Genomic DNA, 144,179 nt, shown 5'->3' on the forward strand with positions numbered 1-144,179 from the left:
AAAAATTAAATTAGGAAATGAAGTCTTAAAGGAGGCAGATGAGTATTGTAGTAAAATAATTAACGATGGCAGAAGTAAGGAGGACATAAAATTCAGACCAGCACAAGCTAAGAAGGCCTTTCTTAAGAAGAAATGTTTGTCGCTTCGAATACTTATATAGAAATTAGAAACATGTTTTTGAAGACTGAGATACTCGGCACGGTAAAGGATAGATTGAATCGCGAATGAAGAGATGCTGAATCGAATTGGTGAGAGGAGATCGATTTGGCTAAATTTGACGAGAAGAAGAGATAGAATGATAGGACACATCTTAAGACACCCAGGACTTGTTCAGTTGGTTTTTGAAGGAAGTGTTGGCGGTAAGAACAGTAGGTGCAGACTAAGGTATGAACATGACAAACAGATGTAGGTTGCAGGAGGATAGGGTGGCATGGATTAATGACCCAGACAACAAGAGCATCTATGTCATCGGCCCAATTTATACGAATTATTTATAATTTTAAAGGTAGTGGTACGAAGAACTTTGAGACCAGGAAAGACAGTACAGAATTCCATCCATTGACGTATATGAATGCGTAACAAGCGCGTGATGTTGCATACGACGTCGTTTCTGCAGGAGGAATCAGGAAGTGCAATGTCATTGGTCAGATTGAGGCCAATAAGCCGAGTAAAGGCTACCTGAATTCCAAGAATAATCTACCAACCGAAGCATGAGGCGTTTTAACTGACGTTCGTTCTCCAAATGTGAAATGGAACTTACTCGCATATTGAATATTGAAAACACCTCTTAATAGACGAAGTAGGGGTCCGCATAGAATGGGAAAGGTGTAATTACTATTGTACCGAAAATTGAACGGCTAAAGGAAATTGGAAAAATAACTTCCTTCAGTTCCTTTACTCGTTTCGTTTTTTATTCAGATTCCAGTCGAATTAACTTATGTACATTATTCTTTCCGTTCAATAGCGTCAGGCAGTGTGCGGGTCGTGACATTTTAATCTGGCAGGGCTGTGGCGCCATCTCTTCCCCTCCCCAATCGGTCGAGTTTTCACTGACTAGCACCACGATACTTTTATATGAATAATAATAATAATAATAATAATAATAATAATAATAATAATAATAATAATAATAATAATAATAATAATAAAATAACCAAAGATAAAATGAGGTTTCAGGACAGGGTGAAGCCCAAGCGACTATACAGAATTTCTGAAAAAGAGAGGAAGGCAAGATCTGAAAGAATGAAAAAGTACTGCGAGGACAGGAAAACACGACTCACTAACCATTGATTGATCTATCGTACCCCAAAGAGGGTGAAACGGACAATAATAATAATAATAATAATAATAATAATAATAATAATAATAATAATAATAATAATAATAATAATAATCCGATGGCACTTATGCACACACATTAATAGGCTAACAGCTAATGCAATCCCGACTATCATGGAACTACACTATTTCACAATCACAAGTGAAAATAACAACATATTCATGAAAACAAACAAACAGTGCACTCCCGAATTTCTCTCTCCTTGTTCAAATGTCAAAGCATGACAACGTATTTAACAATTTGATCACACTACAAATAGGGCTGTCATGTTATGGTTACATTTGAATCTTTATTTTTTTAGATTCTTTATAGAACTGAATTGTTTAAATGGTCAGTATAATGGAATTCATTGTTTTGTAAAATGTTTTGGAATGAATCTCCAACAACAGTTAATATAAGACGTGAGGGGAAAAGCCTAGGTACATTGTAAAGTGGTTGGCGATGTGCTGAGGGCTCCGCCGTTCAGCACTTAACACCCGCCTGCTCTCTTCCTTCCCCTGACAAGCCCACATCGTTCTTCCAGGCTCCTCCCGCACCCCGCACACTTGCAAAGTGTGGAACCTACTCAGGGCTCTGCCGCCACAGTCCGAACGCCTCACGACTAAAGAGAAAATACCGAGCGTGCTGGACAGTCTGAAATCCGTTGCCATTTTCTTGAAAATAGAAAAGGAAGGTGTTTTCAGCTCAAATAATAAAGATAACAATGTATAATTGAACAGCACACCACTATAAGTTCGACTTCGCTACATTTGCCCATCTCTTAATGTAATCAATTGGAGAGTGAAATAACGATAAATGTTCTTGAAAAGGCGGTGGGGTGGCGCCCTGCACTGCCTTGAAGAATGTCCACACCGGATGTAGTTATAAGGGCTTAAGTGAAACTCTGTACTGTAAATTCCGCCACCTCGGCGTCTTCGAAAACCGTCAAAGTAGTTACTTTGACGTAAAGCCAATAAGAGTGAATGGGACCCTCACCAGGATTACTTGATTCACGAACTGGAAAAAATCCAAAGAAAAGCAGGTTGAATTGTTCTGGGTGATTTCCGACAAAAGAGTAGCGTTACAAAAATGTTGCAAAGTTTGGGTTAGGAAGACTTGGGAGAAAAGAGACGAGCTGCTCGACTAAGCGGTATGTTCCGAGCTGTCAGTGGAGAGATGGCGTGGAATGACATTAGTAGACGAATGAGTTTGAATGGTGTCTTTAAAAGTAGGAAAGAACACAATATGAAGATACAGTTGGAATTCAAGAGGACAAATTGGGGCAAATATTCGTTTATATGAAGGGGAGTTAGGGATTGGAATAACTTACCAAGGGAGATGTTCAATAAATTTCCAATTTATTTGCAATCATTTACTAAGAAACGGCCAGGAAAACAACAGATAGGGAATCTGCCATCTGGACGCCTGCCCTAAATGTACATCATTATTGATTGATTGATTGATTGATTGATTGATTGATTGATTGATCGATCGATCGATTGATTGATTGATTGATTGATTGATTGATTGATTGATTGATTGATTGATTGATTGATTGATTGATTGATTGATTGATTGATTGATTGATTGATTGATTGATTGATTGATTGATTGATTGATTGATTGATTGATTGATTGATTGATTGATTGATTGATTGATTGATTGATTGATTGATTGATTGATTGATTGATTGATTGATTGATTGATTGATTGATTGATTGATTGATTGATTGATTGATTGATTGATTGATTGATTGATTGATTGATTGATTGATTGATTGATTGATTGATTGATTGATTGATTGATTGATTGATTGATTGATTGATTGATTGATTGATTGATTGATTGATTGATTGATTGATTGATTGATTGATTGATTGATTGATTGATTGATTGATTGATTGATTGATTGATTGATTGATTGATTGATTGATTGATTGATTGATTGATTGATTGATTGAACATTGTCATTATCATTCTGGCGCTAGTGGTGAAAAGTTAAGGATGTCGATTAGGAACAAAGCCTACGAAATTGGTAGATAGCACCTCGATACCGAGACAGCAGTGCATCTGTCCATTGTGGATTCAATACCTCTCCCTTACCTGCGCGGGTTGGTAACGCTAAGTATTTCTGATCGTTCATGGAAATGACGACATATCCGATTATATTTTAGCCAATACCAAGGCTAATGTCCGCCTCTGTGGTGTAGTGGTTAGCGTGATTAGCTGCCACCCCCGGAGGTCCGGGTTCGATTCCCGGCTCTGCCACGAAATTTGAAAAGTGGTACGAGGGCTGGAACGGGGTCCACTCCGCCTCGGGAGGTCAACTGAGTACAGGTGGGTTCGATTCCCACCTCAGCCATCGTGGAAGTGGTTTTCCGTGGTTTCCCACTTCTCCTCCAGGCAAATGCCGGGATGGTACCTAACATAAGCCCACGGCCGCTTCCTTCCCTCTTCCTTGCCTGTCCCATCCAATCTTCCCATCCCTACACAAGGCCCCTGTTCAGCATAGCAGGTGAGGCCGCCTGGGCGAGGTACTTGTCATTCTCCCCAGTTGTATCCCCGACCCAAAGTCTGAATCTCCAGGACACTGCCCTTGAGGCGGTAGAGGTGGGATCCTTCGCTGTGTCCGAGGGAAAAACCGACCCTGGAGGGTAAACAGATTACGAACGAACGAACCAAGGCTAATATATAGTCCAGCAATGGAGAACAACGTCACTATTCTTCACTAAGTTATAGTAGTAAATGTACAGGGTGACTCAAAAGTCCGTTAACATTTGACGAGACAATACTTCACCCTATTTTGGAGGTAGAGAGGTAATAATTGACACACATGATTGGCATGACATGGGGATTTATTGACACTTTGCTTCATTCTGGTGCTAATGAAACTCCATGTCATGCCAATCATGTGCGTCAATTATTACTTCTACCAACAATATTCCGTGAAGTATTGCCTCGTCAAATTTTAACGAAATTTTGGGTCACCCTGTACTTCTGCGTGTCGGCTGGAGGGTCTCTGGACGTGGCAATGAACACAATATCTCTACTCTAAACGAAATTCCACGTAAGTTTTTTTATATTTACTATTTACTCATCTCCTTATAAAGCTTGCGTGAACAGGTCTGGAATTTTACTGGGGCGATAAAGAGTTCCAATAAATCGAAATAGAGAAATAATTGTCTCTTCCCTCCGCGGTGTTCAGAATTTTAATTAATGTTTTCCCGTTAAAACTATTCGTTATTGTTTTTATTACAGCATCTCTTTATAGATATAATACGTCCAACATAAACATCTAACAAAAACACTCTTTTCCGTCCACCAAAATGGCGTCGTTCTTCCAATAATATGACGCACACTGGTTGCCTGGTTACGGTACTGGTTTTCTGTCTACCTTAATTCCAGATAGAACCCTCAGCCCAAAAACTTAAATGGTTTATTTTTAAATGGTCATACACAGCGCAAGCTCTGCTTGTCCACTGAATCTGTCAGTAAGAGTCCCTACCTGTACGCCAGCGATGTCGTCCTCGTGAAGACTAAAGTTGGGATCGTAGCCGTACGCCCAAGGGTACATGACAGCTCCGTAGACGTCAGAATGAGACAGGCCTAGGGTGTGTCCTATCTCGTGTACAGCTATCTGGTAGAGGTTCACACCTAAACAAAGAGACACACAGATATTTTGAAAGCTATACTCGACCTAGCTAAAAGTAACTGAGTGCTTTGCAGTCTGAGACACACACACTTCCATTATAAATATTTATAATAAAAATGTTATTTGCTTTACATCCCACTAATTACTTTTTAAGGTCTTCGGAGACGCCGAGGTGCCGGAATTTAGTCCCTCAGGAGTTCTTTAACGTGCCAGTAAATCTATCGACACGGGGCTGTCGTATTTGAGCACCTTCAAATACCACCGGACTGAGCCAGGATCGAACCTGCCAAGTTGGGGTTGGAAGGCCAGCGCCTTAACCGTCTGAGCCACTCAGCCCGGCGATATAAATATTACACTATAACATACCTTTAAAAACAGAGCGGTAGAACGAGTCCGGATCCTTTGATTATTTCCCTCGTAGGTTATTCTTATCTATAGTAAATTCTCTGAATTCACGCACCGTCTTCGCCACTCGAGACGGGCTTTTAGATTATCATTTATCACTAAAAACAACTTCTTACAAGAAATCTCTAAGTTTAAAAATAATAATTACCATGAAATGCTCATTAAGAACCGTTACATAGTTTTTTTTTAATAATTGTATTACGGGAAAAATCTACTAATATTCATTAGTCTGTATAAACTTTAAAATAATTCCTGAACAAGCCGAATTCGGGCCTTACGTGACCCGAAAGACTTTCACACGGGACGAGGGAAATTTTGCAGAAATTCGTGAAAATCCGGGGAAACTTTGCTGCCGAAATTTTCTCCGCCTAGGGTGTCAGTAATCGTGATCCTCCTTGATAAATTGTTGAAATAATTGAGTAAGACTTTCGGTCAATTTACCGAGTTAGGATATATTTCTGTCGTTCTTAATCCGTTTACCCTCTAGGGTCGGTTTCTCCCTCGGACTCAGCGAGGGATCCCACCTCTACCGCCTCAAGGGCAGTGTCCTGGAGCGTAAGACTTCTGCTTGGGGATACAACTGCGGAGGAGGACCAGTACCACCTGCTATGTTGAGCCTTGTAGGCGATGGAATGTATAGCCAAGGAGGACGGAATGAAACGGCCGTGGCCTTATGGTAGATACCACCCCAGCATTTGCCTGGAGAAGAAGTGGGAAACCACGGAAAACCATTTTAAGGATGGCTGAGGTGGGAATCGAGCCCTCCTCTACTTAGTTGAGCTCTCGAGGCTGAGGGCATTCCGTTCCACAGTCCTCCTACCACTTTTCAAATTTCGCGTTAGAGCCGGGCCTCGGGGGGGGGGGGGCAGCTAATCGCAGAAATCACAACACAGAGGCGGACTTAACATTCATTCCTCGCTATAAAGTGAAAATAACTCCTGAACAAGAAACCTAATTCCGGTGTTCCGTGACCTGAGAGAATTTCGCCCAGGGTGTGAGTAACCTAGATCCAGGTCTTGGCTTTCTTTGATAAATTATGTAAATAATTAAGTAGGGCACTTGTTCAGTTTACCAAATTAGGATAGTTGTTAGTGTGATTAGCTGCCACCCCCTGAGGCCCAGGTTCGATTCTCACTTCACCATCGTCGAAGTGTTCTTTTTTTTTTTTCTCGTGGTTTCCCACTTCTCCTAGTAAATGCCGGGATAGTGCCTAACTTAAGGCTACGGGCGTTTCCTTCCCTCTTCCTTGTCTATCCCTTCCAATATTTCCATCCCACCACAAGGCATAACAGGTGAGGCCGCCTGGATGACGTACGGGTCCTCCCTCCTAGTTGTATCCCCCGATCCAAATTCTCACGCTCGAGGACACTGCCCTTGAAGGGGTAGAGGCGGGATCCCTCGCTGAGTCCGAGAGAAAAACCAACGCTGGAGGGTAAACAGATTAAGAAAGAAAGAAAGAACATTTATTTCGTCTAGGATATCAAAGACCCAGCCAGATCTTTGATGAATCGTTTAAATAATTAAGTGAGGCATTTAGCCAACTTTCAGAATAGGATATCGTAATTTAAAACTTTGGGTGGAAACAATCACATCAACCGAGCTCAATAGCTGGAGTCGAAGTGCGGCCGGTATCCAGTATTCGGGAGATAGCAGGTTCGAACCCCACTGTCGGCAGCCCTGAAGATGGTTTTCCATGCTTTCCCATTTTCACACCAGGCAAATGCTGGGACTGTACCTTAATTAAGGCCACGACCGCTTCCCTCCCACTCCTAGCAAAAAAAAATCACATCAAGATTTTAAAACTATTTCTCGGGAGACGTCTATGCCTACCATTGCCTTCCCTACTCCAGTGTTCCGCGCTGTCGAAGTGGACGAAGCCTTCCGGCGCCCCGAGAGCCAGCGCCAAGACTCCCCCAGGTCCATCGAAGGCATACTCGCCGCTACCGTAGCCATCAGTCCAGCGAATATCGATGTCAGCGCTACCTGTCGTCACTTGTGAGAACGACAGCTCAACCACCTCATGCCAGGTTCTGAAAGAGCGCGCCAGCTCCTCGTCCACTAGCGCCGCGGGTAGCGCGCTAGGGTACTGCGTGATGCGGTACGTGATGTGCTGCTTCCGCCATCTGCTGCCTGCCACAGAAAGTACCTTGTTACTGGATACTGCAATACCCGACCTACAGAGCGAACAAATCAGCTGATTGAGGAGAGCGTAACAAAGGGAAATTTGTTGTACTCAGGGCCAGGAAAGGATTCAGAGAAACACGATTGTGTTCTAGGAGAACAAGCCAGGGTAGATTGCGCACTTGAAGGGAACACCCGTCCAACTGCTAGTGACCAAACGGGGTCGATGAAGGCAGAGTGGGTCTCGGCCCACGGTAGGGGAGAGGAAGAGGAGCTGATCCCCATCGTCGAATGGTTTTCCGGGTTTTCCATTCTGCTGCACTAAAGCGAATGCTAGCACAGGTCCTAGTAGGCCACGGCCGCCAACCCTCTCAACTTTTCCTCACATCTTCACCCTGAAAATATCTCTTGACGTGAGAGACGGCGTCACCGTCTAGGACAACCGCCTCTGTTTAGTTTCCCCCGCGGACTCCCGGGTTCGATTCCCGGTCTGACACGAAATTTTAAAAGTGGTATGGGGGCTGGAACGGGCTCCACTCACACTCGGGAGGTCAACAAAACGCTAAAGTGGACATGGAGATTAGCAGGAGGGTACAGTGGGGTAATGTATTCTACCAAAGTGTAAAAAAACTTGTTTGGAGCAAAGAAGTATCAAGGTAAAGTAAGGAGATAATGTACACTATGTCCCCATACTGATTTATGCAGCTGAGACTTGAACTACCAGGCAAGACAGTAGAGTTCAAGCCAGTGAGATAAAATTCATAAGAAGTATGATAGGAAAGACAGACTGAGAAATGAAGATGTTAGGAAGGAAGTTGGGATAAGAAAGCTAAATGAGAGAGTTGAAAAGAATAAACTGAGGTGGTCTGGACATGTAATAAGGATGGAGGAGCATAGAATTTCAATACAGATGCTGGAGACGAAGTGCGAGTGCAAGAGAGCAAGAGGAAGACCTAGAACAAGGTTAATTGAATCAGTGAAAAACGGCACAAGAAGACGAAATTTAGACTGGGACAAGGTCGTGGAAGGAAAGAGGGAGAGCAGGAGCTGGATAAGGGGAAATGATGATGATGATTACATACTCACCATTTAGCGTGAACCTGGAGTTTTTATTGGATGATCCGCGGTCCATTACTCCACACCGGGGACGACCTGTAACATAGTGTAGACACCTGCATCAGATATTCTCAAATTTAATACAAATTTCATTTAAAAAATACTAGCAAATACAATTCAGTTGGTGTATCTCATTTAGATAATAGGGTTAGGCAGCTAGTTCAATGTCGGGTAGTATTTGGAGGTGTGTAACTTTTAAACTCCATCGCGTTCGCTTGCGACATCATAGGGAACTCCTGTGGGAAAATATTGTTACAGATTTGCCTCTTTCAGGATCGCTGGGAACTGAAGGAACGTTAAATTATTATTATTATTATTATCTATATCTAAATATAAAACACCAACGTGCATGTTTCAGAAAACTCAAGCTCTTAAACCAGAGGGAGTTACAAGGTGCGGTTTGTACCAAAATCTTCCAAATTCTCTCAATAGTTCAGGAAAAAATCTTGTATTTCTTGAAAAGTGAACGGAAATATATTTATTTTTAAGATAAAGTCATTAAATTATCACTTAAATAATTTCAGGCAAAGGCTAACCCTAACCCGCAATATATTCTGTACTTAGCAGCTTGCTAAGCGACTAACACTTTCAATACTGATTACTATACCTCGGATTTTTAGGTGGTAATAGGTTAGAATGCAAAGTAATTTGGTTTGTAGAAAATGTGATGCAACCCGTTGTACTACAATGTAGGAAGAGTAGCATAAATTCAAGGAGTTTTATAGGCATTACCCCTAATATCTATGCAAATCTCATAGCATAACCGTTGTACAGTGCAGGGTATACTTGTTACTGGCTTAAGTAAGTTTGAATTCTAACCTATCAGTACCTAATAATCCGGACTCTACTGATTAGTACCTGTCAAACCCGAGAATATACACTTCCTCTGATGATGGAAGAATACTATTCTCTGATGGATACTCTTTGAATTACTGACCTTCCCCAGCGTCTGAATATACTCAACAGATGGCAGAACGTTCCTAATGACTGATAAGAGAAAACAGTCTACGTACATAGAGAGGGGAATGTATCAAGTCGACCAGCCTTCTGTATGAAAGTAATAAAGCGCAGGGACAAACTCTTGAAATAGTCGGTAGTTCACTTACCCCCACCCAGTGCTCAGCCACGACACTATCTCGGGCAAGATCGTTTGAAAATGTTGAGATCCAGATAGGCCGAGTGGTCGAAACACAAGATAATATTGTATGGAAAGAAACTGCATTACGAAGGAATCGGTTAATATGAACCGGTATTCAATGTATATAAAACTAGTGAAAAGAGCGGGCAAAATGATACGATTACGACAGATATATCAAGACGAGTTATCTGACCTATTTACAAGGAATGCGGCAGAGCAACACGGCTCCACTGATTATTATTATTATTATTATTATTATTATTATTATTATTATTATTATTATTATTATTATTATTATTATGCCCCGGGTTTGTTTTCCGGCTCTGCCATGAAATTTTAAAGGTGGTAAGTTTCAAAGGCTGCAACGGGGTCCACCCAGCCTCGGGAGTCAACTGAGTAGAGGTGTGTTCAATTTCCACCTCAACCATCCTCGAAGTGGTTTTCCGTGCGTTTCCCACTTCTCATCCAAGCAAATGCCGGGATGGTACCTAACTTAAGGCCACGGCCACTTCCTTCCCTCTTCCTTGTCCATCCATTTCAATCATCCTATCCTCCAAAAGACCCCTGTTCAACATAGCAGGTGAGACTCTGGTCCTCCTCCCCAGTTTTATCCCCCGACCCAAAGTCTCACGCTCCAGATGAAAGTCCTCAAAATCATATATCAAAATTTGGAGTGAGCAAATTTATTTTCTTAAGAAAAGTCTTGATTGCCATTTCTAGTCTGCATTTTATGTCCTTGCTTCTGCCAACCTTAGTTATTCTGCTACCCAAGTAATTACTTGTCAGATTTTCAAAATAAACGCATTATAATAACTAAGGCCGGGATGTTTATGCAGTAATAGGTTAGAATGCAAACTTACTGAAGCGAGTAATAAGTAGAGTCTACCCCCACGACGGTAATGCTATGAGGTTTGCATAAACATTAGGGGTTCGGCCCATTTGAACCCCCTAGTATTTATGTTACTTCCACTACATTACGTTAGAACGGGCTAGTCGACATTTCCTACCAACGAAGTTATTTAGTAACAAAATGATTTTGTAGGAAATGTCGACTAGCCCGCTCTAACGTAATGTAGTGGCAGTAACATAAATTCTAGGGGGGTTCCAATGAACTGAACCCCTAATGTTTATGCAAACCTTATAGCACTACCGTCGTGCGCGTAGATTGTACTTATTACTCTCTTTAGTAAGTTTTCATTCGAACCTATTACTGCATAAACTTCGGGCGCTAGTAATGACAGTATACTTAAAGATAGGTGCAAAATATAGGCAGTTTTATTTAATTACTACCGTTATGTCAACAAACAGATAACGACACCCTGCCGTCACTGAAAATCAAAAGAGAATGTTGATAATCTCATTTTGGCTTTATGTCCCCGTAACTACTTTTACGGTTTACAGTGATGCCGAGGTATCGGAATTTAGTCCCGCACGAGTTCGATATCTTTAACGACTCACGAGTTATTTGAGGTGGGCTTCTTAACTGAATAACTCAGTACCAGTTGTGCTTACCGGAAGAGAGAGAAGTCATTTTTAAGCAGATGACACATACGTTTTGTTAAAATAGCATTGCACTTAAAACACTGTTAAACTTTAGAAACATGTTGCTTGAAGAAATTTAAGTGCTATACACAGATGGTTCTAAACTTAATGTGCACGGATTCACTGAAACAGATTTTATTTTTACTTGACGTACCTGTCATGTTGAAGGATACTGATCGGGGCGGAAAGGCTGTGGGCCCGGTCTCTCTCGTCGATGCTGTGCCTGCTGGTTGATCCTCCACGACAGGATGCGTAGCACCCAGGACTATCGCCGCCATGAATAGGAACACACTGAACTCCATCTTGATGTACAATATCTGTGACACTACAATCACACTTATATAGCCAGCTTCAACAGAATTTCACCGACTCATCGAGGAGCGTTCATCCGGTGTGGTAGTGCGAAGCGAACACATCTCTAGAAATTTGGTAGGAAGTAATTTCCCCACACTACTGGGAAATGTTTACATGTACAACGTATGTTTAAACAAAAACTTTGAGTACTTCCTTTCACTTGTGGGGACTTATCTTGTGTTCAGGCATCGTAAAATAAGTTTCTAGCTAACAAAATACACTAACATCAGACATGACATAAATGATACAGAAAAAGCTCTATAAAACGCTACCCAAGGGACTCCATGAATGCTACGTATTTATCGTGGAGAAACTAATCAATAGACCTCGAAGTTTTAAGCAGTAATAGTTTAGAGTCGAACCTAGATATCTCGAACCTCCATTACTCGAACTTCCCCTATCTCAAAATAATTTCAATTTCCCTGCCGTAGGTTCTATTTTCCACGTGTATTCATTTCTCTCACTCGAATTTCTCCACTTCTTGAAACAAACGTTTCCTCCATAGCCACTGAAAATATTTTGTAACTCGAATTTTGTACAACTGTGCAATACGGCATTTAAGGTTTGTGTGTTATTGTTCCTTAACGTACTACAGAAACTTTTGAAATAGAAAGCTTGGAAATGAGGAGTCAAAAGAATGACATGAAGTTTCTGTGCAAAACTGTAAATTCTATTATTGACAACCCTGACTTTTTTGCCTCTTGAGCTTCCACGTGCCCCACTTTAATGCGAGGACAAAATAGTCAGAACAACCCCTCACAAAAGTTCCCCAATCTACAGACTATGCAATGTCTACAACAGTGCAGTTCATAAAAATGTAAATATAATATTAGAATAGTTCAGATGTTATGTTATTAGTATACCTCGTATTTGTAGTTAGTAATAGGTTAGAACGCAAAGTAATTTCGTTTGTAGGAAGTGTCATGCAATCCATAATGTAGGAAGAGTAGCATAAATTCAAGGAGTTCTATAGGCTGTACCCCTAATATCTATGCAAATCTCATAGCGTACTCGTTGTACACTGTAGGGTATACTTGTTACCGGCTTAAGTAAGTTTGCATTCTAACCTATCAGCACCTAATAATCCGGACTCTAGTTATTAGACAAGTTTAGATATGAAATTATGTTTTATCTACATTTTTAAGGATTAGATATGAAATTGTATTTCTTTCCCATTGTAAATATAATATTAGGATATTTTACATGTTAGATTATTTTTTTCTTTTCTCTTTGATGTTAGATTATTATCAAAATTCGAAACATTGAAAAAATATTCATCTCTAAACAATTGCCACTGTAATTGGGATTAGAAATCCTGCAGTGCGTAATATTTAAATATATAAATAAATAAATAAATAAATAGATAAATAAATAAATAAATGTCCTCCATGGGTGCGTTGACCATAGGCAGTTGAAGCTGTATGAACCTTCTTCTGGATTGTCACTAGACCTGGCTTTAAGTGCACTGACTAGTCTTCGATCCTACAGAGGAATGTAAGTGAAAATATTTTTGCAGCAATAACTCTTGTGGAAGAAAAGAAGCTTGAGTGTGAAAGACACATTCCTCTACTGTATGTATTCTGTCTTCAACGATTTGCTATAATAAGTGTTGTAATTAAAAGTATAAAATACTTGGAGTTCATTTTTATATGTTTAAATAACATTTATGACAGTATCGAGCCGTAGTTACACGAGATTCGATTACACGTAATCCTCAAAGGAGGGAATTCTCTATATCTCGGAATCTCGATAACTCGAAGTAAAATTCAGCTCCCGAGGTGATTTGACATATCGAAATTCGACTGCAACTTGGTTACTAGGAAGGATCGTGCAATACTTTCTTCCATGAAGTAGCAAGAGTGCCTGTCTAGGAGTAATCTAGGCAGCACCCCTAACGTCTATGCAAATCTCATAACATAACCGTTGTACAGGCTACTCGCTTAAGGGGACACGTGACTGAAATGTTGCGATTTTTAACCAAAAAATGTATTTTCAATGTTAACTTTTTTTTTAAATCTTCCTTTTTCAAATCCCGTTATCAGTTTTACTCTAAAGCCCTGTCTAAATCTGTAAATGACGGATTTTAAGGGTAGCGTCACGGCGTATATAGAGGAAGCATGTTTCCCTTTCTCTCATGCTGTCAGACAATATTGGCTACAAGGTTCTATCGGACTACCGTTTCAATAATCCTGCTAGAATACATTTACCATGTAGTGGCCCTAGGCTGAGCAAACGGGGAGGACAGAAGTCTGAGGGAGCAGCTCCAGGTGATGTTTCAATACGTACAGGAATTAAAAGTAGTTCTGCAATGTATTATCTGTTCAATATTACCGTCATATTTTTGCTCCTAAAATAGCACCAAACTACATTTTTGCCTATTGAATGAATAATAGAACGTTGGAATACTTACATCTCCAATACTTTATACCAGTCTCTAAAACCCACAGTTGTTATTTTGTATATGAGTGTTTTTGACAAGTCTGTCAAATTATAGCCCCAAAAAGTGAAATCTCTGCCCCAATGAGCATTTTTCTTGCAATATAAAAATTATTTGTTAATAACTTCGCAACCAGTTAACTAATTAACTGCAAATTTTGTTTGGTGCTTTATCTTATTCATGTGTGCTTGTACTTTAAATTTGGTGGTGATAAATTGTAGAAGTTCAAAATTTCAGTCACAACTCTCCTTAAGGAAATTGGCGTTCTAACCTATCAGCACCTAAAAGTCCCAACTCTGCTTGTCAATTCAGTCTGGATGTTTAGACAGTAATAGGTTAGAATGCAAACTAATTTGGTTACTATGCTGACCCGCTCTTCAATAATATAACGAAAATAACATAACTTCCAGGGGTTCCATTAATACTTACCCCTTAAGATATGCAAATCTCATAGCACACCTGCTGTGCAGTGTAGTGTGAACACGTTACTCCTGGCTGGTAGGCTAATCCGCTCTTCATTACTATAGCAAAAGTAACATAACTTTCAGGGGCTCTAATAGTCCGTACTCGTAAAGTTTTTGCAAATCTCATATCAGAACTGTGATACAGTACAGAATGAAAATGTCACTCGCTTTATTAAGTTTGCATTCTAAACTATTAATGACTAAACATCTAGACTTAATTTGTATGTTTCTCGTTGTAAAGAACACTACACCGAGTGTCCCACCTAAGCGTCGTCAAGCACGTTTACTCTGGTGTTTCAGTAGATATTTTCAAAGTGTAGGTAGGGTCAGCCCAAACAAAGATTGCACACCTTTCCGTTATGCGACGTCCAGTGACAACGGAAAACGTCGTTTACGTTCTCTGTAGAAAGTAAATGATGTTTAAAGTGTAATTTTGGGTTCGTCAGATTAGTCTATTGCGATATTCCCTTCAAGGATATTTCATGACATTCTGCTTGGTAAAGCAGCTCGCCTCCTTACTCCCACGTCTTCCCACCCCAAACTTTGCAACATTTATGTAATGCTACTCTTTTATCGGAAATCGCACACAACAAATCGTGCTGCTGTTCTTTGGATTGTTTTGTAGTTATTGAATCTAGTAGTCCTGCTTAGGGTCCCATACAGTAGAACTATATTCTAATTGGGGTCTTGCGAGTAACTTATATACTCTTTCCTTCACATCGTTACTGCAGCCCCTAAGTACTCTCATAAGCATGCGAAGAGATCTGTACTCGTTACTTACAATCCCCGACAAAGTAGTTCCGTGGTCTGGGTCACATATTTGTCAGCTTGCACAATATGATCCGCAAAATATCTTATCTCTGTATCCGGTTCTAATAGTAAATGTCAAAAACGGCGTATTGCCTGGGAAAACGTAATAAAGCGGAGAACGTCTTCTCGAGGTTTAACTAAAATTGAACAGTATTTTTGAAAATAACATGCGTGCTGTACATTTGTATAAGAATGAATGGGCACAAACATGCAAATAATTGTTAATTTTTTGTATATTCCGAGTTTAGTCAGTTCTTGTTAGAGCAACATCCTCCTTACCTCTGCTCGAGTTGGACGACCTCCTATCGGCACTATCACTGCCTCACTCTCCGTCGCGTGGTCCTCTCAAAGTGGTCGCCTACCAGAGCTGATGTCACGCGGAGTCACATGACGGAGACAGGACCCACTTGTTGTCAGGACACCAAGCCGACTCGTCGAACAACAAACTCTCAAGTGTTAGTTAGCTTATTTTTAAACACGTGCTCCGAGAACACAGAACACTGAAAACTTTCCAGTAAAACATTTAATTTGTATTAAAGAATAAAACTACTAGAGATTGCTTTTCGTTGAGAAACAACAGACTTGGTATTAATGAATAAAACTAGTATATATTTGTATATATTAAAGAAGAAAACACTACAGATCTGTTCTTTGTTTTTTTAGAAATCACTCATTTGTTCACAAACTCGCGATATTGATTACACGTTATCTTTCTACACATTGCTAAATCACGATCACGGCCCCTGACTACAGAAACGCGTGCTTTTAAAGCAATTTTTACGTTATATCTTGTCGTTTCTTAGTCTTAGGTCTTCTTTCACATTTGGCTCATTATTTTTTCATTTTCTGCAGTTCATTAATTTTTAAAGTATTTTTCTTTGTCTGCGTTACTCTATAGTGATCTTTATGCTGCATTACAATGGATGTCGGTCACATCGAGCACATGTTGTGAAGAGTACTTCAAAGCCCTCTAGAGAGCACGTAGAACCATTCTTCTTATTCTTCTTATCCCTATTATCTTCCGTATTCCCTCATCCTTTCACTCTGAGCTTGACCTGCAGCCATGTGTTTTTGCGTTTCGAATTCCTTCCTGTTGGGTTCTTGGGTGTGAAGTTATGCGTATAGATTTTCTGCCTGTACGCAGTCTATGTAGTTGCCAATGGGTCAATATCGATTTCTGTAAGGACACTTCGGTTTTCTATCAGTCGGCGTACTTTTGATCGTCAGGTTCCATTGATGATGTCGAAGATTTTCTTGGTCAAGCGAGAGTCGTTACATTCTTCTCTTCCGTGCAAGTGAGCTAAACCGTTTACTCAGCGAATTCAATTATTCTGAGCTTTTGCCCATCCAGATACCATCTTGAAACTTGGGTCCTAATATTTTCATCAGTAACTGTCGTTCTATTTTCTCCATGTCTTTGAAATTGGCAGTTAAAGATGACGTCTCTGTTGCTTAGAGTGGTTCTGTGCTAGTGACGACGTTTGGCTTTGGTAGAAAGTGATTTCTTGTATTATTATTATTATTATTATTATTATTATTATTATTATTATTATTATTATTATTATTTAACAATTAATAATTTTCATCTCCATTGCGAATTAAACGTAATGTGGACATATTTATTATTTTTCAAGAGAGCGAGTTTGCCGTGCGGTTAATGTAGCACAGCTCTGGTGATACAGTGCATAATTTTTCCTCATTTATAACATCATTCGCTGTGTGTATACTTTTTCAGTGTATGATCTACAACTATATTAGATCCCTGTGTACTTTTCCCTATTGTAACCACGTTAAGTACTGCCGATCATAGACGCTGAGTCAGTTTTCCCCTTTTGCGGCGCTAAAACCCACACTTATCGAATTCAAATTCCATACAGATGTGTCCCGAAAACGATTCGTTAGATGCAAGTAAAGTAATCGTCACTAATTTGAGTTCCATTTATTGAAAGGCACTGATGATCCCAATGTTGTTATGGGGTGATCAATCCTCCTCCCTGTTAATTCCCACATGTATGGAAACAGTATTTGTAAACGAAGATCTTTCTCAGGTGTGTAAGGTATGTATCGAGGGAAAAAATAACATCCATTAGGTCATTGTTCTTCTCATTATTATTGGTTCGTTTTCTAAATGGATATTTTCGGATTTGTTTCGCAGTAATTTAAAATTCTTCCAATAACTGCCTTTTGCTTTACATTGTTGATTTTTAAATTGATATTTGTTCATGGCGTCGACCTCTATAGATCTTTTGCCACTACTTTCACCATATAATATGAACCTGCGTGTAAGTGGAATTGCGGAAGTGTTGAATGTGAGGAAACACAAACACCCAGTCCCCAGGTCAGGGATGTTATCATTTACATTTACAATGAAAAACCCCTGACCCGGCCGGGAACCGAACCCGGGGCCGCCGGGTGACAGGCCTTTCCCGATTATCACGTTATATTTACCTGGCAACACGCGAGCGCCGTACTTTCTACTTACAATTGTCCCGCATGCAGTAGTGATGCATGGGATGCCTAATCACTTGCTTTCGAAGGAGCGCTACAACGTGCTGTATTGTGGATGTTGTGAAACAAATAACAGTCATTTTACTACACACGTTCCACAACAGGGTGCATTTGTAAATATGCCAAAGATGCAGAAAAGAAAATTCAATAACTTGTTCATTTATACACGTTCAGACATTCCACTCTATGGAAGAGTTGTTTGTATGAAACAAAAACTAATACTGTTCGGCGAAATACTTGTGTAGAGGACAGACGTTTGTTCGGAACTTCGACTGCATTCCCACCAGATTCTCCACAGATTAAAATGATGTCTGTGTTGCCGAACACAATAACCATTGTCGATATGCAGACAGCAAATATACTTCTGCTATGCGCTATTACATACACCAGCCTAGTACTACGAGACCTTAAACGAGGTTTACTAATCAAAGGGGTTGCATTAGACGGGTAGCGCCCAGGAATATGCTGCGAGCGACCATCCGGATGTTATCTCTGCATATTCAGACGTAACCAGCCTGCTGATAGTAGTTCCCCTTTGAAAATCAGTTAGTAGACATCCCCTTCATCATTTGTGCATGCGGGACATTTTTACGTAGAAAGTACGGTGCTCCCGAACCGCCTAGTAAAATAGGTCACTTCATCCTTTCGACGTCCATTAGTTATGTGCACTCTTTGCTCAAATAAAACATTAATTATTTATGTGTATACATACCCCCACTTAAACCGTCAATTTTCTATGTCCGTGTTTTGCCCATTTACAACGTTCATTAGCTTTGCGTACATTTCCACCATTTATATAATTAAGCCATTTATAACGTTGAAGGTATGAGCATACTCCTTTGCCAAGTAGAGCGTTCCATAGCTATGTGTATATATTCCTTTTATAACGCTTCTTTGCAATGGGCATACTTTGCCATATAGAATACATCCATTAGCTATGTGTATCATTTCCCCATTCATAAGTTCATTATATATGTGTATACGATCCTCGTCTGATGTAGTTTATTAGTTATGTGTACAATTTTCTCATTGATAATGTTCATAGGTTTATGCCAATTTTACCGTTTATAATGTTCAAAAACCCGTATTTCGATATTTATGTTCTTTCCCTTCTATAACGGTCATATGAATACTCTTTCTCGCTTATCACGTCATTTGTTAGGTGTACACTTTTCCTCCGTAAGAAGTATTAGCTTTCTGTGTATTTCCACTGTTATATTATAACGTTCGTAGGCTACGTCACTTACAACGCCCATCGTACAGTGAATTATTTTCCATTTATAACGTTCAAATATTATTCCCTATTTTCCCGTCTTTACGTTCAAGAAAATATTTTCCCGCTTATAACATTCTCGATCTATAAATACGTTATCCTTCAACAATGTTTAATAGATATTTATGTATTTCCCTTTTAATACATCATTATATATGTGTGTATTTTTCTCACTTGTCACATCATACTCTATGCGTGTGTGTATGTTTTTACTTCTCATGTATATGAAGTTTGTTAGCACTCTGTATCTTTTCGCTGCTGTAACGTTCATTTGCTTTGTGTATACGTTTCGCGTTTATAACTTTCATGAGCTGTGTGAACATTTTTCCGCCTGGAACGTTCCTCAGGTACTGTATGTGCGTATATCTCCATTTATCATATACATTTGTAATGCGTATGCCTTCCCTCTTTTAACGTTCAATATCTATGTGCGCATTCCCCCTATTTATAACGTTAATTATTTATCTGTTAATTTTTTTCATTTTATAACCCGCATTAGGTTTACGATATTTCAAAGACAAAGTACCTTTGCTATATGTACACGTTTCCAGGATATAAAGTCCGTTAACTCTGTACATACTTTTCACATTTAGAACGATCATGAACTATGTGTAATATGTACGATTTACAACGTCCATTGTTTACGGTATACTTTACCGGGTGACTTGGCCGTGCGGTTAGGGGCGCGCAGTTGTGAGCTTGCATCCTGCGGATAGTGGGTTCGAATCCCTCTGTCGGCAGCACTGAAGATCGTTTTCCGTAGTTTCCCATTTTCACACCAGGCTGAAATTAAGACCATCACCGCTGCCTTCCCATTTCCAGGCCTTTGCTATCCCATCGTCGCCATAAGACCTATCTGTGTCGGTGCGACGTAAAACGAATAGTAAAAAAGTGTACTTTTTCCCATCCTTACTGTTCATTTGCTTTCTACATACTTTTCCTATCTATCACGTTCATTATTTTGTGCATACTTTCCCAGTTCACATCATCCATTAGATGTTGGTATTTTATCTCATATATAACGTTCATCAGCTATGTGCGCATTTAGTCCATTTTAGCGTTCATAACTGTGTGTAAAGGTTTCCATCTTTTACGTTCGTAAGCTACGTGAAAAGGTTTCGCATTATAATGTCCATTACCTGTGTGAAAACTTTCCCATTAATCACGATTATTAGCTATGTGTATTTTTCCCTTTTATGACGATCGTGAGCTGTGTGTAGATGTTCTCATTCAAACATTCATTAGCGATGTATTTAATAATCCCATGCTTATTAGCCGTCTGGTTAGGGGCGCGCGGCTGTGAGCTTGCACCCGGGAGATAGTGGGTTCGAATCCCACTGTCGGCAGCCCTGAAGATAGTTTTCCGTGGTTTCCCATTTTCACACCAGGAAAATGCTGGGGCTGTACCTTAATTAAGGCCACGGCCGTTTCCTTCCAACTCCTAGGTCTTTCCTATCCCATAGTCGCCGTAAGAACTATCTGTGTCGGTGCAACGTAAAGCAACTAGCAAGAATATGTGCTTATTTCCCATTTAAACGTCCGTTAGAAAAGTGTGTACTTTCCCGCTTTCTACGTCAATTAGCAATATGTATACGTTGCCCACTTATAACGTTCTTTACCAATGTGCATTTTTAAAATTTATGACGTTGGTGAGAAATGTTTATGCTTTTCCCATTTAGAACACCCAATGGTTAAGTGTTTTCTTTCCCCCATAACTGTGATCATTATATATCTGTAAATGTTCCCATTTCATTACCTCTCGATATACTTTCCCAGTGCCTTGTTCATTGACTAAGTAAGTAGTTTCACATTTATAACGTTAATTAGATTTGTTTTATTTTCCCCCTTACAACGTCCATTAGTGTATTTATAATGTTCCCATTTAAAACCTCCATTAGCTGTGTATTTTGCTGTGCTTATGATCATAACATTTTTATTTTCCCATTTATAAAGTTCCTTTCTGCATATACACTTTTTTCCATTGTAACGTTCATTAGAATGTGTGTATTTCCCCATTTATGGAGTTTATTAGCTATGTGTATTATTTTCCTATTTATAACATCCATTAATTATCTGCAAATGTTCCCATAATAACGTTCGTTACGCATGAAAACTCTCCCATTCTAGGTTTCATTAGTTGTGTGTTTGAATTTCCTATTTAAAACGTTCATTAGCTAAGCGTACTTTTCCCATTTATAACCTTCGTTAGATATCTATACACGAGTATTTCTTCCATTTAAACGTTCCGTAGGTATGTGTATTTTTCCCGTTTATCACGTCCCTTAAGTGTGTGCATACTTTTCCATTTTGACGTTATTTAGCTATTCGTTTATTTTTCCCATTTAAACACTGATTAACCATACGTATTTTTCCCATTTTACCGTTCATTATCTATATGTTCATTTTTCCATGTATTACATTCATTAGCTATGGGTATCCTTTCCCACTTCTAACGTTCCGTTGCTATGTGTATACCTTTCCTCATTTTACCTTTATTCTTATTAGTCATTGACTTTTTATGATGTACTCTCCTTTTATTGCCAGTTTCTTTTACGTAATAGTTTCCCTTTTGTGACAGATTAATTACATGTGCTATTTCCCCATTCATAACAAGATTAGTAGCATTTACACTCTTCCTATGTAACGTTCTTTAGGAATATCTGGTCTTTCTCGTTTATAAAATTTATTACATGTATTCTTTTCGCAGTTATAACGTTCATTCGTTATACATGGGATTTTCCGGTTTAGAACGCATATGTTACAGGTTCTCTTTTCCCATTTATACCGTTCGTTATGTTTATGTACCTTCTTTCTTACAGCGTTAACAGAGGCTTGTAGACTGAACAAACAATTTGCTTTAACGTCGCACCGTGGCCTTAATTAATGTACAGTCACAGCATTTGCCTGGTATGAAAACGGGAAACCACTGAAAACCGTCTTCGGGGCTGCGGATAGTGGGATTTGAACCCATTATCTCCCGAATGCAAGCTCACAGCTGCGCGCTCGTAACCTCACTGGCAACTCTCTCAAACAGTCTAAAATGAAGATATAAGTTATCTGTTGTTACCATTTTAATTCTGACTTCAGCATGGGTGCAGCAGCAATAACGAATCCTTCATCCATACTTTGTTTATGTTTATCTTGCCACCCCCACTTGAGCACGCCGTCGTGTGTATCGCGTGGCTTGGAGACATCGTGTCTGCCCCAACACTTTGACGTCACATCGATGTGAATCCCACGATATTCTGAATCAGAAGGGAACCAATGTGTTATGGCACAATTATCGATAAACAGAAAGCCGGTAGCTGTTATCTCCTGACCACACGTGACGCAAATCTTGTCTTCCAGGATGTGGCGGACCGCGCTGAGAACGCTCACGTCCGTCTTTAAGAAATTTGGAGATCTACTATTATCCTGTTTGTGATCATATAAACAAAGTTATAAATGAAAACCGTAAGAAATGTATTTACTCTGGAGGCGACGTAATCTTTTCCGATTTGCCAAAATTGCATACGATACCAAAATATCAAAAATTTACTGAGTTGTAATTTTTTTCTGGACGTTAGTATAAACTTCAAATTGTGTTCAAAGATCTCATTGGCTCTGGGAGAATGTACATTGATACCGTGTACTATATGTCATTCAACGCCCTCCCTCAGCTAACAACTCGGAACATACTGCTTAGTCGAGCAACTCGTTTCCTTAGTCCCAAGCCTTCGCAAGCTAAAGTTTGCAACATTTCAGTAACACTTTTCTTTTGTCGGAAATCAATCAGAGCAAATAGTGCTGCTTGTTTTCCGGTTCTCGAATCAAGTAATCCTTGTTATGTTCCCATACGCTGGAAACATATTCTAATTGGGGTCTTAGCACTGACTTACCATCTTGTGCATATAAATGTGAACAAAGATACAATGTTAAGCTTTTGAAATTACTTTACAAATATGTCCACCCTTGGCTTTAATCAACATTTCCACTCGTTCCGGCATGGAGTCAATTAGTTTCTTACACATTTCCCGTATTTATCGGTCATGAAACCCCACTTTCACTACAGCACAAAATATAGTTTTCATATTCATCATCCGTCTCTTGATAATTCTCCTAATATTTTCTATAGTGTTGATATCCGGTGAATTTCCAGGGCAGTCCAAACAGTGGAAAACATTTTTCATCATAAAGTATTTCCAGTGCTTATCAGTAAGGCTTACCTTGACATAGGTTGAGTTAACTTAACATTACCACATCGTCATATACAAATTCACACATAGGCCTACCTTGAATATGACATCAGACAGAAAGTAGCACTGACTGACAATTAGCAGAATGCTGGAGTTTACATGTGAGATGTTATGACCTTGCACTTCAAAAATGACTTTCATCACTGAATAGGGCCCTTCTCCACTCTTATTGTGTCCTGCCCTTTTTAATGGTTTTTATGAACATTTAATCAGAAGCGCGTTATGCTATGCCGCAGTTCGCAGTCAGAATTCATCCATTCTGACGTCATCACGCTATCTGTTTGCAAAAATCTACCCATATATTCGCTTTTTCTATCCTGCAGTTCTTGATGTACAGCTTGGTATTGCGTCGTAGGAGGCAGTTCTTCTATATAGAAAGGTCCCCTTGTGAGCTCATGTGTTAGAGTCGAAGCAGCGTTTTTTTGCAAGGCAGAGAACTTCACTCTTTTTAATGTAGCTGTGCTATCCTTCAATAAGTGTCCCCAGATAATATCTAAGGCGTATGTCATAACGGGATCTGTACGTGAACCTTTTTCTCTTAACAACATGTAACTTATCAGGAACGCTCTGCGATCTGTTGAATATATTTGGAAGCTGGTAAATGTTAGAGAATCTAGAGTAGGGAATGGTATTCTTCCGTGATCAGAGGAAGTATATACTCTCTGACTTGACAGGTAGTGACAATGCAGTGACATATTAATGAAAGTGTTAGTCGCTTAGCAACCTGCTAAGTACAGAATGTATTGCGGGTTAGGGTAAGAGTTCGCCTGCAATTATTGGAATGATGATTTAATGAGTTTATTTTATGATTATTCACTGTTACCAGCAGGTAATTCTGGAGATAATAAAACAAGAAATGAAGCAAAGTGGTGCAGTAGAACGGACGGATGGATTTGCAAAAATTGTTTTTAGTAAACTGTTTTAATCGATTACCTATCTAAACAATGGGCATTCATAGAGTTGTTAAGAAACGGCGGGAAACAGTTGTTATCGCGTTATTACTTACAAAACTAAATTTACCTGCTTATTCTAATTAATATGCACAAGACTGTATATACACCCTCCTTTACATCTTTACTATAACACCGTAACATCCCATTGGCTATTATTAACTACTTTGTAGGCTCTAGGTTATGCAGTGCACATTCAGGACAACCTGCTTTGTTGAAAAGACGTAACGGGACATACGTTTCTTGAATGGGACAGAATTAGAAGATAATTCGGCGTCCATGTTGTCCCAACTAGGCCAACAATCCTGTCGAAGGTCTGAATCGATGGATTGAGTCAAGATATTGTTGATGATCTTCGAGGAGTCACCAACGAAATCATTGCGCCGATTTAGCCAGGAAAATAGAGAGCTGCAAAGGAATCGTGCTTACGAACAGACACAGCACATATAGTGCAAGAATTGAGGAGAAAGAACCAGGCTTTCAAACAATAGATCTGAGGCATACACCATACTTACTCTGTAATTCAAGGCAGATTTCACCCACTTGCTAAGAATGCCATACAATTATGTTTATATTTCGTATTTCTAGAGAATGCATACGATAGAGTACCGAGGGAAGAGATGTTCGCCGTACTGCGGGGACCATGGCATTGAGGGTAGATTATTGAAATCAGTCTACGACATTCATTTTGACAATTGGGCTGCAGTCAGAATTGATGGTACAATGAGTTCTTTGTTCAAGGTATTTATCCCCCTGTGGGGGTGCGGCAGAATAATACCCACGGTATCCCCTGCCTGCCGTAAGAGGCGACTAAAAGGGGCCCCAGGCTCTCTGAACTTTGTAGCGTGGGTTGGCGACCACGGGCCCCTTAATTGAGTCCTGACATTGCTCCCACTAACTTGTACCAGGCTCCTCACTTTCCTCTATACTATCCGACCTCCCTTGGTCAACTCTTGTTCTTTTCCGACCCGGACGGTATTACGTTTCCGAAGCCTAGGGAGTCTTTCATTTTCACACCCTTCGTAGCCGTTGCCTTTCTTTGATCGATACCTTCATTTTTCGAAGTGTCGTATCCCTTCCTTTTTTCCCTCCGATTAGTGTTATATAGAGGATCGTTGCCAAATTGCATTTTGCCCACTCTACAGTTATGTGTGTGAGTTACATAAATTGTAAGGGTTCTGATAGTCCATATCCCTAAAATTTATGAATTTCTCACTGTAGAAACATTGTGCGGGATATATGATAGGTACTTGCGACTTACTTGTATGTTTGCATTCTAACGCATTAGAGCCTTAAAATTTATTTCCCCAGTTAATAGTATTATTACCAGAGCTCAATAATAGGTTAGAATGCAAACTCACTGAAGCGAGGAATAAGAATATACTAGCCCGCACAACAGTTATGCCATGAGGCTTGTATAAGCAATAGGAATTCACCTAATGGAGCCCCTAGAATTTATGTTACTCTCCGTACATTATGGAAGAGCGGGCTACATCACTCTTCCCAGTGGTCAGTTTAGTTTGCATTCTAACAGTGGCGTATATTGAGGACCACCAATGGTATCGGTGAAGCCTGAACCTTAAATGACGACGAGGGAAATCTCTTGAAAACTAAAACACATTATAATGCAAGCATCTGACACATTGTTCCATTTACAAAACATGAAAGAAATGAGAGAAAACGTCTCACCTATTTCTGAGAGCAAGGCATCGGAGAATGATCTTACAACCCATACTCTGGGTCCCTCTCCCTTCGACTCCCCTTGCGCGGCTTGCTTTTGTATGTCCGATAGGTGCGGGGACCAGAGGGATAGGTGTGCTAGGCTTCGCTCCGTCAGATCGCCACTGCTTTAACAACCATGATACTCACAGATAACAGAGTGCTAGAATGTCACTCCCGTTTACTTGTACATCCTTGTAGAAAGACACTGCTGTTATAGGAGTAATATATGCCTAGTTTTCTTCTGAAAGGTAGATCTGCTGAAATGAAACGCGATCATGCAGGTTTATTGTTATCGCTGGTTGGTTGGAGTCGAACCCGAGATCATGGATCGGGCACCACCACTAGTAATGCTGTGAAATTCAACATTTTAATGTACGAATAATAATAATAATAATAATAATAATAATAATAATAATAATAATAATAATAATAATAATAATAGTGCATAGCATGTGTATAGACTTGGCGGTAACCTAATGACGATGAAATGGTTGGCGAAGACGTTATAAACACCCAGTCCCCAAGTCAGCGGAATTCAGAGTACAAGGGGGTTAATTCCAAAAAGTGACCAGGGGCATCGGGCCATAGGCAAACATTCTATCCATTTAGCCACAAAGCCGGATTTTAATTTAGTAACTCTTAGGCTACCATTTCCGCTGATCAGGTGTTGAGTATTGACAGTAGCAGAGGGCAGGGCAGTAGCTTATGAAGCAGCCTTGACAACACAGCAGGCTACTCACTTGGCTACTGGCTCCAGATCAAAATGCTGAAGGCTTGACATTCACTAAACTAACCATGGAAAAGGAGTAACCTAAGTCTAGTGGTAGCCCACGGCTTGATCCCAGCACAAAGTTTGGTGACAAATGGAGGGTTTGTATTGGTACCTCAAGACGGAAACGGTTCCAAGAAGGGCATTGCAGGAATCATTTATGAACAAGGGGAGTGTGTATGTGAGGATCTTCAAACGGCATAAGTATTCAGTCAGCAGTATGTAAGGATTGTTGGTTGATTATGTCTAGCTACTAGCAGCAGACTTCTTGGAAGAAATAAGTTAGAAGCCTGAACTCTAATTATTAGTGTTGAACTCCTCCACTTTTTGGTGAACGTTATTTATGTTAGCTATCAGTATGGTGAAGCCGGCCCCGTGGTGTAGGGGTAGCGTGCATGCCTCTTACCCGCAGGCCCCGGATTCGATTCCGGGGCAGGTCAGGGTTTTTTTCCTGGACCTGAGGGCTGGTTCGAGGTCCACTCAGCCTACGTGATTAGAATTGAGAAGCTGTCTGACGGTGAGATAGCGGCCCCGGTCTCGAAAGCCAAGGATAACGGTCGAGAGAATTCGTCGTGCTGACCACACGACACCTCGTAATCTTCAGGTCTTCGGGCTAAGCAGCCGTCGCTTGGTAGGCCAAGGCCCTTCAAGGACTGTAGAGCCATGGGGTTTGGGTTTGGGGATCAGTATGGTGACGTATAGTATTGAAGAACGAAATTACTCCTGGATACTGGCCCCTTCGTTCACCCGATTCAAGTGCACAGAAACAATCCCCGTTCTTTCAAAACTTCAAGAATGAAATAGGACGACTGGTATGTCAAATATCAGAGGCGGGGACACGAGTGTTCCAGTATTCTTTCACGCCAGTGCAACGTTGTTATTGTGAATGATGGGCATCAATTTCAACAGCTGCTTAGATGAAATATAGGATCTGCATTACTGTAGTTTTCAACTTTATTCATTATTAACTTTTAACTAATAATTTAGGCCTACCGTAATCAAACTGAAGGCACCTCCTCACTGCTTCAGATTACCGGTGAGTCTAGGAATGCATTGCCGGTAATCAGTCCCTCCGACTTATCCTGTATAGTGCGGTAACTTTCCACTATTTCTCATGTGTGCAGAGGAATTTCATCATCATCATCATCATCATCATCTGTTTACCCTCCAGGTTCGGCTTTTCCCTCGGACTCAGTGAGGGATCCCACCTCTACCGCCTCAAGGGCAGTGTCCTGGAGCTTCAGACTCTTGGTCGGGGGATACAACTGGGGAGAATGACCAGTACCTCGCCCAGGCGGACTCACCTGCTATGCTGAACAGGGGCCTTGTGGAGGGATGGGAAGATTGGAAGGGATAGACAAGGAAGAGGGAAGGAAGCGGCCGTGGCCTTAAGTTAGGTACCATCCCGCCATTCGCCTGGAGGAGAAGTGGGAAACCACGGAAAACCACTTCGAGGATGGCTGAGGTGGAAATCGAACCCACCTCTACTCAGTTGACCTCCCGAGGCTCAGTGGACCCCGTTCCAGCCCTCGTACCACTTTTCAAATTTTCGGGGCAGAGCCGTAAATCGAACCCGGACCTCCGGGGGTGGCAGCTAATCACGCTAACCACTACACCACAGAGGTGGACGCAGAGGAATTTGTCATTCATAAATCGTTATTCTAATGTTAGTATTGTATGTGTGGAAATATATTCTTGTTCTCAGTGATTTAAATATTGCACTATGTGTACTTAAATATGTTCGCGACGTTAAATAGTGTTTAGAGACAAAGAACTAAGCTTTGGCAATCCGAATAAGTACAACATTTTTTCGTTACGTTAATAAGGTGATAGTTGATCTTTTTTATAAAAATCAACATTATTTGATTATTACTTGTTCATATTATCACATAATTCTCTGTCACTGACAAGTTTACGCAACTTAGAAACAATACTGTGCACATACACGCATGATGACTTAAGTGATTTCTGCCTTTTGAAGGTCCCCCACATACACACTCTCCTTGTTCATAAATGATTCCTGCAATGTCCTTCTTGGAACATGTTTCCTCCTTAAGGTACCAATACATACCCTTCCATTTTTCACTAAAATTTGTATGACTGTCAATTATGCTTGCCACCATGTTATCCTTAACTGACTTCTTTGCTTGATTCAATTTCCTAGTAAGTTCCTTCAATTTCTCCTTACTTCCACGGCCATTTTTAACTCTATTTCTTTCCAATTTTCACCTCCTCCTTAGACTCTTTACTTCTCTGTTATAGTATAGCGGGTCTTTACCATTCCTTACCACCTTTAAGGGTAAAAACCTGTTTCCACATTCCGCAACAATTGCTTTAAACCAATCCCAGAGTCTCTCCACATTTTAATTAACCCTTTCCACCGATCATAGCTACATTTTAAAAATTTCCTCATTGCTACTTTACCAACCATATGGTACGAACTAATAGTCCTACTTTTAAGACCTTCCTTTCTATCACATATATTGTTAACTACGACAAAAACAACTTCGTGAACACTTGTAACATCTATTACTTCGGTTTCTGTATAGAGCTCATCTGGTTTTACCAGCACCACGCCGAGAATAAACTAAACGAAATAACTTAAAACTTAAACTCAATGAAATGAAGTTTTTATGTCTCTATGTTCACAAGTAATGACTATCGCACACCCAGAAAGAAACTGAACACACTGTCTTTTACCACACGATACATACCAGAACGTGTGTAAATATTCTTCTGGGGAAATAACGTGACACAGAAGAAGGCATCGACTTCCGGAACACCTCAATTTTTAGATTAATAAATTTATTTCAGCCATGACATGTTCGGATAATGTTTTTAAAACATTAACCTTTCATAGAAGGATGTTTTCATATTACTTTTTTTTCTGTCAGCATCTCCTCACAAATCTCCTCTTACAGCATTATTGAAAGTGAGTTCTGGGAAAGTATATCTCATGATCTTTTTAGAAATCCGAAGGTTTAATTTCTGAGATATCTTGAGTAACTCCGATGTCCATGATAATGAGTAACTTAACTAAAGTTATTAATGAGGAGATTTGTGTGATTATCCCATCAAGAGGCATTCTTCATTGGGAGTTTTAGGATGATGAACCGGATGGATAAAGGAAGTTCAGTAAAGGAGAGGGCAAGCAATAAATAACACATGAATAAATTACTTAAATATTTTAATAATTACTATAATACTTGTCATTATTTACAGTCAAATTCTTGAGGTAAATTGTCGATAACATGTCAAACACATTCGTATTTCTTTTTTCTTATTCTGGAGGACATTATATTTCAACAGTTTATTTCAGTAATAAAATAATCTCTTTGAACTTTATCCTGTGTGTCACGTACACAACATTTACCACAATCACTTACAAAAATAGTTGTTCTTTAAAACAGTTACTAGATGCTTCTGTTATTGGTGCCTTCGAGACGTGAAGGCACTTCACACGAAATAACTGTGTACCGTAGTTAAGTCTCTGTCTTAACTGTCAATATAGCGTCGCGTCGCAGAGACACTGACTTTACCTGCTCTACGTATTGTCACGATGGAGTTTAAGAAATAAAAGAGAGAAACTATTGGTCCCTTTCTTTATGGACAACTTGTGTGTCAGATAATTATTATTAGTGTAAATCTTGGGCATCACACTCCATTTCTTAATTCCAGAACAAGGAATGTTTCGAACACAAATTGTGCTGCATCCTCAGGTCAAACCTTGGGTGCCTTTGTTTATGACAAAATATTCTCAGAATAAAATTTCAAATGAAAATTTAACAACAACAGAATTTCTTCTACTCAAAGATTGCAGAGTTTATTAAAACAACATATGAAGTGGTTGGCTGTGTGGTATGAGCTTCTTTAGGTTACACTCGCGAGTTTTTCCAAATCCTAACTCGTCCCAGGTAAATCTTCCTCATAGTTACGTTATACCTCTGATGAAAATTATTTTAAAGGTAAAACAAAAGTAAAAATACACCACCACGAGTGAAAATCTGAAAAGTAATTAATCAAATATGTGTGCATACGGAAGTTTAATCTTTCAAAACTTAAGTAAGTTACTCGTGAAGCAAAACTAATGCCCCTCTTACATATTATGCAAGCACTAAGCCTTGTTTTGAACGGACGAGAGATTTTGACAGATATTTGATCAAGTGATGGAACTAATACAAAATAAAATACAGAAGAGTGTACTTTGAACTCGAAACAAGATTGTAGCTGTAAAGATAAATAAGCAGGCAAATTTAATAGCGATCTGTACCTTTTCTTCAGTTCTAAAGGAAATTTCAAATACTTTATTTATATAATTTTCAGTTCCCGTTATTTCTTCAAAGAAAGCATAGTTTTTCCTACACAACTAAATATTGCTCGAGTTGTCATTCCGAATCTTACAACAAATTAGTTGTTCACATAAACTATTTCCTTCGATAAACAGCCAATAAAAGCTACCCACTCTGTTTTTTTACTGTGCTGAATTTAATTTCCAAATAAAATATACCGAAATAATTTATTCACCCAGGTTTTGTAAGAAATTCAGTTACATGCAGTCACATTTAGCGTCTTTCACGCTAAATTGTCCGAAGAATAAAGCTGAATAGAATAATAACTAAATGCCGATTCACTTTGTAATGGACCGAGTTAAATAATCTCCAAAAATGCATTAATTTTGTTTCTATTTAAATTCATGAATATTTCTCCTAATAATTATTGACACACAAGCATTCCTTACGTCATTTGTCGAAATTACTGTATAATACAACAATTAGTCTACTAAAACACAAATATTTTATACATGTAAGTACAAAACAAATTAATAATCTTCTACATCATCTTTCCTTTCGTCGATACGACGAATATAACCTCTATTTCTTTACCCCCCTCATTGACCTTATACATATAAAACGAGTTTCAAAAATGCATGATAAAATAACAGGATTGGATTCCTCGCATGTAGCGCAGACAAAATATTTATATGAACATGGGTCCGAAAATTCGCAGGTAGTGAGATATCAGACTTTCAATGTACTGTTATTTCCAAGAATTTGTGTTAAGTTTGCTGTAATGCTGTAGTATTTTATTACCTTAGGATAAACGTTCAAAATGCAGAGTCGCTGCCATATTGGAGGCTTCTGCACGTCTCATCCCGGCAAACATGCTCGAAAATTCCAGATGTTTTACGTATGATTTGAAAAGCCTAAAAAAAATTTCCATAAAATGTTGTTTCGTCTTCACAACAATTGTGTAGGCTACTCCAATGATTTTAAGTATTTCACACTCAAATAATTCCAGCTGGTTCAGATCCGGAAAACGTGGAGGCCAAGCAATGACCCCACCTCTATTTGTCCAGTGATCAGGATGAAATTCATTAAGGTGCTAACGGTCAGAATGTGCTAGTGAAATGTCGTCCAAGAGCGTATGGGATATTATTAATTACGAACTCCCGGACACCATTTTTGTATAAGCTTTTTATACGCACTACATATTGCGAATCCAACCCCCAATTTTGTCGGGAATTTTTGAAACACTCTTTATATAATGACGCCATTTCCATCGAGGCGTCACAAATATCCATGATGTCATTTACAAAATAATTATTACCTGAGTCTATTTAAATTTCGAAACCGTTCGATTATTTCCATATTCGTTCGAGAATATTTCAGTTCCCAAAAATGTATATGTTAAAATCTATACTTTTACATTAATTTGTTGTTTTTGTTTTCCTCAATATTCGTCAACAGAGATCTTCTTCATTTGTGAATATTATAAAGGTTTAAGCACATGCCTTACTCTACAGCTCTCAGCATTGTGTAGTTCAGCACGTATTCTTGCCTCTAAGGAAGACATTTCTCAGTCATCGTCTATCAGATACTTTTACCCGGTATCCACAACATATTGCCTAGAGCAAAGTTCATAAAACGTATGCATCTGCTCAATTATCCAAAAGTCTCACTATCGCTCCAATTGCTTGACGTACTATATCTGAAAAGTTAATAATTGCACAAAAATACATTCAAGTATGCAGAACACACAAATAACTTGATAATTATAATTTCCAAATAAAACTTCTTGCCCTTTCACGGCGCACAAAATATCACAGAAGGTTTGTCAAATCTATTTGAAACTCTTCACATTAAATTGACTTCATGTCATGTGAACATTAATAGTCCGTGATGTAAGAAATTAGAGATAATTTCAAACTAAGAACAGAAACAAGAAAAACTGACGAGTATCTTGTCAAAGTTGCCATGTTTGTTTCAGAATAAATACATACCATCCTAGAGAAGTGTGTTTTATTTTCTGTATGATGGAAGATAAAACACACTCTTACACACATACACTTAAATTAGGCTCGAACACAATCCCACTCTAAAACATTTTGTCTTGCAAACAGTACAAGACAAAACAAATTCAAACATTCAGTCTAGGGTGCGTTGTGCTTCATGAAACAAAAGATAGAAGGGTGCGCTCCATTCTACACTTGCTGTTGCTCACGACTTAAGGAGTGCCACTAGTACGGAGAGAGCCACTAACAGAAGACCTTGGTGATTGCTGAACATCCCTCGTACACCACTGTCTGCATCCTTGGCTGCATCTTTATTAGCGTTGTCTGCGAGAACAATCATTATAACACAATAAGACATAGAAAAAAATCAGTTTTTGGCGTTTGATCTTGTGTTTCTCTCTCTTTCTCGTAGCTCTTTTCATCTTTCATCACACATTTGGTTGATTCCCGAACTGAATTTAAAGTTTTAAGTTGGTATTTGTCTCGTACATAACCATGGTCCATTTTACACAAATTATGTTTGTTTTAGGAACTTGCTTAGTAAAGTTTTTAAAATGAAATTTAAAATTCGCGGATCATATTCTTCAGAGCTGTATTGTCATTCTGCAAATTAAGAGTGCATTTTGTTTTCATTTGATTTTTTAAAATTCAGATATTACTTATGTAATTGTAGTTTATAATGGTATCTCCCTTTTGTGTTGTTCATTTAGTTTTATTAATTTAGTGCGTGTTAAATTGTTAGGTTTCAAAATCTAGGCACCAGTATTTTAGATAATTTATTGCTGTAATATTTTAATGGTCAATATTATGTTTTATCAAAAGAGATGAAGATCGTTCAAATTTAGTTTTGTCTATTTTAGTATGCCTAGATTTTGTGCAACAGAGAAGGAAGACTCGTGAGTTAGTTGCCATCATTTTGGACAAATACGGTTTGCGTTGTAATATAACGATTCTTAAACGATTTACTAGAATTTGTGATTTCATTAACAATGTGCCACATACGTAAGAAAAAAGATACCACTTATGAAACCGTAAGGTTTCAGAAACAATAGTACTGCTATTATCTAAAGAAAATGTATTTCAATTTTGTATGAATTCTATTAAAAGGTTTTGCTCCATAAACTTTCATTGAACATAAAATAGAGTATTTAAATATAACTTTTTTATTATACAACCTCACAAACTGTTATCAAAGTACTATGACTTTGAATTATCCAGTATCATTCCTGAATACTCTTTAAAACTCAATTTGATAAGTTGTCTCATTGATATAACTAGGAGGAAATATCCCTTATTTTCCATCACTAGGAATAATGTTTTCTCCGCAATAAGGAGACATCACTGGCATCATTGTTTTCTTTGTCACAAAAACGAATCAGCAAATTGTAGCAAACCATGTAGGAGCTGCGAAACTTTAATTTCCTCAACTTGCGGTTAAAATCTTTTCTAATCTTCATTATAATTTATTTAAAAAATTTAATTTACTTTAATTGCCATTATTAATAGAAATATTAAATTTTCTATTATCAAAATATGAAGTATATCTATTCTTCGTATGCAGAATGCAAAGCGATATTTGAGTTTATATTCTTTTAATTTAAAGTAGGAATTTTAATCTACAAATACATTATTTTTATTCCAACAAATCGCCAGTTAGATAACAAGTTACTTTACTGAACCGCTGATTTTACTCCGAATCCAGAATGATGGCGATAATATCGATTTTCCCCACATCGTGCTTTAAGACACATAATTTACTTCTTGTTAGAGGTGACTTGAAGCAGACTATTAGAAGTAGCACAAATCAGCTAACAGAAAGAAACTGAGTGTTTGCAACCAAAAGCAGCAAAATCTAATTTCCATATTGTCAACTAATTATTGTGGTTGCTTCTTTTACTTATAATAGTTGTTAGTTGAGATGTCATTTCCACTTTATTTAGAATATTGGTAATTGAGGAGGTGGAAGCATTTCTTTTAAATATCTATTTACTTTTGTGATTTGTTAAAACATGCTGCGTGGGGGAAACATTTACCAACTGTTGTGATTCACACACACACATACAAATTCTAATATTCGTGCTCATTCTGCAAACAATGCACGTGCTTTTCAAACATTCTCTCACAAACCAACAAGACCAATGGTTTATTTCATTAGCATTAAAATTATATTATCTCACTGCCAAATTTAAGATAAAATTAAGTTAATAAATTTGTTTAAAGTCTTAATGAGCTAGTTATGTATTTAATTTAAAGCATATCTTGAATTAATTTAATAGTAAGATTTTTTCAATTCAAAAGATCCTCAATCTTTTGTTAAGCATGATTTGAGTCAAATAATGTGTATTGTCGTTAAGAAATTTGTCAAAGCATATTTCGAATTAATATAATTTTTAGATATTTTAAATTCCAAAGACTTTCAGTATTTTTAAACGTGATCTGAATCAAACAATTTGTATTGTTAAGAAATTTGTCAATATTCAGATTTTTCAGTTTATCTCGATCACTCAAGTTGTGCAACAGTCATATTTTCCTTTTCTTTTTGGTCTTATTGGCAGATTTCATTTGTTGAGAAATAGGTAGAAAGAAGGTGAGAGAGAGAGTAAGGGAGAGAGACACATTCTCAAGAAATTTATAAATTCTACATCACCACAAATACACACATAAAACAAAACTAACTAATCTATCTTCTACTAGCAACACAAATTTTGTTAGTATTGCAACATTCACATTGTGGAGCATGCTAAGGAAATTAGTTGCAAACCAACATTCAGGCCATGCACAAAAAACAAACAATATAATCTTAACATTGACTATAATACTGACCATTACGTATAGACATTAAAACTCATGCAATATTAATTTTGAGATTGCATTTTGCTGTGTGTTACTATTCAAAACATGATGTTTGGTTTCATTATGAATAACTATGAGTTTTGAAATACTATATATTTTCTAATATACTTTTCAAGTACTGTACTTTGCAATCTCAATCTTAATCATGCAAAACCTGTGGATAGAAGACAAAGTAAATTTATGAACACTTGATTATTTTCAAAGCAAAGGGGATGAAGATAGGTTATCAGAATAGTTAGGAGTAAACACCCATTAGTTAATTGAAGAGAATAGTGTAAGCACAACAATTATTAGATTATCCTTTCGTAGATGAATGAATTTGCAAAAGTAGTTACGAGAACTTGAATTTACTCAATGAAAACTTCGCCAAGTAATAATGATTTTATCTTTGCAAACCGAAAAATTGTATTGGCTGCCTTATAATGTTCTTGTAATAAAAGAAGAATGGAATCAAATGATCTTAGTAAAGCGTTTTACAAGTATTAATAATTTTCATGCAATTTAGTGAAGTTCAAAATTGTAAATTAGTTATCGGTTTAGCAAAACACAGTCGTACGATATGTTAGTCACATTAACAGTTTACCCAGTCTACAGTGCTCGAAGAGAGGGTGGCAAAATTATTCCCTTCCTTTTAAAGTAATCTTTGGTTCTTTATAAATATGTGGTAATACATACAGAGTTCTTTTGAAATATCGCATTTCGAGAGTAACGTAAGTTTATTAGTAGTGTAAGTTACATCAAAAAGTGTGGATCTTCACCGTAGAAAGATTCCTTTCCCATTTTTCTTCGCAAATTTGTTTATGTATACACACACACACATTTTTGTTTCAGTTTTGTGTATACATGAATATTTTTGACAGTTTGTATATTTACTTAAAGATAAATTTCGCCGCAATTAAAATTATGTATTTTTCTCATGAAAAGAAATATTTCTAACCTCAGAGAGATTTGTTTGCTACCATAGGGGGGGGTTCAAACGAATCTTCTTTTCCTTCTTCGACAAGAATAATTAAAAAAGCGTGATGTTGAAAGCAATAATAGTTTTCTTCTTCCCATTCATAGCGAATATCAAGATTGTATTTCTTTTGTCTTAACTGAACGCCTAATGAAAACAAAATAACATTACTCACTTAGTTTTCATGATAGCAACGTGAAAATATTTTGTTTTTCCTTCGCTCACAAAATGTATCCTAATTAATAATGAAATATGATTTTCTCAAAAAATTCTGATAACTATCTAAAATGACGGGACATAAAAGCATATAAGGTGTAGAAGTCATGGATTCTTCGTATGATATTTTGAATATTCGAGCACTGTGTATGACATATAGCGACACGTCAAAATGTTATTTACAAAACAGAAATTGTAAACGCATGCAGGAGTGAAATGAGGTTGAATTTACTTATCAGCCACGGTTAGTCGTGTTGTTTAAAATTTGTTTTAATTATTGGAATTAGCCTCGATTTGATATGTATTTTTGTTCAACGTATGATATTCGTATTTAAATAGACTCGGTGTTAACATGTGATATTGGATGTATCGGTCATAATCTCCCTGTACTTGCTTCGCAGTCAATCGATCACTAATACATCGATTGACGGGGCGTACTCTTTGGCTATCGTTTTGCAACGAGACATCGATACTGCAGTATTAGCGATAATATGAATAATGCCTATCTTATTTTCACCGTTGCAAAAACGACCAAACATTTCGAGAGAAACACCCCTTTTTGTTGTGTAAAATAAAAAAAGGGGCGCGATTTTAATTTACTTATATACAAGTGAATTGGTTTTGTTATCCCCACACCAAAGGCCTGTGCGCGCAGAACGGCGAAGACGGCATCCATTTACAATGCCAAGAGGAGCCAAAATAGTTGTTGTTATTATTGTTGTTGCTGTTGTTGTTGCTTTTTGATTTCGGTCTCCTACCTGCATCAAGTATCGAGTCACCAACATCGTCCTTATGAGCGTTTTTATTCTCGTCCGCGTATTCTGATGCGCTATCTCCATCATCTGAACCGTCTTGGAAGTAGGTATTACCGAACAGCCGGCTTTCCTTGCAGCCAAACCACCAGCGACCAGTAGGGCGAGGAAAGGGAGGGTTTCCGGCATCCACCTGCAGCAACAGAAAAGGAAACAAAATTAGGAATCTCTCTTATAACAGTGCTTGATTGAACCTAGTCACTTACAACAATGGATAAATGATTTGCATGGTAGCAGACAAAAAATAGGAATCATTCTTATAACACAGCTTGATTGAACCTGGTCACTTAAAGGAATGAAAACCTGTTTTGTATTGTAGCAGATAAGTAAGCAAAATTAGAAACGTTTTTCTAAGAGTGCTTGATCGAATCCAGTCACTTACAAGGATGGAAACTTCATAGATTCCCAGAAACTTGACATTAACTGGTAGTCACAAAGTACACCCTTCCCCGGTTGGTATCAATTAAATAAAAAATTAGGTTGGCATTCCTAGGGTTAATGTCATAGTTTATTACATCTGATGTGATGTACTTACAGTAAAAGACCTGTCATCGAAGCGGTAGTACTTGGTGCCCTTAAAGAAGTAGGTGTAACCTCTGTAGACGAGGGCTGCATCCAGGTTATCGGGTATTCCCTCCCAGTTGGAGATTGGCTTGGGGTAGGTGCTCTTCACTGGGGGTTTCTGCGTTGGGTCGAACTTCCAGAACTTGCTTCCTGTAAAACAAATTTGTGTACTAAATATAAGTCACTGACAGAAATATCTGCACAACTTTACATCACTGAAATTTACAAGGAAAGTGTATGAAATTCTTGTTAAAATTCTGACAAAACTCCCCCATCGTCTAGTCCTACATTTTACAATCGTATCTGAAGATCAGCAGATAAAGAAGAAAATATTTGTCTGTGTTTACCTACTAAGTAGATGGCTGACACAACAGTATTTGCAGTCTTATGCACATCGTCAAATTTGTTTCTTTGTTTTATCAATTGAAGGCACCAGACCAAAAGGCAGAACAACAAGTAGATGGTTAGACCAAGCAAAGAAGATCACCTGTCTACCTCTTCACAATATCTTAAAAAGAGCTGAAGACCGCTCAGGATGGAAAAATCTCGTTAAGGTTGCAGTTACTAATGAAGTGAAGAAATGAGGCCACGACACTCAGTAATGAGTAAACCGATTGATGATGATGATTTATCATTTGATTCACACGCAGAAGTCTGCAGGTCAAAAGATCAATTGTTCTTGCGATTATAATTGACAACCACGTGTATAGAAACCTGTTCATTTGTGTTATTAGTAAGCACAAAACAGAAACATCAAACTTTCAATATATTTAAGCAAATATTTAGTTTCATCTATGGCCTACGTCATTTCGAAATAATGTTGTGATTTCTGTACATCTATTTTTGTATCACAGATCTGTAAAAGGAACAGTATAAATTTGGTTCTAAATCTAAATTATGGTGTAAAATGAAATAAAATTGTTTTCTGAAACAAAATTTATCTAGTGAGCTATTCAGAAAGAGTTCTGTCTATTATCGAGGATTTTCTGACAACCGTGTTTCCGGTTAGGGACCTAGCAAAGTCTAGCATTTCTGAAACATATACATCTGAATATTTCCCTCATGTGTACTGAACGATAGGAAAGGTTGATGCACATCGCTTGTTAGGGAGACAGAGTGAATTACTGTGATGTCAGCAAGTGACGTCCAAGGATCAAGGCGTGGAGTTCCGACCTTGAGTTAATCGACAAAGGAAAAAACATTTATATCCTGTGATAAGAAAGTCTAGGAGACGAATATCCACCTTCAACAAAGAGACGCGAGCATTGATCGGTAACAGCCAAGACAAATAATAAATGAATGTCGAGATATTTGCTGATGATAGCAGGTCTCAGCCCTGAGCTAAATTAGAGATTACAGGGAGAATCTCTGTAAATACTGTCATTATAGGAAATATTGCTGCGTAAAAGCACGTATCTGCTTTGTTTGCGTGTTGTAGGCTTTTTCTTTGTCATTTAGTATTACGAAACACTGTTTCTAGTATTTTACAGTGTATTTGCTTTTTCTTTCAATACGTTTATGATACGTCTTCGTTTTCAGTTTGATGCCCTCTGTTTCCTTACTTCTGGTTTTATTTTGTTTTCGATTCATTATTCTTATACGTTTATTGCCTTCTCATGAAGACAGTCCCGGTTCAAACTCCGGACGATTCACATGGAATTTTGTCTCCTTTGTTGATTAACCCCCTGTGGTTCAGTCTCACGTGGAGGTCCCACGGCAGTTATCATGGTGTCAAGAGTCACTTAAAATTACAAGGTTGCATTTGTTTTCCTTTTTTCCTTTGTATTCTTTTCATTACTTCTCACTTCTTTTTTATTTGTTTTCGTTTGTTTTGTACCATATCAGTTCCCCCTGTCGTTCGAAAATATTGTGCTATCTCTCGTTGGATGGAAAAGTATTTCAACTCTGCTAATTCCAGTCCATTCTTTGATGTTTGCCTTCTCCCTACACGTCCTCCACCCTGTAGTTTGCCTTGTACAGTCCGCTGTAAGATCAGGTAACTGTCATTTCTGAGAATGTGGCCAAGGTAAGAAACATTACGGCGCTTTATTGTTTGAATCAGTTCCCGACTTGCCCTCCTCAGTATTTCATGGTTCGTTAGTCGAGCAATCCACGAAATTCATAGCATCCACCGTTGGGTACACATTTCAAAGGCTTCCAAACATTTGTTTTGCTGTGCTTTTCTTGTTTTTGTCTTCCCTTGTCTTGTTTTTTTTGCTTTGTCTTGTTTTATTTTGTTTTATTTTTATTGTTTTATTTTGTTTTGTATTTTTTGTCTTGTTTTACTTTTTGTCTTATTTTTTATTTTGTCTTGTTTTGTCTTGCTTTGTTTTGTTTTATTTTGTCTTGTCTTGTCTTGTCTTGTCTTGTCTTGTCTTTTTCTCTTTTGTTTCATTAAAAAGCTCGCTTAAACAAAGTACTTGTTGATGCTGTATTGTATAGAAATTATTCTGATTGAACTCTTTCATGTTTATGGAACACTTAGGAAATACTTAGAAGAGAGAAACTAGGTATGACAGGTTGAAAATATGCTTCAAGATTTCATTGCTATGGAAAAGAACTTACCCTTGTAGAAGTAGATCTTTCCGTTTCCGGTCCAGACGACGGAAGCGTCCAGGTTGTCAGGGATGCCGGTGAAGCCATCAGAGATGAGTTTAGGGTAGTCACCATCCATGGTCTTGCCGACGTACCTCCAGTACTGGGATCCCTTGAAGAAGTAAGTCTTGCCGTTCTTGTAGGTGAATGCTGCGTCTATGTTTCCAGGTAATCCTACCCAAGACTGAGAAATACGTTTTGGGTATCCAGGCTCCACACCTTCATCATTCAGCTTGTAGTACATATCACCTAGAAAGGAAATAGGGAACCATTTAAGAAAAAACTCCATTAATATATGTCTGGAATAAAATCAAAATTTTGAAGAATTCTTGCTTAAGCGGGCTTTAACCAGATATATATCAGAAATTATGATATAAACCAAAAAATGATAGCATATAAAGTTATCAGTCAAGCTAAGTAAAATTGTGGCATAACCGAAGCAATTAATTGTCTTTCAAACGGTGTGCATAAATAGTATGTTTTACATCATATATTGCTAATAATTGTTCATAATTTGACATTCTAAATAATGTGAAGGGGCATGAGATACGTTCAGAAAAATATTCAAGTTCATAGAGCAAAAGGTTGTAGAGAAAAGGTGCATTGCATTTGAGAAAAATAATATGTGAGAAAATGTATAAAACAAATGACCTGCACCATAACCACTCTAACACAGTCGATGAATTTAAGTGTTTAATGTGCAGATTCAAATTCTCAAAAAAACATTAAAAAATTAAGATTATCGTCTGAAATTTCGCAGAGAAAAAGAGAATAATATTTTTCCCGAATTTTTCCTGTTAGTGCCTCTTAATCGTTCTCAGCATACCGTAAGGTTAAAAAATATAATAAAAGCATGTAAAGGTGATAATCACGCTGCTTTGCTCCAGTATCAGTCAAAAGCTGAAAACAGAAACGATGCACAAGAAGGAATGCAGTGCAAGTCTGGTGCATGACGTTTCCATGGAGTCCTACTGTACTGAATCTAGTAAAATGTTACGTTGCCATAGAGATGTACTTTGAAGCTAGTCTATCTGGATTGTGCTGACTTTGTATCTACGTTTAAGACATACCTACTTTCCGACTTCCTTCGAGCAAACGTTGATCCAATTCGGAAACGCGTAGTTTTTGGATATCGCGGGCTAAGGATGTCCTCCGTTTCCTCGCAGCACCTAACTTCAATTTTGCTTAAAACGTTGGTTATTATTTGTGTGGATCCGACTGAACTGAATCTTAGTTCTTGTTGTTAGAATGACGTCTCTGTCACTTGTAATCACTTCAGCCATTTTTAAATCCAAAACCTGACGTCAAATACGACTGTGAATATATTGCTGAGAATAAAATCGAAATTTATTGGAACAGCTTACCTGCTCCACACTTAAGGTCTTGGGTCTCATAAAAAAATATAATAGATGGAACTGAGTTTACTAGCCTGCAACCGATAAGCAGCATCTTAGAAAACCGCGCCAGCCAACTGATGAGTCCAAATGGCATATTGTGGGCAAAATTCTGCGCAAGCTTGCGGCCTAACAATCCAAAAGGTGGCTCTATTGTTGTAATTTTAAGTTTAGAATGTTAAATTGTTAAAATGACTGGTGCACTTTGAAGCTGATGAATCTCTCACGATATGATCACTCAATGTCTCTTAAATATCTCCTTGAATTATCGGAAAATGAAAGGGAATTCCTATCCTGCAGTCGTCGAGGAGCAAGCGATGGTGCTAAGTGTTAACAGCCTAGGAGGCCCTGGTCAGTTACCATGGAAACATCACTTACCCTTGAAGGCGTACGTGACTCCCTCCGCGCTGTTAAACATGGTGTCGACCGAGGAGTCCAGACACAGCTCCTTGTTCTCGGTGGTGGCAGGTTTCTTGGCGGGACGAGAAGTTGACGTGCTGGTGCTGGATGGTGAGGTGCGAGACTTCTTGCCGTACAGCGCCTGGATGCCCTCAATGTCATCTGTGTGAAGGGTAAAGGCGGGTTCGTAACCGCGGTAGAAGGGGGCCATGAGAGCTGCTTTGATGTCCGAATGAGAGAGACCTAGAGAGTGGCCAAACTCGTGCGCAGCGACTTGGAACAGGTTGGTACCTGCAAAGAGCAAAAGCATTCAAGTTAGAACAGGTTTGTGTTGGAAGAATTTAAATTAGAACAGGTTTAAGTCCAAGGAATGTAAACTGGAACAGGTTCGTGTGGGAAGAATTTAAACTGGAACAGGTGTGTGTGGGAACAATTTAGTTTGGAACAGCTTTGTGTCGGAAGAGTAAAAAATGGGCCAAGTTTGTCCCCGGTGAGACCAGAAAGCGTTTAAATCAGAAATAATTGTCAACTATTCCTAATTTTGAGAACAACTAGTGATCTTTGATTCATAATCTTTCTTTCTTTCTTTCTTTCTTTCTTCCTTCCTTTCTTTCTTTCTTTCATTCTTTATTTATTTATTTATTTATTTATTTATTTCACTTGTGTTAATCAGTATATTTTTTTCTATCCATTTCTGTTATTCGATATTTATTTATTTAATTTTGTACTTATTTCGTTGGTAATTATTCTCCCTTTCTCTATTTCTTTCTTTCTTTCTTTCTTTCTTTCCTTCTTTCTTTTGTTCTTTCTTTCCATATTCATTATTTCGGCATGTATTTATTTTTCATGTTTCTGACAGATTTGGATATTTTTTGTGTAGCTTTGTTGGTGTTTTCGTTAATTTCTTTTTTCCTGTCGTTTTCGCTTCCTTCTGACCTTCACTTCTGAATCATTTATTCATTTGTGAATGTTTTTATTTCTTTGTTAATTTCTTTTTTTTTCTTTCCATCCTCCTTTCTTTCTTCTGGTATGTATTTATTTTTTAATTTCTCCACATCTTTGTTTTCATTTTGTGTTCTTCTTTAGTTAATTTCTTTCTTTGTTAAAATACTTGTTTAATATTTGTTGCTAATCAAGTACATAAGATAAAGTTCTTCAGTCCTGATAATGGGGTGCAGATGTAAGTACAAGTAGTGACACCTGTATTCTGGTCAACTGTGACCCGCTCTGCACTTACCGCGGTACTGGCCGATGGTCCACTGCTCGTCATCGTCGAAGTGGGCGTCGCCACCGTAGACGGGGAAGTAGGCGTGAGCGAGGGTGCCTCCCCTGCCGTCGAAAGGATCACCATCTCCGTGCTCCCCCGTCTCGAAGCGGATCTCGATGTGGACAGATCCTGAACTCTTGGCGGTGAAGGTGAGGTCGGTGTACTCGGCCCACACATCGAAGGCTTTCTTCACTTCATCGTCCACCTCCGCCTTGCCCAGCTTGCGAGGATACTTGGAGATGCGGTACGTCAGCGCCTTCGTGCGCCATCTGCTACCTGGAAACAGAAAAGAAAGTTTCGTTTTTGAAATTGGCGATCAGTTACTAGGTCGTGTCCAGTAAACATAGTATGTGCAAATCGATAAAGGTCAACCGGATTTCGCATTCCATGCTCTACCGATTCAGCTACTGGGCTTTCCCATTTTTGCTCTGTTGGCTCAGTAAGCTGCATCCTCCTTTTTGTTTACAGTAATCAATTTTACTTCCTAGTGTGCAAATATTTCTGGTTACTATACCTATCAAATTTGTTTTTGTTTGTTTTGCTCTTTCAGTGTTAATGTAATAAATACACAAAGGAGTATATCCATTCACGGAAGTCACTTCTTTATGACATAATTTGCTCGAATTCATTTTTCAAATATCCTGACCTACAAAGTAATGCATCACTCTGTGCTGTTAGTCAGAATGGATGGTTTAAGTATCCTTATGAGTATTCGCGTATGTGTTTGTTCAGGTGTTTCGTGTCGTTTCCTGATATTCCTTCGTGCTGTTTCTCTTAACTTTAAGACAGCTTAAATTTAGCAAAACAGAAATATTCATAGCTCAGTAAATAGAAATGCGATTTAAATAAAATTTTAGGCGATTAAAATGCATACTGTACAAGTCATCAAATAATGCTCACATACAGTAGGTGATTATCTGTTCGGTTTTCTTCGAATGTATTTATTTAGCTACTAAGTAGGGTATGCACGCTAATAAATATACAAATTTAGGGAACATGTATATGGTTACTTTGTGCAAATTATTTACACCTTTACGTCAGTCACACGCTCTATAACACTCTAGCATAAATGTACCTTATATTCATTAATATTTGTACCCTTCTCATTTTTACGGTAATTATTACTTTTTGATTTAAATAAAACGTACGAAAACATTTTTTGTATAAATTAAGTAAAATTATTATTAAATTACAGGAAATAAACAACAAGCTTACTGTTTGACGGACTCGGGAGTAGTTAGTGATATACATATTCATTTACAAATATGGTGATAATTAACTTTTCCACATGATTATCTAAGAAGGTGTATTCTATAACATAAAACAAAGTGATAAATGTAAATTATTTCACTCCTTCTTCCGTTACGTCTATATTTGAAGTCGAAGGAGTGTTATTTAGAATGCAAAATTGGCCTTCGCTGTTACCTCAGGGGATAGATAAATAAATCCACACCCTAGGGATATGAGCTACAAATTTTAGTTAAATAAAATATGATATAAAGTATGAGAATATCGTCGTTGCCGGGACGAAACCTCCTATGTGATAATATTTTTGAAGATATACTGACCCGCAGCACATACATTATGAAGAGCGAGAATCCCTTGACAACATTCATACAATATTGCACCTTAGATGACAGAACCTTACCGGCCAAAGTTCTGAGCTAAAATATTTCACATAGGAGGTTTCGTCCCGGCAGCGACGACATATTCTTTATTTATTCCTAAAAGTTACAATCCTTTTCTTAATCATCGTTATCCGCTAGGTTAGCAGTTTGACTTTTTCTACCATGACGAGCGCTAATGTGAGTCAATGCACAGTTTGACTTAAGGCCTTATAACTACATTCGGTGTTGACATTTTTCAAACGGTCAAATTGCCTGAGAGTATTGAACCAAGGAACTCATTACAGAAAGAATTATGTAAATAAGTTAATTTGACTAGGATCTGCCAACGGCCGTAGCCGTGTTGAAACGCCGGATCCCGAGAGATTTCCGAAGTTAAGCAACATTGGGCGTGGTCAAAATTTGGATGGAGTGCCACGCGCTGTTGGTGGCGGGGGTAAGGGAATGGAACTGGCCATACTACGGCTCAGGCACACCTCTGTGGAGGTTCGGACCAGCCTTCGGGCAGAATACAGCCTTACCTGAATAAAAAATAAAACAATAATGAGACAAGCGATTTTACGCTGTTTTTCCGGAACTGCATTTAGGCCGAAAGTTATTTTCGAATTTTTTTTTTACTTTGATAGAGCTATCCGAGACTCACAATTTAAAACCTTTCTGTGCCCTTTAAGCCCTTCAACCTTCGGCACAACTGAGAAAAATGCTTAATTTTACGTTTTTACCCCTATGTATTCTGCTAAGAAATGTTCTCAACGTTAAGAAACATACCACTGTATTTTTTTAAAAAAGGTACCCGTGAGAGGAAACAATAATTTATGTCGTGATGAATGTATTGCGATGAAGTTTGAGCAAATTCTTCCTCGGCTCCCATTGACACTTTGATGAAAGGCACTTCACAGTCTATAGCTAATCCGCAACCTTCATTCGGGTTGTCATGGTAACATAGTTCACACGAGTTAGAGCCGATGCAGCTTTAAAAAAAATTCCAAGGCTAGATAATCCTTTGGTGACGTCATCTGAGGTAAAGGAAGCACGCTTCGGTGGTTCCAAAACAGGAGGAGGAGGAATGGCCCGGCGGTCGCAAAGCACAGGAGAGCGTAATCACTTCCGGAAGGAAGTAGATCGATCAGAATGTGCAGCGGACCGTCACTGGTTATTGTGTGACAATACCTAGAGCGCTCTGTCCTGAAGTTGAGGGGCCTTTTTGGGCACTGCGGGTAGTCCTTGAACCCTGTTACTGTGCACTAAAAATGTAGCAACTTTCATTCATAATTTGGAATACACAAAATTTGCAAATATCATTATAAAATTTTAAACATTTTCCAGTTCACAAACTAATGTTGCACTGTGACTTCCTTTAAGGGGAAGACATTCTATATTTATTCAGATAATTGCATTTTTTTATTTCTTGATAGTAACTAGCTTTATATCACTTTGTTTTCTGACCATCTTTGCATTACAGGAGTGGCATGGCGCCCGCACAATTAATTTTAAGCATGGCTAAAATTTAGGATTAATTTTGAACGGACAGGCAATCGTTAAATTTTTTCCCTGGTATTGCAATAATCCTGATTCTCCTCTTTCTATTCTGTACTCATTTCACGGACCACAGCCACTGATACTTTAGAATATTCTCTCGAGTGTTACGTGCTTTACAAGTACAGTGCACCGTGTACTGCGACAGCTCCGTACATTTTAATCCCTGCTTCCTGCTGAGTGCCAGGCGTTGTAGAGAAAGGCTTAGGGATGAGGTGAATATGTTAATGGTTTTTACCAGTTACAACACCTCCCAGTAAACTACCGCATTGTGAATATTTCATCAATTCTTCATTCACAACATTTTTACAAAGCATCTTCTGCGGAGCAGCTACTTTTATACAGTCCTCGGTTGAATTCGGAATGAATCGTGACAAGAAGCAGTGTGACAGTTATCCATAAGTGTTTAAAAATATTCATTCAGCATTAGGTTGCCTGTTTCTATATTATTATTACAGTAAACCCCGCCTTAAACAGAATCGCAAGGTAGCAGGCCATTTTTCCACTAAAGCGAGGTTTTCTCTTAGTGAGGGTGTTGTAGGACACTTGACATTTGAAAATACACCATAGATTACAACAGAATACATTGAACTTATACGCAATCTCATCACATTTCTTACCGGTACAGTACTATATATTCTCCTCATCTATAGTGGTGTTACTCTTAAATGTCTGATTCTCCACCAATTGTTTTACCTCACACATTAAAAGGAACGTATCCGATTAGTTCTGTTGTAGACCGAATTTCTGTAGCTCCTCTAAACTTCCGACATACCGAGCGAGTTGGCAGCGCGGTTGGGTCGAGTATTTGTCAGTTTGCATTCGTAAGGTAGTGAGTTTGAGCACCATTCGCGGCAGCCCTGAAGATGGTTTTCCGTGATTTCCCATTTTCACACCAGGTAAATGCTGGGGCTGTACCTTAATTAAGGCCACGGCCGCTTCCTTCGCACTCCTAGCTCTTCCGATCCCATCGTTGCCATAAGACCTTTCTGTGTCGGTGCGACATAAAGCAAACTGTAAAATAATAATAATAATAATACATAAAACCTGTCTTAAGCGGACCCCTACTAAGCGTTTAATTCAAAATTATCTCAGTCCTCTGATTCGAGCATAAAATGTAACTCATATCAGTCTGGATTAAGCGGAAACTGTGAAATGTGGAAACGAAAATATGTCCTTAAACGGAAAATTCAATCTTTCTAGTCGATTATTTCGTATTTATTTGTCGTGTGTCAAAATGGGAAACCACGGAAAACCATTTTCAGGGCTGTCGACGATGAAGTTCGAACCCACTATCTCCCGAATGCAAGCTGACAGATGTGCCCTAGTACATGGAAAGGTTGGACAGTTCTGCTTTAGAGTAAATAAAATAATTTGTGTTTCTCTTGTTACTGGGTTTGTCCTTCAGTAGCTCGGATATTTGCACAAAGCGTATAATGTTGAGTATGCAGGACAATAAGTGCACAGCCCTGTATGTAATGGAGCTGTAATATTATCATGATGAAAGTTAGTTTCCCTTTCATCCCATGGCCACCTACTCCCTGATCCATAACCGTTCCATTGGCTCTCTCCGCTGTTGACACTGAAGTAGAGGTTGTCATGTTAGAGGCAAGGTTACTAAAATAATACAAACTCATTCTAGTTCGTGGGGCGAACATTCTGGAACCATCGTCTCGAGATTTATAACATTATACCACACGAAGAATTGGCATTGGTATTTACGCCGTCAGACAGCCATATTTTTTTCAAATTATATCCAAATTCAAATTACTGACCCCCACCTCCAATTGTCGGGTTTACTTTTGGAGATTCGGACGATTTTATTATTCGAACATGAGATGTCAAATGTTATGTCTAAAGCCCGGATTTTTATGCAGTAACAGGTTAGATTGCAAACTAATTAGGTTAGTAGGAAGTGTCGGCCACCCGCTCTTCCACAATGTAGCAAGGGTAACATAAACTATAGGGGTTCTGATGGGCCTTATCCCTAATGTTCATGCAAACCCCATAGCATGGTCGTTGTGAAGGTAGACTATACTTGCTACTGGCTTCAGTTAGTTTGCATTCTAACCTATTAATGCATAAAAATCCGGGCTCTAGTTATGTCTTTAGACATTTTAATCACTTCCGTACCTCTTTTGGTTTCGTAATTTTTAATCACAAACGAAATTATACACACCAAAGTCGTTGCTGCTGGGTGAATTAGAGGACCCTTCTAAAATTAGACGAGCCCTAACGACTTCAAGAATGTAAGGTCCTCTCTATATAAATATATGTATATAAACGTTTATAGATTTAGTTTAAACTTGGCCATTATTTTAGAATAGTTTTACCTATTTAAGGTGTATTTGTTGTATATAATGTTTTTATTGAATCATATATAATTGGGTAAATAAACTGTTGATGATAAATCTATCTACCCACAGTATCCCGTGCCTATGGTAAGAGGCGACTAAAAGGGGCCCCAGGGAATCTTTACTTTGGATCGTGTGTTCACCACCACGGGGACCTTAGCTGAGCCCTGGCAATGCTTCCACTTACTTGTGTCAAGCTCCTCACTTTCATCTATCCTGTCTGACCTTCCTTTGTCAACTCTTGTTCTTTTCAGACTCCTGCACTCTTACTGCATTCGATGCCTAGGGAGTCCTAAATTGTCACGCCCTTCATAGCCCTTGTCTTTCTTTGGCCGTTACCTTCATTTTTCGAAGTGCTGAATCCGTTCTATTTTTACCCTCTGATTAGTATTAATAGAGTATGGTTGTATTTTCTCTTAAAATAATAATCACCACCACCACTAAAGATCCCTTCCTCGGGTATTTGTCTATGGCCATCTGAGTGTCAAATTTATTCTAATATACTATATTTCCAATTTAATTGGTTTCGAACTCCCACTGACGACAACCCTGAAGATGGTTTCCCATTCTCGCAGCACACAAATGCTGGGGCTGTACCTTAAGACCACGGCCGCTGCCTTCCCACTCCTAGGCCTTTCCTGCCCCATCGTCCCCGTAAGACGTAATTGTGTCGGTGAGAAGTAAAGTAACTTGTATAAAAATATTTATAAACTATTCCGATGGAAGCTTGAATTTTTGGCCTAACAGCACTTTACTTTGTTACACTAAGGTTCGAATATGTGTAGGCCGGCATTTTTATTTTGTTGCAAGTTGTTTTACGTCGCACCGACACTGATAAGTCTTATGGCGGTGATGGGATAAGAAATGCCTAGGAGTTGGAAGGAAGTAGCCGTGGCCTTAATTATGGACCGTTACCGGGCGAGTTGGCAGTGCGGTTCGGAGCGCGGAGCTGTGAGCTCGCATCCGGGAGATAGTGGGTTCGAACCCCATTGTCGGCAGCCCTGCAGATAGTTTTCCGTGGTTTCCCATTTTCACACCAGGCAAATGATGGGCCTGTACCTTAATTAAGGCCACGGCCGCTTCCTTCCCATTCCTAGCACTTTCCTGTCCCACCGTCGCCATAAGACCTGTCTGTGTCGGTGCGATGTACAGCAAATAGAAAAAAAAATTATGGCCCATCCCTAGCACTTTGCCTGGTCTGTAAATCCCCATTTGACACTCCATACCATTCGATGTAGATAAGTAAAAGAGGTCTGGTGATACGTTTGGTGTTTGACAAAATTAATTAAACTAGATCGCCCAACACAGGTCTGGTTTAGTCTGCCATCTGGTGGAGTAAATAGAAACGTCTAAATTGATGTACAGAGAGCCCGGTGGCAGTGAGGTTCGAACCCACAATTTGCAGAATATAAGCTGACAGCTACCTGACTCAAACCACGCACCCACTCGCACGGTAGACTTATGTTATAGCTATTGTAGCACTTTGCTTTGGGTTCTCTATGACCCCGCTTGGTACACTGAAGGTCAATAAATGGGCGCAGGATGGTTTCATTTGATCACTCGTCGAACTGCAGGTGCCACGTTTGAGTAGGGCAGGCTCTAGCTTGTACAAACACAGATATGGATGACACAGTATTATAAAACCTGGTTAATCGTAAGTAAATCACCTTTGTATTGGTCTCACCATGCCATATCTAAGATCAACAAGTGTCTTTCTCCGTCAAGAATTCTCCTTATCACTAACTTTGCACACTCCGGCCTGCTTTAATCTTATCTGCTACCAGCATGGGCCCGAGGAAGGATATTCCCTTGTCTGTTCCCGCATACAGGAATTACCTCCAGGAACTGACCTTCAGCACATAGTGGTACCGCACTAGACTAACAAATCACATAACTGTCCGTGCTCAAGTCCCGTCTTCGTTGTGCCGCCTTGCAAAACACAGCTGGGTCAAGTGTTCTCAGCACAGTGCTCTCCAGTTGGGCCACTACAGGCTGCACAATTACAAGAATTGAAAATACCCCCTTTTTGTCTTTATTTTTAATGTTCGAACGAGTCCTGGTTGCTGGTTTTGACTTACAATACGTACCTCGGCAGTATAGGTTCGAAATTTTTCTGTTTATTTTTTAAAATTCTAAACGAAAGTATACATCTTGAAGACAATTAGTTCAAAGTAGGGGATTCACGACGCTCAGCCACCTTGAATTTTATACGCTCCCGATAAGATCTTCGACACTTTTTATTTTGAAATGTGTAGAATCCTTACACGCTGCCCCAGCCTTCTTTTACATAATGGTAATTGATTTTAACAGTAACCCCTCAACTTTGCTTCCAAATACAATGCTGGTGCTCTCGTCGTATGCGTGAAGACGTCTTATAATGTTGTTTTTTTTGCTAGTTGTTTTACGTCGCACCGACACAGATAGGTCTTATGGCGACGATGGGACAGGAAAGGGCTAGGGGTGGGAAGGAAGCGGCCGTGGCCTTAATTAAGGTACAGCCCCAGCATTTGCCTGGTATGAAAATGGGAAACCATGGAAAACCATTTTCAGGGCTGCCGACAATGGGGTTCGAACCTAGTATCTCCCGAATACTGGATACTGGCCGCACTTAAGCGACTGCAGCTATCGAGCTCGGTATATAATGTTATTAGCTTCACATCCCACTAATTTTGCTGTTTTCGGAGATACAAAAGTGCCGGAATTTAGTCCCGCAGGAGTTCTTTTACGTGCCAGTAAATCTACCTTCACGAGGCTGACGGTATTTGAACACATTCAAATGACACCGGACTAAGGCGGGATCGAATCTGCCAAGTTGGGGTCAGAAGGCCAGCTCTTCAAGCGTCTGAGCCACTCAGCCCGGCTCAAGAAATCTTCATAAGCACAAACAAAATTCAAACTTTGTTAAACGAACCTAAACTCGTTCATTTCAAATAGTCTAATCGTACCTACCACCCCATAACTTGAAATATTTGAATTTGGAGTAATATGACTGCTCGTGCGAAACTTGAATTGATAGATCTCTAGTCCTTCTCAGCGATAAAGATAGAAATTCATAGTCTTTTGCGGAACAGAAGCTACAAAAACTTCCCAAATCCTACAGAGTGTTTCGCTGAAATGTTTTCCAACGTTCCGAATGACCTACCTCTTTCTCACCTATGGAATAGGTTCCGAGTACCCTATACTGCACAACGGTTATGATGTGAGATATGCATACACATTAGGGGTACAACAACTCCTAGAATTTATGTTACACTTGCTACATTATGGAAGAACGGGTTGCACGACGACAACACTTCCTACTAACCAAATTAGTTTGCATTCTACCCTATTACTGCCTAAAAATCCAAATACCTCAATAAATAAAAGTACGATAACAATTAACTTATTCACAGCTCCAGGACTGTTGCTACTAGCGACCTCTCCCTGGAAAACATTGAAATTCAAGGATTCCATATATATTTATTTCCAGTGTGAAGTAGCTCCATTTTCCTAGAAATTAATAAACGATATTTGGGTTAATTGTGAGTAATGTATTAAAATTTCAATGCGTTTAAATATGATTGTGGAGAAGAATGGGAAAAGAGTTAAGTAAACAGAGAAAATGAGAAATGATAACGTGCTGTGAAGAGTAGGAGAGAAGAAACACCTGATGAAAACGATAAGGAAAAGTAAAATGTCCTCGTTTGATCACATACTACTCAGGAACTGTCTTCAACATAGGGTGATGGAGGGGAAAATAGATGGAAGAAGAGGAACAGGAAGAGGAAGGTTTGGAATGTTAACAGATGACAAGCAAAATAGAAGCTATGAACAAGTGAAACAAGATGCTCAGGATAGGGGATCATGGAGAATGTCCAGTTAATACCTGTCTCAAGACAGATTCAGTGAATGAGAAGAAACCAATGACCATCACTCTCACCAGACCTAAACACTAGCTGACTAACGTGGGCATACACTTGCAACATAAAGTACTAAGGAAAGAGTCAAAATAAGACACTTCACTCACCTTGAAGGGCGTACCGCTTGCTTCGCGCTCCATTGCCAAATCCCACGACATCCTTCACACCGCATCGCGGCGTCTCCATCAGCGTTATCGTATCCTTGTCGAGTTCACCTGCGGGACAGACAACAGGAGAATGAATGACTGTGGTAAAAATATTCTTTAAGTAATGCAAAAATGTCTCACACACAGGAATGTCTATACAGTCCTTATGCCTAGTATAATTTGTAAATTTTGGGACAAAAACTAAAAAATACTCCCAGCATAATCTTACTAATTTGAAATGTGTTCACAAAACTTGGTGTGACCATAGTTTTATTTCGTCTGTTCCAGAGACAAGTACAAAACTTATAGTGAAATCACAGAAGATGTAAAGCACCAGATGTGAGTGTTGTTATATTTTATGTGTGGTTGAAAATTTTTTTTGTAAAAAGGGTGATTTGCACCCTTCGTAGCATCTACATCGACCTAGCAAGCCAGGGCGTCTTGCAACCACCCGCTAGTTTTTTTGTCTGCTCTGCAGGTCTCTTCTCCGTAGATTATCCATTTAGTTCTACATCATATTGACCTCAGAGCGGTGTATTTTATTGCTTTAAAAGTACTGGAGGGGAGAATGTGTGAGCGACGATTAAGTGGCGAATATTTAGCACCAGAAGGTTCGCCAAGGTTCACACAATAGTTCAATGTCGGCAAGTTTTGTTTGATAATAAAATAAAAACAAAATATAAAGTCCCATGCTCGAGTTTAATGCTGTGATGGAGTCACTGCAATGAAAGTTGAACACTCCATTGAATACTGCTGGTTCTTTAAATTTCACAATTCAAAATTTTACGTTTGTTTTTAATATGTTCGAAACATCGGGAATTATTAAGAAATGAATAATTTTACTTTAAAGTTAACGTTCTGTGCTGTTAGAGTGTCCTCTAAAGGTCACTCGGGACTTGGGAGTCACAGAAGAAGCTTACAGGACACTGTGTCCTATATACTGACCGTTGTGTTAAAGTAGGGCAGTCATTGCACAGTAGTGGGCGGCCCATTGTAGGTCAACCTCCACATAGCATCTGTCATTGAGTTTGTAATTCAAGTGAAGAATAAAACGACGAATAATTTTGTTTGTAACTATCGGGAAAAGCTACTGGCTTGCAATCTCCACTGGAAGAATTCTCTTGACAGAAGATGTTTTATGTCGAGTGTTACGATGGAACCACTGTATGGAAATATTACGTCCAAGATTAATGCTACTATGATTAACTTTAGTGCAGTTTAAGCTTTTCTAAAATATGGAAACATTGTGTTCAAGTTTAATGCTAGGATTGATTTACTAATATGAACATTGCGAACATTTCCAATGGAGTTCCTACAAATTGCAACCTCCCACAGTCAAGTGTAATACTATAACACAGTCACTGGAATTACTTGATTTCCTCCTAAAATCTTCCAAAGTACGGAATCATTACTTTCCATTGTAATGCTATGATGGATTCAGTGTAATGTAAATTGAACCCTCCAATTAAATTCTTCCAGAAAATGGAAACGATACGTTTTAATTACATACTATAATGGCATCACTGTAATGAAAGATGAATTTTCCCTCGAAGAACTTCCGAAAATATTTAAATGCGTATTTTTCAGTTTAATGGTAAATAGACCCATTGTTATCTGTTTAGCCTTCCGTCGATCTGTTTCAAAGAATGGAAATAATTTGTTCAATATTAATGTGATGATAGTCACCTTAATGGTCCCAGGAGCTCCTATCTTGGGAGCATTACTCGCAACCATGGAACCCTTAGCTGAGTCCTGGCACTGATTCTGACATTGATCTATCCTTACCGCCTGCCTTGGTCAACTCTTGTTACTTTCCGGCCCTAACAGAATGTTTCATTTTCACGCTTCGTGGTCCTTGTCTTCTTTTGCCGATACCATCACTTTTCGAATTCTCGGACCCCTTCCTTTTATTCCTTCCACTAAATGTTAACAGAGGATGGTTGCCCACTTGTACTTCCTGTTAATACAATAATGTAATTTGAACCTTCCATGGACGATCTTCCAAAATATGAAAATATTCGAATTTAATGTTATTATACAGTCCCAATAATTTAATTTTAGCTGTCCAATGAAGCTCTTCCAAAATTGTCGAAACATTATATTCGAATTTAATACTCTGATGGCGTCACGGTAATGTAATTTGAACCTCAAAGTCAAGATCGTCCAAAAGTATGGAAATATTATATTCGAGTTTAATGCTATGATGGAGTCACTGTTATGAATATTATTAATATTTCTTAAAAAATCTTACAATTGGCTGTATCAAAAGAAGGTCTTCCAAATTATCTCGAGGTGATTTAGGATGAATGGAAGATAAAGGAAGAGGGATGAATCCTCGCAATTTGTGTTGGACTTTACTTGTCTCTAAATTCCTTATCACATTTACAGACAGTTGAGGACGTGTGTGCCTTTTTGAGTGTTTTGTTTCTTTCATTCTCTGTCTTGTTTAGTAAATTGTAGAGTGATATTATTCTCTCCGCTTATTAAGTCTCTGCAAAATAACCATCCCAGTTCCTTACATAAACTTGCTTCGAACTCAGTCTGACAAGCTTCAGATCGACATCGTTCTCAGTGTCATCGCACTCATTGGCAAAGTCCTTGCATCGAATCTACCGTCAATAGCTCGGAAACCTAACACCTGTCAAGGTAAAATCGAGCTCTCCGTGTGTGACTTGGCATTAATCCGATCTTCCTCCATTTTATGTCCCCTCATTGTCTCCGTTATGTAACGACGTCGTTGTCACGGGACAAGGTTACGCGGTCCCCCGCCTGGAACGGTCAGAATTTACTGGGAATCCCATCTGCAGGTGGGTCATCGCTGTTAGTCATTGTATGGGCAAAGGGCAAGGGCATTGCTTTCTTTTTCAATCAGCAAAACATCTTATTGTTCTTCTTAAAAAACCGCCTGGAATTGGAAGTTACAATAAAAAATTCTAAAAATGGAGCTAATGCTCTGATGTCGTCACTGTAATGAATTTTGAACCTTACAATTAAATTCTTCCAAAATACGGAAACTTTACTTTCAAATTAAATACTATAATGGGGTCACTGAAATGTAATTTAAATTTTACCAATTAAGTAATGTACTTCCAGAACTATGGAAATATTATGTCTAAATTTAATGGTAAGATGGAGTCACTTTAATGTGAGGTGAGCCTTCCGATTATCAATATTTCAAATATTGGAAATTGGCAATCATCATGGTAGGTGGGTTCCTGTGGACAAGTGATAGAATTTCGCTCTGCGAATCCTCAGATCGCGGGTTGAAACCCGGCGGAGGTAGTCGGACTTTTAGGAAGTGAATAAAAGTCCAATTGACACTCCATATCGTTCGATGTTGGCAAGTAAAAGATCTCTGGTGACACATTTGGTGTTTGACAAAATGAATTAAACTAGATCGCCCAACACAGATCTGGTTTAGTCTGCCATCTAGTGGAGTAAATCAGAACGTCTAAATTGATGTACGCAGAACCTAAATGGCTGCGCAAAGTAGCTGGGGCCCTACGACTACCAAATCTTTCGGCAATGAAGGACAGGAGGTTTCTGACGAAGAAAAGGAGCCACTATTTTAGCTGTTGATAAGTAGACACCCAAGCCTTTATGTTTTATCCAGCTATAAGAATACAATTTCGAAAAACGATGTGCTCCAGCCCTGCTAGACCTTGGCTTACCAAGCTACCGCTGCTCATCTCGAAGGACTAACGCTATAATGGAGTCACTATAATGTAACATGAACGTGCCAAACGAAATCTTCCAGAAATGGAGTTTAATGCTACGATGGCGTCAGAGAAATATAATTTTAATTTTCCGATTACGATTTCAAAGTGACTCGTAGCCACTGTGATGAATCCTCTCGGTTGTTACCGTTGTCTTTCTAGGCCGGGACCGCTATCTCGTCATCAGATAGTTCCACAATCTGTCTCACGTAGGCTGAACGAACATCGAATCATCTCTCAGGTCCTGGTAAAAATACCTGACTTGGATGCGAATCGAACCCAGTGCTTCCTGAAAAGAAGAAACCTCTCTACCCCTTAACCGCTGAATATCTGAAATAGTTGCATCTAGAACTTCGAAATACTAGAAGCATTTCTTTCAAGTTTATTGAATTAAATTATATTGCCCTTTAACGTAGAATTCCTTCTTTGTTTTTGGAGAATGTAGTTGGTCTAAAGCGACGCCCAGTCAGCGTTATCAACAGGTTTGTAGCACATGATTGTACTGTGCCGTTGTCATATCCACCATAAGCTTTTCTTAATTAAGTATAACGTCACAGTGGGATATATTAGCGTGTTGTTGTATGTATTATAAGGGGCAGTCCACCGAAAGCCACCTAGAATTGAAAGTTGACAGTATAAACTCTCATGCTCGATTTTAATGCTATGATGCAGTCACTGTAATGTAACTCTAACCTTCCAATCGAAATCTTCCAAAAATGGAGTTTGATACTACGATGGTGCCACTTCAATGTAATTCGTATAGCATAACATTTCACACCTCAAACATAATCACACTGAGTGATGAAACGGTCAATTCCATTCTTGAAACAGCTGGTGGTTTGTGCACTGAACATCACGCGTCGTCGCCCGATGCAAACTGAGAGAGTTGAGTCAAATAATAATACTTTATTTTCAGTACTGTTAAGGGTAAGAAATTATGTGCGTGTATCTGTATTTGTATGGATTGTATATTCATTGAGGAAGTCGTCGGGAAAAAGGAACTAATGTAAAAGTTTGGGGATGTGCCGGCCTTGGACGAGACGTTAACAATAAGCATGGCCTCCTCCACAGCTGAGTGGCTGTCCAAGGTGAAGACCAGCGCCGAGACTGATCGGGCACTCCGCTCACGCATCACTTCCTGAATTTGATGAGACTGTTTCCTTGGAAATGGTGATTCTTTATTTCTCCTTTTCCTATTAAAATTGTCGTGCTGGTCCCATCACTATGTAACTGATGCCACGAGCTGACCTTTTAATAACCTCCTTCAAGGGGACTTTTGTCAAATATATTTAAATATTATTAAACGTTTTCCCTGCCGTCTAAAATGTTCTCCTCCATGAAAATGTTGGGTACAGCAAATGTACCAAGGAAGATTAGAGGATTCCACTATCTGTAACCTCGGTAGTGAGTCTGATAGAGTGGTTAGCTCTACGTCCTCATGTAGTAGTGGAAGGTAAAGACTTTTACTAGCTGTAACTTCGGGACTAAGTGTGATAGAGTGGTTAGCTCTACGTACTCATGTAGTAGTGGAAGGCAAAGACTTTTACTAGCTGTAACTTCGGGACTAAGTGTGATAGAGTGGTTAGCTCTACGTACTCATGTAGTAGTGGAAGGTAAAGACTTCCACTATCTGTAACTTCGGGACTAACTGTGATAGAGTGGGTAGCTCTATGTCCTCATGTAGTAGTGGAAGGCAAGGACTTCTACTATCTGTAACTTCGGGACTAACTGTGATAGAGCGGTTAGCTCTATGTCCTAATGTAGTAGTGGAAGGTAAAGACTTCCACTATCTGTAACCTTGGTACTAAGTGTGATAGAGTGCTTAGCTCTACGTCCTCATGTAGTAGTGGAAGGTAAAGACTTCCACTGTCTGTAACCTTGGTACTAAGTGTGATAGAGTGCTTAGCTCTACGTCCTCATGTAGTAGTGGAAGGTAAAGACTTCCACTATCTGTAACTTCGGGACTAACTGTGATAGAGTGGGTAGCTCTATGTCCTCATGTAGTAGTGGAAGGCAAAGATTTTACTAGCTGTAACTTCGGGACTAACTGTGATAGAGTGGGTAGCTCTATGTCCTCATGTACTAGTGGAAGGTAAAGACTTCTACTATCTGTAACCTCGGTACTAAGTGTAACAGAGTGGCTAGCTCTATGTCCTCATGTAGTAGTGGAAGGTAAAGACTTCTACTATCTGTAACCTCGGTACTAAGTGTAACAGAGTGGCTAGCTCTATGTCCTCATGTACTAGTGGAAGGTAAAGACTTCTACTGTCTGTAACCTCGGTACTAAGTGTGATAGAGTGGTTAGCTCTATGTCCTCATGTACTAGTGGAAGGTAAAGACTTCTACTGTCTGTAACGTCACTATTTGGCATGTTGGAATGGTTAATTCTATGTCCGGACACCTTTTGTTCCAGGTAGAATTTATTTATGTTCCTGTCTTGTAATTATTAAGATTTCTAACAGGGAAATGAACGCACTTCATTCCTAAAGAACGACCTCGTCTATTGCTTCAGGGAGAAGTACCTCTTCTGATATCTTCTAAGTTTGTAGATTTTAGATGCTTCTGAAATATTATGAGTGTTAACGCCATTGTTGTTACCTCTTTCGTCTTAAATAGGGACTTCATTAAGGGTGTCTATCCTGTAAAGTGAGTCCTAACTTAGAACTGCATCACCATCAGGTGTGTACTATTCCCTTCATTACCTAAAAACAACACATTTGGCAAGAAATCCTACTTCTGCATGTACGTGTCAAGAATGCGGACGAAGCAAAACAAAAGGAAGGGAGGACTCCTGTTTGGCTCAGTTTCAACATCTTCAGCTGAATCAGACGTGACGTAATGCGTTCAATGGTTATGTATCATCGTCCTGCGCACTCCGGAGTCATCCTGGATTAGGTTGTGATGGAAGGCGTGGTTACCCAGCAACTACCTGTGGCTTTTGTCTCCACATTTGAATAGCGGGCCACTATGGAGGGCGTGGCACGGGTTACCTAGCAACGGCCACTGTGCAATCAGAGTTCTCGCGCATTTGACATTTCTGCGCTCCTGGACTCTCCCTCCAAGTGCAGAGTACAAGTAAAACCAAAGTGTTCAGAAGATAATACATTTAAAACATTAAAATAAATTGAACTATTACATTTAAGCTCTTTATGCTTTCTCAGTCGTGAAGTTACCAGCGTTTCGCCCCAGTATAGCAGTGGGCTCATCAGTTGGATTGCTACACCTTTCTAAGACTCTGGCGGCCAGTGCGCCGTTGAGACACCACTGCAAGCAGTGACAGTGCACCAGGGGAAGCATGTGCCTCCACTTGTATAAATGAATTATATAGATGTTCGTCTGTCTTTGATGACACGGAACAGGTCCATCGCATTTACATAGTTCTCCTTTTTCGTTTGCTAGAAGATTTCAGACAAGCTTCTCTTCTTTATAAATTACGGTTAAGAAGAAAGAGGACACTGGAATACCTTTAGCGAGAAATGAAACCCAAAATTGTCATATTAAAAGGGATTGAAAGTGACGGATATTGAATATGTTTCTTCGCTATTAGAAAGGTCAGATCACGCAGGAGCTGTATTATCCAACATTGGCTCCCCTAGGTACGAACCTAGTGGACCTCTGATTGTGCAGCCGGCAATCATGGTATTTAAAAATGAATTACTAGCAACCAACTCCGCCTTCACAGGGAAGAAATTTTGAGTTTATGGTGAAAGAAATTTCAACACTTCCTTCTTTCTCACAGTAGTTGTTTTCCTCCTGATATAGCTCAAGGCGGGAGTTTTCCAGTTCGTTCACTCGATGTGAAATTTGTGCTGACCAAAGTGGAGGCGGGACAGACAGGTTTTTCTCCAGGTACTCCGGTTTTCCCTGTCATCCTTCACTCCAGCAACATTCTCCAGTATCATTTCATTTCCTCTATCATTCGTTAATCATTGCCCCAGAGGAGTGCGACAGGCTTCGACAGCCGGCACAATTCCTATCCTCGCCGCTAGATAGAGGATTCAATCATTTCATTTCTGACCCGGTCGAATGACTGGAAACAGGCTGTGGATTTTCAGTACAGGATAAGATATGGATATTACCAAGCAGATAAACAATGGCTGGGTGAAGTGGCGGTTACCTAGCAACCAGCTGTGGCTTTTGATAGTAGGCTAGGCCTACTGTGGTGGACGTGGCACGAGTTACCTAGCAACGACTACTGTGCAGTGAAGCTTCAGGCACTCTATGTGGTAAGAAAGAGCCATTGCATCCGAAGGGAAAAATTTATCAGGCGTTTGTCCGTCCAGCCATTCTATATTGGATCAGAATGTTGGGCTGCCAAGTACAGAGGTGAATGCTAAATTCGGAACGACACAATCCGAAAAATCTCTGAGAATAACAGCAATCTGACAGAAACTGAGAGAACGTCGTGCAAGATGGTTTGGTCGCCTTCAGTGGTAGATTAGTGACTCAGAGAGTGGACAGGATTGTAGTGCATGGCCTACATGGAGAACCTGTGTTAGAGAGGACCTGGACAAGATACAAACTACTGGAAAAAGGCCACTCCACCTAAATGGGAAGAGGTGTCGATGAAGACGAAGAGGATTAATCGTCCATAAATCACTGTTCATTGAGGATGTATTCTAATTAAAATCATGTAAATCAAATTAAAACTGAAGTTTAACTTCCAGTGGGAAGCTATCGTAATTAAAAGGCATTAATTTCAGTTTTTAACCCTTTGGTGTCCTCACCTGTGACGTTGAGTCCTGCGAAGGCTTGGAATTCTGTGATGGCTCTGCTTACTGCTTCTTGGGATATAATAGCACCGCCTCTGGTATTTGGTTGGTTCATGTAACCATATTTGGACAGGTACATCTGGAAGAAATATTAAATAATTATTAGCAAAATTGTAGTTCAGTTATTACAAACAACAGGACGGGGTAGAATCGCCACTGCCTTTCACTAAAAGGATCTTGGTTTGAATACCAGCGATTGCATGTGCGAATTTTCACTCTGTTATGATTCAAATTCCTTGTAAAATTGAAAGTCTCTTAAATAGTTTACGATATCACTAGTCAATAATTTCTCTTATACAGTAAAGAACATCAAAGTAGTAGTTAATAATAGAGAGAGAAATAGGAGCATGAAAAGTAAAAAATTATAGCATAAACTCAATGACAGGCTAATAATGGAAGAGGGAAAAACAGAAGGAATGAAAAGGACAATGTCCACATCTTTATTCGCTGCCTTATCTCCATCCGTCTCCGTCTTCTGCACCCAATTCTTCTCAATACGCAAGGAATTCCTTTCTGCTTCTCAGCCTTCTTGCACATCACGACTGAATATCTGTCAGTATTGCCTTACGATCAATGCTGATGCCCACCTCCCTGAGTAAAACTGGATATAGGAGAACTGGGATTGATGAGGAGAAATCCTATCTATCGTATCGCAATTCAGAACTCCTGGAAGGGTATGCATAGCCACTTAACGGAGTGGACGGACAAGTTGCCGCCTTAACTCCTAGCCATAGGACTCAGTGTTTTCACTGCTGTTGAGCGTGTTGTGGCCTTTCCAGGCTGGATATTCCTGCTGTATAGACTACAACAAGAACGGACTTACGTTCCTATCAGGTACTTGAGGGTGTGGAAATTATCCTTGTGCTTTTGTGTCTTCCGTGTCTCCCCTTTCTGTTGCTTCCTCTTCTCCTTTTACCAGTTATTCTGTTTATCCCGTCATGAGTTCCCATGTGCCTGTCTTTCTATATATGGCTTGATTTACTCATTGATTGTTTCTTTCTGGTAGTATTTGAAGCTGCTCAGATACTGCAACCTCGTGTCGATAGATTTACCAGCATGTAAGAGAACTCTTCCACAACAAAATTCCGGCAACTCTGCGTCTATAAAAACCGTCAAAATAGTCAGTGAAACTTAAAACAACTAGTATTATTAAACCCTACAATGCACACTTTACACTTGTCAACAAGATATTTGTTTCAAGGTACCATACGGCACAAATTGTATTGTCGTCAACTCGATGGCATCTAAGCTGTTGGGATCAATAACCCTGAATTTTAAACTATATTGTTGTCAACAATTTAACATCTAAGATGTTGAGATCAATAACCCTGAATTTCAAATTTTATTGTCGTCAACAAGATGTCATCTAAGATTTTTGTTTCAACAAACCCTCAATTTCAAACTATATTGTTGTCAACAAGATAACATCTAAGATGTTCAGATCAACAAAACCTGAATTTAGAAGTGTATTGTAGTCAACAAGATAACGTCTAAGGTGTTGAGATCAACAAAACCTGAATTTCAAAGTGTACTGTTGTCAACAAGATAACATCTAAGATGTTCAGATCAACAAAACCTGAATTTCAAAGTGTATTGTTGTCAACAAGATAACATCTATGATGTTGAGATCAACAAAGCCTGAATTTCAAAGTGTATTGTTGTCAACAAGATGCTGATAGAGGAAGGAGGTTTTGAGAAATGTCGTGCTCGACCACCCAGATGTCGCCGACAAGACAGTCTCGCTAATTGTGCCCTCTCCCACAGAGACCAGCCCACAGAGCTTCCTAACGACAGGATGTGGCATATTGCTCCAGCACGTGCTTCAGCTCTGCAACTGGACCACACTAAAACACTGATTTTTAGCCCCTGTTATCTTCATCGGATAATACCAAGGTTTTTTTTTTTATATTCTTCGATGAATTACTTGATGCTCGTCTATAAAGTTCCATTGAAGGAGGTCTATGTTCTTAAACTCATTTGTCTGTACTCAGATGATGACGGCATTTCTTGCTAACATTCATTCTCCGTCGTGGTGAGATGCTATCTCGAAATAAACCGAGTGTAATAATAATTTGTTTCGTATTTTTTGTGTGTGAGTCCCCTCAATGCACTCCAGATGTGTGCACGCGGAAGTGAAACACGATCTGTTGATCCTAGTGACCCCATTCCAGCGAGTAGAGAACACGGATATGAGCCTCACTTCCAAAACTCTCAATTAGTGTAACACAAGGCCTGCCTTCATTTGCCCCAAAATTAGGTCACTGGTGGACCGAACTAATCTCATCATGTAACAAAACACCGACCATATCACTGCTCCTAGCCTGCTGCCATAGTTACCTACTTTGCCTCCGATACCATCAGCGTCTGAAGAGCGATCAGGGCGAGCTAGGAGGCCATGAGCCTACATGAACGAACAGAGCAATAAAATGAGATCCCAGATTAGTTTCCTTCTGCTGCCATAGTTACCTACTTTGCCCCCGATACCATCAGCGTCTGAGGAGCGATGCAGGGCGAGCTAGGAGGCCATGAGCCTACATGAACGAACAGAGCAGTAGCGAGCAACAAAATGAGATCACAGATAATTTTTCATCTGCTGCCATCTCCTCAAAGAAGGGTATACGTATTATAAAATAAAGCCCGCCTGCCCGGGTTTGAGCAGGTTAATATGAGGACCACTTAACGCAGTTTCTAATGTTATATAGAGCATGTATCGAAGAAGGTTCAGATGTATGAAATTTAACCTGTGAATAATAGAGAGAGAAATGGCTATGCAGTTCTTTCCTTTGCTTGCAAATTCCCCGGAAGCAGTAGATGGAAGATTTGCAGTGTAGGTAATAAAAAGGAGAAGACCAAGCACTGATCCCTATGGTTAACAATCATTATTAAAATGTACTCTAACTTACCATCGAAGAAGCGTTAAGCTATCGTCTGCGTAAATGTGCTGAATATTTCGATTTTCTTGATTTTCAGCAGTGTAGTAGCAACCTAAACTCTCGATTACTTTTGAATACCTTCATAATATTCGCAATCGGTGAAATTAAATTATGGTTCACTTTAGTAAAACTTTTATAATCTGCCCTTTATTTCTATATACAATATTTGTAAGTAACAGTTCAGAAACGTAATCACTATATTTCGTCATTCTACCATACTGAATAAAGATATAAAATTGTGTTACCTAACGTATTTGAATCATTCCTTCTTATACCGCTCTTCCTGCATTACGTAGTCCCGGATGTAAGTGAGATAATCCTCAGGTTTTCGACAGTGGGACAAACCCAAGCAGAAGATACCGCAATGTTCCAAATGATGAGCAATCTATGTCGAATCGATGAGATTTTCCTTTAAGTAGTTAAGAATGCTGTATCTTTTACAGCGTACACAATTTATTGTTTAAGATCGGGCATGATTTTCTAGTTACTATAATGCCAATAACATGTTTCTCATGAGGAATGGTCTGTTATTGATAATAATATACGGGAGTATACATAATTCTGTTCTCTATGAAAGAAAAAAGTCAATCTTCTGCATTTTATAAAGGTCTGTGTATATGCTAGTGTCTCGCGCAGCGAATGCTGCAAAAAATTACGTTTGAGAGAAACTGGATTCGGTCTCTGGGGCTCTATATATCTCAGAATCTCTGTACAGTCCGCCAAAGTCTAAGGATTGGTATATTAATTTTATTTAGTGAATTTCATTCCGTAAATTGCGAGCAACAAATATTCAAGTAACAACTTGGTGTTACTTCACGTCACCATCTTAACAGTACGCTAACATGCTAGTGCTTCAAACTAGTGGTCTTACCGCTATACTGCTTGTATCAATGACAAGAGCTGACACACTTGAAATCATTAGATAATTACGTAGAAATCTGAAATCCTCTTAAAGAACTGCTTTTGTTTTAGGAACTACAGATTGCACACTTTGAAAATGAAATGCCGCTGATTGAAATACATTCAAACGTTTTCTCACAATTTCCATTACCGGAAAAAAATGCTCATCAGATTATATAAGTTATCCCAGATAGTCCAACTAACGTGATAACCCCCACCCAAAAAAATCCCTCAGCTACTTAAAAGAACAAAATTAGTTTCTCGTTAAATGGTAGTATGTAAGGGGGCGAGTAATTTTCCGTAGGCCTATAACTGCTATTCACAACAATTATTGTATGTGCGGATAAATTTAACCGAATATATTTTAAATGGATATATTCATTCTTTTTCAATTGCATTTGAAAGTTGTTGAATTCGGGGACATAGCATTGGAATGATATGCGTCGGAAGAACACCTAGGTAATGTGTAAATGTGATTAATTGATCCCCGGGTTTTTAGGCAGGAACACGTTAGAATATAAACTAATTTGGTTAGCAGGAAATGTCTTGCTACCCGCTCTTTGATAATGTAGCAAGAGTAGCATAAATTCTAGGGGTTCTGGTAGACTTTACCCGTAAATTTTATTCAAATCTCATAGCATAACCGTTGTGCACACTAATGTATATTTGTTATTCCCGTCAGTAAATTTACACTTTAACCTTTTCTGCCTAAAAATCAAGATTCTAGTGTTGAAGTTCGACGAGGTTGCCGCGTGAGCCGAGTGACTTACTTCGAGTCGTAGAGAAGACTCGTAGCCACTGCATGTTAAATGAACTATCCCGTACTGAAGCAAAATAGCTTCTAGTCATTATTAGAAATTCACACTTCCTTGGTAGAAACAGACATCGTTATTTTAAGGGGGAATAGGAGAGCTAAAATACATAATCCTGTCTCAGAAGAAGACAATTCCAGATTCACCCAAAAGTCCCGTGGTTGGCAGACCCTGCTCTGTATATTTGGGGGTGGAAGCGAACAAAGGCGGAAGTGAGGTAAAGAAGTCCCCCCCCCTAGGGGGTATCCAGCCAAGGCCACGAGAAGGAAGGTCGTACACCTCCGGCGGCCCAGAACAATGGCTTTTTAACAGGCGGCACGCGTTCAACGCATTCCTGCGTGTCACAGTGCGTGAGTCACCTCCCTTCTTTCAATAACATCGTTTTGCACCTCTCGAAGCTTACATTCGAACCGAATGATTTAGTCCGAGCCAGTGGTTTATTGATTCTGTCCAGCATTCGGGGATCATAGCTGGTTGAGGCTAAAGGATTCCTTTGGGACAGCGAAAGACTTTGACATTCTTCGGTGTTAATTTTAAGTTTTACTGTGTTCTTTTTAAATTTTCTTAGCTTCTGTAATGTCCATCCTTTTGGACTACTTTTTTTTACTTGTTGTGCACTGATATTCAATACATGAATATGTTTTAGGAGAAAGAAAAATTAATTAATTGAAAAGGTGGACAGAAATATTTTCAAAAGAGTAATTTCTAGCTGTTTCGTTCCAAAACTAACCAAATTTCATCATGATGGTTATCTGATGCAGGCAATAAAAAGATGTGGAGATTCATCTTTTCCTTTCGTATTTTCATGTCTGTCTTTCTCTTCTTTCTGTTGTTTCTTATTTGTACAGCCGTTTATTTATCCTTTGTGTGCAGCGTTCCTGCCCTCCTCCTGAACTTTCTGAACAGTTTAAGATGATTGTAAACGCAGTGTTCACTTAGTGGTGAAGGGTATGTTGGGAGAAAAATATCACAAGTCAATGTACGCTACGGATTCACAGTAAGGCTGATTTTAAGTTTTAATAATATAATTTTCCCGGTAAACCTTTTAAGGTACCAATGTTGCTGTTAAAATTTTGCAGACATTTCTTGATGGTCATTTTCCATAACTGTAATTTGCGTAAGGTACATTACCTCATAACATTACTAGGTTTGCGTGTAAGAGAACCGTGCTAAACACACTAAGTGCCCCTCCAGTTCCAAGTGTGAAGATATCAGTTTAGCCATTTGCTGAAAAACACCACAATGCGTTTTATAATCAATAGATCTGGGATTCTTAGGCAGTAATAAGTTAGAATGCAAACTACTTTGGTTAAGAGGAAGTGTCGTGCAACCCGTTCTTCCATAATGTAGCAAGAGTAACATAAATTCTAGGAGTTCCGATAGGTCGTCCCGCTCTTCCATAATGTAGCAAGAGTAACATAAATTCTAGGGGTTCTGATAGACCGCACCGCTCTTCCATAATGTAGCAAGAATAACATAAATTCTAGGGGTTCTGATAGACCGTGCCCCAATGTTTATGTAAATTTCGTACCATAATCGTTGGGTAGCCTAGAGTATACTTGTTACTCGCCCCAGTAAGTTTGCATTCCAACCTATTACTGCATATAAATACGGACTCTCATAATCAGTACCTAAATCAAGAAATTTAAATACAAATAATGATTCCGATAAAGTAATAACGCCTCTGTACAAAAGGAGGTGTAGGAAATAGTAGTGAAGAGAAGCAGGTAAACAGTAGTAATCCCAAGGCACGTGTCATTCATTGACCTAATTCCACGATAGATTACAAGAAAATGTTGTCTCACGGAGAGAGAATTTCGGAATGTCGTCAGGTTGGAAGTATGTATCCGCATAGCACGTAATCCCGCTTCCTTTGTGTGTTGTTGCGTACAGCGGAGAGTATATCGCACTATAGATAACGGCAAGAAATGTCGCCATAGCAATCCATGAACGAATTAAATGTGACACTCACTGTATACCGCACTGCTCCACGAGTTCAGTTCGAGCTGGATTTTGATGGCCCCCTGTACAACGGGTTAAAGCTTAGGGAGAATGTTCATGTACCATGGTAACACCACCTTGGTCCCGTCCGGCTCACTTCGAAAATACATGGAAAGACACTCATAATACGGTGTTATTATCTCTCCTATTATGACACGTTTAAAATATTTTTAATTGTTTCGCTTAAGTACGTAACACGTTAAACAGATCAAAGGAGTCCGCTGCGTGCGAGACGAGACAGTGAGGAACTCCCAACTCATTGTTCATTCCTTCCTGGCGATGACTCACAAAGAAGGCAGCACCTTCAGCTATCTTATGTGGAGAGGATAGTGACTTTAACAGCTTTCATAAAAGCAATACTTTTGTTCTCTTTGTCCGTCTTTGTTCTATAACTGAAAGTAAAGACCTATATTATCTGCAACTTCAAAGTGGTTGGCTCTATTTCCTCATGTAGTAGTTTAAGTTAAAGACTTCTGCTACCTGTAACGTCACTACTAAATGCGATAGAACGTTGAGCTCTATATACTTTGCTTATGTGCCAGATTTAGAAGAAACAAATAAGATGGACTACATATCTGAAACGCTAAGAACTAGAGACATGTGCTCAGTCATTCCTTCCATCCCTTTCTTTATCAAGCACCCAACATGGGCTAACGTTTGTCGTGCATAATATAAAGATATCGAACGAATGATGTCATAAATGGAAATGGCAACTTTGGTGATCAAGGAAGCCTGAACTATCAGAACTTTTCTCATCATTTAAATATGAACTATGAACACATACAGTACGTACATCATATCAGCTACAGTGTTATCTGTCTTACTTCGTCGACAGGCTTGCCACTAGCATTAACACCAATACCCATAATAAACACTCGCATCTATATCGAAAATATATTTTACCCCACTACAACTGGCTCTCCAGAACAAAATGTGTTTGCCCTTATAAATGTGTTTAGATTCACCCAGGAATGATCACAGAGCTGCCGCATTGATAGAGACCAAGTTATCAGGAATATTATATAAGCCTATATTTGTGAACTTGATCAGTCCCTTTAAGCGAGCAATATCTCTTCCTCGATGTGTATCGCGCAGCGGGCAGGACCTTGGCCGCTCGGGACTGACTCACTGAGACACGTCACTCTCACTGTTACTCAGGAGGGCGATACTCACTCTCATCTTTACTCATTCATTCATAAAACTGAAGCTGGGGGGGGGGGGGGGCCGTGCTACTTCCTCGGTTACCATGGAGATTACCTGCTGTGTCTACCGGACAGACGTCAATAACCTTTGAGCGACAATCAATTAACGAGTCTCATAATGATGTTGTATTTAAGAGTTACAATTAATTAGTGAAAATGCGAGGAGCAGTATCAATTCAGCCACCTACGACCTTTCTTGGTTGGGGTGAACATCGAACGTCCGAATACTTCGCAGATATCAATGTTCAAAACATTTCTTAACAGACAAAGTAGGGGTTCCCACACTACGAAAAACGTGAAATTAAGCAATGTTCTCAATTGTGCCGAAATTTAAAGGGCTAAGTGGCTCGAAAGGGTTTCAGATTTTGAGTCTTGGACAGCTCTATCAAACTTTAAAAAACACAAATTTCGAAATTAACTTCCGGCCTAAATGCAGTTCCGGATAAAATAGCTCGTCTCTTTACTCGATTCCTTTACGATTCAAATCCTATCTAATGTTTCTTGGTTCAATACCCTCTGGTGTTTTCTGATATTTTTAAGGTCCACACCGGATGTAGTTTTAGGGGCTTAAGTGAAATTCTGCATCGACTCTCATTAGCGCTCGTAGTGGTAGAAAAACAGGCAAATTGCTAATCTAATCAAACCGGAAGACAATGATTAAGAGAAGGATTGTAATTTTTAGGAATAAATAAAGAATATTTTCTCACATTTTATTATATTTTATTAACCTAAAGTTCGTAGCTCATATCCCTAGGATGTCTTCAACAATGCCTGAAGATCTAGAACTGTTTATTTTTTAACAACAACTTCTATAAACGTGCAAGGCATTAATTAAATATTAGTACGAGCGAGAAAATACCTGGGGACGCCCTATGTAACAACGGCCAACGTGCAGGGATGTTCTGTTGTCTTCAACTCAATTAAATCAATTTTAATTCCTATGTTGATAAGGTGATAGTACTTCATGGGGAACTCTGTAGGTGTTAATATAAGGAAAGATCTTCATTGGGGTAGTTACATTCACAGAATATATCTCTTCATATGGTTGTGAGGGTATTTAGCGGTTGTAGTAAAGATGTACAGGAGAGGGCGTAATGACTCTGGTAAGACCCCAACTAGAGTATGGTACCATTGTGTGGGATCCTTACCAGATTACTTGATTCGAGAACTGGAAAGATTCAAAGGAATGCAGCTCGATTTGTTCTGGCTGATTTCCGATAAAAGAGTACGAAAATGTTGTAAACTTTGGACTGGGAAGACTTGGAAGAAAGGAGACGAGCTGCTCGACTAAGTGGCATGTTACGAATAATTTACCAAGGAAGATGTTTGATAAATTTCCAATTTCCTTGACCTGGAGGAAAAACCTAAATGAAGATCATTGATTGATTGATTGATTGATTGATTGATTGATTGATTGATTGATTGATTGATAGTGGCTGCGTTTTTTGGATCATGTAACCATCAGCTTTCATTCGGGAGATAGTGGGTTCGAGCCCAACTGCCGGCAGTTCTGAAGGTCGTTTTCCGTGGTTTCCTATTTTCACACCAGGTAAATGCTAGAGCTGTACCTCAGTTAAGGGTGACGTAAAACAAATTATAAAAGTCCTGTGCAAACAGTTCCTATTCTGAGCGCTCCTCTAATATGAAAATCGGTTGTCTGAATTTATGTCTTGAATGAGTTGTGGGAGTAGCTGTGAACTGATAAGCAGCTCCTTATCTCGCGAACAAAGTGTCACCCAGTTTAATAACCTCAGCCTCCACCCTCACAGTGGATGACTGGACCGCGTAATGCGCATTCCTGACGCATGCCAACCTTGCGAGGAGAACCGGTTCCTCTGAGTCACTGTGACTCGATCTTGTTCCTGTATCTACCCACTGACTGTTATCTGCCTCATCTGAAGCGAGTGAGTAAGAATTTGAACACTTCATGAATGAAGAACCCGTAGCACAAGATTCTAGGTGTTTCTCTCTTTCATCAGTAGTATACCGAGAATCGAGCGATAGGTGTCAGGGTCAAGTGAGGACAAGGTTTGGCCCAAAGGAAAGACGACGGAGAGGAAGTTCACATACAGTAGTTACCGCTTAAAAGGGGCACCATGACTGAACCCTGGGGTAGACTAGGTTATATTTACAAAATGATGATAAAACACTGTGAAACTGCTTATGCTTGTGTCATTATAAGGACACTGACACAAGTGAATTGTGTTGATATTCAAAGTGCAGTTCACTACAAAATCTTACATTAAAATACAGAACAACAACAATATAATCAAAGTGAACACTTTTACAGCGAATGGTATGTTCAGATTACAATTTAAAATCCAACTTTCGGGGCTTCTTAGAAAATAGATTCAAGAGTTCGTTCGGTTTTACAATTACGTCTCAGTGAACGTTCAAAAGAGTCGACTTTCACTTCTTTGTCAGTTTCTATTTATTTTCATTTGTAGAAATTCCATGGGGGTTCTAACCTCCAGTAACTACCCCTTCTTTTCTCTCACATTCTTACGTGGAGAGTACTTCAATTTATAATTGTGTCAGTTTATTTATATCGAGCGGATATATCTATCACTGTTCCATTTTTACAGCCACCAAAATTAATTTTCAAGAGTTGACCAATTGGAAACCGCAGGTTGTTTTCTTGCCTTCAATACGGTAACATTGAAAATCATTACATCTAAACAAATGAAAGGACCGTAAAAGATTGAAAGAATTAAAGTTACTAGGCCTAACACACTTAATACTGTCATGGAGTCACGAATGGAATTTGATGTGCATGTAGATATGGCTTAAAAGAGGCACTATGTTTGACCCCTGAAGTAAACCAACGTATAAATTTATTTTCAATTATTTCTCTATAATTTGACATAGAGTGAATAGTTTTCAGCTGCAAAGTCTTCTGTAGCGAGGCAACACCCAAAAAGTGGCCCAGTGTATGTGGGGTGCTCATGTACCTGTCCACAGGGCAGATAAACGGGTGCGATTTTTTAATAAAAAAACACATTCCCCTTGGAAAATCTTTCAAAGATTTTAGTATGGCTGGCGTCGATCCATCGTCAAGACAAGAATCCCTTTCAGAGAAGTAAATGACGTATAATATCTGATAATAATAATAATAATAATAATAATAATAATAATAATAATAATAATAATAATAATAATAATAACAATAACAAAACCAAACAAAACAAACCCCATGTGCGGTCAGCACGACGAATCCTCATAATAATAACAGTACGAATAGGAAGAATATTATACCATTGAATTTAATTAATTATTATTGACGGGCACAATATATGCTGGTCTGATTGTCTGCGAGGAGAGAAGAGAGCCTGCTTCTTACGCAGAGCTGCGAGTTCGACTCCACACAAGGTCAGGAATTTTATAATGAATCTGATTGCTCATTCGTGCTCCAGTCAGCCAACATGAGAACAACTGAGTGTGTGTGAGCGACCCCGATCTAAATAGCCAAGAATAACGGCCGATGTGGATCGTCATGTTGGCCACCTCGTGCGACCTGCAAGCTGAGCAGCGGTCGCTTGAAAGGCCAAGACCCGTGAGGGGCTCTGCGACCATGGGGATTGCTTGTCTTAGCAAGTCGAAAGTTCTTATTAGGTCAGAATTTGACAACGATTTATTCTCCTAATGTTTGATTGATGACCGTCAAGGAGTTCGTCTCAATGACAGGCTACGTGAAGAGGCCAGTAAAACTGCGTGGATTATTAAAAAGGTCGTAGCTACGATTTCCCGTTATAAAGTCGCGATACTTAGAAGAAAGTTGAGATTCACTGAGCCTGTTAGAGAAACGAGGACAAGGTTGCTGCCTGGAGCTAATGTAAAGGGTTAACCAGTCTATTATTCTACTTAGACCCGAGGTGAACACCTTTACCTTCCACTGATCTGAGAACCTTCATGGCGTGTTCTCCTTCCTTCATCTCTTCGGCAGTACAGTCCTGTCAGTAATGAACATAATATAAGGATTAAGGGCTGAGATGCCCATTGATCAGTCATCGAAGTTTCAATGTAAGTACAAATGAACTTTGGTGAGTACGGGAGTGGTTAGAGTCGCCACTGACCTTGCAGTCCTGCACCTTGTACGATGACACATCTCAACAGCCGGAAGAAGCAGTAGAAGAACAACAAACTGGTCATTAGTGCGATCTGAATCAGGTAGTAATGTAATCGGTTAGCCCACACGATGTGTGGTGCTGATTCACGACAGAGTTCTACGAACAGCCCGCAACACTTCTTCAGAAACTGATCAGTGACTCATACCAGGCCAGTGAGAACAAGTGGAACAGCGCGAGCAGGTTTGTTTAGGCGCCTGTGCCGACCTTCTGCTCACTCAGCAGGCGATAATGCTCAAATTAAACAGAGTAAAGACGCACGTGTTACATAAAGAGAAACAAAAACTTTCACTGAACAGTTTGTTTCAATGTGAACAGTCCACGATCTGTTAAATAAGGCCCTTTATCAAGACTTGACCCTGTTCTTGATTTATGTGCCTTATGTACAGGTCCCCAAGGTTTCGAATACACTGCAGCGTTCATCTTCAAGCTCACTAAGGTTACAAGTCTCCTTAGGCAACTAAGTTCATCTACAGTGTTCAGCGTGCATGGTCTTGTTTTATATCACATCTCAACCCCATGCTCCCTTTCTTGGAACATCTGGAACGTCTCTGTCACTCGACGGTCAGATGGCAGTCTCCCGTAACTTGGAGGTCCCCTGTTTTCACAACCTGCCCGGTATCTTGTGTCCAAAAGGCATTCAATGTTTGGTAATTTCATAATCTTCATGTTTACCAGGTGTTGATTTATTTCCATAGTCTCCTGGACTTTTCTTTCGAAATTCCACGAGACAGCAGCGAAAATCTTAGTACCGGTAGGTAAAAACACAACTGAAATGAAAGACTTAAAGAATGTGTGACAAATGACATAGAAAACACATAAATAATGAATACCTCACAATGTTTAGTTAAGGGTGTTACATGTTTCGACTATCTAGCAGACATCTTCAGCGCCAGAAGAATAATATATTATGCTATAAAATAAACTCGTCGTTGCAGTCTTCAGAGCGTGGTCTGGAACTACGAAGTATAAATGAACAGTGTGTCAACTAAGAAATAATAATAATAATAAGTCACAGCGAGGAGATGAAGAGGTTTTCGGAGAAGACAAAGGCAATCACATCAGCTAAATAAGTTCAGTCGCGCTCGTCAGTCGGGCATAATGAAGAAGTAAAGAATAAATAAATAAATAAATAAATAAATAAATAAATAAATAAATAAATAAATAAATAAATAAATAAATAAATAAATAAATAAATAAATAATAATCTGTACTTCCGTTTAATTCCGCTGCCTTACTTTGCTGTACCCAGCTAGACTCCATGAGGGTGAGGGCGGTAGAATAACACCCACAGTATCCCTTACCTGTTGTCAGAGGCGACCAAAAGAAGCCCCAGGGGCTCTTCACATCAGAGAGTGGGTTGGCGACCACGGGACCTTTAGCTGAGTCCCAGCATTTTTTTTCACTTGCTTGTGCCAGGCTTCTCACTTTCATCTACTCGATCTGACCTTCCTTGATCAACTCTTGTTCTTTTCCGATCCCGACGGTATTAGGTCACGAGGCCTTAGGGAGTCTTTGATATTCACGCTCTTTGTGGCCGCTGTCTTTCTTTGGCCGGTATCTTCATCTTCAGTTGCCCAGTTGTACTTCCTCTTAAAACAATCATCACCACCACCACCACCACCTGTACGTAGCTGGAATGTGCAGATTGATATGTAAACAGTTTAGTAATCTACTGAAGGCACTTCCCGTATCGATAATGTACTGTGTTCCATAACATTTGCTATGTTCAGTAGACACGCGCAACAATAACAGATTCCCTATTCAACCACGACTGATGCACCATCATATTCACAATGTTCATAAAACAAGTGTTTAAGCAATTGATAAAAACACTTCACATACTAAATGTGAATGGGACACCTCGAAGTCCACTACGTTCTGTAAATACCTGCTTCGGTAATCGAAGGGGAACACTTCACAAATCAACAAAGAATAGCACACCATGATATTCAGAACGTTGTGTAACAATAAGTTCAAATATACGGCTGAGAACACATTATGAATCAACAATGAATGCGTAACCATAATATTCGGAATGTTCTGCAATCATCTGCTTCAACAACTGATTGAGTCATAAATCAACAATGAAGACAATACCATAACATATTGCAATCCTCCTTAACAATTGACTGACTGCACGTCACAAAATAACAATTAAGGCAGTGCCATAACATATTCAAATTCTCTTCAACAATTGATTGAGTACACGTCACAAATCAACAATAAAGGCAGTACGATAACATACACAAATCATCTTCAACGATTCATTGAGTACAGTGAAGAATCAACAATGAATGGAGCACCAAAGCATTCAGAAAGTCCAATAGCCATAAATGATTCAACAATTACAGGAGAAGCATCCCTTTCAAAATGTTCCGCCATCCTTTGTTTCAAGCGTCCACTAAATGAGATCTCATCTTACTAAAGCACACGGAGGGAGATAACTACAGCCCGGATTTTTATGCATTAATAGGTTAGAATGCAAACTTCCTGAAGCGGGTAACAAGTACAGACTACCTTTATAACGACTATGGCACGGGGTTTGCATAAATATTAGGGGTACGGCTCATCAGAACCCCCACAATTTATGTTACCCTTGCTACATCGTGGAAGAGCGGGTGGCTGACACTTCTTACTAACCAAATTAGTTTGCAATCTAACCTGTTACTGCATAAAAATCCGGGCCTTATCTCATTTAACGTTTTTTTCGTTTCAATTGTGAATTGTGCAGCATAGCACTGAGAAAGTTCTGCAGACATCTGCCTCGACCATCACTTGAGAACCTTGCGAATCACAATTTATTTGGGACGCATCTTCTTCAACAATCGACATCAACGATGTATTGTACACCCGAACATGCAGAAACATGTGTCACAATAAGGGCACTTGATTGTTAACATTGACCGCTAAAAGATGACAGAACGTTTTACCATCCACTGTACAGCACAAACACGTACCTCAACAATGCTCCATGTCCTAGGACAACAATGATCGACAGGTCAATGCCTCCAGCGGCCGTTGCCCCCTCCTCGTGCTCACGATGTTTATTTATCGTGTCTAGTCGGCTCCTCTTTGTGTGTTCTTTACTTCACTACACATAACGCCTTCTTCCTCGTGCCTTGTCATGTCTCAGGAAGTTCTTTCTCTACAAGCGTGCGATAAGTCTTGTTTGTACACTCGGTATACGGACAATGAAGCTGACAGTTTGTTCTGGAATATCTCTACTTTCTTTTATGAACACTTCTTCTTACGCATAAAATTTGATGCTGATCCAAGGAATGGATCGTATTAAGTTGAACCACTGCGTGCCCGAGGACCAACTATTATTTTGAGTAATCGTTACTAGTTTATAAATCGGAATACTAGTGCGTTTGTTTACCAGGCGAGAGGGCCGTGTGGTTAGGAGTGCTCAGCTGTAAACTTTCATAGGGAGATAGTGAGTTCGAACCCCGCTGTCGGCAGCACTAAAGATGGTTTCCGTGGATTCCCATTTTTACACCAGATAAATACCTTCGTTAAACCTACAAGGAATAAGGTTTGGTTGTTACACGGAAGATCAAGGTCGGGGTGGAGGTGGGGAGGGGGGAATTGCTTCTGAGGCCCATTCTTTAAAGAATGCGTAATTAACCTGCATTCTACTGACATAAATTAATGAATAATGTCTAAGTAAAACTTCAGTATAAATAATTACATTGAAATTCAATTCACCCGGTTTATTTGACACAAAACAAATTTCTGGGCTCATAGTTTAAACAGATTATAGTTTTATTGCTTCTGTCACAGAGTTATCTGTCAAGGAATGTCTCTCGTAATCAAATTTATCATTAACGCCATTTGATTCCAAAATTAAATTCACCCAAATATTAATCACAAACGCAAATCAGATATGAATTTCGTCGTCTGAAGAATCAAAAATATTTGTCTGCACATCGTCCTCCTCTTCCAACATTCTGTTTATTTTTTCAGCACTAAATTTATTTCGACTGATGTTGACTCACAGCTTGTACATCACCTGGCGTATGGCTTTTAGTGCCGGGAGTGTCCGAGGACAAGTTCGGCTCGCCAGTTGCAGGTCTTTTGATTTGATTCCCGTGCGCGTCGTGATTAGAATGAAATGATTATGAAAACGACAAATACACCCAGCCCCGGTGCCAGCGAAATTAACCAATGATGGTTAAAATTCTCGATCCTGCCGGGAATCATACCCGGGACCCCTGTGACCAAAGGCCAGCACGCTAACCATTTAGCCATGGAGCGGGGCATCACCTAAGGAACAACACGTAAACAGACTATTTTATCTGTAACATGAGTATATCTCATTACAAGAAGCAATTTATTCTGACTGTGAGCCTCAGAGGGATCCCCTTGGTCCTTGTTAAGTTAAGGCCACGGTCGCTTCCTTCACACTCCTAGCCCTTCCCTGTCCCATCATCGCCATAAGACCTATCTGTGGTCGGTGAAACGTAAAACAAAACTGAAGAAAATTACAATGATAAAAGTAATATAGCTCAAATTTAGGGAGCTACCTTCTATTAACACGTAGGCTACTTACTGTCACGCTTGTTTCTTAAGGGGTCACGCAGGAAAAAACGAAAATACGAAGCAAATCCTGAGAAAATTTACATCTGGGACCCTTAAAAATAAATACGCTCTCTAAACAGTTCGTCCTTTAAAACTGGAGTTTACTGGTTATATTTAGAAAGGACTGTAACTCCCAAGAAACTTCAATAGTTTTCCAGGTAAAGCTCTCTCATCTAGCCGGGAATCGAACCTAGAACCTCCTGGTGAGAAACGGTCTCGCTACCTTCAGACCGCGGGGCCAGATCAGATAAAAGTACATCAACTGTCTGCTTTCTTATGAAGTGTCACTGCTGCAAATTTCCTTGTTGGATAAAGGTTTCACCGTCGTTAAGGATATCAAGTTCTTCCGACTTACTGCCTCATACACAACTTCTTATCTGCTATGACTAACGCAGAACATTTCCTTTTCTTGCTGTGCTTTTTTCTTTCTCAGACTGGAGTGCCTCAAGGCACGTTGTTAGGGCCGCTGCTATATTTAACGAGAGGTTTCTCTTCGCCTCATGGGTCAAACATCTGCGCGACAATTTATGATTCATCATCGTGGTTACAGAGGGGGTGGAGTGATGACTGTGTGTGACAGTGAGTCACACATACTGGGAGAGACCTTCCTTTAAGAAGTGCATCCGCCAAGGAGTGACTCAAAACAGGTGATAAAAGATTATAGTGAGAACTAGCTCGGTGTTGTAGCGAGCAAGGTCATCTTCGTGATTTGAATCTGAACGAGAGACATGTGACCTAGTTTTGATAATATTGTATTGTAGGTTTTAACGTCGCACTGACTACTGTTACGGTATTCGGAGACATGGAGGTGGCGGAATTTTGTCCCGTATGAATTCTCTTACGTGCCAGTAAATCTACCGTCATGATACTGACGTGTATAAGTACCTTCAAATACCAGTGGACTGAGGCACGATCGAACCTGCCAAGCTACTCAGCTCGGCGTAAAGGTAGTCATCTCAGTACATTCACAGCTAATGGCTCAGTTTGGGACTGATTAACATCCAGATAATCTGCTCCATACGTCAAGGAAGGAAATTAGGATATTGGGAAGAGAAATCAGGATGAGCGGACGGCTGGCAAGGATCGAATTTCAAATTTTTCACGAACTTGTCTATTATAAATGAATGTATTTGAAAAAGTCAGTTTTTAAGAGTAATATCGTTCTTCGTTATGTTTATGGTAAACAAATGAAAAATCAACCAAATTCTGAGTTTTGTAACCTGCTCAACACCTGTGTACGAAGGATTGCATAGTTGACAAGGAGGTAGGATATTGCATAACGTAGACCTTGCTGGAGAATTGTACGAGCTGCGGGAGCCAGTAAGACAATGTATACAGAATTATGTGAAAGCAGTGCCAAATTTCTTGTTTATTTCAACATGCTCGTGCTGAAGCGAGGGAGTCACTGTAGTCACACGCGGAAGCTAAACAAGAAGGCCAGCCATGACCGAGTTCGGAATGCACAAGTGAACGTCTGAAGGTCTTCAGCTACTACTTCACGAGTCATCTGAACCCCTCCACCCAATACGACGAGGAAGCAGCGTCCATCAGCAGTCTGGTACTTGTTACTTTCCCTCATACCTGGCGCCTCAGAAATTCTTATGGGCGGCCAAGTCAGATGAGTGACACTCTCACTTGCTTGTCATCAAATCGACCACAGTTCAAAATGGGATTTTTGAAATAGAAAATTATGTACAACTGATAAGAATACGTCGTAAAATTGTTCGTCTTGTGACTCTGAAGACAATAAGAACGATCGCTCAAAACAAAAGGACAGCTTGTTTCCTTTTGCCCTTTATATACAGTACAAGTATTTCTGATTTTTATAGAAAATGTTCCATCTCATGGCACTCAGACAAAAATGCAAATGAGAAATTGTATTTATAATCCGACTTTAATTTTAGAGGAGTTTCTTCCACGTATCTCAAGAATCAACTAGCAAGGGATTAAACTTCGATGTTATTGTTTTGTTAATATTTCATAAATCAAATTTTAGGTAGTATATGGTTAGAATGTAAACTTACTGAAGCGAGTAACAAGTATACTCTAACCTGCATAACGGTTATGGTATGAGATTTGCATAAGCATTAGGGGGACAGTCTATGAAAACTCCTAAAATTTCTGTCACTCTCGCTACATTACGGACGAGCGTCTATGGAACAGGATATTCCACCCTGTGCAAAGGTTATGTTATGAGATTTGCATAAACATTAGGAGTACGTTCTATGAAAACTCCTAGAATTTATATCGCTCCCGCTACATTACGGAAGAGCGGGTATGGAAGAGGATACTCTACCCAGCGCAAAGGTCATGCTATGGGATTTGCATAAGCATAACCCCTAGAATTTATATTACTCTTGCTACATTATGGAAGAACGGGTTGCATGGCACTGTCAACTAACAAAATTAGTTTGCATTCTAACCTATTACTGCCTAAAAATGTAAGGTCTATTCATAACTATATGATGTCCGACTCGTTGGCTGAACGGTCAGCGTACTGGCCTTCGGTTCAGAGGGTCCCGGGTTCGATTCCCGGCCGGTTGGGGATTTTAACCTTAATTGGTTAATTCCAATGGCACGGGGGCTGGGTATATGTGTTGTCTTCATCATCATTACGACGCGCAGGTCGCCTACGGGGGTCAAATAGAAAGACCTGCACCTGGCGAGCCGAACCCGTCCTGGGATATCCGACACTAAAAGCCATACGACATTTCATAACTATATGATGTGTTCATTTTATTGCTACTATTACAATTTTACTCTAATGTACAATTATTATTTTTCCTAACAATATTTGAAAGATTTAATATATGATGTAAAATAAAGCTTGTTTTTCATCCTCTGAAGTTTTACGTAACAATGGTTTACGCATGCGCTGTGCGGTTGTTGTTAACGCTTTTGACCAAGTACAGTAGACACTCCGTAAAAAAAAAAATGTACTATGCCTTAAAAGTTAGCAAACGGTGTAACAGAGTCAACAATGAGAGCAAACACGAACTCGTTTGTAAATGAAGGGGGCTTTGGGCACGGAAGAGTTAACGCCATATAAAACCAAAGCCCATGCATATGCAAGGGACATACAGAAGCAAACGCTACTTTGGATGTCCAACGGGCCATGAAGGCGACAGTGTTTTGTTGTGACGTGACGGATACCGGAAGTATGTACAGTCAGTAACAAGAATAGGCCTTGAGACGGGCAGAGACACAGATCACGTACGGACTTAAAATGCTTTGTGAGATAAGAGTCCTGATAAGAGTGATAAGTGTTTATATCAGAGCAACATTCCAATTGCGAAGTCGGGTGGTATTCTAACACACTTTCTTTGTGCATGAGCACAGCTCCACTCAAGTGGAAGAATTGCTTGCTCCAGCCCTCGAGTTAGTTATTACCGGGAAATGAGAAAAAGGAGCAACAATCAATTCGTAACAAGTTGAACTAGTTCACTAGTCGAAGTGACGCCTTGATAGTGTCGAGAACGAAGAATGCACCAAGTGCTACGTTCTGCCACGGTGATGAAAGCAACGGGAAATTCAGTGACATTCAGACCATCTATGACAGCTGATGGCGGAGATATTCAGAATCCGAACCCATTGTGGATGGGGACGGTAGAATAACGCCCAGGGTATCCCCTGCCTGTAGTAAGAGGCAGCCAACAGGGGCTCCAGGGGCTCTTAACTAGGGAGCGTGGTCTTGCGACCACGAAGCCCTGAGCTGTCCTGGCGTTGCTTCAACTTACTCGTGCCAGGCTCCTCACTTTCATCTATCCTATCCTACCTCCCTTAGTCAACTCTTGTTCTTTTCCGACCCCAACGGTATTAAAACACTCGAGGCGTAGGGCGTCTTTCATTTTCACGACCTTCGTGGCCCTTATCTTTCTTTGGCCGATAACTTCATTTTTCGAAGTTTCGGATGCCTACCATGTTCTCCTCTGATTAGTTTTATATAGAGGATGGTTGCCTAGTTGTACTTCCTCTTAAAACAATAATCAACACCACCACCACCACCACTGAGGATCCGACCAGCCTTTCGCTTTCCCGTACAGTTTATCCGAGTCTTGTTCGACCAACACCTGTTGGAAACACGTGCGCCTATACAGAATCTCACCGCCGCATAAATTCAGTACCCACAGGAAATTCATCGGCAAATTTCTGGTTGGCCTACTTATGAGGACATTATTTGTAGACAAAGTGGTGTCAAGAATTCTCTGGAGGTAGGACCGATGTTCTTGACAAACAAATTAGCTGTATAAGTTTGTCATCTTGTGCCCAAAGATATTCATCTTCTCTTTGCCGGCAGAAAACACTTTGTCCGACAACGATTCGACGACGCCGAAGACTTAAAAGAGTAATTCAGGACATGGTTAGAGTTGAAAGACTAAGTAAGTGTTAGGGCAATGCCGTTAACAAATTTGGAAAGTCAACAATGTACAGTGGAAGTTCTGTCAACTAAATATTATGCGCCCTTGTATCTTTATTTCCGGACCCGTCTCGTATCTGATTTCTCTGAGGGCAATATGCCAGAGAACACGCAGCGTCCGGTCCTGTTGCCTAGGAGACACGACAGTATTGGTTGCCAGGTTACCTTGACAAAGTGCCACTCGCACTGGAAGTATAGGCATGAATACTAAATATTCCCTCGTAAGTATCAAGGTTAACTAGACAGTGGAAGACAGTTATGGTTTTAAGAACCTGCAACGCCTGGATGCTAACACCTACGTTGCTTGTAGGTGCGGTGAATTATTCATCCACTTCACCCGCTGCTTTACAAGAAATAGCTTCCTCCGCTTCGTTTGAGGGTATTCCCTTAACAGCGAAAATCTGTGTAGAATATGGTGGTGTGAAAAATGTTATAAGTCAGACCAATAAAATTCTAATGGTTCTCTCGACAATGTCTGAATTATAATGATAACTATTCTTCTTTCTTTCTTTCTTTCTTTCTTTCTTTCTTTCTTTCTTTCTTAGTTATGCCCAACTAACGAGCGCGATTCAACGTATTTAGCTGATGACGTTGCCTTTTTCTTCTCCCTAAATCTCTTCATCATCTCGCCGTGGCTTTTATTGCGATCTTCTGACCAGGGTTTGTTGTTGTTGTTGATGTTTAAAGCGGTGTGTCGACTAATTTTCTGAACTTAGATCTGTCTAATGCAGTGTAATCAGTGATGCCTGTTTCCTGAAGATCTTTTCCAACTTCGAGCAGCCAAATCATTCTTACTTTCTTTGACAGGGCAAGGTTCCGAATTCTTTTCATCAATCTCTGATCATTCATTCGAGAATATGACCGTAAAATTTCAAACATCTTCTCCTAAATGTCTCTGAGTTTTGGTACGGGTCATGAGCTTTCCTTATCATCCAGATTACCCTTGTACAGATTGGTCCAAGAATTTTTCTTTAACATTTTTCTTTCTAGTTTTTACATCTTTAATCAATGATCTGACCTAGAAATCAGTGTTTCAGATGCATGTAGTGCTTCAGGCTTGAATACAGTGTTATAATGCCTTAATTTTGCAATTCGGGATATAAATTTTTATTATATCTGTTCCAAGTGATTCTGTATTGTTATTATTATTATTATTATTATTATTATTATTATTATTATTATTATTATTATTATTATTATTATTATTATTATTATTATTTACAATAAAATCCAAACTTATATAAGGCTTAATTTCTGTATCCAAAAGTATGTACAATTTTATGAAAGAAATGATAGTTTACGAAAGCAAAGAAACCAGTCTGCGAAGCCTTGGTATGTGTAAACACAGGTACAGAGACATTAGTTTCCATACCGAGAAAACAAAAACTCAGTTCCATTCACGGATGCCAGTTTAGCCAATAATGCTTAATATGTAAGATTATAAAGGAAAACAGAAAAGATCTTGAAGTGCAAGAAAAGTTAGTAAGGTGTTTGGTTTCTAAGTCAGGCGTTCATTGCATAGTTACACAAAATGCATCACTCTTATGGTAACAATTATCATTTTGTATTTTTAATATAATAATGTACCTCTATTTCTCAAACTAAAAATCCAGTCATTCGACCACGTCAAGAATGGAATGAATCAAGTCCCCCATCTAACAGCGAGGATAGCAATTGTGCCGGCTGCCGAAGCCTGTCACACTTCCCTGGGGCACTGATTAGTGAGTGACGGATGAAGTTAAATTATATTAAATAGTGTTGCTGGAATGAAATATGACTGGGAAAACTGGAGAAAAACCTGTCCCGCCTCCGCTTTGTCCAGCAGAAATCTCGCGAGATTTGAACCACGGAACTCAGCGATGAGAGGCAGAACGAAAATATACGAATATTCTTCAAGGCTCTAAAACAACTAGAAGAGACTACTGAAGCAGAATCGTCACTGTCTGAGTTAGACAGGCTTATGTAATATGTAATATTTCTTCCTCTGAGAAACTGCTTGAAAATCAAATTATACAATATCTTCAGACTGGAAAGGTCACTACATTCTGGTTCTTCCAATAGATATCTAAAATGCAATTGTTAGATTTGAATCAAATCGCAGGAACACGTTGGCAATTTGAACCTGTCCAGGAGACCATGGATGACTTCGACCCGACGGTCAAGGCCCTATGTGAAGGTACGCCACGGCTGCTTACGTCATAGCCGTTAGGTAACTTGCGTGTGCCTTGCAATGATATCACTAAAAAATTATTTCCCCTACAGGCAGAATTACTGGAAAGAAGTATCGAGAACGTATTTCAGTTAACGCTTGGCTTATTCCGCCAAAACTACATTCTCGTATAACGGTCAAACAGTTGATTGGTTGATGTTTTCCTTAATCTATCCCAATTTCTTCAATCAGTTGAATGGCATATCTTTATCCACTTCGAAACTACCAATTATGTTGACTAGAGCCAGGAGTTTTATATAACATCGAAGTGTGAAATATGTTCTGGGTATATAAAGATGCAATAAATATCAGAGAAATATAAAAATAAAATGTGTAATAGTGTTAACGAATGAAATTTAAAAAATATATTCGTATATTATTTTTAATCATGGCTTATGGTTATGACATGGGATAATAACATTCTTTTAAATACCATACCTCCATATTTTATGACAGCCATTGTTATTGCTGTACTTCTGGCAGCACTAAATAATCAAATTAAGGCATAATCAAAAGTCACGAAACTAGAACTCAAAAAAAAGGAAGATCCTAAGGAGAATACTGGGACCAGTAAGAGAAGAGAGAGGCACAACGATGAGCTGTACAAACATCAGAAAGACATCGTTACTTGCACAAGAAGAAGGCGCCTGGTCTGGTGTGGGCACCTAACCCGCATGAACCCGGCAGGATCTTCACTGTGGCAAGTAGAGGAAAGGCACAAGTGGATCTCTTTGGTCAAGTCGGGATTCCACATGAGTCCATACACGACCGCCCACAGTTTCGGCAAGCTATCCAGCGGAGAATTTTCCCGACATCACTTACGAGTAGGAAGAACACAGGAACCAGCAGAGTTAAGTGGACGGAGGAAAGGAAACTGGCTCACAGCCGCAAAATGAAGGAATACTGGAAGAGGAGAAACCAGAAGGCCCAAGTGACGAGTGGATACGAGCCCCGTGGACCTCAGTAGGCCCAATCGTCAAAGAAGAATGTTTTGCGCTGTAAATTCGCGGAGTATATTACACGATGTATTATTATAGTTAATTTCCTGTCGCCCTCATGCTCTGAAAAGGAAAGAAATGTTAATAAATAAACTTAATATAGAATCTGCCTTTAAACCCCTATGAAGTAACATAAATAGTACAGTAACTCTTTTTATCGTGATGCGCAGTGTGTCTCAAAGTCTCTTATAGTCGGGTTTTGGCGCTGATCCGCCTTGTAGGATGAGAAGGACAGTTCAACATCGCAATAAGTCACCAGTCCATTTAAAAAACATTAACTGGGTGGAATATTTTCCGGGGGTCTTCTTGTTCACCACTAATGATCTTGCAAACAGACAGATTTCATTTCCTCACAGCCTGGAGTTTGTTAGAAACTCTGACCAATGAAATACAGTACACCTAGCCATCCCACATTTTGAGAAATTATTAGCGCTGGTGTATGCACTCGTACCTACTGTACTTCACCTGCAAAGGGTTGGATATCCCAAATTTTAAAGAAATTTTAAAACCAATTTCAACAACTGAAATATATTCTATATGAGATGAAGCTCGCCAATTATTTTACTACAGTCTGAAAATTCAACGATCTGACACATTTTTAATCATTTCTGTATAATTACCTAGATATGTAAAAAAAACGTTGTCCACAAGTTAAACGTATATAATATGTATTTACACAAGAATCTAGGACCTAATGTCGACCCTTGAGGTATGGCTGTGATGGTGATTATTGCCTTAAGGTGAAGTACAACTACAGAATCTTCCTCTCTTAATGCTAATGCATACATCTTCATCTGCAAGCCTCCATGTATGATCTATGCGTAACCCTCAGATGCATCGTGTATTTTGTTAACGAGGGTAGAAAATAGAGGAGTCCTGTCAATAAGAAGTCGCTGACGACTGCAAAGCTCGTGGAATGTGAGGATGTAAGGTGCAGGGACCTCGAGTATTCCTTAGCGGGAGGACAATAGTTCGCCCAATAAAGGACATCCTAGGCACCACCTGGTCTTAGCGAGAGCACGATAATCAGCGAACTTGTTACCATCCATTACTTGTACCACGCAACGACTAACACCTCTTAGCACATTCTACTACCACATAGTTCCGTGAATGAATCAATGTTATTTTCAGGTCTGGCCTTAACCTCGATCTCAATACACCGCCTTCTATGAGAGCATTAGACTTTCATGTTAAGTCAAACTATGAAAACGATATTGGCAAAGCCGTATCCAGATTGTTTCAAAGCCATCTGTAACTCACAAGCCGTGAGATGCTTTGAACTAAGCCAGATGGAGGCATTTATGTATTTAAATATATTGTTATCTGAATTTGATCGTACCTAAAATCAAATTTCGGCGTCCATGAAATCCCTTGTGGTTTAATTGGACCTGCTGAAAGCCTTAATAATAAGTACTTCCCATGTAATATTGTACATATTTCTATGACAGCTACTACATTTTGGTAAACGAATTTTTCTCAAGTAACATTTAGAACACGTATATCGCCCAGAGTATTTAATTTACGATTGTGTTTAATGTCTCAATTGACAGATTAAAGAGGAGGCTAGTAATTATACGATGGTGCTGTGTTGACTCGGGCGCTCAGTTGGAGGTTAGCTGTCGTTGTGAATACAACGTGGTTGGTTGTATAGAATAACACATTGAATGGTGGAAAAGAAACATTTGGTTAGGATTCAGAAAAATCGTGCAAATGAAAGAGTTGAAAGAAAAAAAGCGTAATAGGCTTTACTATGAGAAATTTAAGCAGCGAAAACATATTGCAATAAGTAACTCTTGAATTATTTCTCATAAGACAGACTCATACTACACCGTGTTATTACCCACATTCCAAGTGTACCACATAATACTTGTCTTTTATTTCCAATAACGAAGTCTACAGAACCCGGAAAACCCTGCGGCCGTTAAAATACCGCCATTCTTTTAAACACGTGCCGGGAAGTGTTGGTAGAACTGTTTCCGCTATTTCGTTCCCCAAAGAAGATACATGGAAACAAATCTACATTCGTGTCATCTGACGAAAGAGATTGGAACCCAACACCTACACTAAATGGGGAGAGCATTATAGCTAAAGAGAAAGAAAGAAAGAAATTGATTTCGAATTTCCTAAACATTGAAAACACAGAGTTCTTAAAGATCCCGAATTTTCCGTCATACCTTAGCAATATTACACCATTTGAAAGACGAGATCTTGAAACCTGGAGTGAAGATATTTAGCGATGGGAAGAAAAAGTACTTAATTTCCAAAAATAAGATGTTATAAGTAATTTGATGCATAACTTCTCTCTCAAACTGAATATTCCCCATTGATGTTATAAGATAGGTGGTACGCCATGCAATAGGCAAAGAAAATTTCAGACGTTGGGATTTTAGGGTACACTGACCATGAATTAGGACTCACATTACGATCTGTCTACCATTCGATTCTTCTCAAAGAAAAAACATATTCTTGGAAGAATCTCGTGACAATAAAATGGAAAACAAACAATTTGATATCCTGATGCCTTCTACATCTACAGCCGACAATCGGAGGATCGCGGTTCTTACGTTCAAGTTATACGGTCATTATATCTAGAAGGCTGTGGATAGTTATGTTTCTCCTTGTTTTCTTCAAAGATCGCCCTTGAAATAGCAAATGACCTCATCTGACGTGCGGTTGACCAATACATTTGCAACCTTCTTTTACGAATGATTTAAGGACGAAAACATTTCAACGTGACTGTGAATAACTCTCTCGTTACCAACGACCACGATGTTCGCTGATTTCACTTGCTCTGTGATTCAATGGACTGAGTGGAAGCGTGTGCAATAGTTTACATAATTATGTGCAAAGCTTAAAATTGTTCACCTAAACAAAGAAACAACAGGTATCTGTTTTAGTTCGTGTTTACTTCTCATCATTTTAGATTTTTATAAACGTCATTTGATGTATTTATTTTATGAAATACGTTAATATGTGATATCGTTTATTTTGAGATTCTTCGTCCATAACATCGTTTCTGATTTTTACAGGACATGCAAAATAGCTTTCTGTAATAGGCTTTCATTACCAGTCAGGACATGTCTAGAACTGGCTTCCATACTGTTTGACAGTATGAAACTTTTAATGTTTACTCTTACATTTCGCCAGCAAAAACGACTGACATTTTCAGATTTATAGAACCAGTCTCTCTGAATATGATTATTTATTTTATGAACGTATTCACATGTATGGCATACATTAATATTCCCTTTGCTAGTATTATTTATATAACTTATTGAATATGCATTTTAAGAAATATATCAGTTTATCATTACATACACACCAGTCTGTTGTTAAGGATGTCAGTAACGCTGGTTAACTAGGAAATAATATCGTTACTAAGCAAACTGAAGCATTTTAATATGTAAGCTTTGGAGGTGGAACTTTTCAAATAAGTTATTTACATTATAAATCATTGAATATTAATTTCAGTAGTACGTTTACTATTTGAAATGTAATATTAGAAAAGAGTAGGTGTGTTACTCTAAATAGAAACCACTTTTCTTCTTGCGAAAATCAAATAAACATAAATATGCCTCTCGGTCATGGCCATCCATCAACGGCTGCTAATTTCCGATGACAACCAGCCATAAGACATAGCCTGTACGTTGCTAAGTAACACTGTCTGACGATCCATACCTTACATCACTGCCAGCACGGTTGCTATGGTTACTCTTCCGTGACAGATTCCTATGTGAAAATGCAATTGTTTTTATTTGTGATAGGAGTGAATTAACATCCTTACCCGTGATTGAAAATTGAATTGCCTTCTATAAATAATCCCATTGTTTAGTTAGGGCAGCGAATAAAATAGTATATTTTAACGTAGTTAAGGAAAACAGAGTATTTTAATGTGTTTACATCCAAAACATCTTTTTTGTGCACATAATTAACCACAAAGGTTCTCATTGTGTTTCTTTACCTCCACTTTTTCTGGTGTAAAACATTTCTCCATATTGCAAACCTCACAAACCTCAAAAGATATTAGTAAATCACATCTTACGAACAATTAAACTCTGTAATATCAGATAATGTCTGCCCCTTTCCCTTCAACGTTTTCTATCTTTAGAACGTTTTCGTGCTGAGAGTATTTGAGATGAAAATCTCAACGAAATCGATTCTTTATAAGTTCTCGATATATTTCTAGATCGAGAACAGATAATTCTCGAGATATAATATAGAATGCTCAAGATGGCCATGGAGCGATCTGGAGACGTGTAATAGGTTTTGAAATATGGATTTAGTAATGTGCCAATTGTGATAATCGTTTAATGGGGCAGAGATAGGTCTTATGGCGACGATGGACAGAAAAGGTCTAGGAGTGGGAAGGAAGCGGCCGTGAACTTAATTAAGGTACACAATTAATGTAGCCGGTGTGAAAATGGGAAACCACGTAAAACCATCTTGAGGACTGCCGACAGTGGGGTTTGAACCGTCTATCTCCCGAATGCAAGCTACGTGACCCAAACTGCTCTGTAACATGTTTGTTTATTTCGCTGTCTATAAATACACTCGTGTTTAAATGTCAACTATGATTTTACTTCAACTTACATAACATTTTGAGGAGGAGAATTGTTTTAAACTAGTGTTTAGGCAGAGTTACAAGCGAACATTTTCCTCTGACTTGCTTCTCATTTTCTTTGTGTCTGTATGACCACCTTAAGAGAACTGCAATAGTCTACATGATACCTAAAGCTATGAGCTTACCTAATTTTACCTCAATCGATCACTTAGGTTTTACATGAAAAAAGGCCAAACACACTATCATACAAATTTCTATAGTAGTAAGGATACTAAAACTTACTCTACATCAAAGTGGAATTAAAATCCCTGTAAGTCCCATTTCTTTGTCTGACTGAAGGATTCACGAATACAAGTTTCGATTGTTAAATTTTTTTTCGAATCACTGTATTTGATTGTGTCCATTTCTGCATGCTATCATGATGATGTTGTTGTTCCTGGAGGAAATGGCTGACAGTTTGCCACAAGATGACGTCACAGCCGGCGAGTTGTAGCGCGCTCAAGAATTCATTGTGCGTCATCTGAGCTGTGGTGGACAACGAGTGATTACTGTGTGAAGGAAGATGCCATTGTGTCTGCAGTACCCACTTTCTGATGATACATTTCATAATTAATCTGAACATGGTAACAGGCGTATTGTTTTTCAGAATCGTGGTGGCTCTTATATCAGGATTAGCTTCTGTCTGCGGCTTCACAGTTTCGAACACTTAAAAACTGTTGATGGTTCGATCCAATAACAATAAATCAATTACACAAATCAATCCCTTGTTATAAATAGCTAACAAACATAAAAAACGCTCCAAAATTTTTAACGTATTGTTCGAACAGAGAAAGTAAAGAAATTCAAATACCTGGGAGATATAGTGTAATTCAAGAAAATGGTTTAGAAAAATCTGCAACGGGCTTCGGCAGCCGGCACAATTCCTATCCTCGCCGCTAGATGGGGCTTCATTCCTTCCACTCCTGACCCGGTCAAATGACTGGAAACAGGCTGTGGATTTTCATTTCCAGGGGAATGGGAGACCATCTAAACAGCAAGCCAACAACAGTCGCCATGAAGAGTCTCAAGTATCACGAGTATTGTAGATATCCTGAGATATTGGTACATTTGTTTCAGGGAAGGCATGATGCTTATGTCACGTATGACGCCACCGTGACCTCACAGCGTGTCAGGTGCACGAGAGCCAATCCGCGGTGCCACTACGAGAGAACAAATCTGCGAATTAATAACAATCAATTTACAAAAACCGGTTCTGAATTGTGGAGTGGGTGAGTCACAGTCTCTTGTCTGCGTCACATGTCCTAATCACTTTTGACAAAAATAGCATTACGCTCTCTCCATCATAGGCCTGGTGACGTCAGTCAAAAACGATGAAGAAAGACAGGTTTTTTCTCTCCTTTATCGCGAACGAAATCGTACTCTGATGATACGGCAAAGCACTTGTCGCAATGTGTGCTGAGATATGAGTCATCACCGTTCTTCGGGTCATCTTATGATTTCAAGGAGTAAAAGAACAAAATTATTGGCGTCCCGTATCCTTTCCCCTACCTGAGGTGACAATGCTCCCACTTACTTGTCCTAGCCTCCTCGATTTTATCTCTCGGGGTCAGCTGTTCGTCTCCGACCCCGGCAGTATTAGGTCTGAGAGTCCTTTACTTTCTTGCCCTTCCTAGACTTTCGCTTTCTTTGGCCGATACATTCATTTTCAAAGTGTTCGACCTCTTCCTTCGGATTGGTGTTAATAGAGGATGATTGCCCTGTTGTACTTCCTCTGAAAACAATAATCACCACCACTAATCGAAACCTACTGGCCTACCACTGCACAACCCGAATAGCTGTAGATTACAAGTGAAACGTGGTCAGTGTGATCATTTGTTATCACATAAGCTGATTAGACATCGAACCAGCCATCAAATCCAGGTAGAAATCCCTGACCTGATCGAGAATCGAAGACCCGACCAGCGGGTAAGAACCAGACTCCATAGCTCCTCACCACAGACTTGGCATTACTTTTCCTGTTCTTTATCCGAATTTGCTGGGGTCGGCACTCGATATAGATTTGACACAGTTTTACGACCGAGTGCACTTCCTCACACGAATTCTGTATTGATTGTTAGCAGTGTGACATGTTGTATGTAGACGAAGAGAAGAGTTTGTATTAGGAAGAACACAAACGCCTGATCGCCGAGACAGAAAAATATACCCTTGCCAACCAACGAATCGAACCCGGGGCCCTCTTAACATAAATCCAGAAATGTGACCATTCAGCCAAAGAGTCTTATTATTATTATTATTATTATTATTATTATTATTATTATTATTATTATTATTATTAGAGCACATGGAAGAGTTTCTAGTGAACAAAGATATGAAAGGCCTAGGATTGGGAAGGGAGCGAACGTGGAGTTTATTTTAGATACAGCCTACAGCATTTGCCTCGTGTGAAAATGGGAAACCACGTAAAATCGTCATCAGGACTGCCAACGTTGAGATTCTAACCCACCACCTCCCGAATCCAAACTAACGGGTACATGAAGTGCTTATTGTTTTAAGAGGAAGTACAACTAAGTAACCATTCTCTATATAATAATCAGAGACAAAAAATGGAAGGGATCCGACACTCAGAAAAATGAATATATTGGCCAAAGGAAAACAAGGGCCCACCAACCCTCCCAAGCTTAGAGTCCCTGGGGCCCGAAATAGGCAGTCTATAATTATTATTATTATTATTATTATTATTATTATTATTATTATTATTATTATTATTATTATTATTATTATTATTATTATTCGCTTCGGCCGTCTGTGGACCACGTTATTTCAACCGTTTGCATCCTTGAGCTTTATGTATTATTATTATTATTATTATTATTATTATTATTATTATTATTATTATTATTATTATTATTATTATTGTTGTTGTTGTTGTACTTAAGATATAACTATGTATTAGAATTCCGGGCTGAGTGGCTCAGACTGTTAAGGCGCTGGCCTTCTGACCCCAACTTGGCAGGTTCGATCATGGCTCAGTCCGGTGGTATTTGAAGGCGCTCAAAAACATAAGTCTCCTGTCAGTAGGTTTGCCGGCACGTAAAAGAACTCCTGCGGGACAAAATTTAGGCACCTCGGCGTCTCCGAAAAACCGTAAAAGTAGTTAGTGGGACGCGAAGGTGTGGGGAAAAACGGTAGGAAAAGGGAGACTGTTATTATATTGTTTAATTTACTCGTTTAATTAAATCATGAAACAGCGGTTAAGTGTAAGAAAGGGCGCACGAATAAAGACGATGTCTTCCTAATTATTGAACCGTTTTCCTCAAACACGTAACCGCATTACTTGGAACATCTAACGTTGATTGATGGTTACAATGTAGTAATAGCAAGTTATTGCATGAAAATGAGTGTACTGGTTACTAACGATAACAAGGCGATATCTGTTAGTAGATAAGATTTGTGGCTCCTTATCTGGTGCCTAACTCCGATATGAAAAGTTCTAAATACCATCAGATTGTAGGAGTAATAGGATCTTGTGGACCTGTAGGAATGTTGGGGAATACGCATACTGAATTTTAATTTCGAATCCTGAAGGGTAACCCAGTATCTTTCTCCGAGCTGGAAATCTTTGACCGTACACATCATGACACACACAGTGAAGCATTCTGAAGTTGCCAGAGCAATCAAACTCAGCATACTTCTTTAACTGTCTAAAAACCTATAAGAATGGTTTACAAAAAAGTGTTATTTTTTGGTATGGCACTAACCAGTTCCACAACAATTTCCGGAAACTTTCTTGTTTTCAGAACCCATTTTGACAGGAGGAAAGACGTTTCGGATTCTCTTGTAAATTCCCATTGTTCTATTATTGCCTTGCACAAAAAAGAATGATTATTTGTGAAGCAATATCTTCCGTGAGGATTGTACCTAAATGTGTTGCAGCAATGTGTAGTTCTAAATTGATTTGTTATGTGGGTCCCTGTTAATGAAATAAAGCAGATATATAGTTGATATTATGCCTGTATTTTGATTCAGTTGATGTCAAAAGGTGAGCAAATTTTGGTAGTCTTAGAGCAAATAATTTCTCAGATATAAACATCCAAAAAGGGGCCTTAAAACATACAGGTGTCGTTAACACACAAAGCTTTACATACAAAAAATTTGCACTGAGAGACATATTATCAAAGAAGGGCGTTGGAGTACATTTGGTCGATGTGATCCTGCAGGCTGTGATGTGAAGTACTGATGGATGGCCATGACTGAGAGACATATTATCAAAGAGGGGCGTTAGAGTACGGAAGGTCGATGTAATCTTGCAGGCTGTGATGTGAAGTATTGATGGATGGCCATGACTGAGAGACATATTATGAAAGAGGGGCGTTAGAGTACGGAAGGTCGATGTAATCTTGCAGGCTGTGATGTGAAGTATTGATAGATGGCCATGACTGAGAGACATATTATCAAAGAGGGGCGTTAGAGTACGGAAGGTCGATGTAATCTTGCAGGCTGTGATGTGAAGTATTGATGGATGGGCATGACTGAGAGACATATTATCTAAAAGGGGCGTTAGAGTACATTTAGTCGATGTGATCTTGCAGGCTGTGATGTGAAGTATTGCTGGATGACCATGACTGAGAGAGGGCGTTAGAGTACAAATGGTCGATGTGATCTTGCAGGCTGTGATGTGAAGTACTGATGGATGGCCATGACTGAGAGACCTAGACGGCCTCATTTGCTTCGTGGTGGTTTCACAGGCACTGAGTCAGTTTCCCTCTTTCGATCCACTGATTCCTACACTTGTCCACTCCAAATTCCATTCAGTTGTCTCTTGTAAACGATTCGTTAGATGCTAATAAATTAACCGTTATCAATTTGAGTTTCATTTATTAGAAGACTTATTTATGATAATTTGATTTTCCTACAGGGAACATTTGACTGACGTTCATAAGCAATTATATCGCGTATTTATAAGTCTAATAAGGACATCCGATGAAATCTGAAACGAATTTCAATCTCTCTCCAATTGAATGTAATGATTGCCTGTGAAATCCTGCCCCTATCCCTTCCAATTCCATGATCAGCAAAAAATAATTTCGCTTAGAATTCCCACCCAATGAAGATTACTCTCAATGCTACGTTGCAGCATTCCTTCCTGATGTCTGCATGAAAAGGTTCACTTACTCCTCAAGTGGTTTCATTGTCTAAGTGGATGGGAGGAGTCGAACTAGAGACGCTCAGCATGCAATGCACTTCACTACGCCAGGGTCAACTAACTACGGATCACAACTTGCATGTCTATATTTGACACCCCTCTTTTATTTCCTGGTCTTTTGGTCATGATGATTTTTGTTTTAAAGGAAACTACGACTAGACATCCATCCCAAATTGTAGGTTTCACCCATTGAAGACTAAGTTATCAGTATAACACAAGAAAGGGGTCGAAAAAATGAAAGTAAGGAGCTTGACACAAGTAAGTTGAATCAAAGGCAGACTTAGCTAGGCCACCAGCCCACCCTCTTAGTGACCAGCCACTGTCATTGCCACTCGGCTATCGTGCCCCCATATTCTCTCTCTTTGTGTTATCTCTGAGAACCTTGTTTGATGTTCGTTATGAAAATGTCAGCCAAAGTCAACGGAAATAGAATCCGAGACATTTGGGTTGGAAATACCCTGACAAATCCACTGTCCCTGCTAGAACTGGCTATAAAAACCACGGAATTGGCATGTGATCTGGTATTTGAAACTAGACTCGAAGGAAAAACTGTATTTAAAAATCTCTTCCTTATAATTTGATTGCACATTTTACTATTATGATTTCAAATGAAATTATATTCGGACATTAAAGATGTGAAAATATATAATTTTTGTTTCAATTAACACGAACATGTGAGATCATTTGAATCAAATGGGGCGTGTGTGTTTTTCTTTGTCAATCAGCGAAATTACAATTACCGTGCCTTATCTCAGCCTGAATACATATACACGGAAACAGTTTATGTTTCTTAAAGAACAACAGATCAAAATCCATTTTGTATCTGTGCTACTAATAAAGACTTAGGGAACAAAGACATTCAAGAAGATGTGAAGCACTAGGATCTTTTCCATTGTACTCATTGTTTTCCTGTAGCTGACTGACCGAACAATACTCAACAAAGAACAGCACTTGGACATCGAGAAGGCTGTGAACTGGGCAGGTCTGAGCGTGTGTGTGTTGAAAGCCTGAACTAACCTTTGCTCCCTTGTTAGTGTTGTAAGTTTATTTTTTGGTTTCGCTTCGTAACTTGATAGAGGGGGGCCGTGAATGTGTTGCGCACTGCAAGTTGAATATCATAGCATCCTTCAGACTTACATCACTATAGAAAGAAATTAAAATAGTTATCTAGAAGGCTTTGATTTACAAGTTAGAATATTCTGAAATTTTTAATAAACTAACTACTTGGTTATTTAACTGTAAATCAAAAGTTATATTTTGGTCTACCCTTCTCTTCAATTTAGATTCACAAAAATGTATTTAAAAATTGAATTTTTATTTTTAAAATCCCGTTTAGTGTAGTTATATCGAATTTCAAATTGAAAATTCCTGCTATTTAACTATGCTGGTTCACGAATTCTTTTGTATTTCATTAATAATTGTATATTTTTACTACTTTTGTATTTTATTAAATTACGTTAAGTGTGTCTACAAAAGTGCATCAAATTTTAATAGATCATAATTTATTTTTAAAAGAGTACAATGTTATACAAAACATTTGAATTAAGAACAGTTTTCAAACAAATCTAAAGTAACACGAGTTTCAAGTGATATAAAGATACCTTCTATTTTACGTATGATTTAGCCAATACCATAATCATTTAATTCATTAAATATATCATGTTTACCATTCCTTCTACCTCCGTATTATCTAAGCGTGACGTAGAGGACAAAAGGCAAAGGGAAAAGAAAGAACACACAAGGAGAGGGAAACGAGAGTGCAGAAAAAAGATAAGAATTTCGCCGTCGTGAAATTATATATCATTATGCCTTTCAGCGTTCAGTCTGCAAACCTCTGTCAGATAAATAAGCTCCTCCACAACTAGTCCCATGGCTTCACAGCTCTTACCAATAAATTAGAAACTCAGTCTAACTATTACATTTCCCTTACCCTTCATAACAGAGTCCATTATTCTGCTAGGTAACCTATCCTCCTCTATTCGCCCCAAATGGCATACAGCTCCATTCATCGATTTTTTTAATTTAGCATTTATCTCCTCATTCTGAGTACCTTTCTGCCATTGTTCCCACCTGTTTGTGCATACAAACATTCCCATTACTTTTAGGTCTGATAATTCTAGTTTATTAAGAAAATATTCTGAGCCCACCCAGATTTCACTCCCGTACTGCACTGTTGGTCTGAACAGAGACCTATGTAAAGATATTCCCTTCGTTCTTACACAATGCCACTGATCGAAACCGTGTGCTCAACTTCCCTGCACCTTGATTCAGTCTCACTGGAGAAATACACGTCGTAAATATTTGAAATGATCTACCTGTTCCTGTTCCGTATTCCCCAACTGGTATCTAATTTTCACATTCACTGAACCACTTTCAAGCTCCTAAGAAATTATTCTGTCCCTGTGTACTTATTTTAGAGCTAGATTTCGACAATAGATAATTTTGGACTTACCATTGCTGATAGATCGGACATAGGAGCAGCCTGCGATGATCTGATTGTTGCTAGAAAGGCGATAGCGATTCCAGCCGTCCTCAACAATAGAAAGAGCATTGTTGATGCTGCACTGCTTGCTGTGTTCGTCATTGTTACTTCACTGGGTCCTGCTGTATAGAGTGTGACGAGCTAGCTTAACACACCACACACTGTTAACACTAATCTAGTCCTCAACAGAGCTACCCAGGTCAGTCTGCTTGCTGTCCGCGCGACACTGGCCTGTTACACTGTCAGCGCTAGGTGCTTTTATAACAGCGCGGTAGGCGGAGCTTCACAAGAGGGGAGGGAATTACGTTTGACTCGCGGCCGCAGCGGTACTCGGAATCGTAAGAGCGAAAGAGAAAAGAAAAAATACGTGATATTTCCCTTAAAAGTTCTACTACGTTTTAATTACTATATCATTTTTGTATCCTCTTCCTCTTAACTGTGTAGACTCAGTAAAGTAGACGATATTTAATATGTTACGGGAATCCTGCACACCAGCTGAGGTTCCTTCTCGTGGTACGGTTCCTCTCTACTGTCGTAGCTAAGGACGGTATCGCTATTGACCTATACAAGGCATTTGATAGGGTAAATCAGGAGACATTACTGCCGAAAATAAGGACTCTAGGCAAAAGAGTGGATGAATTCGGGAGGTAAATAAATAAACCAGAACTCAGAGAATTAGAGTAGGTCAAGCATTATCTTATCCTATAAGCATTGAAAGAGGAGTTCCTCAAGGGAACACTATTGGACCGTTATTGTTTCTTATATATATACCTGAGATTTGCCGCTGATATTGTTATTTTATCTGAGACTGCAGCAGATCTGGAGAAATTGCTGAATGGTATCGACGAAGTCTTGCGTAAGAGTACAAGATGAAAACAAAAGTAAAGGAGTGCAGTCGAACGAAGGCAGGTGATGCAGGAAATATTAGATTTGAAAATGAAGTCTTAAAGGGAAGTAGATGAATATTGTTACTTGGGTAGTAAAGTATCTAACGATGGCAGAGAAGTAAGGAGGACATAAAATTCAGACTAGCACAAGCAAGGAAGACCTTTCTGAAGAAAAGAAATTTGCTCACTTCAATTAGGAAGATGTTTTTGAAGAATTTAGTCTGAAGCGTGGCATTGTATGAAAGTGAAACATGGATGATAACTAGGCCAGAAAGAAAGAGAATAGAAGCTTTTGAAGTGTGGTGCTGCAGAAGAATGCTGAAGGTGAGGTGGATAGATCGAATCACGAACGAAGAGGTAGACCTATTGAACTGAATTGGTGAGAGGAGTTCGATTTGGCTAAATGTGATCATAATAGAAGATAGAATGATAGGGGCACGTCTTAAGACATCCAGGTGTTGTTCAGATGGTTTTGAAGGGTGCATAGGTAATAAAAACGGTAGGGGTTGACCAAGGTATGAATATGATAAGCAAATTAGAGCAGTTGTAGGATGTAATGGTTACGTAGAAATGAAAAGGTTAGCACAGGATAGGGTGACATGGAGGGCTGCATCAAACCAGTCTCTGGACTGATGACCCAACAAAAACATGAGTAAACAAATGAAATCGAGTTAAGGCGTTTAATTACTAAGCCTATATCATTTTCGTATCATCTTCTTCTTAACTGTATAGACTCAGTAAACTGGACGATATTTAACATGTTACGGGAATCACTCACACCATCTGAGGTTTCTTCACGTCGCATGATTCCTCTCTACTGTCCTCGTTATTGAGAGCAGGTTTATTTCATTTTGTCAATGGTCTGTATCGCTATTGACCTATCCAAGGCCTTTAATAGGATGGATTTTGGGAAATTACTGACGAAAGTAAGGGATCCTGGACTATACAAAAGAATGGCTGAATGGGAGGCTAGATTTCTAGAAACCAGAACTCACAGAATTAAAGTAGGTCAAGCATTATCTGATCTTAGAAGCATTAAGAGCGGCGTTCCTCAAGGCAATAACATTGGACCTTTATGTTTTCCTATATACATAAATGACATGAGTAAACACCTTGAATCAGAGATAAGGCTGTTTACGGATGATGTTATACTATACAGAGTAGTAAATGAGTTACAGAATTGTGAGCAACTACAAAAATACCCAGACAACGTTATGAGATTGACAGCGGACAGTGGTATGATGACGAACGGGGTGAAAAGTCAGGTTGTAAGATTCACCGAGTGGAAAAGTCCTCTCGGTTTTAATTGCTGTGAAGAAGCATTTTCAGGAATATTGTTTAACTTAGGAACCTGATGGTTGGAATTTCTGCTGAAGAGTACTACACTTGCCTAGATATTAAGAAGGAAAAACAATATGGCTCTGAGGAAGTAATTGGGTAGCAGACGGTACTCATCTATCTGCCCCTACCTGCAACAACTCCAACTCCACATAGCTAGAGATGATCATATATCAGAGCAAAGTAAAGATTTTAATAAAACCAATATTACTTGCCTGTCACTGACGAGTTCGATATTGTGGCTGTACCAGTAATGCTATCTGTCGGACATAAGTGACAACAGAAGAGGGCCCACTTCAACTAACAACAATCAGTGAGAACTAGAACAATTAGCATCTGTTTTTATAAAAATTACCTTTTATTTAAAAACAAAATAAGACTTGTAAAATACTTAATTATTTACAGACAATTCTACAACTAGAAAATTTTCAAAATACTGTCATTGAATGTGTGGCTTGTAATCCTCCACTGAACACTCTCGAGCCACAACCTTAACGATTAATGCAGATTTATTTTCTTCTCCCTGTGCAAAATCAAGTTCAAACAAGAATGAATCTCGCGTTTTTGGTCACGTATTGATCTCGTTTTTAGTTATAATCCATTTAAAAAAAGATAAGTCATTCATGTGAAAACAGAAATCCAGGATTTAAAACAAACAACACACATCGTGCGTCTTGAAGATGGCGATTTTCGGTAATAATAGATTTTCTAAAAATAGTATTTTCGTTGCAAAAATCGAGTATTAATCGATTAATTTAGTTAATACCAATCGATGCTTGAGAATAAAGTTATCTACATTTTCTGTCGAAAAAACACGGTTATCGCGAATAAAATAGCACATCGATAATGAATCACCTACAAAATCGCATGTATTTGCAAAATTCGCATTTTTGAGCCGAAATTCGTGTTTCGTTGCATTTTAAATTTTGATAACGCAATATTTCGCCATACTTTACAACCATTAAAAAACTCATGACACAAAAATTCGCTGTTATCTCAAATGCTACATTTACTATTGGTGAATATCAGGCTTGTTTCGGAAAAACACGATCATATGTTGAACAGTTCCTGAACTTTAGGAACATCGTCAAAAACGCAATCATCCAGAATAAAGATTATGTAGTAGTGTTCGTAGATTCAAGAAAACCCACGATTCAATTCATACAAATGCTGATGATGATCCTGGAAGAATTTGGTGTAGATAAGAAATCACGAAATCGGATTAAACACAGCTCCTTATATGAAACAGGAAAGGAATAAGACAGACTTGGAACAACGAGTAAAGAAAAAAATAAACCATTTTTCTTTTTGGGAAAATCAAATCATGAATATGTCTCACAGCCATAGCCATCTATCAACGGGTGCTAATTTCAGATGACGGCCAGCCATAAGATATAGCCTGCACGTAGCAAGGTAACATTGTCTGGCCATCCATCCATACCTAACATCACAGCCTGCACGTTTGCTAGGTAACATTGTCTGGCCATCCATCCATACCTAACATCACAGCCTGCACATTTGCTAGGTAACATTGTCTGGCCATCCATCCATACCTTACATCACAGCCTGCACGGTTACTAGGTAACATTGTCTGGCCATCCATCCATACCTAACATCACAGCCTGCACGTTGCTAGGTAACATTGTCTGGCCATCCATCCATAGTTTACATCACAGCCTGCACGTTGCAAGGTAACATTGTCTGGCCATCCATCCATAGTTTACATCACAGCCTGCACGTTGCTAGGTAATATTGCCTGGCCATCCATCCATACCTAACATCACAGCCTGCACGTTGCAAGGTAACATTGTCTGGCCATCCATCCATACCTAACATCACAACCTGCACGTTTGCTAGGTAACATTGTCTGGCCATCCATCCATACCTAACATCACAGCCTGCACGTTGCAAGGTAACATTGTCTGGCCATCCATCCATACCTAACATCACAGCCTGCACGGTTACTAGGTAACATTGTCTGGCCATCCATCCATACCTAACATCACAGCCTGCACGTTGCAAGGTAACATTGTCTGGCCATCCATCCATACCTAACATCACAGCCTGCACGGTTGCTAGGTAATATTGCCTGGCCATCCATCCATACCTAACATCACAGCCTGCACGTTGCAAGGTAACATTGTCTGGCCATCCATCCATCCATAGTTTACATCACAGCCTGCACGTTGCTAGGTAATATTGTCTGGCCATCCATCCACACCTAACATCACAGCCTGCACGTTGCTAGGTAATATTGCCTGGCCATCCATCCATACCTAACATCACAGCCTGCACGTTGCTAGGTAATATTGCCTGGCCATCCATCCATACCTAACATCACAGCCTGCACGTTGCTAGGTAATATTGCCTGGCCATCCATCCATACCTCACATCACAGCCTGCACGTTGCTAGTTAACATTGTCTGGCCATCCATCCATAGTGTACATCACAGCCTGCACGGTTACTAGGTAACATTTGTCTGGCCATCCGTCCATAGTTTACATCACAGCCTGCACGTTACTAGGTAATATTGTCTGGTCATCCATCCATACCTAACATCACAGCCTGCACGTTGCTAGGTAACATTGTCTGGCTATCCATCCATACCTTACATCACAGCCTGCACGGTTACTAGGTAACATTGTCTGGCCATCCATCCATAGTGTACATCTCAGCCTGCACGGTTACTAGGTAACATTGCCTGGCCATCCACCCATAGTTTACATCACAGCCTGCACGGTTACTAGGTAACATTGTCTGGCCATCCATCCATAGTTTACATCACAGCCTGCACGTTGCTAGGTAACATTGCCTGGCCATCCACCCATACCTCATATCACAGCCTACACGGTTACTAGGTAAAATTGTCTGGCCATCCATCCATAGTTTATATCACAGCCTGCACGGTTACTAGGTAACATTGTCTGGCCATCCATCCATAGTTTACATCACAGCCTGCACGGTTGCTAGGTAACATTGTCTGGCCATCCATCCATAGTTTACATCACAGCCTGCACGGTTGCTAGGTAACATTGTCTGGCCATCCATCCATAGTTTACATCACAGCCTGCACGGTTACTAGGTAACATTGTCTGGCCATCCACCCATAGTTTACATCACAGCCTGCACGGTTACTAAGTAACATTGTCTGGCCATCCATCCATACCTAACATCACAGCCTGCACGGTTGCTAGGTAACATTGTCTGGCCATCCACCTATACCTAAAATCACAGTCTGCACAGTTGTTATGGTTTCACTTCCATCACACATTTTTCGCGTCATGTTACTCAAATTTTCCGATGACTCCAGCCAGAAGACATATCTATGTCAATATACATTAATTATCTTGCCTTTGCAGATGAGTCTGGCAATCCTCGAGAATGCTGTCAACTCAGAAAACGTACGGCAAACATTAAATCGACTCCAAGAGTCTTGAAGAAACAATAGAGAAAGTTAAGTGCTTCAAATATATTGGGTGAATCAACCAATACAACGGCTTAAAAAAAGAAGCAATCAAAGCGAGAATCCGAATGATGGAACAGACATACCAGTACCAGTACAACAAGAAGTCGATTAATTTGAAAAGAAAATTAAGTCATTATTACGCAGTGATTAAGCCAGAAGGATTGATAGAAAAATTACGTAAGGAGGAAAGGAAGATTCTATGTTCTAGATGTGTTAATGAGCAACGGAGACTGAGACAAAATAATGAAATGTACAGAGAAACGGATGAAATTTTGGAATTCATGAGGAAAGGACAAGTTCAGATTTATGGGCATCTCCTAAGGATGAACCACAAAATACTTAGATAACATCGTGAGACTTTGAAGGGTTCCAAGGTGTCTAGACATGAGGAAAACAAGCCGTTTCAGACATAGACTATGATATCAGATGACCTCCAAAGATGGTTTATCTTGGAAGAACGCAGGAAATTAATAAGCGACCAAATACAGAGGCGAGTGGTCGCCAGGTCTGGGTCACGTAGACCTCAGCTTGCATTCGGGAGACAGGGCGGTTTGAACCCCACTGTCAGCAGCCTTGAAGATGGTTTTCCACGGTGCGCAACGGGCAAATGCTGAGCCCGCGGTCGCTTTCTTCCCACTCCTAGGCATTTCCTATCCGATCGTCGCCATAAGAACTATCTGTGTCGCTGTTACGGGGAGCAACATTTAAAAAATAATAATAATAATAAGTGACTGAATGAAGTATTATTATTATGTTACCACTTTTTCCCACACCTGTGGAGTGACAGGTGACAGCTGTGTCGTACATGTGGATTTGGCCAAGTTTTACGGCCGGATGCCCTTCCTGACGCGAACCCTATATGGAGGTATGTAATCACTATTGCGTGTTTCTGTGGTGGTTGATAGTGCGTTATATATTGTCTGAATTTGAAGAGGAGAGTATTGGGGCAAACACAAACACCCAGTCTCGGACGCAGAAGAATTAATGAGACGCGATTAAAATCCCCGACCCGGCTGAGTATCGAACCCGGGACCGCTCTGAACCGAAAGCGTCAACGATGACTTTTCAGCCGAGGAGACGGACATCTAATAAAGTTATATTGGGAAAAAATCAAAGCCAAGGGCGAAAGAAGATGAACAGGGGTGTAACGCACTGAAGATTTTACTCCATGGTCCATAGTGGCCCAAAATCGAATATAATAATAAAAATTTCAGAGTAATTCAAAATTACAACAGAGGTCAAACAAGGCGATAGATTATCACCGCTACTATTCAATCTAGTTCTGGAGAAAGTGGTTCGAGAATGGAAAAATAAACTAAAGCGATCAATATGGTGGACTTCTCAAAAACAAAATTCACCTTGATTGCCTCGCATTTGCAGCTGACTTGGCAATCGTCTCCAACGACAAACAAGAAGCACTCCAATCCGTAGAAAAACCTCATGAAACAGCGGCAAGAACAGGTCTGCAAATTTCATATGAAAAGACAAAAGTATACCGAAGGTACAAAATCAGGAATTAACAACCATCCTCTAATCACTAGATATGGGAAAATCTCCGAAGTAGATAAATTCAAATACCTAGGCGAAATTATACAAACAAACGGGATAAATCAGCAAGCAAACAAAGAATTACAGAATTACAAAAAACATACACAGTTGTCTGGAGCAGATACAACAAAAAATCTATATCCCAAAACGCAAAATTACGACACTACAACACAGTTGTCAAACCAGAACCCCTTTATGCATCAGAAACTCTGATAATTGGTGGAAGATCACAAATAAAAAGCATCGAAAAACAAGAGAGGAAAATTCTAGGACCTGAATGGAAAAATGGTATTTGGATGAAAAGGAAATCTATCAAGTAACATAAAAAAATGACAGACACCATTAGAAAAAGAAGATTAAAATTCTATGGTCACCTGATCAGAATGGATAACAATAGGCTAACACAGAAAATACTAAATCTCGCAATATCTCTAAAAAAAAATCACAACTGGCTTACAGAAATAAATAAAGATCTTCAGAAAATTGGTATAAGTGAAGAAATCTTGCAGGACAGAAACAAATCTGCATTTAAGTATCTCTGTGTACCTAGGACTTCAGTGCCTAACCTTAGTTGAATTGATGCCAATACGGGACAACAAAATGAGATTTATAAGTTGGCCGAAATTGTATGTAGGCGAGAGAGGATAAGGCATATTTTAGGACAAAGACTTCATGAAAGCAACTGAAAACTCTCCCGCCATCTGTTGAGAATGCTATAAAACATTTTTCCAAAGATATTACAATACCCGAGAACATGTCGGGCGATCTCAAAATGAAAACTGCAGCTGAACGAGAATTTCTCGTGCGGTCACGTTATGTGCCACTGAAAAGATTTATGAGTGATTCCGATTTGAATTTCTGAAATTACATAGCATGAAATGTTGTGCTTTCTACTATTTGTTTGTGGATTGTGTTCAATAAATGTTCTACTGTATTTTCAGGCGTAATTAAATGATTCGTTCCACTTTTTGAAAACTATCGATAGTAGAGCTCATGATATCGGAAAATATCGATGGCGATTACTATCGATAGTTTGCCGCCTGTAGGATGAACGGAAGAACGCAAAAAGAAACACAGCGAGAGTATGAAGAGATTTTGGGAAGATAAGAAGAAACGTTGTGCTAAATAAGTTCACACGCGGTCCTTAGTTGGGCATAACGAATCAAAAATAGAAGAAGAAGAAGAAGAATGATTTTACCTTTATGGATGGATGGTTAGAAAATGTTACCTATCAACCGTGCAGGCTATGTCTTATGGCTGGTTCCCATCTGAAATTCGCAGCCGTTGATGGATGGCCAAGACCGGGAGACATATTTATGATCATTTGGTCTTCGCAAAGGGAAAAGTCCTTTTTAATGACTAACGTCACACAAACACATCACAGATTTTCGATGAGGTAAGGATGGGAAGGGAGCAGCCGAGACCGTAATTAGGGTACAGCCCCAGCATTTGCCTGGTGTGAAAATCAAATTTGAAAGTGTTATTTGATAAAAGCCACGTAGCTTCCGGAAAGGCCTGGTGCAGGTCTTTTGATCTGGCTCTCGTAGGTGATCTGCACGTCGTGATGATGAAGATGGCACATTCCCCGTGCAAGGAGAATTAACCAACCCGGCACTGCCGGCAAACGAACCGGGGACCCCTGTGACCAAAGGCCAGCGCACTAATCACTGAAGCTGGACGATGTTATTTGATGATGAACGCTGTAGGGCTTTGTTCGCATACATTTCAATATATTCCAGTGTGAATAGGTTCGCTTCTTGTGCGTACAAGGATTCCATGTAACTTGCGCATGAATACTGCCTGAAGGGAGGTACGGCGGGTGGTATAAGCTGAGGGAAAAGCGAAGCTACTACCTATCTCACAAACATCTCCCTCCCACAAACAATTCGCTATTTGTTTTAAGTGTTGTGTTTCCCAGAAGGAAACCATACTTTAATTTCATCGATTGCTAATTTTAAAAACATTTAAGCTTTTTACGCCTTTTCAATCGTGAAATCACCAGCGTTTTGCCCCAGTGTAGCAGTGGGCTCATCACTTGGATTGCTGCACATTTCCAAGGCGCTGGAACTAGTGCGCCGTTGAGACACCACTGCAGCCCTCTTATGTAGGACAACGCAGTGACGATATCAAAAACTTTTGGTATAAAGACCAAAGGCAGCCATTTATACAAGCTGAGGAGCATGTTCCCCCTGGTGCACCGTCACTACATTGTCCTACATAGGAGGCTTGCCGTGGTGTCTCAACGGCGCAAGAGCTGCCAGCGTCTTGGAAATATGTAGCAATCCAACTGATGAGCGCAGTGCTACACTGGGGCGAAACGCTGGTCATTTCACGATTGTTTTCAACCTTGTATATTTATTTATTTATTTATTTATTTATTTATTTATTTATTTATTTATTTATTTATTTATTTATTTATTTATTTATTTATTTATTTATTTATTTATTTATTTACAAGAGGTAGCCTCCTCTTTTTACTGTCAACTGAGACATTAAACATAATCGTAAATTAAATACTCTCAGCGATATACGCGTTCGACCTCAACACTAAAAGCGTCTTCATTTTTTTCTTTCCATGCACCCGTTGTTGAGAAACGTAAGTGCACGTTAAAAAACCTTCTTCAGGTCTGCCGACAGTGGGTTCGAACACACTATCTCCCGAATGCAAGCTCACAGCTGCGTGACCCTAAACACACGGCCAACTCGCGCGGTGCCTCAGGTTAACAAATCTCCAGGAAAATGACACATCAAATTTTCTTCAGGTAAGAGAGTCATAATTCCAAGGTCCAAGTTGAGTAAGTTAATGCATCGATCGGTTGGACGAGAAGTTCGTTGTACCACCAGTAGCAATTAATGTCGAAGAAGGAAAAGCCAACTGTAATAGAGGAAAGGATTAGAGCAACTTAAATGTTCGAAGGATTGACTTATAACAATAATATATTTATATAATGAGAATTGTGTCTGTACATTGCTCAGAATTTAAAAAGGATGGTATTTCTGTATCAGACGTGTCCACAGTAACAAGGAAATGGACATGTCTGTCTGTCTGTCTGTCTGTCTGTCCGTACACGCATCACGAGAAAACGGCTCAAGAGAGTTTAATGGAAATCGGTATGTCGCTACAATCTAGGCCATAAATAACATTATTCACGCTGAGCGAAATGGTAGTTTAGCGGACGGCCAAAAATTAAATCCTGAAATATTTATTTTAGTAGTAGTCCTATCGATAAATACTACATAGCTAATTAAAATTTCCGATCATTTATGTACCGTACCGGCTATGATCAAACAGATATTCATGAATTAGAATTTTTGTTACTAAGTCCATATCAGCGCCGAGTCGCGAGACAATAGGTAAACAGAATTTAATGAAAATCGGTATGTAAAGTCGGGGAATAAGGAACTACAGTCTACGCTATAAATAATTTTGTAAGACACTCTAATATCACGGAGTCGAAAGAAAAGTAAATGTAACTACCTACAGGCCGTGAAGGCCCTTGGAGGAGTGGAAGGTAAAGGCTTCCACCATTGTTAACCTCGGCACGTGATGAGGTAGAGTGGTTAGCTCTACGCCCGGCCGCCTTTGCCCCCAGGAATTAACCTGGTACTCATTTTTGGTGTAGGCTGAGTGAACCTCAGGGCCATATGCACCTCCAGAATCTCGTTTCTTAAATTGTACGACTTCCTGACGAGGATTCGAACCCACGTCCTTCTGGGCGAACCGAGCACGTCATTACCGCCTCGGCCAGGCATCCCCTACTAATGCTAATACTAATAAAAATGTTAATAATAATAATAATAATAATAATAATAATAATAATAATAATAATAATAATAATAATAATAATAATATAATGTCAGAAAGTCCAGAGGTCGCAACCATCCAGATTAACCTCATGGAAAGAATCGCCAGCCAAACAGGACTGAGGATCTCAGCAGAAAAGACCAAACTCATGACGAACATCAACGATGGACCATTTTTTTTGGAAACAGAGATAAGATGGATAGAAAGGGGTCAAGAAGTTCCAAGTACCTTGGTGAGACGATACAGGAGAATGGACTACGAAAAGCTACAGTGGAAGATCAGATCACAAAAATGGAGAGAGCATACGGCTTGATAAAAAAAAACATCTACGATAAAAAGTACTTATCCTGGAATTCCAAATTAAAACATTTCAGCACCGTGGTCAAAACAGAATGCCTGTATGCCAGTGAATGCCTGTCCACGAACTACAACCTGGGCGTCCTGGAAAGAGAATCCTCAGAAAAATTATGGGAGCTGTCCAAACTGAAAGCGGATGGAAACTTCGGAGCAACAAAGAAGTTTAGCAGAAGGTGGAAAGAATCTCAGAGACCATGAAAGAAAGAAGGGTGACGTTTATTGGACATCTGTATAGAATGGACGCAAACAGACTCACCAGACAGATATCTGATTACTTCTGGAGAAAAAAGGCCACTACAGCATGGATTAAGGAAACGAAGAAGAATATGGAAAGGTTAAGCATCTTGGAAGACCAGCTGTTTAGGAACACACTGAAGAATTTGGAAGGTGTTCAAGCCGCAGGAAGAACTAGGAAGACCGGAAGAGCCTGAACAGAAGAACAACGGAAGCAGACCAGCGAACACATGAAGGAGATGTTGGACACAGAGAAAACTCCGCACGAAGAGAAAGAAATGTAGTTGTAGCGTGATCCTTAGTGGTCCATTCGCTTTAAAATAATAATAATAATAATAATAATAATAATAATAATGATAATCGTATGGCTTCAGTTACCGTGTGCAAGCATTTTAATTCGACGCCATCTGGCTGCCTGTTCGTCAATTTCAACGTTCTGACAATAATAATAATTGCAAGCTGTCCACTTCATGGCCGTATCGATGAGTTTAATCAACAAATTAATCTAAAAAGCCACCTAATCGATACTTTATTTCTTTTGCCTTTGGCAAACTTAAAAATACATTGTACATGTTCTGGTCAGGGGATTAATTTTCTAATTTTAAATTGTCATTACCTTTCATCTCATTTCGTAATGGAGGATGGTTGGCAGTTGTACTTACTCTTAATACCACATCGTGTTGAAACGAAATGACGTCTAAGATTCCCGCATTTTGCAGTTGCGCGATGAGCCGGTCATGTTAATGTATTTTTAAGTTTGCCAAAGGCAAAAGAAATAAAGTATCGATTAGGTGGCTTTTTAGATTAATTTGTTTAATAATAATAATAATAATAATAATAATAATAATAATAATAATAATAATGCTATTGTTTTCTCCGTCCTACTAACCACTGATGACGCTTTTTCGTAAACGCCATTCAGACGTTCCGTTACACTCTAGGCCTGCTAGATGGCGTCTGTTTGGCCCATAATTCTTTTCGTTGTGTTAATCAGAACAGTTATCTCCAGGCGATTAATGACCGGCTCAGCGTGCAACTGCAAAATGCGGGAATCTTAGACGTCATTTCGTTTCAACACGATGTGGTATTAAGAGTAAGTACAACTGCCAACCACCCTCCATTAACACTAATGGTGCTGGTGATTATTATTTCGAGAGGAATTACAACTGAAAAACCATCTTGTATTAACACTAATCAGAAGGTCCGACACTTCGAAAGATGAAAATATTGGCAAAAGAAAGGGAATGCTCACCAAGGGAGTGAAAATGAAAGACTCCCTAGGCCTCGAATGGCCTAATACCGTCGGGGTCGGAAAAGAACCAGAGTTGACCAAGGAAGGTCGGATAGGATAGACGAAAATGAGTAGCCTGGCACAAGTAAGTGGAAGCAGTGCCATATTCATCTGGAGGACCCTGCCTGCGCTCCCAAGATGAGAGCGTTTGGGTCCCCCTTTAGCCACCTTTTACGACAGGCAGCGGTTACTGTGGGTGTAATATACCGCCCCCCACTCATAGGGGAAAACGCTGAAAGTCTTCTTCCACAGAGTGTTGTGATTCGCGCAACTGCAGAATATTGCCCAAGGTTAGTTTCACTTGATATTCCTACCTTTGCGCCATTCTCATTACAACACCGAGCCGAGCCGTTGAACGATCTGAGAGCTACAGTTCGATAACCGTGTCACACATACTGCTGTGTCACGGTTAACGAAACTCATCTAAAACATGCACAAAAGATTTCGAACATTTTGTTCAAATGTACGAGATAATCATGAATTTAGAGTTTAACTAGCGAGAAATGCTGAGTGTGATTTGATAGATTCTGATGATGCTCTGTTAACAACGAAACATGCCATTGGGTGTGTATTTTTGTTCCTTATTTAAGGGGACTTGTTCGCGAACATCATACGAAATGCTCCAATATTTGCTCCTGCTACTGAAATTTAGAATACACGAGGTTATAATTATGATGATAACTTCAGTATTCCTTTCGAAGTATTTTAAAGCAATAACAGTTGTCCTTTCCACAAATTATTATTGTTATACATGTTTAAATGAGCTTTTGTAACATTCAGTAAATGTTGTCACTTCATGGATTGGTACATGCATCTCAGAAACTACTGAAGACGGAGAGCTGAAACTTAGTACAGAACTCTGAGGCAGATAATAGATTAATTTAGACCATTTTTACTGTTCTAGGTGAAATACTTCCCATACTTATTTATGAGTGGTGGTGGTGGTGGTGATTATTGTTTTAAGAGGAAGTACAACTAGGCAACCATCCTCTATATAACACTAATCAGAGAGAAAAAATGGAAGGGGTCCGACACTTCGAAAAATGAAGGTATCGGCCAAAGGAAGACAAGGGCCACGAAGGGCGTGAAAATGAAAGACAACCTAGCCCTCGCAAACCTAATAGCGTCGGGGTCGGATAAGAACAAGAGTTGACCAAGGAAGGTCGGATAGGATAGATAAAAGTGAGGAGACTGGCACAAGTAAGTGGAAGCAATGCCAGGACTCAGCTGAGGGCCCCGTGGTCGCCAACCCACGCTCCAAAGTTCAGAGCCCCTGGGGCTCCTTTTAGTCGCCTCTTACGACAGGCAGGGGATACCGTGGGTGTTATTCTACCGCCCCCACCCACAGGGGGATACTTATTTATGACCAACCACTGAAAATTGTCTGTTTCTAAATATAAACATTCACACTGTACAATTCTCACACACTAGAAATGCAATAATGGTCTACTTTGAAGGCAAGATTATGGTGAACATCTATGAAAAAAAATTCATTCCAGTATATTTGCTGATTTCTGAGATACATGTACCAACCCATGAAGTGACAACATTACAAAAAAAATCATTAAATATGTATAACAAAAGTATTTTTTGGGAAATCACAATTTATATGTGTTTAAAACTAGGTATAGTGAAATTATCCTAATTGTAACCTTGTGCATTCTGTAGCAGGAATACCATGAGTATAAGGAAATCTTGGAGCACTGTGTATGATATTCATGTACAAGTCCCCTTAAGTGAGTCGACTGGAAAGTATGGCTTCCTTCTTAACAAGTTGCGAACTGCTATGGGGTAGTTTAAGACACAACATCTGGACACACTAGCGACCAACACGAAACAAAGAAACCACTGTTCCCGAACTCCCCGGAGCAGCAATTAGCAGTGCAACACTCAGCTGTTGTGACGTCACGTGTTGACATTGACCCCGCGGGCGGCGCGGTGCAGTGAAAGTGATATCCAAGGCGCTCGCTGGCTTCCTAAATATTTGTCGTAACTGTCCTCACTCGATACCGAACGACAAGATCTGGCGTAAGAAGTGGAGTAGCAAATCCAATGCAGTGAGCTCGCAGTTGCGATCAACAGTATTCTGTAAGAAGGAAGTCAGCTCCCGGACGAAACTATCTTCACATCAGTCTGTTTTCAGACCAACTTGGCTTTACGGGAGCGAAATCTGAGTGGACTCAGGATATCTTATTCACAACTTAGAAGTAACAAACATGAAAGTAGCGAGAATGTTTGTTCGTACAAACGGGTGGGAACAATGGTAGGAGGGTACACGGAATGACGAGATAAAGGCTGAGTTAACAATAGATTCGATGGATGAATCTGTACACAAGAACCGGCTGCTCTGGTGGGGTCATGTGAGGCGAATGGAGGAGAATAGGTTACCTAGGATCCGGTCATGAAGAGTAAGGGAAGTAGAGAGAGACCAAGACGACGATGGTTAGACTCAGTTGCATATGGTTTAAAGAGTTAGTTACCGAGCTCGATAGCTGCAGTCGCTTAATTGCGCCCAGTATCCAGTATTCGGGAGATAGTAGGTTCGAACCCCACTGTCGGCAGCCATGAAAATGGTTTTCCGTGGTTTCCCATTTTCACACCAGGCAAATGCTGGGGCTGTACCTTAATTAAGGCCACGGCCGCTTCCTTCCCACTCCTAGCCCTTTCCTGTCCCATCGTCGCCATAAGACCTATCTGCGTCGGTGCGACGTAAAATAACTAGCAAAAAAAAAGAGTTAGTTAGTTAGTTAGTTAGTTACAAAGTTACAAAATTAGTTACAAATAGACGATTGTGCCGGAGTTTAGTAAAATCACACAGGCTGGGAGACCGAACATTGAAAAGCATAATAGTCTATAATGAATATGTATTATTTCTTCTTCTTCTTCTTCTTCCCAGTAACCCATTTGGTGGGTACGATAAATCAACTTTGGATGTTTTTCCTTGTATTCGATTTCCTTTGCTTCCAGATTCCCTTCCTCCTTCAAGAGTGTCGTTCTTTCTCTTCTTGAGTCCACTTTCTTTTAGTTGTCGGTTTTCTTCCTCTCCTGAAATTCCGCCTTTTGAGTCACTACTACAAAAAGTTTTCTGTTTTCCATTGTGTGTGTTTTAATTCCAGCGTTCTTCATATCTTTTTTGAATTTCAACAAACCATGTGTGTTTGGATTTGTAACTGTTCAATAAATTGAAGATCTGTTTAGTTAGTCTGTTGCTTTCCATTCTATAAATGTGACCAAAAAACTGCAGTTTGCTCTTCCTCATTACATCAATTACTTTTTCAATTTTTAAATAAACCTGTATTCTACGTTATTATTTCTTTTAGCTCCTAGTATTTTTTTCTCAAAATTCTTTTTTCAACTTTCTCTAGTTTTTCGGGATCTCCAGTTCTAGTTTAAGTGTCTCTGGTCCGCTCTGACCACTGTTTGGTAGTGTCTTAATTTCGTGTTCCAGGATAAGGATTTTATATTGTGTCATATGAGACATCCATCCCATTTTGTGTCCTCTGGTTTCTATGGTTGTCTTTTCTTTTGTGTTGCTCGTTATCCATTCTCCTAGGTATTTAAAGCAATTTGTTTTACATATTATCGTGTTGTTATGAATTGTTATATGTCACTGACGTTTCTCATGAACTTCATTTATTCAAAAGAAATTTGTAAATGTACTTTTGATGCTTGTTTTATTTATTTATTTATTTATTTATTTATTTATTTATTTATTTATTTATTTATTTATTTATTTATTTATTTATTTATTTATTTAAAATGTTTTAAATGTTTTAAATGTTTAAAATGTTACATGGATCATCTGCTGAAAGGCATAAAATAGCAGGGAGGGATTCAGGTAGGTGGAATGTAGTAAGCAGTCTGGCCTATGCTGATGACTTTGTCTTAATGGCAGATTGTGCCGAAAGCCTGCAATCTAATATCTTGGAACTTGAAAATAGATCCAATGAGTATGGTATGAAAATTAGCCTCTCAAAGACTAAATTGATGTCAGTAGGTAAGAAATTCAACAGAATTGAATGTCAGATTGGTGATAAAAAGCTAGAACAGGTCGATAATTTTAAGTATTTCGGTTGTGTGTTCTCCCAGGATGGTAATATAGTAAGTGCGATTGAATCAAGGTGTAGTAAAGCTAATGCAGTGAGCTCGCAGTTGCGATCAACAGTATTCTGTAAGAAGGAAGTGAGCTCCCAGACGAAACTATCTTTACATCGGTCTGTTTTCAGACCAACTTTGCTTTACGGGAGCGAAAGCTGGGTGGACTCAGGATATCTTATTCATAAGTTAGAAGTAACAGACATGAAAGTAGCAAGAATGATTGCTGGTACAAACATTTGGGAACAATGGCAGGAGGGTACTCGGAATGAGGAGATAAAGGCTAATTTAGGAATGAACTCGATCGATGAAGCTGCACGCATAAACCGGCTTCGGTGGTGGGGTCATGTGAGGCGAATGGAGGAGGATAGGTTACCTAGGAGAATAATGGACTCTGTTATGGAGGGTAAGAGAAGTAGAGGGAGACCAAGACGACGATGGTTAGACTCGGTTTCTAACGATTTAAAGATAAGACGTATAGAACTAAATGAGGCCACAACACTAGTTGCAAATCGAGCATTGTGGCGACGTTTAGTAAATTCTCATAGGCTTGCAGACTGAACGCTGAAAGGCATAACAGTCCATAATGATAATTTATTTATTTATTTATTTATTTATTTATTTATTTATTTATTTATTTATTTATTTATTTATTTATTTATGTTTCAGACGGTTGAGGCGCTGGCCTTCTGAACCCAACTTGACAGGTTCGATCCTGGCTCAGTCCGGTGGTATTTGAAGGTGCTCAAATACGTCAGCCTCGTGTCTGTAGATTTACTGGTACATAAGAGAACTCCTGCGGGGCAAAATTCCGGCACCCCGGCTTCTCCGAAATCGTAAAGTAGTAGTTAGTGGGACGTAAAGCCAATAACATTATTATTAATGATATTATTAACAACATAATGTTTAATGGTACGGCCCTTACTGAGTGAAGTTTTCCCACCAGGGTATTTCCACGAAGGTCGTGAAATTATAAGATTTCGTAACCCTCGCAAGTTATCAGGAGAGAAGTCGTATACGAATGATGAAAGAGAACAGCCTGGCATAAGTTCGGACTCAATGCCAGTCTCAGCTACGAGCCCCGTGGTTGCCAAGGTGAGAGACCTGGCGGTTCCAAGGTGCGCAGTCTCCCTGAACGGCATTGGTTGTTTTTCCATGACGAAGCCCATTAGGCAGACACCGCTCATTTCCAAGAACCGACAGCATATTTCGCGGCTGTGTTGAGCAGAACAACCGGAGTTGTGTCTTGTCAACACTGTGGTCCTTGTGCGCGATGTATCCAGGAAGCTGCGGTCCTCCAACAAGGCTGCCTTCACACACACTCACTTCCCAGAAAAAATAGTCCGGCAGCGGCTTGGAAAAGTTTACTAGAGCAGCATCTTTGATGGTCACTTCCTCAAACATGTGAATCATATCAGATGCGGAAGAATTTGACAAGGTGACTCTCATATCCTCCTCATCATCATCATCATGACAGGGACACATTATTATTATTATTATTATTATTATTATTATTATTATTATTATTATTATTATTATTATTATTATTATTATTATTATTACCGGTGTTTCGTGGATCACAGAGAGGTGAAGGACGGTGCGGAGTTGAATGGGCCTATCTACGATATCAAAATTCATATAAAACTTTAAAATAAAGGTTATATTTATTTTCAGAAAATCAAACTTAACAACATTCTTCACTTAGTGAAAACAACAGTGTATCAGGTACAATGACAATTTTGATATAAGAATAGAAAACCCCAGAAAAGGGAATTTAACACTTTTGGGCTTCAAGCCCCTAATTTACAAATTTACAGCCTTCCAGAGGCACCCCTCAATATAACAGTAACCTCAGCAATCTCAGAAAAGAACTTACATGCTCTCCAGCTTCAATCAAGGAGGCTGTGCTCCCATTTTCTTACAGCCTACTCAAGGCAACATTACACAAACAATCGTACAATTTCTGGCCTCTCTAGGCCCAACCTATATTTTGCAATTTTTGTGCACAGGGGTATCTATTACCCAAACTACTGGGCCTTCGTGGAAAAGAATAACAGGTTTAATTACTTGCCCAAACACAAAATGTATGGAGGCATACACTTGCACTCCTTAAAAACCAAGTTTTAAAACCCGACTTGCGCTCGCGGCCCGATGATACAGAGGCTAATCCCAAGAGGTGACTAGAATGAAAGGTTAATGTAATGCATTACAGGAACAGAAACAATTACAAAATCGTAGTTACTAGATAAATTGAAGGGGAACTCGAGAGGGTAACACACTCTCTATCCCTGATTCACGGTTTAAGACTTTATGAAATTTTACATGAAAAGGAAGAAGATTAATTTTTAGAAATCAAACGATTACATAGTTAAAGCTTAGAACCTTCCCTCGGACAAGTTGGCGGAGATAGCTACGGAGATAGAAAACTGGTGGCCATTACCTGGGCTGATGTACTAACTGCCGAAGGATGAGGCACCCCGCCTCCTGTCTTAACACACACACACTCAGTACTTCGACGATCAATAAGACAAGGTAGCTTGAAAACGCCGCAGCTTATATACCCGAGGGTATGGTTCGAGAAGGCTCTGGACTAAATCCAGGCACACCCTATCATTTTTATTGGATAGTTTAAAAGTTAGAAGAAGCCTATTGTTGGCTGAAAAATAAATTACAAAAACTTCTCATTGGACAGAGTTAAAGCTGGCGGGACAAGAAGGAAGTGTTGCAAACCTTGAAATTATCAAAATAAATTAAAGTTACTTTAGTTGAGAAAACATAACACAAAATATCTTTAAATCACTAGTTCTTCCACCGTACACCACAGTGCATGACCACATAACACAATACTCCGTTATTTATGAGTAACATCTTCCGATTAATGTCCCAGCTTCATGCACTAGCAGTTTCAAGATTTGTATGAGAGATAGCGTCCCTTAAGGCGCTTCTTTTAAATGTGCGGGGTTGAGGTGTACATCCCGGTACAATTATTATTATTATTATTATTATTATTATTATTATTATTATTATTATTATTATTATTATTATTATTATTATTATCCACTCAATGAGCGCGTTGGATTTTGTTATTTGGCTTGATGGCTATCGTCTTTTTGTTTTCCGAAGATTTCTTGATCAATTCTCTGCATTGTTTCTTACTTCCTTCTGTTAATTCCTTACCAGTTGGCTTCAGAAGAAATGTAGGAACACGTGAAGCAATCTTGATTTTACGCCTGATCTTAGAGGACCGAATTAAGAAGGACAAGCCCACGTACATGGCGTTCGTAGATCTGGAAAAGGCGCTCGATAATGTTGATTGGACCAACTATTTGAGATTTTGTAGGTGATTGGGATCAGCTACCGAGAAAGAAGAATTAACTTATCTACAGTCGGCAGTGATAAGAATCGAGGCCTCTGAAAAAAGAAGCAGCAATCCAGAAAGGAGTGAGATAAGGCTGCAGTTTGTCCACCCTCCTTTTCAATGTTTATATAGAGCAGACTGTAAAGGAAATCGAAGCGGAATTTGATAAGGGAATCACAGTCCAGGGAGAGGAAGTCAAAACCCTGAGATTTGCTAATGATATTGTTATTTATCTGGGTCTGGAGAAATTGCTGAATAGTATGGACAGAATCTTCGAGAAGAAGTTCAAAATGAAAATAAATAAATCCAAAACAAAAGTAGATTAGATTAGGAAATTAAGTCTTAAAGGACGCATATTAATATGGGTAGTAAAATAACTAACGATGGCAGAAGCAAGGAGGGCTAGCCCAAGCAAAGAAAATACATTATTTTGCTGACTCTGAATATTGATAAAGGAATTAGACAAGACGTTTTTGAAGACTTTCGTCTGGAGCGTGGAATTGTATGAAAGTGAAACGTGGACGATAGGAGAATAGAAGCTTTTGAAATGTGGTGTTACAGAAGTGTGCTGAAAGTGAGATGGGGCCGAATCACGAATGAAGAGGCACTGAATCGAATTGGTGAGAGGAGATCGATTTGGCTAAATATGACGAGAATTTATTTGTTTAGCTTATGGTACAAATTAAGCCGCGCAGAGATTGCGTGACTTTATAAAAACAAATAATTTACAAAAAGTTAAGGTAAAACATATGACGAGAAGAAGTGATAGAATGATAGGGCACGCCTTAAGACACCCAGGACTTGTTCAGTTTGTATTTGAGCGAAGTGTAGGTGGTAAGAACGGTAGGGGTAGATCAAGTTATGAATATGACAAGCAGATTGGTGCAGATGTAGGATGTAATAATTGCGTAGAAGATGAGAACAGGATAGGGTGGCATGCAGAGCTGTGTCAAACCAGTCTGTGGCCTGATGACTGAAACAATAACATCATTTTAGGTTTCTCTGTTAATTTTCCGAACGCTGCCCCATTTTTTGTGTTGTCTTCAGTGATGTTCACTTCTTGTTGCTTGTAACCTATCTTGGTATCTTGTGAGTTCATTATATGAAGTATTTTGCTGAGTATATTCTGTAGACATGCTCATAGAATGTCAAACATATTTTCATGGTATTCGAATGTACTCTTAAACATTTCATCGGAGCTGTACTTCGTCTGTTTACCAGGATTTTCATCAGAACATTTCGTTATTTGTGAGATATAGTGTTGTTTATCGTCCTTTGTCTAAATATGTGCTCAAATACTCTGTATATATTAAACAGGAGGGATTTTTAATACCTCATAACTGAACATACAACTCGGAATAAATCAATAAAAGGGGTCATTCAATTTGTATTCTCATTCCTCTACTTAATATGAAAAACGTGTTTAAAGCTGTTCTACATAGGGTCACAGCTTAGTGTCGGTTTAGAAAAGGAGTCATATCCCAGAGATGGCCTGTTTTCAAAGTGTGTGTGGGCGGCCATCCCACATCCTCTGTGTCAGTTTATGTGAGCGTCAGTATTGTAGTCATCATTGTTACTGGACTGTTATCACTGTGTATGTTTAAAAGTCTTAGTGGGATTCCGCAGAGGAAAATATGTTGGATACTGAAAGTATCCAAGTATGCAAGTAAGTTTTCATTCAGAGTTGTTAATAAGAAATAATTTATTATTGTATGTATGTTGTATGTTGGGTATTCAGCCCGAAGGCCGGTTTGATCCTCAGCAGCTCCGCCAACAGCTGTCATAAATAGCCTAGGCGTCACTGAAGAGGCGTAGTAGGGAAATGAGGAGTGAGGTAGTGTCCCGTTGCTTTCCTCACCGAACCAGTCGTTGCTATTACATATCAGTCTGCCAAGCCCACTGAAATGCATGCACCAACCGACCCTATGAGCGACATTTTCACACCATTCATAGCAGGGACTGGCTGCATAAGGAATGGTATTACTAGTATCACTCATACCTCAGTCACTTTCATATTGTCAAAGCCAAGGATTGGACTGAGACAGGTCAATGAAAGTAACAAATTTGATATAGCCCATACCAGAAGACATAGTGCACTGTAAACACTACATCTCGCCAGCAAAGGCATAATTTATTATTATTATTAACAAATACATCGCCATTGGGAAATATCCCGGCGGCAATAGTCTCTTACAGTAGTGTGATAAAAATATAGTAAAAATATAACTACCCAACGATCACATCAACAACAACAAGCAATACCATGGAAAGAAAATATTACTAGTCTAACATTCTAGATCCAGCATCATCATATACAAATTCGCACATACCTTAAATAATTCAGGCGCCAATTTACAGTGGATTGGCCGTTGCATTAAAATATGACACCATCACATACACACAGTTTACAGAATGCTGGAGTTATTATTGAAGCGTCATAGGCTTTTGGGGAAAAGATCATCAATCAGTTCTCATTTTCTGATTAAGGAAAGAAAGGTAATTCAGAAATTATCGTGACCATAAAGAAATTACGACAAGGGAAGTTAAAGTGGATGAGAAAAGAACACCTGAACCACGTGAAGAAACTAGTAAGTCCTCAAATAACTAATGAAATGTGCAAGAAAGTTTTCATTCAGAGTTGCTAATAAGAAATAATTTATTCTCCCCCAAATCAGTGCTAGAAACCACCAAAATCTCAGAAGTAAGTGGAAACAATGCCAGGACTCAGCAAAGGGGTTGACGGCAACCCACGCACCCCAAGTTAAGAGCCTCTGGGAACCCTTTTACTCACCTCTTATGGTTGTCTGTTATCTTCTAGAAGTGGAGAAGACTGGACATTGTAGTACCAACACTGAGTTTTTCCAATAAAGACTCGTGTGGACTGCCAAGACTGGAGCACATCTCTTCATTTGTTCCTGAAATTACCAAACAATCTTCGATACTACAAATTCCGCTAATTGTTTCAATTAATCGGTCCTGTAGCATGAATGATCCAGGGCATCGCATTGAAAATCGTAATGCTTCCATTTCACGGCAGTCACGTTTTGCCCCTGGGTCTTACTAGTAGAGATGATTCCACATTCAAATGACATACTTCAAGAAGTGGTACCAATAACACTACACTCGGAGAGTTTTAAAGAGCGAAAAGATAAAAAGTTTCTCAGCACCTAGTATAGACGGCAAGTCTTAGCTGCAGTTTTTCTCGTGACGTTTACTGCCCTAAAAGTTTTTAAAACACTCTTTTTGAGAAAATTATATGTTTGAAATGAATGGTTTGCATTCCCGAATCTAGTATTTTATGATATAATACTTACAGCAATCCATAGGAATTCTCACTAGTCACCAGACCATATGAAATACCCGCCAGACAGACATCAAAATCAAAATCTCTTTATTTGCAAATGAGGTGTCTACCTCGGTGGCAAATGGTACACTAAAATACATTATTGTCAAGCACTAAATATTAAATTAACAAGACAATAAAATTTTCCTATAATACAATATTAGCCTATATAATTTACGCTAACAATTTTTTCTATTAAACACACAGCTCATCCTTAATAAATTTACATTTACAAAATTCTACTTATAATATCTCCTGTACTACTTACATATATAGTCAACTGATATACAGTACGTGGAATTACTTCAAATGATACTATACAACTGGTATAAGATTAAAATTTACATTGCATTTATTTACTTTTTCTTTTCTTTACCCATTTTGGAATCTAAGTAGCATAACGACCTGCTGCGTCTTAACCAGAGCCCCTTTTACCACCACTTTTCAGAGTTCCTGAAGGGCCTTCACAGCTACCGTAGAGGTCCCAGGGCCCTCGAAGTCCCCACTGTACTTCACCCCTCCAAACTCCTTAGACCAGGGGATGGAATTAATTTATTCACACACATTTTTTATTTACATTAACCTCCACTGGTCGAATGCCCTCTAACATTTCATTTATTTTCTCTGTTGCTGTTTATTCTCTTCTTGAATATCTGTACAGATTTTGGAAAAGGATCAAACACTACCCCTGGTAAACTGTCCCACTCCTTCACGCCCTTCCCAATGAATGAAAATTTACCCCAATCGCTTCTGCTAAAATTCCTTCTAATTTTATACTTGTGGTCAGTCCTGCCGATATAATTATTTTCCAACGGAAGTCTCTCACGGATATCTCCCCATGCTTCTCCTGTATAGGCTCTATATAATCCTATAAGTCTAGTTTTCTCCCTTCTCTTACTTAACGTTTCCCACCCTAGTTCCTTTAACATTTCTGACACACTACTCTTTCTCCTGAAATCCCCTGTTACATATCTTGCTCCTTTCCTCTGCACACCATCTATTTCTTTTATTAGGTATTCTTGGTGAGGATCCCAAACACTGTTTGCATATTTCAATAATGGACGAACCATACTTAAGTAACTTTTCTAATTCTTTGTTGCATCCTTTAAGTAGCCTCATTATGACATGTAACGATCTATATGCTTTCCCAACAATGTCATCAACATTAAAATACAGTAGAATTATTGGGAGAACCATTAAATTAGTAACGCTGTTTACATTGCTGGCTATTTGGAGTTCTGCTGTGTGTTTTAATACTGTTGCTTCGATTATTTTCTTTTGTTGAAAGCATTCATCCCGTTTCTTGCTTATAAACTTTAACTTCAATCTTAATTTTTCTGGTAGCTTCGTGTTCATCTACAGAACCGTCAGAAACACTGAAGGATGTGATACGTCAAATGAATATATTATCAGACGTTCCTAAAAATAAACGCGTGTTCTTAAATATATAACAGAGTGAACACTTTTAATTCGAACTCCAAGGGGAATTAGAAAATATCGAATTTTCCAAAAATTCGATTTAAGCAAGAATGACTATTTTGACGCAAATTGTAATGAATAATTATTGTAGTATTATTATGCATCCTACCGTACCTTAACAGTTGCCATGTTGTCCTGTACTGTAGTTTTCACACGAAAATATACTGTTTAAACGCTGGTAAAACAACAGAATTAACAGAGTTTGCACAAAATTTAGCACTTGTAACAATACATTCATTCCACTGCTCACATTCGAGTAGCATCTAACAGATCAAGTTTAGTTTGCTGTCACTGTCTAGGATATTAATAACAACATGTGGTCGATAAAAATGTTTTTAACTTTGTATTACTCCATGGTTCATCGAGTGCACAACTGACGTCATGTTGGGAGGAAAGTAGACGATCCTAATGCTCTTGACTTTAGGAGCCTTGTTATGAACAGCGCAGTTATCAATAAAGAGCAACATTTTCATTTTTTTTAAATCTAGTGCTGCAAGCAAATTTTCAAAAAGTTCACTAGCCATCCAGGCTTTTTCGTTAGCCTTTTGACGCCCTGTGGGGTGGGGGTCGCAGAGGAAGAATAGACCCAAGGTATCCCCTGCCTGCCGTAAGAGGGAACTAAAAGGGTCGACCAAGGGACGATGATGAAATTAGAACCATGAGAGTACGAGTGATTAGTACCACCTTGCGAGAAAAACCATGAGTCTACTTTACATAGGAACAATACCATTATGCGAGAAACACTACGGGTCTGCGCATTGTTCATGATAAGTGTCATCCTGTGTGTTCCACCGGTCAGTTTCACTGTGTTCAGAATGGGTCTGCCTTACCTATGAATAGTACCAGGATATGAGAAACACTATGGGTCTACGTTGCCTGTGATTAGTGCCACGGAGTCAGAAACACCACGTGTTTGCCTGGCGACCATGATTAATACCACTGTGTGAGGAAAACCATAGGTCTGCGTTGCCATAATGTCAAAATCAAAATCTCTTTATTTGCAAATGAGGTGTCTACCTCGGTGGCAAATGGTACACTAAAATACAGTATTGTCAAGCATTAAATTTTAAATTAACAGGAGACGAAAATTTTCCTAGAATACAATATTATACAATTTACGCTAATATTTTTTTCTATTAAACACACACATCATCCTTAATAAATTTATATTGTTTACAAAATTCTACTTATAATATCTTACAAACATAGTCAACTCATATACAGTACGGTATGTGAAATTACTTCTAATAATACTATACAACTGGTATAAGATTAAAATTAACATTGAATTTATTTACATATTTATATTTTACCCATTTTGGAACCTAAGTAGCATAACGACCTGCTGCGTCTTAACCAGAGCCCCTTTTGCCACAACTTTTCAGAGTTCCTGAAGGGTGGTACACCGTGGGTGTACATTGCCTATGATTAGTACCACTATATGAGCAACACCATGTGTGTACGTGGCCTGTGATTAGTTCCACTAGAACACCACGGAAATATCGGCGGCCTAAATTAGTCCCACTATGTGCGAAACACCATGGGTTTTTCTTACCTGTGAGTGGTGCCATTATGTGAGACATACCATGGGTCTACGTTACCAGTGATTAGCACCATTATGAGGGGCCGGTGACCTGGATTTTGGACCCCTTTAGATAATGAGTATGACCCCAGCAATGAAAGCGTTGTGAATTGGATCCACTGATTGTTTTCGATTCACGATCATGTTTTGATCATTATTTGTTTTAGATTCTGGTCAGTGGATAAATGTTGAAGTTTTAATTTTTGTTTCGTTCACCTCGTACCATTAGGGGCGATGACCTAGTTGTTAGGCCCCTTTAAACAACGATCATCATCATCATCATCATCGTTAGCCTTGTACTGTACTGGAAACCTTTAACAGCTTTAAAACATCTCGAGAATTATCTGAAGGCTTCAATTTGTAGAACCGTTACAAAATTAACTTGCGATAAGATCCTGACTTCGAATTACCCAACTGTAAGCTTCTAAAATTCGAATTAAGAACTATTAACTTGCATTATAATATGAATTTCAAGGGGGAACAAACTGGAATTAACCAGAGTCCACTGTATACAGAATGTATCATTGATGATCTTACAAACTTTCAGGGATTATGATTGAGATAAGGAACCATATTCCGGAAACGTTCCAGACAAAAGTTATTAATAATCCAAGTTGTTTAACGTTCATAACAGACTCCGGGGTGTCGGAATTCCGTCCCGCAGTAGTTCTTTAACGTGCCGGAATCCAACGACATGGGGTTGTCACCTTCAAACACTCAGTCGCGTTTCAATAACTTGGGATTAGTAGACACTACATGTGCTAAGAGTACAATAGGAGAGAAAATCCCGACGAGCAGAAGAGGCCAGGATAATAACTAGTGGCCCACTCGTTCACCTGATTTCACCCTACTCGATTTCTTACTGTGAGGCCATGTGAAAAGCCTTGTGTATGAGACACCTGTGGAGACTGAAGAGGATCTCTTGGGAAGAATTCTCGCTGCCTGCGACGCTGTGCAAACGACATCGGGGGTATTAGAACGGGTACGACAGAACTTTGTGCGACGTTGCTATGCCTGCATTGACGCAGGGGGACACCATTTCGAACAATTTGTTGTAAATGGAACAGCTTATGAAACTTTTGCTACTGTAATAAACGGACAATAGTAGAATTTTTGTTAGCTTCTCACTCGATCGTTTCCGGAATAAGGTTATGGATCCACCCTGCATATTATGAAAACGGGTCATCTGCTCATAAAAAATTATATTTTTCTTGGCAAGCTATTCGACGGAGATTATGAAGACAACTATGAATCCACCTTAACTCCTTTCAATAATAAAACATTATTGTCATCACTTTCACGAACACGCATTCAGTACAATTTTCAGGATTTGACTTGACCTCTTTTTCAAAATGCCCGATTCTCTCCCAGAGTACGCTAGTTATTTACGAACGAGAGTAAGTCCGGGTAAAATAAGATAGAGGACTGGCTAGTTGGTGTCCAACCGGAAGTCCTGACGCTCTGTTTAGCGGTGAAGAATGCTTGAGAGTCGGAAACCGGAAGAATGAGAGAGATAAGGAACCTGTTAGTCACTGACTGAGTCATCAGGAGAGTTTCTGGTGTGCCACATAACTCGGTGAGAAAATTCGAGGGAAGAAATTTCGAGAGAGAAACATTTTATATTGTATGATTAACTGATAGAGTGAGAGAGGGGGAAAGTGAATTCCCAGCCTTAGAAGAATGTGTGATGAAAGGCGAGGAAGAGGTAATTCGGAGTAGGGCCAGGATTGTGATGAATTGTTCCATCACAGATACTACTAACTAATATATCAAATCTGATTTCACAATTTTGTACTTATTAGGTTATTTTTCGTCATTTTCTGACATTTTTTACTTTTTAAGTCGTTCTCCTAGAATTTTGCTGTCATTTTCAGCTATTTAATTAATTTCTTTTTTAAGTCAATTTTATTACTCCAGTATTATTATTTAATTATTTTCATGTTTTATATCGAGTAATTATCAAAGCGTGAATACTTAAATAATATCAGAAGCTTCGCACACTTATCGGAAACTGAGAAATTACGCGACTTTCTACGGCTATTACCCGCAGTTACTTTATTGTAAGGAGAGCTTTATCAAAAAGTGAGTCAAAATATGTCTCAGATGTATTATTATTATTATTATTATTATTATTATTATTATTATTATTATTATTATTATTATTATTATTATTATTATTATTATTATTATTATTATTTCGTTATGCCAAAAGTCTCTTCACAAACTCACTGTGTTTGTTTCCTCTTCCGTTCTTCTGGCCACTTTGTACCAGTTCTGCTGCTAGTTTTCACCACAAATGTGTATTTATTTACTGAGTTCCTAAAGACTTCGCGATTTTTCATGATGTCTTTCCCCGATGTTCAATTCATTCAGGTCACCTCTCGTTTCCTTCAGCCAATTAATTCTCCTGTTATTGGGAATTTATTACACTGAATAATCTTCTTGTGAGTCTATTATTCTCCATCCAAAAAATGTGTCTAAACAATTCCAAACGACTCCTTTGTGCAGTATTAATGAAACAGTGTGTGTGACTATAGAGGTATGCAGTTCGCCTTTTGATCCAAATTCCACTTTCTTGTGTAGGGACGAAATGTTTCGTAAATCATTCTTCTTCTTCTTCTTCTTCTTATTCTTCTTCTTCTTCTTCTTCTTCTTCTTCTTCTTCTTCTTCTTCTTCTTCTTCTTCTTCCGTTCCGGCCTTCTAAGGACCACATTACAATTTCAATTGTTCCTCCTTAGTTGTTCTTTCTTTTTCTTCCAGTATTCTTTCATTATGCCTTTGCTGGCGAGATGTAGTGTTTACAGTGCAATATGTCTTCTGGTATGGGCTATATCAAATTTGTTACTTTCATTGACCTGTCACAGTCTCATCCTTGGCTTTGACAATATGAAAGTGACTGAGGTATGAGTGATGCTAGTAATACCATTCCTTATGCAGCCAGTCCCTGTTATGAATGGTGTGAAAATATCGCTCATAGGGTCAGTTGGTGCATACTTTCAGTGGGCTTGGCAGACTGATATGTAAGAGCAACTGCTGGCTCGGTGAGGAAAGCAACGGGAAACTACCTCACTCCTCGTTTCCCTAGTACACCTCTTCAGTGACGCCTAGGCTATTTATGACAGCTGTTGGCGAAGCTGCAGAGGATCAAACCAGCCTTCGGGCTGATTACCCAACATACACACACATTCTTTCATTGTTTCACTGTGTTTCTTTTTCCTGTCTTCAGTCCACTTTGTGCCTGTTTTCTTTTCCTTCCTCCCTTGGAATCCTTCCATTTGTAAGACTTTCTTCCTAAAATCTTTCTTTCCAATAATTCTTCTTCTCGTATGTTGTTCCTTTCCAGGTCTTTCTTGACTTCTTGAATCCAGGTGGTAGTTGATTTCTTTTCCCAAAGGTACTTGAAGATTCGTTTAGTTAGTCTATTGTCATCCATTCTGTAAATGCGTCCAAGAAATAACAATCTCCTTTTTCTTATTGTTTCTGATATGTTTTCTACGTTCTGGTAAATTTCATTGTTACTTCTTAACTTCCAAAAATCTGCAATTCTTAGAGGACCTAATATTTTCCTTATAATTCTTCTTTCTAATATTTCTAATTTATCAAGCTTGTAGTATTGTTATTATTATTATTATTCAGCTCTGTGCTGTAGAGATAGCCTGCATATCTCTTATTCTAAGGCCCTGGGGTCGTTTCCCGTCCAGTTAAAGTTTTATTAAATTCTAGATTGAGGAGTAGAAGGGGGTTCACCTGATACACGAGATTTTCTCAAGCTCTTAGTTTTCATGAAATGGAAATGGCGTATAGTGCCGGGAGTGTCCGAGTACAAGTTCGGCTCGGCAGATGCAGGTCTTTTGACTTGACACCCATAGGCGACAAGCGCGTCGTGATGAGGATAAAATGATGATGAAGACGACACATACACCCAACCCCCGTGTCAGCGAAATTAACCAATTATTGTTAACATTCCCGATCCCGCCGGGAGTCGAACCCGGGTCTCCTGTGACCAAAGGTTAGCAAGCTAACGATTTAGCCATGGAGCCGGAAGTTACATGAAGAAAGCGCACGGTGAGCAGATGACGCTACTGACCTAGAGCACAGTGGTTACCATGGTTACAATGTCAATCAATCAATACTGATCTGCATTTAGGGCAGTCGCCCAGGTGCCAGATTCCCTATTTGTTGTTTTCCTTGCCTTTTCCTAAATGATTTCAAAGAAATTGGAAATTTATTGAACATCTCTCTTGGTAAGTTATTCCAATCCCTAACTCCCCTTCCTAGAAATGAATATTTGCCCCAGTTTGTCCTCTTGAATTCCAACTTTATCTTCATATTGTGATCTTTCCTACTTTTATAAAAGCCATTCAAACTTATTCGTCTACTAATATCACTCCACGCCATCTCCCCGCTGACAGCCTGGAACACACCACCCAGTCGAGCAGCTCCTCCTCCCCCTCCCAATTCCTCCCAACCCAAACATTGCAACACTCCTGCAACGCCACTCTCCTGCCGGAAATCGCCCAGAACAAATCGAGCCGCTCCTCCCCGGACCCTCCCCAGTTCTTGAATCAGGTAATCCCGGTGAGGGTCCCATACACTGGAACCATACTCTAATTGGGGTCTTATCAGAGACTTATATGCCCTCTCCTTTACATCCTTACTACAACCCCTAAATACCCTCATAACCATGTGCAGAGATCTGTACCCTTTATTTACAATCCCATTTATGTGATTACCCCAATGAAGATCTTTCCTTATATTAACACCTAGGTACTTACAATGATCCCCAAAAGGAACTTTCACCCCATCAACGCAGTAATTAAAACTGAGAGGACTTTTCCTATTTGTGAAACTCACAAGCTGACTTTTAACCCCTGGTGTCAGAAAATTGATTACTCTCTTCCAGATAGACCTCCCAGCTCAAAAATATATCCAGTAATGTTCATAAAGAAATTCTGATGGGCTTAGCTTCAGGAAGAACGTGTTTTATTCCAAGAATAGGCTCGGCAAATCATGATGTACCATTCGTTCTTGGAGAAGATTTCCTCGAAATTCAGCAATCAACAAGTGTCCGGGATAAACTTTACATACAGTTCGGATGATTCTCTCCACTCCTGTGTTCAACCATGCGGCTGTCCTAAAAATCCGTATATCCATCGACGTCAAAGTACAACTTCCATCTACAACTAGATGTAATATCGTTCATAAAGAAATTCCCTAATAACCGGTACGATTCTATGAAATGACATGTATGTAACAATGGAAATATAATTTTTATTCCTAAGATACATTTCAATTTTCCAATTTCATTTTGCATGCTGTGGAAGAGAGTCTCGCATACTAGCATGTAACAAATACATATGTTCATTCATGGCTGGTTTCTTTGCGGTTCGGTAGAGTAACACGGAACGTGGAAGTTGCCACGTCAACTGGTGTTAAATCGAAACACACAGTAGCTCAAATCACAAGAAGCACAAATAATTCCGTCCAACAATCACAGGCCATGATACACGAAATCTTCACTATTAAAGTGAGGCTAAGAATCAATCTTCTGATTCGCAATTTTCATCCAGTCAAGTGGGCGAAGTCGGTGGTCGGTGGATGCACAGTGGGTATCGGTCCTCAAGTGGCCACGGCTGGTCCGTGGTTCAACAGCTCTGGACTCCGACCGACCAACCGAGCAGAGGAGGAGTGGTCGCGGCTCTACGCCGCTGTATTCAGGAGAAGGGCAAGTGCTGGCCCCCACCGTTGGGTTTCCTTTGAGTGGTTTTCCTTGTTTTTCCATTCTTATGCACTGAGGCGAAAGCCGGGACAGTTCCTAGTATAGACCAAGGCCACCCACCTTCTCTCCTTCTCCGATACAGATCTCCTGGCCTGAGAGACCGTCTAGGAGGCCCGCCTCCCCCTTCAGGGAAGGAATGATAACATTTCTATAGTATGCCTCACCATGTTTGAGAGTCGAAGGAAGCAATTGCAAGCACATGTATTCTGAAGTACTACCTGTTAAAAAACATTTCTCTTTCGTTTATTAGACACTTTCGCCTGGGCAATAATCCTCATTTACGACTTTTTATTTATTTTTTATCACAGAGCAGTTAGAACAATTCGATTTTCTGCTGTGAGGTTTGTAGTAGAGGGACTGAAAGTTTCCTCTGCTGTTTGTTTTTACGTCATACTGACACAGATAGGTCTTATGGCGACGATAGGATAGGCCTGGGAATGGGAAGGAAGCGGCCGTGGCCTTAATTAAGGTACAGCCCCACCACTTGCCTGGTGCGAAAATGGGAAATCACTACCTCCCGGATGCAAGCTCACAGCTACGCGCCCCTAACTCGCCCGGTAGAGACTGAATGTAGGGACAACCTAATGTTTAACCATATACAAATATCACGCCAGCTACAATGGTCCTGATTAGATATACAAACTCATTGAAGTATTAGCTGTATGTTTGAACAGGAACACACTCCAACATCAAATCCAAAATTATTATATTAGGCTTTTTATATTTCTTCTTAACTATGTAAGTCGAGCAAAGTTAATTTTTGGGCAGGTGTTTAGGAAGTGCGTTACCAAACCCAAACCTCCCAGACATTGAATACCCCGACTCGGTGAGACAGGCTGTGTTAAGACGGGGTGGCAGCCTACTTGTACTTCGTTTCGGATTATTCTGTTTCTCACTATTGCTATTTAAGAGAAACTTTTAAAATTCCAGCAATGAAAGGGGATTTTTATACCTTTTTCTGTGCCATTCGTTAGTTACTGGTCAAACATCCAGAAGTGCAATATGTAAATTTACGGGGAATTCCCTCCAGAAGACCAGAGATGTTGATATGTGATGCTCGCCGTATCACTTCTTTCTCCTCTACCAGACGTAAATGTTGAGGGAGCTTTAATATACTGAAGTAACCCCTGGTCATTACCTTTAATGTCGGCTAAATGGTTAGCGTACTGGCCTTGGTCCAGTGGGTCCCGGGTTCGGCTCCCAGCCGGGTCGGGGATTTTAACCTTTATTGTTTGATTCCGATGGCTCGGGTACTGGGTGTATGCGCCGTCTTTATAATAATAAATCAGATCCCATCCTCACATCCACACACCATTATTATTAGATTGCCTTGTGTGACAACAATGGTGCGGCACCACATTCTCTACGTGGTCCGTCCTCAGTGTTATAAGAAGTGGCTGCAATAGGGTAGCAGTTTGAAGGGGGTATGCGAAGTAGCTCCTTTGGGAAGAGCTTTCACATTACTGGCCATCCACATGGGCGTTTGCAAGACTACCGTTTCTAGGATCAATTCTCTCTTGACCGCGCGTCAGAATCATTGTTCATTTGCTACCTACCTACTGGTAGCGCTTCCAGTTTCCACCTTGAAAGCCTTGCAGACGGCCATGGACCGGGGGTGACAGTGGCTCTTGAGCGGCAGTGGTCTAGCGCCGGGGATGTCTTGGTACGACCGCGACAGGGTAACCAGTGCCGAAAGGAGATATGGGATTGCCTGGTGGGTTTAGGGAGGTTTCTCATAACTTCTCCTTTACGGAGGGGTGCAAGTAGCTGGCAGAAGACTAGCCTTTGCACCTCAAGTTATTCTGTACTCTTGTACTAGGCTATGTCTCTGCGTTAGTACTCGCTTGTCGGTCATTTGTCCAAACAGGTAGGTCACCACGGGCTGTGAGGCGGGGCGGAGCCTCACGGCACCCCAACACAAAACGAAGACATGTAGAATCACAGCACTATTCACTCTATCTCATCTAGAACGAGGCAAACCTAGACCAGATGGACTGAGCGATGACCATCCTCCCTACAGTCCGGATCAGGCACCAAGTGACTTCCAGATCTTCGGGCCGTTGAAGAAGCACCTTGGTGGTAAGCGATTCAGCGACGATACGACCGTCATGACGTCGCTTCAGGTACTGGACTCAGATTCTTTCCATGCCGGCATCAAAGCCTTGGCGTACCGTTGAACAGGTGCTTGGACAAGATTGGTATGTTCAATAGTACACTAATACTGAGTATCTGGCTGTAAAATAAAATCTCTCCACACGAGCTCTTAGCTATCTTGTACATATGGCAGAAAATGCCCCCCACACTCGGAGGTCAGCCTTAGAAAGACTGCACCAGGCTTAGCGAAAGCCAAACAAAATTATTACCCACAGTCTGTCGCACCATGTTTGACAGTCAAAGAAAGCAATGGCAAGCACGTGTATTCTGAAATACTATCTGTTCCAAAAACATTTCCCTTTCGTTCACTAGGCTGTTTCGCCTGAGCAAACCGTTTTCTTTTCCTATGTGAAGGTAAAAGAGCCGTTTACCCTTGCCGGAGGGAGATTTGAACTCACTCGATAATCCCGTAAGAGATCCATCTTTACTAGATTTTATAGTTTCATCTTTCCAAATTTTCGTACTAGTGTGCTCTGCATTTACCCACGTTTCATCAATAGATCTACCCTCTTCACGAAACTTCTTAATCTGACGTAAATACTTTCTTCTTTTCAACAGTATTGCATTCCTTCCAATAAGCGCCCACTTAAGTGAAGTTCATAATTTTCAAAAGTCTGCGAAGAGTTGCATGAGAAAATGTAGGCAATGTGTCACTATTAACCAACAGGGCCGGCTCTTAAGGACTCCCGGGCGGTGTCCTCCCTAGAGAACGAAAAGGTTATTTTATTTTCTCTCGACATTTGAAGTCAAATATTGGACTCCAATGATGCTTTTAAAAAATTACAGTTCGTTGTAAAACTGATAAATTCTCATCAATAAGGAAGACTGTTCGACAATAAGTTAACAAACTTAGGTGAGTGACTTTCAGCGCGCAGTTCACTGGTAAATGTTTCCAGGTTGAAGGTAAGGCACGGACTCTCGAGCTTCCGTCCGAGCATATAGTGTGGGTGAGGGGGTGGAGATGTAAGGGGGAAGAGCGCAAGCGCGCCGGTGGCCGATTTCTGGGGGAGGGGGGGAAGGGTGCGGGAAGAGGCTTTCACTTGGGCAGAATCCGTAGCACTGTAGCAGTGAAGATGTTCTCACGAGCATGCGCCAGCCAAATCTGATGGTCGCCTGCAATAACATTAAATAATAATTTATGACCTTGTTTGCCCTATTATTTATATTTAAGAAGAGAATAATAAATAATTATATTGAAAAGTAACATTTGAGACCACGAATTTTGATTCAGATTGGGTCTGTGACTTGCATCCCGCGTTTTGTGATGGTTGGCAGCTGTGAATTAGCTTGTTTCGCGCGGAAGACCTGAATAAGTGCGGTGGTACTGGTCAGGAAAAAAAAAATAATAATAATAATAATAAGTTATGGGAAAAAGTGCAGTGGACTAAATCGTGAAGACATTGTTAACAGAACCAAGTACCGACACCGGATCAGTAACTTCAAGGGCTATCGTGAAGAAGAAGAAGAAGAAGAAGAAGAAGAAGAAGAAGAAGAAGAAGAAGAAGAAGAAGAACGGAGACAGGCTGCCAGAGAGAGAGTGGTGGTGATTATTGTTTTAAGAGGAAGTACGACTAGGCAACCGAAGGGGTCCGACATTTTGAAAAATGAAGGTATCGGCCAAAGGAAGGCAAGGGTCGCGAAGGGCATGAAATTGAGACTCCCTACCCCTCGCAAACCTAATAGCGTCGGGGTCGGAAAAGAACAAGAGTTGACCAACGGAGGTCGGATAGGATAGATGAAAGCGAGGAGCCTGGCACAAGTAAGTGGAAGCAATGCCAGGACTCAGCTAAGGTTCCCGTCGTCGCCAACCCACGCTCCAAAGTTCAGAGCCCCTGGGGCCCCTTTTAGTCGCTTCTTACGACAGTTAGGGGATACCGTGGATGTTATTCTACTGCCCCCACCCACAGGGGTAAGAGAGAGCGAGAGAGAGAGAGAGATATAATACAACGACACTGGGCTGCAAAGTAGGCTTCTAAAAATGTATAGGTGTTGCTTATTGTGGTCTCTAATGGCCGTAAAGAACTTTAATAATAATAATAATCATCATCATCATCCGTGAGCACTTACGAAAGGAAATCATCCGAGAACAATGTGATGACCAGCCAATTACTGAAGAAGCAATCCTGGTTAGGAGAGTACCGTGGTTCGGCCAGAACTGTCGCACGGATGAGAACAGGATACCACACAGCGTTCTTCTGCGACACACTGGAAGGTTCAGAGGACAGCACCCAATAAGACCTGGACGAAACAAACCGAGCGTGGCCTGGGGAATTTAAAAGGCTTACTGTAATTCAAGCCCGTGTTACAGCTACAGATAGAAAACCTGGAGACGTCCAAAAACCAACGGCACCCACAGTTGCATATCGGCTTCGGAGCAGATCCCGATCTCCCGTCAGCTAGAGAACGAAGAAGAAATGTTGGAGTTCTTGGTCGTGGCAAGTGATGAAGTGTAGTGAAATGTGCTATTAACGGTTAAGACGTCCGATAAAGTGACAAGAAACAATTATTATAAAACAGCGCTGTAGAGGAGAGGTGGTGGTGGTGGTGATTATTGTTTTAAGAGGAAGTACAACTAGGCAACCATCCTCTATATAACACTAATCAGAGCGAAAAATGGAAGGGATCCGACACTTCGAAAAATGAAGATGTCAGCCAAAGAAAGACAAGGGCCACGAAGGGCGTGAAAATGAAAGACTCCCTAGCCCTCGCAAACCTAATAGCGTCGGGGTCGGAAAAGAACAAGAGTTGAACAAGTGAGGTCGGATAGGATAGATGAAAGTGAGGAGCCTGGCACAAGTAAGTGGAAGCAATGCCAGGACTCAGCTGAGGGCCCCGTGGTCGCTAACCCACACTCCAAAGTTCAGAGCCCCTGGGGCCCCTTTTAGTCGCCTCTTACGACAGGCAGGGGATACCGTGGGTGTTATTCTACCGCCCCCACCCACAGGGGGAGCTATAGAGGAGAATTGCACACTAGATATCCTTAATACAAGGCTCTTGCACATCTCTTTTGAAGCTGAGTGGAATGAGTATCGAAGTAATAATCAGACTGCACATTCTTACTTTTACATGGAGAATGAGCTCTCAAACCCTGGCGAGTTCTCGAAACATGGGACCGGCAAAACAGTGGTAGGTTTCTTAAGTTCACAACAGAGTGCAGGAAATGTCTAGACAGGACGACGTACTCTCATAGCCCACCAATATGTCAGCCACCTGCTTCGTGACATGCCGTGCTCTTTGCTTGTTTATTGGTATGTTCGTTGTGAGCTCTGAGCACAAGCAGTTTTCCTTCACTGACATTTTTATTGTATTATTTGTCTCACTCAGCGGCTGATGTTTTCAGACAGTCTATAAACAGCGACTGATATAAAAGTACATTATAAGGGTGTCCATCGAATTTCATATTTTCTGTTTTAAATGGAAGATAATAATTGTTTGAGAGTAAATCACCGGTAAATTGAAGTCCTTCGCTTTGCTGGATTATTAATGTGTGAAGTTTTCCAATCCTAGTCGATCTGTTGACTTTAGCCCATAAACATTAATAGTATTATATTAGTTCTGTGAAATAAAAAATGATGCTGCCTGATGTTACTCCAAATTCGATACTGTATAATGCCAGAAAGGTCAGAGGGATGGGAATAATTTACGCAGCCAGTATACAACATTTGAATATGTGTAATCGCTTACTCCATATTCAGGACGTTCATCTACCATGCGTAAGGAAGTTACCTGAAGAACAAGATATGGCACTTCACAGACTTGCCATACAAAAAGAAAGTCTTCCCCCAAAGACTGACGGAAGAAAACTACGAGAAATTATGAGAAATCGATCCTTTCATTAATGGTGCCAATTACCACGTAAAGGAAAAGGAGTAGTGTTATATGCATACTGCCCGAGAGCAAACTCCAGAATGACTCATAAATCACCTCTGTCTTGCAACCTCACCGCAGTCAGATTTTTTCCCGGTAGGTCATTCAGCACAACCCCTTGCCGCTGAAATGGCTGCAACGAGACAGAAACCCTTGGACATGTGCTGGGATTCTGCCGGAGCACTGAGCTAATGCGCAACCATCGCCACCAACGTTTAAGAACGTCGATTGCTCAAGCCTTGAGACATCGTGGATGGGAGGTTCACTGCATCTCTACCGATGACTCTAATCGGAGGGCAGACATCATAGCAAAGTAATGGTCTTAGACCCCACCATTCCCTTTGAAAGAGACTCAACTCAGGCTCGGAATGTAGACCTAGAAAAGCAAGCTATTTATGTTCCGTGCTTGCCTTACCTATCAGCAAAATATAAAATACCTGTGGATCGGTGGATTGTCAGGGGCCTGCTATTCGGAGGAAGAGGCATCCTCCCGAGTCAGACATCGACCTTACTTCAAACTTTGGAAGTTCCATTCTGCAAAATAGAAAAAATAATGAGGGACTATCTACAAATCATTTCCACCTATAGCCTACCTGAGAACGTGATTGACACTCCTGCCTCACTCCCCCTGGAATAAAGAAGATAATAACAGCATCAACAATCAAATTTCCACTTTATGTTTTTAAACTCTGTTGGAATTGTAAGCTGGTCTCGTCACCCACATTGGAGGACGGACGATTTATTTAAATCTCTCTCTGTGATGAAATACGTAATTTACTCTTCCGTCTTGCAATTTTCGTACAATACGCTCGTTGTCCTCGACACTTTTCACCTCGACTTTTTTGCTTTCATGATGGGCAAAGATATTGAGAATTCACAGACATACCGCTCAACATTCGTTGGTACCAACCCTGGACCTCAAGCGCAATGCCACAGAAGATAGTCATGTCTGCAGCGAAATAGTTGTCGTATATACTTATGTATATTCTTCTTAAAATAATCATAATAAGGATCTCGCCTACAGACTGGTGGTGGTGGTGGTGGTGGTGGTAATTATTGTTTTAAGAGGAAGTACATACATAATATTTATACATAGACACTTTTATGGCCATACTTATATTTCCGTTTTCTTTATGCATTGCTTATTTTTCCAGTTTGAATCTTACTTTTTCATTATGACTTTGTCTCTTTCTCATTATCTTTAAGCTCCGACTTTTATTCTATTTTATTTGTTGAACTTTGCTTTCTTTCTTCATTATATGTTGTCCAAATCTGTAATTTTTATCTTATCTTTGATTTTATGATAGAATAGTATATTTCTTTTATATATGTATTATCTGTAAATTAATTATGTGGTTAAGTGTAAGAGAGGGCCACGAGCCGTAACTTCGCCACTGCTGTGAAGTCAATAAATAAATAAATAAATAAATAAATAACTAAATAAATAAATAAATAGGCAACCACCCTCTATATAACACTAATCAGAGGGAAAAATAGAAGGGATCCGACACTTCGAAAAATTAAGATATCGGCCAAGGGAAGACAAGGGCCACGAAGGGTGTGAAAATGAAAGACTCCCTAGGCCTCCATACGTAATATCGTCGGGGTCGGAAAAGAACAAGAGTTGACCTAGGGAGATCGGATAGGATAGACAAAAGTGAGGAGCCTGGCACAAGTAAGTGGAAGCAATGCCAGGACTCAGCTAAGGGCCCCGTGGTCGCCAACCCAAACTCCAAAGTTCAGAGCCCCTAGGGCCTTTTTAGTCGCCTCTTACAATGCCTCAAGTATTCGTAGTGTGTAGATATGTTTTCATCGTTGTTAGTTTAAACGTATTTAATGACAATGGTTACATGGTCTTTAATTTCACTAAGTTTTTGCTTAGCGTTATATTCATCCATTTCAGAGGTTTCTCCAGCAATCACACTTTCAACAATCTCGTCCTCTGCGTAGTTTACAACATTGCGATCGTAACTCAGCTTTATACTGTAGCTGAATGTATGTATTATTATTGAACGGCTGTCCGGACTAATGGGGTGCAGATTAATGAGGTTCTACTGTATGTACACTAATCAGGAAAAAAAATGGAGGGGATCCGACACTTCGAAAAATGAAGGTATCGGCCAAAGAAAGAGAAGGGCCACAAAGGGCGTGAAAATGAAAGACTCCCTAGGCTCGAGTGCTCTAATACTGTCGGGGTCGGAAAATAACAAGAGTTGACCAAGGGAGGTCAGATAGGATACATGAAAGTGAGGAGCCTGGCATAGGAAAGTAGAAGCAATATCAGGACTCAACTAAAGGCCCCGTGGTCACCAACCCACGCTCGAAAGTTCAGAGCCTTTGAGGACCCTTTTAGTCACCTCTTACGACAGCCAGGGAATACCGTAGGTGTTATTCTACTACTCCTACCCACAAGGGCGACATGAAACAGTAAATGCCGTTATGAAGACTCCAAATTAAGACCAGATGATACCCAAGACCGTGCAACATGGCGAGCCAAGATTAATACAGCGGCCCGTGCACCAACGGAAAAACGCCGGGAAGAAGAAGAATCACAGTTATTAAGCCTCGCCTAATTTGACTCTTGATTTGTATTAAGACAATTATTATCTTCAGTTTAAGACAGAAATATTCATGAAAATCTATGGATACGATTTGTCCATAGAACCCATTATAAGGGCAGCTCGTTAACCTGGTATACAAGTCTGCAAAAAGTACTGAACCTACACAAAATTGAATAAGCATATATTTATTCGCATACAAGTATAATTAAAATAAAATATTATAAAATAATAAAAGCTTTAGTAAGAAAGTCACAGATTTGATAAACGCTATAATTAAATTGACCTCACTTGAGTCTTGTCCTCCAAAAGGAATAAAATACAGCACTAGAAGAACTTCACAATCTCCTTTCTTTGTCACGAAGAAATTAGAATGTGTAAGCAAATTTGCACGACCAATTTTGTCTCTAGCATGAGTAACACAGCAGGAATATGAATGATTAGGATAATATTTAAGGCGAAGAAGGAAACCTGGTTTAAGGACAGGACGACAAAGAAGAGAAACATCATGAGATACCGAACACAATACATGAAGTTGTGATACTAACCTCTTCTTTGTCACACACTAAATATCTTATTAAAGAAGTGCTTCCTAATCAAGAGATTAGAATGCCGTTGGCTTCGCAGGTAACAGAGGTAGCTTCGAGCCACGTAGTTGAGCTCACGCTGGTCTTTCTCCCGGGAACGAGCCAGAATGTATTGTACCAGCTGTGAGTCCTTGAGTATCTTGTCAGGACTTATGCGTCGGATCTCTGAAAGCAGACACTTGAGCAAGCGAATATTATCGCGATTTGCCATAGTCGTAAGATACTCAAACTTGGTTTCATCACAGATATCGGCTGGTAAGATTCAAGAATCTGTATTTTCCGCAACCACACCTACTTCCATAGTGACTGTTGTATCATATGATGCTTCTCGCACTGTTATAACTGTGTGTTCTCTCTCTACGGCGATGTATAAAAAGAAGGCCAGGTTTCGATGACATTTTCGTACGATAGTAATAAATGATCACAAACGGAACTACAAGATCATGGAAGAAATGTATGCCCCCGTATTCTAAGTTCGTAACATATTTAGTATATATATATTCTCATTGTAAAACGATAATCAGACTCTTGTTTTCCATGACAACGAATCGCCATATTTGAAGCAAGTCCCGGCCAGATAGAATATTATCACCATCACCATACCCATGATGGTCTGACAACGAGGTTAGTTGTTCACCATCAGAATATTTGGATGTCAAATAGAAAGTCTTGCACCAGGCGATCCGAACATGTCCTCGGACACTCCCGGTAACAGCCATACGATAAATAAAATATAAATACCATAATCATCCAGCCATTCACACTACCTGATCAATTTGACGTTCTAACTCATCCCAAAGGTGTACCATTGGGTTCAGGTCGGGACTCCGGGCAGGCCAGTCAATTCAGGAATGTTATTGTCCACCATCCATTGCCTCACGGACGCAGCTTTATGACAGGGTGTATTTCATGCTGATACAATCAAGCATCGTCTCGGAATAGGTCCTCTAATGTACTCCCCCCTTTGGGTGAGGCGGTAGAATACCACCCACGATATCCTCTGCGTGACGTAACAGGCGAATAAAAGGGTCCCTAGGAGCTCTCAACTTGGGAGCATGCTTTGGCAATCACGGGGCCCTTAGCTGAGTTCTAGCATTGCTTTCACTTACTTGTGCCAGGCACCCCAATTTCACCTACCCTATCTGACCTCCCTTGGTCAACTCTTGCTCTTTTCTCACCCCGACTCTATTAGAGCATGCAAGGGATAGCGAGCCTTTCATATTCACACCCTTCGTTGCCCTTGTGTTTCTTTGGCCTTTATCTTCATTTTTCGAACTGTCAGATCACCACCCTGGTTTTTTTTACTGTGAATTAGAGCACCACCACTAATTTTCAAACCCTGGTGCCCCTGATTGTGTATACCGAATAAATATATTTAAAACTCTTCAATTCATGTTTGGCAATCACATGTAGTGGCTCCATTCGGACCTTCTGCAGCGCGTCCACTGGTGAGGATAATCTTGTAATTCAAGTAGGGAAGGGTATTCTAGCACAGAACAGAATAGGAATAGAGCAAGCCACCGGTGTCCTGAGCCCCATTCTGTCCAACACTGCAACCTATGACGTGACATGAAACGGAACGTGTACAATTATACATTTATGCCGATGATATAGTGCTGGCTGGCATCAGATTCCAGGAACGCACTACAGGAAGTTTTCGACGAATTGCTCGCTTCAGCACGAGACAATGAGTTGTCGGTTAATAAAACTGTGACAATGACATTTTAAAACAGGAGGGAAACGCACGGGAGCAGAAACTATTACTGTATATACAAAGGAGAAGCCGTAAATAAGCAGCCTCATGGTACCACGTACACTCTGCATGTGAAAGAGAGATCATCGGCAGCACTTGATATTCAACACCTGCACAGCTTTTTCTGCGTTTGATTTGGATTATATTAAGACTTTTTTGTTTGTTTCCGAATTTGACCAACTACCGGACGCATAATACTTACGATGCTTTCTTAGTCTGTCGTAACGATGTAAAGGAGAGGGCATATAAGTCTCTGCTAAAACCCCAACTGAGTATGGTTCCAGTGTATGGGACCCTCAAAAGCATTATACTTGATTCAAGAACTGGAAAAAAAAAATCCAAAGAAAAGCAGCTCGATTTGTTCTGGGTGATTTCCGACAAAAGAGTAGCGTTACAAAAATGTTGCAAAGTTTGAGCTGGGAAGAAAGGAGACGAGCTACTCGACTAAGTGATATGTTCCGAGCTGTCATTGGCGAGATGGCCTGGAATGACATTAGTAGACGAATGAGTTTAAGTGGTGTTTTTAAACGTAGCAAAGATCACAACAAGGAGATAAATTTGGAATTTATGAGGACAAATTGGAGAAAATATTCGTTTAGAGGAGTGGGAGTTAGGGATTGGAATAACTTACCGAGGGAGATGTTCAATAAATGTCCAAATTATCCGCAATTATTTAAGAAAAAAGTCTAGAAAAACAAGAGATAGGGAATCAACCACCTGGGCGACTGCCCCAATTGCAGATCAGACAATCACCACCATTTATCATCTCGTGTACCGTCATAGCATTGTCCATCTCACAACAATGTTGAGGTCTTTATTTCAGTTTCTCACAATCCTGTAACTTATTTACTTCTCTACACAGCATGAACATCCTGTTAAAAAGGCCTTAACTATTAGTTGGTGGATTTACAAAGGCTAACGTGTTGGATTGCAAGACTATCCCAGGAGCAGACGTGGACTCTGAGCACAACTTGCTGGTCATGATGTGCCATCTGAAGTTGAAGATATTGAACTAAAGGAAGAAGGAATGAAAGGAGATGAGATCGAGACAAGTTGAAAGAAAATAGTGTGAGGGATTGTTTCAAGGAACATGTTGCACAAGGACTAAATGAAAAGGCTGAACGAAACACAGTAGAGGAAGAATGGACAGTTGTGAAGAATAAGGTTACTAATGCTGCTGAAGAAAGGTTAGGAAGAAAAGAAAGATCAACTAAGAATCTATGGATAACTCAGGAGATACTAGACCTGATTGACGAACGATGAAATGACAAAGATGCAAAAAATGAATAGCGCAGGAAAGGATACAGTTGTTTAAAGAATGAAGTGGATAGAAAGTGCAGGACAGTTAAGGAAGAGAAGTGCAAGGATGTTGGAGGTGGTATGGTCCTAGGAAAATCAAGGTAACCTTTATAGAAAGCAAAACTGGATGTGTGAATATTAAGAGCTCAGATGGAAAACCACTTCAAGGGAAAGAAAACAAGGCAAAAATATGACAGGAACATATCGAACAGTTGTATCAAGTTAGACATACATGATATGGTTCTGGAACAAAAAAAGACGCTGTTGATGCTGATGAAATGGGAGACCCAATTTTAAGGTCAGAATTCGACAAAGCTTTGAGGAACTTCAATAGGAACAAATCACCTGGATTTGATGAGTTCCCCTCTGAATTACTGACTGCCATAGGAGAAACCAGCACGGCGAGATTATTCCATTTAGTGTGTAAGATGTATGAGACAGAAGTGCCATCCGATGTTCGACGGAATGTTGTTATACCTATTCCCAAGAAAGCCGGTGCTGACAGGTGTGAAAATTATTGCACCATTAGTTTAGTATCTCACGTCTGCAAAATGTTAACCCGTATTATTTACAGAAGAATGGAAAGACAAGTTGAAGCTGAGTTGGGAGAAGATCTATTTGGCTTCAGAAGAAATGTAGGAACACGTGAAGCAATCCTGACTTTACGTCTGATCTTCGAGTACCGAATTAAAAAGGACAAGCCCACGTACATGGCGTTCGTAGATCTAGATAAGGCATTCGATAAATGTTGATTGGAATA

General features: G+C 39.6%; 1 protein-coding gene across 3 annotated transcripts; it reads right to left on the bottom strand.

Moving 5' to 3' along the window:
* Nucleotides 1-29,986: 29,986 nt before the first annotated feature.
* Nucleotides 29,987-98,854, bottom strand: LOC136885592 (matrix metalloproteinase-14). 3 transcript variants are annotated; one of them, XM_067158258.2, is made up of 9 exons: nucleotides 98,608-98,854; nucleotides 62,167-62,290; nucleotides 53,685-53,792; nucleotides 44,134-44,439; nucleotides 42,876-43,187; nucleotides 41,074-41,352; nucleotides 38,480-38,658; nucleotides 38,002-38,077; nucleotides 29,987-33,432 (listed from the first exon to the last, which is right to left on the bottom strand). In XM_067158258.2, the coding sequence occupies exons 1-9, from the start codon at nucleotides 98,737-98,739 to the stop codon at nucleotides 33,314-33,316; spliced, it is 1,635 nt and encodes a 544-aa protein (XP_067014359.2). In that variant the 5' UTR covers nucleotides 98,740-98,854; the 3' UTR covers nucleotides 29,987-33,313. The 3 variants fall into 3 exon arrangements, with proteins under 3 accessions (XP_067014359.2, XP_067014358.2, XP_067014360.2); XM_067158257.2 differs by having other exon boundaries at nucleotides 37,891-38,077; XM_067158259.2 differs by having other exon boundaries at nucleotides 29,987-33,711; nucleotides 37,891-38,077.
* Between the last annotated feature and the right edge of the window lie 45,325 nt (nucleotides 98,855-144,179).

Source organism: Anabrus simplex, chromosome 14 (assembly GCF_040414725.1).
Source record: "Anabrus simplex isolate iqAnaSimp1 chromosome 14, ASM4041472v1, whole genome shotgun sequence".
NCBI classification, from domain to species: Eukaryota; Metazoa; Arthropoda; class Insecta; order Orthoptera; family Tettigoniidae; genus Anabrus; species Anabrus simplex.

Excerpts from the sequence above, each read along its gene's own strand:
- LOC136885592 (XM_067158257.2), bottom strand. The coding sequence starts at position 98,739 with ATGACGAACACAGCAAGCAGTGCAGCATCAACAATGCTCTTTCTATTG. Across the intron at positions 53,793-62,166 it reads CGCAGGACTCAACGTCACAG|GTGAACTCGACAAGGATACG; the intron begins GTGAGGACACCA and ends TCTGTCCCGCAG. Across the intron at positions 41,353-42,875 it reads AGTCACGTACGCCTTCAAGG|GTGATATGTACTACAAGCTG; the intron begins GTAAGTGATGTT and ends TTTCCTTTCTAG.